A 142,599-nucleotide genomic window follows, 5' to 3' on the forward strand; every position below is an offset into this window, starting at 1 on the left:
TTCTTTTAATTGTGCACTTTTTTTTTTTTTTAACTTTTTCATTTATTTGACAGAGAAAGAGAGCACAAGTAGGCAGAGCAGCAGGCATGTGGGGGGGAGAGAGAGGGAGGCTCCTACTGAGCAGGGAGCTCCATGTGAAGCTTAGTCCCACGCAGGACCTTGAGGTCATGACCTGAGCCGAAGGCACGCGCTTAACCGACTGAGCCACTCAGGCACCCCTAATTGTGTGTTTTAGTAAACTTTTCCTTTTTAAATTTATATGCACAATGGAAAATACACATCTACAGTTTAGGTGTTAGAAACCTTTTTTAAATCTAATAGTTCAGTTTTACTAATGAGAAATTGGTTCTTAACGTTTTCAGTTACTTGGAACAAACCTGGTATTTCTGAGACTTTAACCCATGGTTGTTAGAAGTGTGTTTGATTTCTGAAAGTATAGGGTATTCCTATTTATCTTTTTGTTAATGATTTCTAAATTGCATTGTGAACAGGGAACCTGATTGATAGTCATCCTACACCTGAAAATTTGTTGAGGCTAACTGTACCTCTCCTATAGTCCGCCTCATAAATGTGCCACCTGTTTGTAAAAAAAGCTATGTATTTCCCCTAATCGATGTGGGTGTTCTGTGTACAACTATTAGATTGAATTTATTATGTTCACATCTGTATCCTTACAAACTACTTGATCTGTTCTTATCCAGGTGATTTTTTGTCTACTTGATGGAGTTGTTAATTAAAATGGTGTTTTAAAAAAACTTCTCTAAGTTGAGGGCGCTAGGGTGTCTGGGTGGCTCAGTCGATTGAACGATTAAGCTTCTGCCTTGGGCTCAGGTTATGATCCCAGGGTCCTGGGATGGAGCCCAGCATCAGACTTCCTTCTCAGTGGGGAGCCTGCTTCTCCCACTCCCTCCCCCACTGCCTGCCCTCCTTGTGCTCTCTCTTTCAAATAAATAAAATCTTTTTAAAAAAGAAATTTCTCTAAGTTTAGAATTAGTATCATCTTCCCGGCAAATTGAACTTTTTACCAGTATGAAGGGACCCTCTTTATCTCTACTGTGTTTTTTCCTAAGGACAGTTTTGTCTAAAGTTAATGTGGTTTCACTAGCTTTCTTTTGGTGAATATTTGCCTGGCATATAAAAGCCTATAGCTGCATTTTACCTTTTTATCTAGTCTGGTGATCTTGGTGACTAGAGAGTTTTGTCTGCTTTTATTTGTGTTTACTGATGTATTTGGATTTCTGGCTACCATCTTATGGACTGATTCAGGATTTTTTCCCCTCTTCCTCTTATTTTACCTGCCCCCTCGCCAACTGTTTGGAAGGTTTGTCCTGTGTGTCACTTTTTTCCAAGTGGTTATCATAAGCATGTATGTTACCATTTTTGAGTTAAAGTCTGAAGTTACTATCATTACCCTCCTCCTGAGTTACAAAAAGGCCTTAAAATATTTAACTCCAGACATGTGCCCCAGTATGATCGGTTACTGCCCAGTATTGTAATTGTCTTTTCCACCAAAAATTAGACATTCTTTTTATTTTTTATACAGCTAATGTTTATTTAGGTTTAATCAAATTTTACCATATCTTTGCTTACTATTTCTGTTTACATTCCAGTCCTCCTTTCTGGAGTAATTTTCCTTCTGCTTAAAATGGATTCTTTGGAATTTCCATTGGACAAGATTTGTTGTTGGTAAATCTTTTGTGTGTGAAAATGTATTTTGCCTTATGCTTGAAAGATAGAGTTCTAGGTTGACAGTGTTTTCTCTCAGCATATTTGAAGGTGGTGTTCCCCTGTCTTCTATGGGCTCGCTGAGTTAACTCCTAGGAAGTTAGCAATCTGATGTTGTTCCTTTAACATGGCCTGACTTCTCTCTCTGACTGTTTTTAAGACCTTCTGGGTAGCATTCCTACCTTGCAGTGTCACTCAGTCCGTCCATGTGTGGATGATATTGACATTGCTTGAACTGTATTGGGTATTTTGGGTCTGAGGATGGGAATTTCATTGGTTCTAGAATAGTGCAGTTAGTGGAACTTTCTATGACCATGGAAATGTTCTACACCGTGCAGTCCTGTATGGCAGTTGTTTGCCACGTGTGGCTAACGAGAATTTGAAATGTGGTTAGTGTGACTTAGGAACTGTGTTTTAAATTTTAACTTAAATAGCCACATGTGACTAATGGCTGCCGTGGTGGGGAGTGCAGTTGTAGAGAATTCCGGGAAATGATTATCTCACGAACATGCCTCTTCCCCATTCTCTCTTTCTGGAACTTGAATTAGCATGACAGGGTCCAGCAGACCTCTAACTTCTTACTTTCAGCCCGCCATGTTCTTTCTCTTTGTGCTGCGTTCTGTATAATTTCTTTGGCTCTTACCTTCGGTTCACTACTCTTTCTTTGGGCCTCATCTGCTCTTTTATCCATTACTTTTATTTTAATTATATTCTGTTTTCAGAAATTTTATTTGGTTCTCTTTCAGATCTGCTTGGTCATTCTTTATAGTCTCACTCTTGTTCCTTTGTTTAAGCTTCTGTTAAGCACATTAAACATTTATAGTTTGTGTCTGTTCTGGTATCTGAAGTCTAACTCGGGCATCTGTTTCTGCTCACTCTTACTCATGGTGCCTTGTTTTCTTGTGTGTTTTGTATGTTTGTGGGTTTTTGTTTGTTTGTTTGTTTTTCCTGTGAGTTGCTCATTTTCCTTGGAACCTCATCTGAGGGAATGTTGATTCCCAGACTGAAGTTACAGTCTTCCAGAGGGAAGTTGTCTTTGCTTGTGCCGGTCTCCTGGGGATACTACATTCTTGTGGCCACTTTAAGTCCTGGCTCAGTGTTCCTCCAGCCATTCTGCTAGAAGACATACCTCAGATGTCAGGGGAAATTTCCCTTATTTCTCTACTTGGGGTTGATGATAAAACAAGTTTCCTTGCTGCCCACTTTGGAATGACAGATTTTCTCTTTTCCCTTTTTACTGAAGTCCTTTTGGGGTGCCAGTGTCTAGCTTAATACAGGAATCTCTCTCTCCTACCTCCCCTAGTACTGCCTTCATCGTACAGACTCAAACTCAGGGTCTCTGGGTTCTCAAACTCAGGGTCTGGAGGAGACTCCTGGAGTGGAATCCTGTCTCAGCACATATTTTTCTCCCAGGGTTTCTGCTCTCAATTCCTCTGTGACCTCACTAGAGACTTTCCTTTTGTGCTGACTCAGCGATGTGTTTTAAAAGGTGTTTATTTATGTGTGTGCGTGTCTTTTGCTTTTAGTATTTTATTCAGCACTTTAGCGTTTAGTCTGGTGGTGGTTCAGGGTGTTGGCCTGCCATGTGTGCTGGAACAAAATTCAAGTCAGAGCTTTTTTTAAAGATTTATTTGTTTATTTTAGAGAGCACGTGAACATGTGCAAGTGGGCGAAGGGACAGAGGGAGTGGGAATCCTCAAGCAGGCTCCCCACTTAGTGCAGAGCCCATCGTGGGACTCGATCTTAGGACTCTGAGATCACGACCTGAGCCAAAATCAAGAGTCAGACACTTAATGGACTGAGCCATTCAGGTGCCCTCCCAAGTCATAGCATTTTTTTTTTTTTTTAAGATTTTATTTATTTGACAGAGGGAGAGAGCACAAGCAAGGGGAATAGTAGAGGGAGAGGGAGACGGAGACGCAGGCTCTCCGCTGAGCAGGGAGCCCGATGCTGGGCTCAATCCCAGGGCCCTGGGATCATGACCTGAGCCGAAGGCAGACGCTTAACCATCTGAGCCACCCAGGTGCCCTAAGTCATAGCATTCTTTATAACAGACTATAAAGTGAAGAAAGGGAGTATGTGCACACATAGAGTCAGTCTCTTCTTTGGAGGGAAAAAGGTGAAGAAGCAAAGTAGTTACACATTTTAGTGGAAACCAAACCTTAAGTCGGCGATCAAAATAACAGACTGTGGGCATATTTCACTTTCCAATTGGGGTTTCTTTTCTTTCCCACCCCCGTTGTTGACTATTAGAAGCACATGATGGATTTAGCCCTACTTATTCATTTTTAGATATTGTAAATACAGTCCTCGAGGATGTTATTCAGTATGACTCAATTCTTCTAAGCTATTTTTAGTCTCTGAAAATAGAGTCAGAGAGTATCATTACCTGCAGAGGCAGGAGGCAAAATCACCTATTGGTGGTGGTTCTTGACGTCAAAGAGACTTATAAACTTTAGGGGTAAGTTAAGGAGGGTAAAAAATGCACCATTCATCTGGGAGCTGTTACCCATCGTCATTCTAGGCCTCTTTCCTTTGAACTCCAAATGAGCTCAGTGCCAGGCCCTCCTCTGCACTTGGAATGTCACATGAAAGGCCTCCCTAGTCCTAGCCTCAGCACTTAACCAAAGTGGTAGCTTCTGGCATGCAGGCCTGCCCCCTCACCTGGTGGGGGCTCCTGGTGCTGCTTCTCAAGCCCACAGGGCTTTCTAAGGAGCCGGGTCTTGAAATGTTTGTTTTTTTCCTTAATTCACAGAGTAACTTTTTACCCATATTCTATCACATCAATCACTTTGAAGATCCTTCTGTAACACATCTTGGCAGTCTGCAAGACCCGCCTCTGTCTTGTAGGCTCCAAGCTACCCAGTTCAGCAGATACTTGGTAGATTCTCTGTGCCTCTCCTGCTGGACAGAAGGATAAGATCTGGATCCTTGCCTAAGAGAGTTGACAGTCAAAAATTAATGAGCTGCTTGAAACACACCAGTTAAATGTCAGTTTAAATGTATTTTCTAACGCAAATTCACAGAGGAGGGCTTGGAAATGTAGATGTGTGTTAATACGATTTGTCTGTCTCATGGTGGCCGCAGTCAGGAACTTCTTTTTCATCTTTTAGCCTGTTTTGAATTTTCAAGATTTTGAGTGATGAATATTTGTTGTAATGAGGAAGAAGACAAATTCTTTTTTTTTTTCCCCATTTAAAAGCATATTGTCATTAACTGGGCCCTGAACGCAGATTCCCAAACTTACCCACCTTCTGTTAGTTTGCTTTGAATTATACTAAGATGAAAAAAGTGTTTTTAATTAAGGCTTATAAATAATAATAAGTGGCACTTCAATAGAAAAATGCTAATGCATGCAGGATTACAAATGAAAACTTGAAAATCTTATTTTACTTCCCGAAGCACCGCATTTTCTTCTTCCAAAGGAGAGACAGTATGTTTTTTAATTTTTAAAAATACCTAAAAACTTACTGAAAACCAGCACTGAGCTGGAAATTCTTAAAAATTGCTGCTTTATAAATACTTTTGTAATTTTAACCTGCCTGACTGTACCCTTTCCCTCAGGAGCTTGAAGGAGGCAGGCCTCTAACCCTGCATGGGCAGGACTGGGTTTTCATCACTTCCTTACATTCCCCACCTTCATAAGGTTTTGGAATCGAGAGTGGAATTTAATCTTTAGCCTTTTTGTTGAGGTGTCAGACTTTGTCTTGTGATTGCTCTGCCCAGTAAGTAAAGCACATTCAGTCCTCAAACCACCTCCCCAACTTAGAAAACCCAGTAGCTTCTAGATTACTAAGATGTGTAGTTACCTTATAGTGATTGGTCTTCATCATTTAAAGCCAAGATGATACCAGGAATACGGAGATTGTGTTTTAAAATTCTGATATTTATTGCTAGGATTGACTGCTCTATCTATAATATTTTAAAAACCATTCCCCTTTTGATCAGTAAAAGCATCTCATTCTGTTTCTGTAGTTTGTATTATAGAAGTAACAGGTAGATCTGTAAAATGCAAGTAGTATTTTTCCTCCAACTCCCCTCTTCTCTGATTCATTAGCAATCTCGGCTGTAAAGAAAGATTATGGCAGTGGTAATAAGCTTCCTTCTAAGAGAAAAATTGGACTCTTACTGAGGTGCATGGTATTTTATGAGCTATGATCATGTTTCCGAGGCTATAGGCCCTGTTGGTAGAGCCGTGGTACCCCAGCTGCACCGCAGCCCCCCACCTAGAAAGCTTGTTAAATCACAAATTGCTGGGCTCCACGGCCAGAGTTTCGGATTCAGGAGGTGGGGCCCAGAATGTGCATTTCTCCCAGTTCCCCAGTGATGCTGGTTTGGGACCACACTGCTGGTTTGGGACCACACTTTGAGAACCCCTCTGTGGAAGATGGAAAAGAATCAGAACCTGGTTCTGTTCTTGGTTCATCCCGAAAACCAGTGGGCTCTGAAATTGGTGGCGGGGACACACTGGCATGCCTGTGAGCAGTGAGTATGGTTTCTCATTTCAGGGACTTTTCTAACTGGGTTCAGGTGATGCTGAAAATCAAAAGATTGATATTCTCAAGGAAAGGCTGGTTTCTTGTCAACTCGTGGTTTTCAGTAACTTTTCAGTGTCATCCTATTGCTGGGTCATTTGCATTGTATGCAAATGGTCTCTGATGATTATGGTGGCGAGGTGGCTGTGGCTGGTTATTAACTTTTCCTGTTGCTTTCAGTTAGCTAGAAGACAGGCCATACAATTATGTCTGTCATTAGAGTTCGCAGTAATCAGCCTTTATTTATTTGCTTTATGTAGTATGTTCCTAACATGGTCATATAATGGTAATTTCTAATTCACTGGGGGGATTACTATGTAAAAGAATCCTGTTTTTAAATTATTTTATAATTCAGATAATCTGATATTTGCATAAATCTAGTTTTTTAAAAATCTTATTTGTGTAGTGTCTGCCTATTAATTTTGACGAATTTGAATTGCATCAGATTCAACTTTCCTGTTTCCCATTGAGGAACTATCCAGGTTTCCTCCGAGGCCCCCTTAGAAGCCTTAAAGAAGTAAAATTTTGTTAAAATATTGATTAAGCTGAGAGAAAAGGATGAGTATAACCCCTGAACTAGAAAAGCCTACCTTTGAATAATTGATTGGTCTAGGACCCATGCATGAAGACAAAGGTGTGCTTTGGAAGATAGCATTGTGATTGAGAGCCTGTCTGTGTTCCCATAACTTGCCTGTAGTGTCTCAGAATTAACATGTGTCTAAATAAGAATGGTGCAGACAGATATTTTAAAACCTTTGTTGGCTTTTACGCATTTTGAAGTCTTTTTGTTGGATCCATAAACAGTATATATTGTTAGTTATGGAAGGAGTACATTTAATTCTCACTGTCTGTGGTTGATATTAGCATTTTATTATACATAAATACCAAGGGATATGTACGGGAAATGTTAAGTATGCCACCAAAAATCAAATGCATGGGTTTTTGGGGGTTTTTTTTTCATTCATTACCCTTCACCCAGAACTTACAAATACTGTAAGTGCACAGTGCATGCATATTTTTCTACTCTTGAAGATTTTATAATCTAATGGGTAAAACGCTTCAGTGTCTTTAAACGTTACAGGTGCCCCTGTAGAAGTACATGCCACGTGTGGTTACGGCACAGTATCTGGAGTCGGAATGAGACCTTCCATTTTCCTACATTCACTTTCATTGGAAACTTAAGAGTAAAAATGAATTTATGTCAATAAGGAGACTGCGGTTTGAAAGGTTTGTGTAAAAATAAAGCATTAAGTACTCTGACATACATTAATCACAATGCACAGGATTGTTTTCTGTACTTGAGGACATTAGGGAGCAGTGTTCGATAAATGAGGACACATACTCAGTTCGAGGTCTCTTTTACAGAGTTCTTCATTAGTGACTGCCCTTCCAGGACAGAAAGTACATTTCACAGAAAGCAGATGTCCCCAGTCTCCCTGGTGGTGATCTAAAATTTTATTTGAGACTGATCACGCTAAGCCACTTTTAGGAATCCATGAACAACAGGTGCCATGCAGATAGTACGGCAGGGCTCTTTCTGAAACCATGTGGTCATGGACATACATAGTCTCACAATGGTTGAAACAGATCTCCTTTTGATTTCCAGGTTAGCAATTTAATTAAAACGTTGGGAATGTTTTATATGCCTCGTTTGCAGTACCTCCAGTTTATTCTCGATTAGGGATTCCCAGCTGGTGAGCTTTCAGGGGATCAAACATGGTCATAGACTTTGTGTCGTCTTCACATTTGCAGTACTGTTTTAAAAATATGTGTCAGGGGCGCCTGGGTGGCACAGTGGTTAAGCGTCTGCCTTTGGCTCAGGGCGTGATCCTGGCGTTACGGGATCGAGCCCCACATCAGGCTCCTCCGCTCCCCTGCTTGTGTTCCCTCTCTCGCTGGCTGTCTCTATCTCTGTCGAATAAATAATAAATAAAAAAAATTAAAATATGTGTCAGTTGTGTTATTAATAGAATATGGGTACATTTAAAAATGTTAATGACTTGGTACTTTTTTGGCATTATATACTTCTCAATGAATTGTACTTTTGTATAATTACTGTTTTTTGTGGGGTGATGTATGTATGAATTAATTTTGAGGGGCACCTGGGTGGTGCAGTTGGTTAAGCGTCTGCCTTCAGCTCAGGTCATGATCTCAGCGTTCTGGGATCGAGCCCCATGTCGGGCTCCCCGCTCAGCGGAGAGCCTGCTTCTCCCTCTCCCTCTACCCCTCCCCTCCTCATTCACATGTGCACATTCTCTCTCTCTCTCTCTCAAATAAATAAATAAAAATAGTTTAAAAATTAATTTTGAGATTGTTGGGATCCCTCTACGATTCAAGGTAGTTATTGCATAAAAGCCCGTTTCCCTTATTAACGTTTGCTTTATATTAAGGCTTGTATTTAGGAGAGAGATTTTGTTGGGTTTTCTAGTAGAGATGCAATGAACAAATAGAGTCAGTTTTATGTGATTATGAAGTTTATGTGTTTCAGTGCCGTGGTGGTGGTGTAGCATAGAGATTGGGAGCCTGGGCTCAAATCCCAATCAAATCCAGTGACATTACTTTGGAAAGTTACCTAATGCTTCAGGTTCCTCATCTGTAAAATGCAAGTAATAATAAGAACTCAAGTGTGAATTCCACAGTCCAGGTAGGGAAAAAGTAGAACTTTATTTTCCATTAATAATTTATAGCAAATTATGTCCCCATCCTTCTGGGGAAGTGGAACGACAATCTGTGACGGACCTCCTCCTCTTGCCTAGGCTTAGATATGATTTGAGGATGGGGATCCCTTCATGACGTCATGGCTTGGGGGGACCCCGTCTTGCCCTCCTGCCACCTTTCCGCACAGCGTGGAGGTGTCACTCGCTCTTACTGTCTGCGCCCTCTAGTCAGGTAGTTCTTTCCACACTTCCTTGCTGTGCCTGAGATCTCTGCAAAGCTCAGCTACTTTTTGTCCTAAAGCAATAAATAGCTGTTTGTTTCCCTTCGGTCGATTTGCTGTTTCCCTGGGGCTCTAGCACTGTGCTGTGGGCTCTCCTCAGGGCTCTCCATTGCCTCTAGACTGGGTTCTGTACTTTTCCACCGTCTCTGCCCCAGGCTTTGGGAATGGAGGTGGCAGTGAGAGAAACAGAGGCCTTGTCTTATCTCTCGTGTGCAGTATTTCTCACAAGTGTGTTTTCTGTGTAGACCTAGCGTTCCCTCAATTCTTAGGGCCCTTGGAATCCGCAGCCAGGAGGGCCATTGTGTTCTGCCATGTCCTGTCCCTCTCCCGAGGCAGTGGGCACTGCTGGTTGGGGTTGGGGAGGTGGGAGTAAAGACAAGGAAAACAAAAATCCTAAGGATGAAAAAATGACATTTCAAAAATATTGTCTCTATCAAATTTCCTCAAGAATTAAGTAAAAATTCAAGCAAAGGGCTTACCAAGTGTCTGGCTTATAGCAAAGGAGAGTTGTTATGGTTGAGTGGTGTTATATTACTATAAAAATAAACTAGAAACTAAGATCTGTTAGACCCCAACATCAAGAGTCCACCTTAACTGTATTCAGGGAGCTGAAACAGATTTTTCTAATTTCATGTTACACTTGCGGAGGCGATCAACCTTTCTGTCTGCTTCATATTTATCCAAAACTTTTGGATAAATTTCCCAAACTGGGGTGTCTGACAATTTGAGTTTCTTTTGCCATGGCCTTGGTTTGTTGTTAATTCTGGTAAATTACCTTTCATACATCAAAACAAGATGGAAGCGAGGCTAAACATTAGTCATGGAGGACAGAGGTATGAGTAAGACCGTGGAGTGTGCTGTCCCAGCCCTGTGCGTGTTGAGCAGATCCGTTCACTGAGTTCTCAGGTGGCACATCTCGGGGATCCTCACGGTGGTGGGTCACCATGTCACCCTGTTTCTTCAGTATGTTGTTGAGCACCTACCATACGCCAGAAACTGTTGGAGCGTTAGGAATACAGCATTGAAGGAAAGAAATAAAAATCGCTGTTCTCGTGAACCTTGCCTTGGGGTGGAGGCGATGGCAGGAAACAAGGGTGGTAAGGAGGAGGCTACAGCTGGGAAGAAGAGAAGTTGTCCCTGAGTGCACACGCAGCGTGAGACGGGCCACCAGGGAAGCCTCGCTGGGAAAGTGACCCTCCAGGAAAGACCTGGAGGAAGGTGGGGAGCGTGCCACTTGGATCCCTGATTGCTGAGGCCGAGCTCTGTTCCCCATCCCAGCAGCGTGCCCAGCAGCATGCATGCGGGGAAGAGCAGTGGTGCCCTGGCTGTCTGGGGTCCTATGGGGGATGATAATGAGGCCTGTGACATTCATTCCCAGTGAGATGCAAAACCCCTGGCTTTTATCTTTTTCGTTATTTCCTTCTTTTTTTTTTTTTTTTTTTTTTAAAGGAATCAAGCTTGCCTTTATTGGCCAAAGCTAACTGGGGAGTTAATTCTCTGTTCACTTTTGTATTGGACTCAAGTCTTATTGTATCTCTTCTTGAAACTTAATTGATTGTATTTAATTATAGTCGCACCAGGAAAACTTCATGCAATGTTAAAGCCAATCAGTGAAAGAGCTATAAAAAAGGATTGATAGGTTATCCTTTTTTTAAAAAAAGCATTTATATTTTAAGAGCACACTTCTGGTGATGAGCCCTGAGTACTGTGTGGAATTGCTGAATCAATGTATTGTACACCTGAAACTAATGTAACTGTACCTTAATCACACCAGAGTTGAAATAAATTATCCTTTTATATATGAAGACTGTCCCAGTCAAGTCAGTTGAAAATAGCTTTTAAATGAAATTTCAATCTCGAGCACACTCGATTTTAGATGCTATCTGATAGAACTTCTCAGGTGTCTCTGGGTTATACTGAGAGCAAATGCATAGACCTATCAGGCCACTTGCTTATTTGGAGTAAAGGATAGTTGGTTTGGCTGTCATCATCCTGTCGACTTAATTGGTGTTCACCCAGACAATAACTAAAATATTTCCAGACTGACAGATTTTCAACAGATATAAAAATATTTATAACCAGTTAAAACCAGCGTCTTTCTTCCTCTGACTGGAATCACTGCTTGCTAACGCAGTCAACTTTCTGAAGCTTCAGCAATTTTGAGAACAGTAGTGTAGGAAACTAACGGGAACACTGAGAATTGGGTCAGAATGTTCTCACAAGCTTAGAAGAAATGGCACCGTCCTGGCTTAGGATTTCAAGATTCAATGAATCTTTATTTTCCTGGTTCCATGAGTGATTTTTCTTTTGGTGGGGGGGTATGAAATATATTAGGGAAATTGTATATTATCTGTGCTTTAAAACTTCATGTCTGTGATTTTTAAGATATTGTCTAAGAAGTTTGGCATGATCCAATATTTTTAACTTTTTTATTTATAAAAATTCCAAACATAGGCAAAAGAAGGATAGTACAGTGAACCCCCTGTGTACCCTTCACCAGCCTCGACAGCTACCAACTCCTGATGGTTTTCTTAAACCTTCCTCACCCATTTTCCTCTTCTTTCATTATTTTAAAGCAAATTCCAGTTGTATTATTTCCTGATAAATATTTCAGTATAGAGGCACCGGGGTAGCTCAGTCTGTTAAGCGTCTAGCTCTTGATTTCAGCTCGGGTTATGATCTCAAGATCGTGGGATCAAGCCCTGCATCAGGCTCCATGCTTAGTGTGGGGTCTGCTTGTCCCTCTCCCTCTGCTTCTCCCCCCTGCTCATGTTCTCTCTCTCTCTAAAATAAAATCTTAAAAAAAAATTGCAGTATATACCTCCCCAAATAAGACTTTTAAAAAACCTAACAATTATTCCTATCATACTTAAAAATTGAGAATAAATTCTTAATATCTTGAAATACCCAGTCTGATGGTAGGAGGGCTGTAAACATATTCATAAGTTAATAATTCACTGTATTTATATGGCTTGATATGCATTAAGATAAGGACTGTGTCTTCTAGTTAGCTAGATGCTTAGGTGATGGTTAAAATGATTGGTTGGCATTTGTGTGAATCTGCCAGTGTTAATTTAAAGCAAATTTGGCCATGGGTAGTGTGTCTACAGCTCACATACCACAGGTTTTAGAATATGTGCGTTGCTTTCCTCTGGTTGACTCACTGCCCGTAACAGAATCCTCAGCAGACAAGGCCTTCTAAAGCTTTCCTGGGCGGTTTAGGTGGTGCCAGCAATGGGCCGATGTTTAGGATTAGGGAAAAATGGGATTATATAGTCATTTATTACATTGGATATGACCACCAAGTGATACCTGTAGTTGGTTAAACAGTTGATGAAAGTGAAGAACGAAAATACCATCTTATTTTAACTTAAGAGTACATAAATCCACGTTTATTTATCAATCCCGTGATAGAAAGCCAAGGTCTGATTGGAGTTCTAAGCGATCCATCTTGTATAATCTCAGCATGCATTGCTTATGATTTCCATTTTTATTTTCTTTTAAAGAGCTTAAAGAATTTAAAAACAATTTGAAAGCCTTGTAAGTACAGAATTCTAGATTTTTAAAAAATATGATTTCCCATTTGTCTTAACTGTTGCCTCAGCTATACTTACTTTGACAGTAAACTTTTTACCAACTTCCTTTTTGTCAACGTTCCTCCAAACATTCAACTAATTTTCTTAGAAAAATGACTCCTTTTTCACAGTCTTGGGTGAAAGACAATTATAATTCAGTGTCTCGCTACAGCCGTAAGTACAACTATATAAACAGGGTTCAGGACCGTCGTGGTATGGATATGAGGGAGTAGCGTGCTAAATGCAGGTGACACATGCAACATGTTTTGCACAGAGCGCGGAGTGCATGGGCGAATCTGGGAATGTGATTCTAGGGGGTACAGGCTGCATGACCCTCTCATGGTTGAGATTTGTGGCTGGTTACCTGAGATTGCGTAGCTTGGACTGTGGTTCTCCTGGACCCATGGCCATTGAGGAGAATTGATGGGACATTCTGAATTCAGTGTTTGTTCCTTACTCTCCTACCTTGACCAGCTGCCTTGAGTAAATCCCTGTCTTAGTAGGGCCGTATCATGATTTAAACAATAATCAGAAGTGCATTTGTGACATTTTCAGTGAAAATGGGTTTTAGGCAATTATCTGAAAAACAATGTAGTTTACTAAAGTAATGCAGCACCATTTTTTTTTTCTGTTTTATAAATGAGAATGGTATAGCTTTTTAAATTTAGAGATGTTTCAAGTGGGGGGAACTTGATAGTTACAGTTTCTGCAGTAGTCCTTTCTTCTACCCGAAAAGTAAGGGTGGACTTAATCCTGTGAAAAAAAAATAGATTCTCCTGGTGGTGATGGCACGAATCTTTCTCTGCATTTCAGCTTAGCCTATGTTCTTTGCTTACTAGAATTTGCGACTTAAATAACTAGGTTTACCTTAGAGGGTATAAAAAAGGTCAAGTCACACATAGTCTGTGTCCTTGAGGACCTCATGGTTTTAGTGTTGTTAAAAACAAATAAACAGCTGCACAAGACCACACTCAATACGAAAATGAAAGATACAGACCACCTCACCGAAGCTCAGAACACCCTCTCCCCTGCTTCCTCTGTTTTGTGCCCTCCCTGTTAGCCCCTCCCTCCCTGCCCACCGTGCTGCCTCTGTTTTCCTGGTGCATTCTCTTGATCGCCCTGTATCTCTTTCCTATTAGCCGTGGAGGACAATGACTCTTCCTTGCTCCTTTTCATATTCTTGCGGGCAATGAGTAGCAGATACTCAGTAGATGATTTTTTGAGTGGGAGCCAGGAGCCCCTCGGGGGTGCTGGAAAGGCCAGGCTTTGCATCAAACAGCCCTGGGTGGAGATCCTGGCTTCACCACTTTCTTGCTCTTTGACCACAGGCCGATTAATCACTCTGGGCTAGGGTTCCTCATCTGTAATTGTGCAGGCATGTTAAACTTCTGATGTGCAAAAGGTCTCAAAGAGTGTGAAGAATCATCCTCCCCTTGCCCAAATACAAATTGCGTCACCACTGGGAAACCCTGGCCTAGGCTAGATATGGGGTTACCTTACCTGACTCACAAGAGGGAGGGATGAAAACCTTAACAAACGGTGGGGGGGAGTTGGTCCAGTAAAGAGGGAAGAAGAGGGCATGAATGTCATTGATCCTGATGGTGTCCCACTGAGTGAGAAAGAGTCATGGGGGCCGGGGAGGGGTTGGTATTATGGAATGGGAGCTAGGCCTATGTTTTTAGATTATGGAGGATCTTGAATGCCAGGGAATGAATTTGGACTTGCTCTTAGGTGATGGGGTATCATTGGTTTTTGATGTGTGAGTGATGCCTGTTTTATCAAGGGGGCTTTGCAGCATTGTGCAGGGGTGGCTGTGTGAGAGGGAAGGGCACGGCAGGAAGGTCAGTCCAGGGGCTCCCATATCACGGAAGGTGCAGGTCTGGAAGGTGCAGGGCAGAGACCGGGTTTAGATACCACTTCTTCCACTTACCTGTCATTTGACCTCAGGGCCAGGTTCTCAGTGTGTGTAATTGGTGTGAGCTGCTGTTTCTCCTGCAAAGCTGAGTCAGTTGCTACCATAGGGCTGTTGTGAAAATTAAGTAAGGATGTGTGTGCAGTGCCTCGGTCCTGGGGTTGCTAATCCAGCTGCACCTTTCCTCATCCACTTGGTTTTCTCTCTTGGTCATGTTATTAATTTGCAGGAAGGACCAACTGGAAGGGGAAAAAGAGGAAGCTGGCAGAAATCTGGTCAGAGGTACATTTCATGCCTCGTAGAAGGTGCCTTGTTTGGGACCTGGTCATGGAGATTTCCTGTCTTCTCAGTCTTCAGATGTTATGAGTCCCTTATTTCTAAACTTTTTCTGTCTCTTGGTTGCTGTGTAGTCTAAATTTCTTCGTTTGACCACGTATGATTGATTCGTTCTGTTTTTGGCGTAAGAAACTCGAAGTTAGCTCTTTGCATTGTGCTTTATTTGGCTAATAACTTTGGCAGTCTTATTTTACTACCTTAGGCTTGTGATACAGTAAAAACCAGCTCTACTTTTGTGGTTTTATATTAGCTGTAAAAATCTAGAAGAGAAATTGTCCTAAAGAGGAACCACTGTTAAAAATAAGTCCTGGTTTAGAATACTGCTCTTCATCCAAATGGCAGATTAGAGCAGGCACCCATGTTCCTCATGTAACCCAGTTGTGTGTGTATTGATATTGAAGGAAAAGCAGCATTTTGAGTAGTTTAATTTTAAAGATCTGTATATTTCATTTAAGTATAGTAGTGTTCTTGAAATACTTTAATATAAAGCTTTTTTTTTTTTTCATTTAGGGCAGGGGATACTTTATTCAAACCCGTAAGAGAAATGGACCACTTGGGTCTGTAACCAAGTGTTGTGTTTTAAAGCGTAGGTCGGTAATTGTATATGAGAATATACACTGCTGTGTACAAATTAACTTTAGCGCACAGATCAGAGATTAGTATTCCTCTCCTTCTTCACCCTCCCCTTCAACAGAATCCACACCAGCCACCTCATAATCCTTCTCAAGGGCAGCCATGTCCTCACGGGCCTCAGCAAACTCTCCTGCCTCCATGCCCTCCCCCACGTACAGTGAACAAAGGCACGCGTGGCGTCCATCAGGTCAGACTTGAGGTCCAGGCGAGCCCAGGCCTCAGCAGTGGCCGTGCTCGGCACGCTCACGACTCTTGCTGTACTTTGGCCGGGTCTCCACCACGTACCCCGGTGGGAGGCTGGTCCTTCACGCCGCCTGTGAAGCCAGTGAGCCCCTCATCCACAAATGGGGTGGTGCTCTTGGTCTGGATGACGGCGGTGACAGCGCCGACATCCTTGGGAACCACACTGCCACGGTACAGCAGGCAGCAGGCCGTGGGGAGGGCCCACTTCACCCTCCAGTTGGCTGGCTCAGAGCACGCATTGGTGAGCGCTGCTACAGAAAGCTGTTCGTGGGAGGCTTTGTCTGCAGAGATGACAGGGGCATATGTGGCCAGAGGAAAGTGGATGCGGGGATAGGGCACCAGGCTGGTCTGGAATTTGGGCTCCATCGATTCTGAGGGCAATAGGGACGGAGGGCACAATGTGACCGGATCAAGCTGCTCGGGGTAGCCTAGGTTCAGCGTTCAGTATGGAAGTTCTACGACAAGTCCTCAATAGCCTCGTTGTCCAGCACGAAGGCACAATCAGAGCGCTCCAGGGTGGTGTGGGTCATGAGTATGGAGTTGTAGGGCTCAACTATAGCTGTGGAAACCCAGCGTGGGGGGGGGGGTGCAGGGGCTGGGTAAATGGAGAACTCCAGTGTGGACTTCTCGCCATAATCAACAAAGAGCGTTCCATCAGCAGGGAGGTGAGCCCAGAACCAGTTCCCCCTCCAAAGCCGTGGACAACCAAGAAGCCCTGAAAACCTGTGCCCTGGTTGGCCAGTTTCCAAATTGGGCTCCAGACAAGGTCCCCGATCTCCTTGTCAGTGTCTAGTGCCTTCGGGCCGTTATCAGTAGCAGCGGCCTTGCCTGTGATGAGCGGTGCAGGGTGGGAGAGCTGGCGGTGGCGCCAGTGCAAGCTTCCTCGGTGACCTTGGGTTCCAGGTCTGCTAACACTGCCCCTGGCACGTGCGCGGCAGCACCCATCTCACTGAAGACCGTGTTGAAGGCGTCCTCTCCAACCCCAGTAGTCTTGTCACTTGGCATCTGGCCATCGGGCTGGATGCCGTGTTCCAGGGAACAGAGCTCCCAGCGGCCACTGCCGATCTGGACCGCAGCCTGGCCAGCGTGGATGGAGATGCACTCCGCATGGTGGCTGCTTCGCGGCCACTGAGCAGATGGCGGAGAACAGCAGGGCGGGGTGGTTGGTTCTTATAGGGCGACTCTCAGGCAGTCATGTAAGAGAACCTGCCAATGTAAAATATTTAACTTAAATTCTCTAAATAGGCCCGAAGGGACTCGCAGGTCATCTAGTCTAACCCTATCATTTTTCGTGTTTGAAAACTGAGGCCTAGAAACTCAATATTCAGTGTCTTTTACTTTATACAATAATCATGGTTATGATGGTTATGATGAGGACCTGGCATCATTAAGGAGAGACTTTTTTTAATGAGTTATATTTTCAGTGTACTCTTTTTGAAACCAGGAAGGTATGTAATACTTACCAAAGGAGGACTGTGAAAAATAAATTTTTAAAAAATTTCATCCATTTTGATGATCGAGCGTTCAGGACAGAGGGGGCAAGCGGGAGCTGCTGGGAGGACATTGCTGAGGACAGAGGCCACGTACAAACTCTGCTGGGAGATTAATAATTTCTTCCCCGGGCCCAGGAAGGAGCAGGGGAGCTGATGTGACGTAGCCTGCATCTTCTGCTCTGGTTTTAGTAGGTCTCAATTCCTGTAATCTGCTCTTCAGTGTGTTTTAGCATAGGTTATATATACAATATCCCCTTTTTCCTCCTGAATGCTAGTGGTTTTTTTGGTTTTTTGTTGTTTTGTTTTTTTTGGGTTTTTTTGTTTTTGCATAGAAACGTCAGGGAAGTCATGCTAAAAATAAGGTGTTGATCTTAAAAACTCTTCTTTGTATTATTTGACCTCTGGTGTGTTTACACTTAGCAGGACTAGGCCTTCACCAGGGCCTTTGCACTTGCTGTTCCTTCCTGCCGTACCTAGCCTTACGTCCTCCTCCTTCCTTGTTCCTCACAAGCCAGCTCCCTCAGTCTTTCGTTCTCAAAGTGACCTTCCCCAAACACCATAAAGTAGCTCTCCGCCAGCCCGTTATTCAATCACATCACCCAGCTTCTTTCCTTGTACTTAGCACCAGCTGGAATTGCCCTATGTGCTGAGTGGCTGTCCTTCCCACTGACAGGCTCCGAGGGATGGTGGATGCGAGGTTGTGCTTTTCACCACTGAACCTACCTGGAACCAGGCCTGGCAGTGGTAGCTGCCTGTGACATTTGATGACCACTGAATGCATATCCACCATTTAGCTTCAGTCTGGTTGCCCACTGTCAGCTTCAGTGATTCTCCTGCATCCCAGAATTGCCTCTGATGGCATTGAGCTGGAAAACCTAGGAGATTGGGGGAAAATTCTTCTCCAAAACTATGATAGAGTTTTGGGAAAGTAATTAAGAAATGATTGGGATAAGCATTGACATTTTACAAGATAATGTTTACTTTATAAACTTGAGAGATTTATGATTGCCTGTTAAAAGTATTGGTTTTTGGTTCTTTTAGCTGAAGCAGTAAACCTGGACTAATGAAGTTTTTCATCTCAAGAAAAATGCACCTTCTGTAATTTCATCACTGAAATAGGGCGATTGGATTTATTTGGAAATGCAGAGAATTCATTAGCTTGAATGTCTAAACACCTGTTAGGAGATAGCTACTCTGCTATGTGATAAATGGGTTAATAATTCATCCATCTAACATCTATTTGAGTGACTGCCGTCAGGTGCTGTGCTGAACAAGATAGAGAAGGAACTTACAGTGTAGTAGAGAATGCCGATAAGTTAACAAGCAAAAATAGTGTGGTGTAAATATAGTGATGTGGACGTACCGCGTAGGCCCACCCAGCAGCAGTCTGCAGAAGGGGCACATAACAGATCCCAGAGGTCTTAGGGTGCTTTCCCATAAGTGGAGTCTAAACTGGGACCTGAGAGATGAATGGGACTTATGTAAAGAAAGAGGGAAGGTCTGTACAGATTTGGGGTTCATCAGTATACAGATGGCAGATGAAGTCAGGGTGGGTATAGGGTAAGGAGAGCATGGGGGAGTGGAGCATGAACATTTACGGGTGGCCTGTCTGCAAAGGGAGCCTGAAAGAGGACAGACAGCAGAAAGGGAGGAAGTGGTGGGCACGTGCGCAAAGCCAGAGGGAGGAAAAGGTTTCAGGAAGGAAGGAGTAGACAGCAGAGTCAAGTGCGGCCAGGAGGCCAGCAGGGAGGAGGGTGCAGGGGGGGAGCTGTGGGAACATGGCTGGTGTCCTTGGCCGGAGTCATGCCAGGGGCCCAGCTGGCAAAACTTGCCACCTGAGGCTTGAAGAGTGAGGAGCAGGTGAAGCAGACACTGTGAACACAGACCAATTTTCTTAAAATTGTAATTTCTTAAATTAAGAGAAACTTTGGGCAAAGGAATACTTGGAGATGAGTGAGGATGATGGGAGGAGATGGGACAGGTTGAAAATCCTGGAATGGCTAGAAAGCGGAACTTGGGGAGCCTTGTCCCAGTGGGCCTGGGGGTCAGATGCAGGTGATCGGTCTAGTTCCCCGAGAGTTTCTTCTTTTTCTTTGTTGTTGTTGTTGTTTGTTGTTTTTTTTAAGATTTTATTTTATTGGGGGCCTAGGTGGCTCAGTCGATTAAGCATCTGCCTTCAGCTCAGGTCATGATCCTGGGGTCCTGGGTAGAGTCGAGTCCTGGCTTGGGTGCCCTGCTCAGTGGAGAGTCTGCTTCCCCCTCTCCCTCTGCTGCTCTCTCTCTCTCTCTGTCAGATAAATAAATCTTTAAAAAAAAAAAAAAAAAGATTTTATTTTATTTATTTATTTAAGGGGGGAGGGGCAGAGATAGAGAATCCTAAGCAGGCTCCCCACTGAGCGCAGAGCCAAACACTGGGCTTGATCCCAGGACCCTGAGATCAAGGTTGAGCTGAAATCAAGAGTCAGGACTCTCAACCCACTGAGCCACACAGGCTCCTCTCTCCTCCCTCTCCTAAACCCTTCCTTTCTTTCTTTGTCTTTTGAAGTTGGAGCCCAGGCCCAGTACTTGCTAGTAACTCCCACAAATGCCCTAAATTAAACATTGACAGGGAAGCTTATCACATATGCTTTACAATGTTTGTTGACTGTATTGAAAGTATTTTACTCCGCTTTAAAGCTTCTGTTGACCTCTTTGAGAGCCTGTCTTTGTTCCTCTGACTTTTCAAGCCCAGCACTGCTAGCCACTGGCTGCTGTGAACGTGTCTTAGCACCAGCTGTCAGCTACAGAAGGGCTAATCCATAGAAGGAAGAAAAGTGCAATTAGGGGGCCATTCATTTCCCCCCAATTGTACATCTTTATTAATTTGTATAGTCTTCAAAATTGCAGTAACATAAACATAAAATTTACCATTTTAGCCGTTTTTAAATGTATGATTCAGTGGCCTCGATACATTCATGATGTTGTATAAACATGCATCTTTGTGGGTGCTAGATAATTGTGTATTTTTGAAAACTTTCTTGAGCTGTCTTCTGGAATGCAGTGAAGTTACTTGGAAACCGTTTGATCCTTTCGATGCTTGCTTTAAGTTTTGCAGGATGAGGTGAGAACAGCCTTCCAGGCTGTTTTCTCCCCATCACTGAGCGGATACCTGTCTGAATAATTATCCAAAGTCCTGTATCGCAAGCTTTTTCCACTGTGGCCAGTGGGAACCCTAGCTATTTCCAGCCCTGGGTGAACTTTGGAGACGGTTCTGCCTGCTGCTTCTGTGGTTCTTCTGTGGTTGGGCGGTTTTCTTGCGTGCACATGCTCACGAGTACTCAGCTGGAAACTCCGAGGATGGGCACCTCTGCAGATCTCCAGAATGCAGTCTCTCTGCAGCTGTTTCCGCTCCCTCTTTGCCACCCCCCTCCCCCAGTCCTGTCTTGGAGTCCTCAGTGCGGAGAGATGACAGGCTTTGCCTGGGCTTCCTTCCTTCCCTGCAGCCGGCAGTCCCTGCAGCCCATTTTGGGCTGACCTCTTCTCCCTCTCAGGGAGCACTGTCCTGGGCTGCCCGTTGCCCACGGCCTGAAAACAATTGTTTCACGTGTTCAGTGTCTGAGTTGTGGACGGTGGGAAGGTAGATCAGTGTCTGAGTTGTGGACGGTGGGAAGGTAGATCCAGGACCTGATATTCCAGCTTCTCTGGGGTCACATTTTTCTCTTTCTTGGCTTGTCTATTAATTTTTTGTTGAATAATGGGCATTGTGTCAGCATGTTGCTGAGTGTCTGGATTTTGTGTTCTCCCTTTGAAGGGTGTTAAGGTGTGTTTGGTAGGCACTTAAGTTACTTATAAATCAGTCCAGTTTTTTCAAGACTTATTCTAAGTCTTTGGGGCACCTGGGTGGCTCAGTCGGTTAAGTGTCCATCTCTTGGTTTGGGCCCAGGTCATGATCTCGTGGGTCGTGGGATCCAGCTGCGGTGGACTCCACGCTCGGTGGGGAGTCTGGGGACTCTCTCCCTCTGCCTCTCCCCCCACTTACTCTCTGTCTCTCTAAAATAAATAAATAAATATTAAAAAATAAATGTGCACACACATTCAGGTTTCCATCTGGTATCATTCTCCTTCGGTGAAAGAGCTGCCCTTAACATTTCTTGCAGTGTCAATTTGTGGTGATAAGTTCTCTCAGCTTTTGTTTGTCTGAAAATGCCTCTATTTCACCAGTAATTTCTAGGGGATGTTTTTGCTGTATATAGAATTCTGGGTTGATAGTCTTTGTTATTTTTCAGCTCTTGAAAGATGGACGTTGACTTGTGTTGTTTCTGGTGGGAAGTCTAGGGTCGCTCTCGGTTCTTTGTAGGTCATGTATCTCTTTTTTCTTGTGGTTGCTTTTAGGATTTTTCTCTTTATTGCTGATGTTCTATGATTTGATTATAATGTCTGTGTGGTTTTGTGTGTGTCGGGGAGGATTTACTCAGGTTCTTGAATATGCGGGTTACTGTTTTCATCAAATTGGAAAGTTTTTGCCATTACTTCTTCAGAAATTTCCATATTTGCCTCCCTGCCCCCTTGGGGCACATGTGTGTTAGACTGCGTGGGGCTGTTTCACAGGCCACGAAGGCTCTGCCCATGTTCCAGAGCTGCTTTTCTTTCTGTTGCTGTTTCTTCAAGTTCACTGAACTTTTCTCCTAGAATGTCTAATTATCCATTGAGCCCATCCAGTAAATTTTTTAATTTCAAAAATTGCATTTACACCTCTGGTCATTCCATTTGGATCTTTTTTATAACATCCATTTTTCTCATTATAATCATATGTTCCTTTAAGTCCTTTAACATATCTATAATAGCTGTTCTAAAGTGTCTGCCAATTTTATTATGTCTGTCATTTCCTGGTGTATTTCTAGTGACTGATGTTTTTGTCCTGGGTCACATTTTTCTCTTTCTTAGCTTGTCTATTAATTTTTTTGTTGAATAATGGGCATTGTGTCAGCATGTTGCTGAGTGTCTGGATTTTGTGTTCTCCCTTTGAAGGGTGTTAAGGTGTGTTTGGTAGGCACTTAAGTTACTTATAAATCAGTCCAGTTTTTTCAAGACTTATTCTAAGTTCTGTTGGGGGGGGAGGGTCCAGAGTAATCTTATGCTAAGGTGCCTTTATTTTTTTTATATTTATTTTATTTTACTTTAAGATTTTATTTATTTATTTGACAGAGAGAGAGAGACAGCGAGAGAGGGAACACAAGAAGGGGGAAGTGGGAGAGGAAGAAGCAGGCTCCCAGGCAGGAACCCGATGCAGGGCTCCATCCCAGGGTCCTGGGATCACGACCTGAGCCGAAGGCAGACGGTTAACGACTGAGCCACACAGGTGCCCCCCTAAGGTGCCTTTAGCCCTACCCTAGCCCTGCTGGGGTCTCTACCTTGAATGCTTTGGATGCGTTCAGTGAAGCTTCTCCACTCTGGCTCGGAAAAACATCCAGCTCTGCCTGACCTCTGAGCTTTTCTCAGCCCACAGCTCCCCTGGAGTTGTTTGTTTGGTCTTAAGAGTATTACCCTGTTGTGTGCAGCTTCTGGAGCTTTTTCTCTGGGTAGCTGCTTGGAGAGTGTGTCCTCAGCTGCTGAGCCTCCTGGAGTTCTGATTTCAGTGTCTCTTCACCTTAGCAGGACCTGTGCTTCCTGCTTTGGGGTTTTATGCTTGGATTCTTCTCTTAGTGTTTGGGTCAGAAGGTGTCTCCAGGCAGAAAGCTGGAGGCTTCCTGGGGTTCACCTCATCTGCTTCCCTTCTCTCTGACTTCACTGTCCTCTGCTGCCCTGTTGCTCAATATCTGGAAACTGTTGTTTCATGTGTTTTGTGGAGTTTTCTAGCTGTATATGGTAAGAGGGAAAGTCTGGTACCAGTTACTCCGCTGTGGCCTTCTCCTGTGATTTGATTAATTTTGTTATTTTAACTACTGCAATTTGATGTGTGACTTATTCATTTAACATACTAGTCTTTATCTTTTGTATTTTTTTTTGGTCTGTACTATAGCCTCTTTCATTCCACTTTTAATAGTTTAATCCTTCTAAGGCCCTCAGTGGATTCAGGTTATACCAAGAAAATGATACTGAAGTTCTAGGGCACACGATTATTTTCGCACCTTGCATACATAGGTTCAGTGTCTCACAGTTTATCCGCGAGGTCTCCAGGTAACAGCGAAGACTGCATGTTAGTGTAAATCCCCTTTCCTGTGCACAAGCGAGCCCTCTGAGAGTCTTTGTATTGTTTAAGAAATACTGGTTTTAGGGGAAATTTCAGTTCACGTGAGGACCTTAAGGCACTGAATATAATACAGTATTTTGACAGATTCCTTTGTGTTGACTGTTCTTCTTAACTTTTATGAGATAATGTTTTTTCCCCCCAAGTGGGATTGTTGGAGTACTTAGCACAAAGTACTAATCAGTATAGTAAAGGGCTAAGTAGAACTTGCCCACCATGATCATTAGCACTGGATGAAAGGGGCTAAGAGCTGAAACAGGAATTTATTTTACAGAACAGTTTAATCTGAACAGTTTTCACTCTCATGGGGAAAATAAATATTTCAAGGTACTTTGTGCCACTTTGGAAACTATGCTGAGTTTGTATTAAAGAGCCAGATGAAATGTTGAAAGATTTTAACATGGTCCTTGCTTTTTGTTTGTGGCTTTAAAGTGCTAAAAATAAGGTGTTGTCATTCTGTATTTCTGAAGTCATAGTATGTTTCAGGTGTCCTTTTTAAAGTGATCACAATATGTTTGGGATGAGTTTATTTGTAATTTCTCCCAGAATATCCCCTTGGGATTTCGGATGAAACTGTGGTGTATTTATAGACTGACATCTTTATGGTGTTATCCCTTTGTTCTCAGGAACATGATGTGATTTATTGATATGACTTTCTTCACTAAGGTTCTTCATGCCTGTGGTTCTCTCTTGTGCTTTCTAGTTTGGTTTTTGTGGCTATTGGGAATATCCTCCCAATTGTATTTTTTATCAAGTTATTATTTACAGAGGAACTATCGACTTTTGCCAGTTTATCTTAGAATTGGTTTTCTTATTAAATTTTCATTATTATTTTTGCAAATGATTGGGGTTGAGAGACTCCCTGCAGACCATTCTCAGCATTGCTGTAATAGCTCTACCTGCACACATATGAGAATGGTCTGCATATACATGGGGGTGGGGGTGGGGGTGTGTGTGAAGGGGTAATTGACCCTGCTGGGAGGTGGGGCTGGTCCTCACAAGATCTGGTGAAGTAACAGATTACAGAAACACCTTTTGTGGGAATAAGTAACCCAGTACTCAGCTCTTTGTCTTGAACCCCAAGGTTAATTCAGACCGCTTGGTGGGCTGGAAAGAGGACATGGTTATGCAACAACTTTCAGCCCAATAGAGAATGTATACGTAATGTTCAAAAAACCCAAAGGTCATGATAACTGACATTTACTGGGCCCTCTGTGCCAGTCACTATTCTAAGCACTTTGCATTTATGACTTCATTTATCATTTGTGTCACGAGGCACATGCTGTTATCCTTATCTTATTTGGGAGGAATTTGAGACAGACTTTAAGGGATTTGGCCAAGCTGTTGAAATGGTAGAGTAGGGAGTTGACCCTGCGTGGTCTGGCTCCAAAGTCCGCACATCATCGCCATGTTGCCAGTGATTACATTAACTCTCCCTTTCATGGGGGGAATGAAAACCATTGTCAACACACAGACCCTGTTACTGGGAGTGAGTTTTCAGCCAGTCGTCTTTGGGATTTGGGGTACCGGTGTTTTGTTTTTTTTTTTTTACACTTTTCTCTCCGTTTTTTGCTACAAGGCACGTCTCCTTCAACAATCAGGGAAAACAAAACTGTTTTAATTTAGGGTGGTGGTAAAGTTACGTTCCTAGCCACAGCTAAGTAGGTTTTCATGTGCTTTGCCCTGGAGGTTGCATAGTGGGTTAGTAACCTTGATAGAGAACAAGGTAGATGTGCCGATATGAACAGTCCGAAAATTCAGTAAAACGTGGAGTGGAGAGGAACATAGGTACTGTGGTTCTAATCGGTACTCAGGTGTGCAAACACGTGTGCCAAATGCATGACATTTTTGAAGGCTACTTTCAAATCTGTTAGCACTTTGTGCCCTTTGCAGGAGGAGGAGAACACTTTTGAACTTTTCCTTTTTTAAACTTCATTGCATTGCTTTTGCTATTGTTGCAAATGTCTTATGTGTATATTTTTGTGCAGCGAAAGTAACAGCACTCAGAATGAGAGCTCCAGGAAGATGTAGCCTTTCGTCCTGATTCTGTCCGCCTCCCAGTCCTCTTGTAAGTTCCACTTTGGAGCCTTTTGTGCTTTGTTACAACCAAGGAAGTGTTCCCTAGTGGGCGGTGGTATTGTCAGCAGGATTCTGAGCTTCCTAGATGGCGGTACAAAACGGTGCTTTCAATTTTTAATTTTGCTGAACAGACAATAGGTTTATGTTAATTAAAAAAACAAACCACTAAGATGGTGCGAAGGGGATGAGGCTGGAAATTCCTCTCCTATCTGTCCCCTCCCCCAGCCAGCTGGCTTCTCTCCTTGGGGACTGGGTTACCAGTTTCTTTTCTGTCTTTACAGAGGATATTCCGTGCACATACAAGCACAGGCATTTCCCTCTTTTTCACACAAATGGTATTCCTTGCTTTATTTTCTTATTTAACACATTTCACTGGAGATAATTGCACCTCTGAAAAATAAGCAGACCCTAGTTCTTTTCTGCGGGAGCGTGGTGCTCCCTTCAGCTGTGCGGAGATACTCGCTGTTGTAAACAGCACTGCAGTGAATACCCTTTTATGCACGCCACTTTGCAATCGTGTATTTCTAGAGGATAAATTCCTAGAAGTGGAATTTCTGAGCAAGAGTATGTGTGTTTGTAGTCTCGATAGACATTACCAGAAGTGCCTCTTACTTCCATCCGCACTACAGGAATAACCCTTTTCCCTGAACCTACGCCTTCATCAATATGATGTTGTTATGAGTTTCGTTTTTGTTTCTCTGCCATGCTGAGAGGTGAAAACTAATATTTGTTTAGTTTTATAAGTGAGTTTTTACGTTTTTTAGAGCCATCCTTTTTTTTTTTTTTTTACTGATTTGTAGGTACCGTCTGTAGAGTAGGGGAACTAACCTTTGTGATATGAATTGCAAATATTTTTCCCCGTTTGTCATTTATTTTTTATCTTATATTGGCTTTTGCCAGGTAAGGCAGGTATGTTTTATTTGGGCAAAGAGAAATTTCTCTGTCCCTCCCTTTAAGGACTAAAGATTATGTTTCACATTTGAAGTCCTCCTCTACTGCAAGATTATTTTTCAAATTCTCCTAAGGTTTCCTTTGGTACTTCTTATAGTTTCTAAAAAGTCTTTTCTATTATGGAGAATGGGAAACATATTCAAAAACAGAATAGTATAATGAAGCCTAAGCACCCATTACCCAGCTTTTTTTTATATATAAAGATTTTATTTATTTATTTGACAGAGAGAGAGGCAGCCAGCGAGAGAGGGAACACAAGCAGGGGGAGTGGGAGAGGAAGAAGCAGGCTCCCAGCGGAGGAGCCTGATGTGGGGCTTGATCCCAGGACTCTGGGTTCACGCCCTGAGCCGAAGGCAGACACTTAACAACTGAGCCACCTAGGCACCCCCCATTACCCAGCTTTAATAGCTGTTGACTCATCTTGTTTGGTCCAGACCCCATCCACTTCCCCTGCTCTTGCATAATTTCTAAAGAAACGCCAGATCTTTTATCACTTCATCCGTGACTATTTTAGTGTATATTTCTAAAGATGGGTGGTCCTTTAAAAGTATAACCACAGGGGCACTTGGGTGGCACAGTCAGTTAGGTGTCGGACTCAGTTTCAAGGAGGGTTGTGATCTGGGGGTTGTTAGATCAAGCCCTGTGTCTGGCTCCTTGCTCAGCATGGAGTCCTCTCAAGTTTCTTTCTCCCTCTCCCTCTGCCCCTCCCCTCTGCACAGCACCCCATGCTCTCTCCCCCCAATAAATCTTCTAAAAAATGATTTATTAAAAAATAAAAGTAAAGGGGCGCCTGGGTGGCACAGCGGTTAAGCGTCTGCCTTCGGCTCAGGGCGTGATCCCGGTTATGGGATCGAGCCACACATCAGGCTCCTCCGCTGGGAGCCNTCCGCTGGGAGCCTGCTTTCTTCCTCTCCCACTCCCCCTGCTTGTGTTCCCTCTCTCGCTGGCTGTCTCTATCTCTGTCGAATAAAAAAATAAAATCTTAAAAAAATAATAAAAAATAATAAATAATAAATAAAAATAAAATAAAAATGTAATCACAATACCGTTTTGACACCTAAAAATTAAATACTTTTAAATATCACATAGCTCGTAAGTATTCAGATATTTCATTGTCATATCATAACCTTTTTTTGCATTTTGTTGGACTCAGAATCTAAATAAATTCTATGTATATTGTGATCGGGATCAATCTCCTAAATCTCTTAATTTATGGGTTCCCCTATTCCACCCCCTCTCCCTACAGTCTTGTGTTTGTCTTCGAGAATTGTTAGAGAAAATGGATTCTGTAACTTCCTACATCTGGATTTTCTTTTTGCATTCTCATTGCGTAGTTTAATATATTCCTATATATTTCCTATAAATTGGTATGAGGATCTAGAGTGGCAATAAGATGGAAATTCTTTTTTAAGTATATTTCATAACTGGCATTGTATTCCATCAGAAGGCAAATAATTTCCAGCTGTCGTTTGGAGGCACTATGCTTAGATGCATTAAATTATTAGGGATTGAAAGTGATGTTCTAGTTCTATTATTCCTTTTTCATTTATTTCATTTATTAGCTGTCCTCAGGGTTCATCCACATTTATGCGTGTTGGCAGAATTTCCTGCTTTTTAAGAGCTGAATAATACTCCATCATATATGTATGTATCATCACATTTTCCTTACCCATTCATCTGTCAAAGGACACTTAGGTGTTTCCATACTTGGCTATTGCGAAAAACATTACAGTGAATATGGGAGTGCTGATATCTCTTTGAGATCCAGATTTCAATTCTTTTGGATAAATATCCAGAAGTAGAATTATTGGATCATATGGTTGTTGTAGCTTTAATATTGTAAGACATCTGCCCCCCCCAAAAGAAATCTCCGTATTGATTTCCATAGTGGCTGCACTGTTTTGCATTAGCTGGAATGTTTTCTTAGAAACTTCTTACCTGTTACTTGATTAATTAGTGCTACAGTTTGTAAAGGAGGGGCAGGATAAATGTCTGGGGTTTTTTTCACCTGTATTTACCAGTTGTCAAAATGCATTGGTTCCCTATATCCTATAATGGTAACCAATTATTTTTTATCATTCTGAACTCACAGATTTAAATATATTTGATGTTTCAGTCTACTGCAATCCTTGTCCTTATTGTTGGTTATATTGTCCCTTATTTGGACAGCAAGCTCCTAGGCAAGTTGGAGCCTGTGTCCTTTTGATACGGTCATAGCAGGTTTTGCTAGTGTCTTTTGATATCTAATAGGAAAAGACGTTCCAGGCCCATCTTTGTATATTGTGTGTGGGTTTTGTGCTTGTGTTTTTTTTTTCTTTGAAACCTGAAATCGGCAATTTCTTTATGTATCTGATTCCTTTTAATGAAAAACGCTATCTAAGATTGTAATCTGGGCACTCACTCGGTGATTCCTCCCTTCCTTGCTTTCATGTAAATATTTGGTCCCTCTTGGAATTTACGTTGGTATAAGGCATGAGGTAGGGATCCCAGAGATCTAGTCGTTGTTGTGAAACAGCACATGTCATCATAGTGCTTTGGTGTACTACTGCAGACTACTGTTACACATGTCTTTGGGACTGGTTGTGGACTTTCTACTTTTTCTAGTCTCTGGTTTTTTGGTGAAAAAAAATTTTTTTTTCCTATTCTTGTGTATTCATATGGCCAAACAAATTTTAGGATCAGTTCTGTTTCAGGGGAAAAGTTCATATTTTTATTAAAATCAGTGAACAAAGAGTTGCTATCTTGCTGATCCTCGGGCTTCCCATCTAAAAACATCGGAAGGTTCTTTGCATGAATTAAGTTTTTGTTGTGTAAGAAAGTATCCCCAAACTCAGTAACTTAAAACAACAGAGACAGAATTTTTTTTTTTTAAGTTCTGCGGGTAGGCTGTGGGTGGTTCCTGTGATTTGGAAAGCCCAGCTGAGGCTGAATAAGCTTTGAGTGGCCTCCCCACAATGCTGGGCTGTCACCTGGTGCTGCTCGGCTGGCTGGGGTGGGATGTCCTCATCTGCAGAGGCCAACCCAGGCTGGTTCAATGGTTACAGAGGCGAGCCTGGTAACAAGACAGGGCAAGGCTCCATGTGCAAGTGCTTTTCATGCCTTTGCTTCTGTCACATTTGCTGTTATTGTGTTGGCCAAGGCAAGCACATGAAAACAAGACCAGAGTCCAGAGGTGGAAAAAGAGCCTTCACTTCCTAATGCATTGGAGGAGTGTCAGAGTCACATTGCAAAGGTGGTGTTCATATAGAGGAGGATTTATTGTGGTCACTTTTGCAAATAATCTGCCATACTCCCCAGTTTTTCCAATTTTCTGTGTCTTTCAGGAACATTGTTAAGCTTTTTCCAGATTGCTTTCTGTTTTCTACTGTAAATGGAGTCTCCCTCCTCCCATTTATTATAGAATTCTTGGGCGAGTGGTACATGTGCACAGTTAAAATGGAAATGATGTGAAAAGAAATCCACTGAGAAATGCATGCCTTTCCTCTCCCATCTCTATAGGTAACCAGTTTTAAAATAATTTGTTTCTCTACTGCTTTTTGGTGGAAATACTGGCAAATATAAATAACCTTCTACCTAGGAAAAGCAGTAGTAGTCTGTATGCCCTGTTCCGCAGCTTGCTCTCTTCTCTTCATGGTGTTCTCACTCCATGCCAGCACATGGAGACTGTTCTCATTCTTTCGTCGCTGCCTAATACTCCCTTGTGGTGACAGACCGTGGTTCACTTAACCAGCTCCCTGTGACTGGACAGGCCGTGGTTCACTTAACCAGCTCCCTGTGACTAGACAGACCCTGGTTCACTTACCCAGTTCCCCGTGATTAGACATTAGGGTCATGTACAGCACCGTCTGCCATAAATGTCTTGGTACACAGAGGTGTGTCTAGAGAGTGGAGTCCCAAAATGAGATTTCTAAGTCAAAGGGTCAGTTTATCTTTACAACTGTGTTGAGATAGCATTTCTCCCTCCCCAGATTGGCAGAAAATCCAAAAGTTGGGTGATTTATTCTGTCTGTGAAGCTACAGAGAACCATTACTCTCATATATATATATATATATATATANCCAGTCCCTAATGGAAATCTGGCAACATCTTCCAAATTAATTTGTCTTTATGTGTGAAATTGAGCTTTTTTTTCCATATGTTTAAGTACCATTTATATTTTTCTATGAACTGTTTGTTCCTCTGCCCATTTTTCTGCGTTGCTGATCTTTTTCTTTAGTTCTAGAAGCTCTCTATATTAGAAAGAGTAAACCTTTGTGATATGAATTACAAAGATTTTTTCCTTTATAAGTTGTGTGATATATGTTAATGATTTTTTATAATAACTCTGCTCACAGCCATGTTACAGGAATTAGCAAATTGTGGCCCATGAGCACGATCTGGCCTGCCATGTGTTTTTTGTAAATAAAGTTTTATTGGAATGCAGCCACACATTTGCATAACATGTCTGGTAGCTTTTGCACTAGGGCAGCAGAGACAGACTGTATGGCTTGCAAAACTTAAAATGTTTAGTATCGTGCCCTTTACAGAAAAAGGAAAACCGACCCCATCAAAGTGTTTATTAGTACAATGCAGCCGTTTTGATACGGCCTTAAAAATTAAAAAAAAAATCCAGTTAACTTTTCATGTGTATGTGCAATTATGAAGCCATGGCAGAACAGGCGGTCGCGTGTGGGCATCAGAAGTGTCTATTTGGGGTAATTGCTTGGTCATTGTGATGTATGATATGGCCAGTTTGCTGCCACCTAATCAAATAACTATTAAAACACCTTTGTCCAGTTGTTCTTCTCTACTAAGAAGTACATAAGGAAGCTTTGATCTGGGTGAGTGTGGATAGAAAGTCTCTTAAAATCATCCCAGTCTCTAGCAGTTTGGTTTGGTTCCGAGGATTTCCTTGGTCTCAGTGCTTTCCAGAACTATTCTCCATGCATGGACTACAGGGAGGGGGAAGTAATGTGGAAGTGGACGGTACAATGTGATTTATTTATGATGGCTGTTCAGAACTTTCCTGTTCCTCTTGTGATTGTATAATTGCCCTTTTTTACACTCAGATTTAAGATTATTCTAAGTATGTCTTGGAAATTTATATTCCTATACTCAGTGAATTTCTGTTTACATTTGTATTTGTCTTAGAAATTTCCCAAATTGCTCATCTAACTGATTACTGGTTCAAAAATTCCTCTAAGTGCATCATATTTCAGGAAAATAGATATAAGCCCATTTTAGGAAAAAACATTTAAAGAACATATCAATTTCACTGGTAGTTTATTCCCGAAATTTTTGCATAAGAAAAGTTTTCAGCCATTCTTTATGGCTGCTATAGTTCTTTGTAGAAATTTCTTCCTTTGGGAGAAGACCTTTTACTAGAGCAGCTATTAAAACTTTAACAGAACTTAACCATCCTGACTATATTCTTGAATAGATATTAAACACATTGCTTGTGAACATTTAAGGAAACATTTTTTTTTAAGATTTATTTGAGAAGGGGAGCGTATGTGTGCGTGCATGCACAAGTAGAGGGGAGGGTCAGAGGGGGAGAACCTGCAAGCAGACTCCCTACTGAGCACGAAGCTTGATGTGGGGCTCGATTCCATGACCCTGAGATCATAACCTAAGCCAAACTCAAGAGTCTGATGCTCAACCGACTGAGCCACCCAGGTGCCCCAGGCTGTTTCCTTTGTAGGGGTGCAAGAATTCCTTTTCATTCAGGGGTCCTTCTAGCTGGACTAAGAATCAAATTGACATGAGAGATTAACAAGAGAAAATCAAATTGAATAGCATATGTCCAGGGGAATCCACACAGACATGGAAATTCCGGTGACAGGCAAAATGAGATGTATGTGCCCTTCTGAACTAAGGAGAAGGGGTCAGGGGTCTGGGACTTCCAGGAAAGGAATGCACTTCCCAGGGCGGGAGAAGACGTGCAGATGTTGAGTGATGAGATGGTTGCCCTGTTGTACAGATGAGTCACTCAGATAAAATTTATCTCAGCAGATAAATTTTCCCTTATTCCTGGAAAGACCCCCAACGTGGATTCTTCTGTGTAGGCAGTTTCTCTTGAGCCCTCAGGGTCTCGATTGCCTTCAGCTCAGAATAATGCACATGCCACAGTGGCCCATTTTGGGCTGGCCTACCCTCAGCCCCTACAGTTCCTCCTCTGAAACTTCCCTGCAGTTTCACACATTAAAAGTTGAGTTGGGGTGGAGGGCGCTTGGGTGGCTCAGTCGGTTAAGCATCTGACTCTTGATCTCAGCTCAGGTCTTGATCTCAGGGTCATGAGTTCAAGCCCCATGTTGGGTTCCATGCTGGACGTGGAACCTACCTGAAAAAAAATTGTCGAGCTGGTAGGTTGTTTCATCTCACTGAACCAGTCTCTTAGTCCTGACAGTAGGTCCGTTGAGACAAACTCATTTCAGGAGGTGGTGCAGGAGTATTCTCAAAGTTAGGCCTGTGGTGGGCCTGCTGCTGGGAACTCGGTGAGCAAAGTCCCAGGCTGGTATTTCCAGGGTAGCTTTATTGGCTCCATAAAGTCAACGTTAGTTCCCTATAGCTGTCTGGTCATATCCGAGTCTATGCAACGTCTCTCTCAAATATGGCATTCCAGTCAAAATTTTGGTAATACAACCAGTGTTTCCAGTGGTGTCCTGTCATAAGGAGAACAGATTCTTATTGAACTTATGCAAATAAATAGGTTGCCATGAACATATAAGAATACTCACTAAGTTTCTGAATTCTGGAGGGTTCAGATCGGGGGAACAGATAAATGTTTCAATTTGTTCAAAAAGGTGTATTTTATCAAATTATAATAAGTCAGTTTAAGAGAAGAAATTTTCTTAAATCTTAAGAAAAAATGAAACATTTTTAAAAAGTCAGCAGTGTTCCAAACAAAAGTCATAAAAAGTGCCATTATCTTCCTCAACTTACTCAGTTCCACATTATTAATTCTTCTTCTTAAATCCAGTTTTTCTACTAATTCCAGAAATTTTTACCTGTTCAGTTTTATGATCTGAAGGTTACCAGATACCGGTACTCAGTTTTTTTCCATGAATCTCATTGAAGATGCAGCACTTTTGCAGGAAACTTTTGTAAAGGCATCTGAGTAAAAGTATAACGTCTGTAAATGATAAAAAACTTAAAAATGGCCATGGTTGAAGATTCGATTAGAGTTCATTACACTGCAATTGACAGGGAAATTTGGTTATTTTTGTGACATATGCTTTAGGGTAATAACATAGCAGGGCTTTATATTTCTAGGAGTTTCATATAATTTTTAGAACACTTAATTTTAGTAACATATCTACTAAGTATAATGCAGGAGCATTCAATATCACTCATTTGACAAGGCTTCCCATGTAATTTAACATGCCAAATAAGCCTAATTACTTTAATTTCTCAAAAAAAAAATCTTTGAAACATTCTGTGGACTCTTTGGAACACCTCAGCTTGTGTGGTGAAAAGACTTTATTTTAGAAATTTATTTTGGGAAGTATGTTGGAAATATCAAAAGGTTTGGACATTTGATTAACTAGAATCACAAATCATTATGAAACTATTTAATTATCCATTTAACCACAATGACAGTACGAGATTTCAAAGGCAAATATAGGTTACACAGTTGTGAGCAAAATTTAGCTCTTTTAAGTTAAGACTCACTTTCCTTAAGTAATCAGAGCTGATAAACATAGGAAATTATTTTGGCAAACAAGAATTATTTCTTATGCAGGTAACTTGTAAAGAAAAACTTTTGTTTATAATTTCTTATTGAAAGCAGACCAATAGTTCAAGAGAACTTTGTACTTTTAACAAAGAAAAAGTTGCACCAGCGTACTTTTGATATTGAAACTCAGTTACTTATTTAAATTTATCCTCATCTCAGCCAGTACTGACCACACATAAAGTTTTTTTCTTTATTCTTTTTTTATTATGATACGTTTGTCACCATACAGTACATCATTAGTTTTCGATGTAGCGTTCCATGATTCATTGTTTGCATATAACTAACCCAGTGCTCATCACAATACATGCCTTCCTTAATACACATCACCGGGCTCGCCCACCCCCCACCCCCTCCCCTCTGAAGCCCTCATTTTGTTTCCTGGAGTCCATAGTCTCTCATGGTTCGTCTCCCCCTCTGTTTACCCCCCCTTCGTTTTTCCCCTTCCTTCTCCTACGGATCTCCCTGAGATTCCTTATGTTCCACAAATAAGTGAAACCGTATGATAATTGTCTTTCTCTGCTTGACTTATTTCACTTAGCATAATCTCCTCCAGTCCCATCCATGTTGATGCAAATGTTGGGTAATCATTCTTTCTGGTGGCTGAGTAATATCCAATGTATATATGGACCATATCTTCTTAATCCATTCATCTGTTGAAGGGCATCTCGGCTCCTTCCACAGTTTAGCTCTTGTGGACACTGCTGCTATGAACATTGGGGTGCATATGGCCCTTCTTTTCACTACGTCTGTATCTTTGGGGTAAATACCCAGTTGTGACCACACATAAAGTTTCTTTCTGAAGATTGTTTCTCCATAAAGCTTCTGCAAGTTTCTTTTTTACATTCAGATTTTGTCCTAAATTTTCCCTCTTTAAATAACCAGTCCCACTTCAGGACAAAATTATTTTCTTTTTCCCCAACAAATATGTATTTTCATTCTTCATACTTTTTCTTATCAAAAGTACATCCCATTTTCCTCACATACCGAGTTGTTTCCCTTGTTGTTTCCAGTGATCTAGATTATATTTGTTAGAATTCTTAATGCTTAGAAACCTTAATTTCTAGTGGAAACCAAGTAGTAAGCAATTGTGAACTGTCATGTCAGAATTTTTTAGTTTGGCAGATTTATATTTTTTATATGAATGTGGTTTTTTTCCATAGTACAGTCTTTCATCTTTCAGTAAAGCATAAAGTATGATTATTAATGGACCCAAATTTATCCTTAGTTTCTGCATGGTAAGAAATAGTAGATAAGCCATGTTTCTTACGTAATGTTGCCTTATTTTATCTTATTGGAAATGATCTAGATAATCAATGAACTTAACCTGACTCATCATTTAACTTAATAAGACTTTAAAATTTTAGGTTACCAAAGATTTTGGAAGCTATTTAAAAGTTTACCTACAAGCCTTTTTGTTTATATCTATTTAATTTACTTGTTTTTGAACAGTTATGCTTAGACTACCCATAAAACTTGATGAAGCATCAGACAAAGTCAGCCATTATTCTAAGGTTTTTTTTTTTTTTTTTTCCTCTGGAAGATTTTGCAACAGAGACCGTGAACTTATTTGACTTTCAGTAAACACAAGCAGAATAAACGTTTTGTATTTAATGCTGGTAACTCTAAACACATGTCTGCCTTAATTAAACCAGCAACCTTAAGTTAGTTTTAATACCAAATATTGTCCCAGATCAGTTGAACCAGAAAAACATTTGGATTAGTTTCTATCTTTCTGAGCTTTAGGATGGCCAGTCCTTACAAGTGCTTGCCTTCAAATCAACTAAGGCTCTTTTACAAATTGATTTTAGCAATACTATCCAGAGGTAGAGAAAATATCTCACATTTACAATAAACATGGTCACACAAAAAAATCCACAGACAGGATACAAAATCTTAATTTTGTTTCTAATATTTGTGGAGAGGACATTACAGGCCCAATATTTAAATATTTCTTTTTTTTTCCCTTCGGCCTTAGGACATTGTGTTTATATTTCAAAGACATAAGATTTATGATTTCAAGGGACAGAGAAAGAATGTAAAATTTTTTTTCTAGACTTTTCAGGATAATTGCTATTAATTGCTGTTTAAAATTTATTTATTTTTTTTAGGTATAGAACAATTGTGTTCCAATATCTTGATCTTTCATAATATGTACAAACATTTTGATAGGAATAGGTGAGGCTTGGAGGTTGGTAAAGACTGGTGGGCTTTAACTCGTTTCTGGAGTTGGCAGTTCTGGTTTGGGAGAGGTTTGTAGAAGAAAGACAGTTGTTCCTAATTCCCCAAAGACCTGGATCACAGCCTGAATATCAAGGGATTGGCCCATATTTTTAACTAAATTTCCTTTTTTATATCAGGGAGAATTTAAACTAAAATGGGAACCAAGAGATTTATGACTTTGTAAGGTATGTATAAAGCATTTTAACAAAAGGCTTTTTTTGGGGTCCTAAATTTACCCTTGGCTTCAAGTACTCCCTGAACATTGGCCTTTTGCAGATCATTTGTATAAGGGCCTAGGAGAAATTCTGGTCATCTGTTTTCTCAGTGAAGACAAAGTTGTGAATCTAGTCAAGTAATCTATCTAATTACTCTCTAAATTGGGTAGAGTCTTTTGAAAATAGAGGTAAAAGGATTTTATAAAAGATCTCAGCTGTCCAGGGCATGCGAGTTCTTTCACAGTGGGGTGGTCTAGGATACAGCTGCAAAGGACATTGTACGGGAATGCCCAAAGCAGGCAGAACCTTACCCCAGAGCCCAGGGGCAGTAGGAGCTAGGCCAATCTTACTGGCAGCCTCGGGTGCTTTGTTAGATTTATTTTCAGGCTTTCAACTTTTATGTGAGCATCCTGGATACTTAGAGCCTAGACATTAGGGCGGAATGACCTCTGTAAATTTTGTAGGAAAGGGGAAGTTAAAACAGGCAATTGAGCCTGGATTTTAAGAAGGGGAATTTACTTTGGGTGTGAACATTTATTTTTAAGTCTTGAGGCTAATTTCTGTTCTTTTATCTTGTCAGGGGAGTCCCTGAGGCTAGCCATTACACTAATAAAGCAATTGAGAGCCCCCCCCCCCTTTTTTTTTAAATATAGCCAATTTAAAGGGTCCATTGTCTGGTGAGTAGGATCTGTTGACAGCAACTCAAATTAATAAGCCTTTTAGTGGCTTAACCAAAGATGCAAGAGGCTTCCAGAGAAGAGCATAGATGATGCAGACCCCATGATCCAAAAGTTTACTCCCAAAATGAGTGTGAGAAAGCAAAGGCACGGGCAGTATCCCACAAGAATGTGAGATGGCTCCAGTTACAGGCCTGCTAATCGATAACACCAGGCAGGTGCTTCTGGAATGGGACCCTCGAGCACTAATCAAGCAGTGAAGGTTGAGATGACAGAAGTTCCTATGGGCTGGAACCTCTCGAGACAGACACCCCTGAGAGCTGGCACAGCTGGACAGAGAGAGGGGCTCGGATCCCCAGTCTATTGGACTGGCCACCAAGGCGCACCCTCTGGATGGTGGAGACCAAAGAGAACATTCCCATTGATCCTAAAGCCAAGCTCTTGGAGCATGGAACAAGGTGAAAGGAAAACTCTGACGGCTTTATGTAAGCCCGGGGTCTGCTGGAGCCACACTGATACCTGGGAGGGATATGCTGTGGGGTTGGGGACTATGTGTTGTCTTAGAGTATACCTCATTGCATTGAGGTTGGCAGGTGACCTAGTGTCCGTCTACCCTGTTCTGGGACCAACTTCTATCTTGGGAGTCTTCTTGAGGCCGGTGCTCTAGCAGCTTTTGAGTGCTTGACCCCTGCCCACCAATTTTGTGGTGTTGGCCTCCAAGATGCCCCTTAGCAACAGATGACAAACAATGTAAGAGACACAGAGGAGAACAAAGACCATCTCTGGGAAGAAATGGATCAGATACCAAATGTAACCGGAGTCGCTAAGCCCAAGGAACTAGTTCCACAAACCTTTTCTCCTGCTGATCTAAATTTAGAAAGTAAGAAAAGGACTCTCACCATCTTGCTCGTTCGACCCTGCAGGTAGAGATTGCAGGAGGCTGACATGGTAAGAAATCTCACCTTCTGTGGCTGCCGGTCAGATGTCCCAGGATCTCCCTGCTGCAGTATGTCCGGGCCGAGTGGTGGCCAGTGAGTCAAAGTAGCCTGCCAACTACGCCAGCTGTCCAGGAGCAAGAATTCTTGTCCCTTTCTATGGACATTCCTGTCCTTCTGTCTGGACTAAGAATCACATTAACATGAGACAGATTAACAGGAGAAAATGAACTTTAATAGTATACGTACAGGGAAGCCACACAGACAGGGAAATTCCGAAGACAGGCAAAATGAGGTATATATGTAGCTGGGGTACAGGGGTGCAAGAGCCCCTGGCTCAGGGGCTCCCAGACAGACTGGGTTTGGCCATTCACCACTGACAAAATCCACAGGCAGAGAAAGGAGGCGTGGTAAAAACAAGAAAGGAACTAATTTCATTGAGACCACCAGCTGGGAAAACAGCCCTGTAGCATCTCAAAGGCTGTCTCCAAAGTGCTGAAAGTACTTCCAGGTTTATATAAGGAAAATGTGGGCAAAGGTGGATGGGTGTGTGCAGGTGGGCCATGAGGCCCCACATGCTGGGGTCAGGCATGTGGGGTCTTGCTGGCTCAGGGCAGACCTTGTTGCTTAAGGGGTAGTTTTGGTTCTCATCATAGATGCTTTGCCCACAGGGTCTTTTTTTTTTTTTTTTTTTTTTTTTGCCCGAGTTAAGAGATAAGCTGGACAGAAGAACTTAATCAGAAAGTTTGAGGTCAAAATGCAGGTGGTTGAAGTCCTCCTTCAAATAGGTCGTTCTGAACTAAGGACACGGGGCAGGGGTCCGGGGCTTCAGAGAAAAGGAATGCACTTCCCAGGGCAGTGAGGAGAGCAGATACCTTGTACTTAGACGGTTGCCCTGCCATACGGATGGGTCACTCAGATCAAATTTATCTCCAAGAATAACCCTTATTCTGGGAAGGACCCCCGTTGTGGATTCTTCTCTGTAGTTAAGGGAAGGGCAGATGTTTCTCTTGAGCTGCACGGTCTCCATTACCATCAGCTGAGAATAATCTTCATACCAGCGTGGTCCATCTTGGGGGGGGTGACCTGCCCTCGGCCCCTACGCCTTCTTTGGAAATTTTAAGAGCAACATACCCAAAATGTGATAATTGATCATGTCCTCTGGGAAAGAGTTTCTTACTGTGTGTGGCCTTCTGGGACCTCAACCCCACCATACATGAACAGTTTTGGAGTGACACCAGGGAAGCTGTGGAAAGCGTGCGCGCCAGGCTTTCTGCGGACTCTGGGCAGGAAAGGATAATAGCTGGATGGAGTTGGATGATGGCTTCAGAGTTCAGAAAACTTAGTAGGTTGGAGCAGTGGCTAAATCTAACAAGATGAAATTTTACAGGGATGATTTAAGATTCTCTTTTTGTGCAAAGTAACAACAAGCACAGGCCAGGACTGAACTGAACTCACAGATTGCTATAAACCAGAAAGTAGTTAAGTCTTAATCATTTAGCATAAGGACAGATACATCTGCGTATATTAAGGGTGTAATGATGCTCGCAGGGTCTGTTAAAGGAAGTTCTTTTTCTTCTGATGATCTTGATGGTTATGTAAAAATGAGATATAGGAAGGCATTAACTACATGATTTCACAAAGAGTCAAATGAGCATGCTTAAGTAAAACACGCTTGCCATTTGAAGGGTGCTTGGGTGACTCAGTCGGTTAGGCGGCTGCCTTTGGCTCAGGTCATGATCCCAGGGTCCTGGAATTGAACCCCTCCCCCCTTTGCACCTGGCTCCCTGCTCAGTGGGGAGTCTGCTTCTCTCTCTCCTTCTGACCCTCCCCCCTGCTCATGCTTATGTGGGCACGCGTGCTCTCTCAAATGAATAAATAAATTTAAAAAAACAAAAAAAACAAAAAAAAAACAAGCTTGGCATTTGAAAAGGTGAACTAGTTATATAGAAATAACACATATATGCGAAACTTCAGTTCTCAAGGGTCACATTAATAAAGGATCTGTCCATCCCTGTCCATGGCTAAAGTTCAGAAGGAAATTTTTTAATTTTAGTGTTTGAGTGTCTCTGTTTTTAAATTGAGAGAGCTACATTGCTGAAGATTTACTGTTTTTTTTCCCCCAAGATTTAATTGTGATTTATGTAAAACCAGAGAAACAGATGCTTAGGGATGGGGACTTGTCCTCTGCATTCTGACCCCCACAGGAACTTTTCTGCTGCCAGTTTTTTTGTCATTTTGAACTGCTTAATTCTCTTGTTCATTTTAGGTTCCAGTGTTTTGTTTTTTGTTTTGTTTTGCAGAATAGGAAACACAGTAGAGTACTAGCTCTATCCAGTGTTTCGCTTTATTTAGAATGTCCTCTTAACAAATTCTTTGGTTCGGGATTGTTGGTTTGTATCAGCTTGGGCTCTCTTGGCTGTAGGACCCAATTTGAACTCACATTAGCTTAGGCACAAAAGGAGATCCGTTGGCTCTGTGTCTGAGAGCAGGAGAGTAGCCTCAGGCTTCTCCCTCAAGTGATCTCCTCAGGACGTTCTTTCTCTGTACTTGAGCTGCTTAGCCCCTGGCAGCATTTTCAGAGGAAAAGACCCATGCTCCCCAGCATCTGTATCAGTTTCTAGGAAAGAGTTCTGATTATCCCTGTTTGGGTTATGTGCTTCCAATGGCTTGGAGTCACACAGGAAGTTTCCAGAAGTAAAGAATGTGGAGCAGACAACGTAACAGATGTTTACAACGTCGTCAGTTAGACTGAATGCTTTGATACCCCTTTTCTCCTCTCTCAAAAGGAAATACATGTTAAGGATGATGGATTATGCACATACTAGGTCTGTTCCAGTGCCTGGGACATCGAGAGCTTTGGGTGTGCTAATGTTTATTTTACTGTAGCTAGATGATGGAACTTATGTTTAAGATTGCTGTCTACTCTCCCTTCACCTTCATCTGTAATACTTTTTGGTATTGCCATTGAAGAGATCGTTGTTGATAGTGTGTGTTCAACATATAATACCATGTCCCCTGCTGCCCAGGAACTAAGTAGAGATTTAGCTCCTGAAAATACTTGAGTCATTTCTTCAAGTGTAGCCAACACTGGGGAAAGCAGTATCAAAAAATGGACCTTTTCTCAAAGGCGGTATGAAGCATAGGGGGACTGATGGGCAGTTGGGGTGGAGGCCAGCATCTCTGAATGCTGTCAGCAGTGGAGCGAGGGAGAAGTCCGAGCCAGATACAAGGATGGGACCAGAAAAGCAGGTAAAAGGGGATAGCGCCCCGAGGGTTTCCATTCTAGAGGCTTCCAGGCTACCTAAGCTTGGTAAGAGTGGTTGCTCAAATTTGTTTTCTGTTGACATGTTGTGCTCCTTTGGGGATGTGTTTTTTAATGCTTTTTGTTCTGTAAAATTTCTCTCAATTTTTAAGAAGCATCGCTTTTTTTTTTAAGGCTTAAATCAATGTTTACATAAACCTACAGTGTTTATACACATTTTTCCATGGCTGAAGTTCAATTATATTTAAATGTGGAAGGGGGGGGCGCCTGGGTGGCACAGCGGTTAATCGTCTGCCTTCGGCTCAGGGCGTGATCCCAGCGTTATGGGATCGAGCCCCACATCAGGCTCTTCCGCTATGAGCCTGCTTCTTCCTCTCCCACTCCCCCTGCTTGTGTTCCCTCTCTCGCTGGCTGTCTCTATCTCTGTCGAAAAAATAAAAATAAAATATTTTTTAAAAAATTAAAAAATAAATATATGTGGAAGGGAGTTTCCAATTTTAGTTTTTGACTTGTTCCATGAAGTTGTACGTTTGGTACACAGACGCTTTGGTATTCTGTAGCGGGGATTAGCTAGATTTAGCTGCATTATAAAAAAGAAATTGTTAAGGAACAATAACCAGATAGCGGTTGCTCATCTGGCTCTTGTGTGCACACCAGGCCCTTCCCAGGAAGCCCGCAGTCCTGGGGACCGTGCGTGGCCCAGGGACCCTCCTCACCCTCCCCACGCATTTATCTGTATCTGCCCTCGATGCACGAGGAATTGAGATTGGGGTGACGTGGTCTTTAAAAAATACCCCACAACGTGACCAGCAGAATTCTATCAGCGTTTGCAGCAGTGTGTGCGCAAGCCATCAGCAGTCTCGCTGTCCTGGGTGCTGACCCCAGGAAAACTGTCCCTGTCACGCTCACAGAGTTGTCCGCGCCTGCGGCTTGCTCCCTTCACCCCCTTCCCAGCCCTTCAGGATGGAAGGCCAGGAAGACCAGGAGCTGATGCCGTTCTCTGACTGACAGACTGGGCCGTTTGTTTCTTTCTAGCATTTTCTTATGAAAAAACCTCCAACATGTAGAAAACTCAATCATTTTCCATTGAACTCCGTCAACCTACTATGTAGATTCTGTAAACGACGTTTTGCTCTACCTGCTTTGTTGCATATTCACCCCTCAGTCCATCTTCTTGTTTTTTACGTGTATCAAAATAAATTAGTATTTGGAGGGTTTTTTGTTTTTTTTTTTAAACCTTTTACCAGTAGCTGTGAATCCTTAATCCTTGTTCTGAGGATTTCGGGCATCATTAAGCAAGTGTGGGGAGAGCACACAGGCAAGCAGGAGGGCTAGCGTGGTTCTGACCATATGGTGGGTGTTAGTAAATATTTGTTAAACGAGTGCGGTCCCATTAGTCCTATTTGACTTGCTCTGCGCATATCCTTGAACTTGCCACTTAGGACAGTTACTTATCAAATAAATCGTCGGTTTCCTAGGTACATTGTATCTGCAATGTATAAGATAGACCTTCTCTTATGAGATAGTCTGTGAAAGACAATTATTTAGAATTTGAGATGGATTAAATATGTTAAGTACTATAAATATGTATATAAAAGATCTATTTTTTTACAACAGTATCATCTTAGGATATGCGCATGGTGGTATTCCCAGGAATCCCTGTTTCTAGGTTGACGTACGCTTCAAGGAGCCTCTTGAGGACAAGGCTGAAGGAGCAGCCCCAACTCACATCAACCAGAACAGCTTCCCTTTAGTCTGTTTTCCATGGAATTAAGATTTTATTGTATGGAAAGTTTGAAAGTCACAGCTGTTAGGTTAGCTGACCAGTATACACAAGAGATGGTAGTGTTCTAGTAGAAGAATGTAAGTCCGTCTTGCTACCCGGACCTTAAATTCTGAGTTTAGTTGGCTAGGGGTACTGCATTATTAAAATTCATCCCAGTGGCTCTAGGATAGCATTTTCACTGCCAGGGAATAATCTAAACATGTATATATCTTACACGAGTGTACACGCGTCTATATGTTTCTTAAGGCCCTGAGAGTGAGTGTGCCCAGAATGAACGATCTCTCTGTTTTTGCTTCTTACCTCTTTAAAGGAAGGGTGTTGGGGCGCTTAGGTGGCACAGTTGGTTGGGCGTCTGACTCTTGGTTTGGGCTCAGGTCGTGATCTTAGGGTCTTGAGTTCCGGCCCTGTGTCGGGCTCTGCACTCGATATGGACCTACTTGAGATTCTCTCTCCTTCTGCCCCGCCCCCCCCAAATAAATAAATCTTTTTAAAAAAGAAACAAAGGGCCTGCTTCCCCCCCACCACACCATGAAACGGGTGTGTTTTGAGAATGTTTTGGGAGCTGATGTCTGAATGCGGTTTGGGCAGCTACCAGAAACCTTCCTTGTTTCCAGAACAGAGCAGGGGCCCTCACCATTGGTGTCCTCTTTCCTCACAATAGGGCCGATGAATCACTTTGGTAATATGTCTTCCTTTATTTCAAAACAACCACAGCCATGGTCATGAGTGTTTGTTCGTACCACCATGTTTACAAAGTGTGTGATAAAGATTGTTCGGGGTTTTTTTTTTTGGTAACTTCCTCTGTTTGTCTCTATTCCCAATAGGCTCGGGTTATGTATGATTTTGCTGCCGAACCTGGAAATAATGAACTGACGGTTAATGAAGGAGAGATCATCACAATTACAAACCCGGTAAGAGGTTTTAAAATCTGGTAGTCTCTTAAGGACTTATTTTTAAGATTTTATTTTAATATGTTGATCATTCAAACCCGCACAAATTTTTACCCAGTTGTTTATGAGGTATTGGTGGTGAAGTAAGACTCTATTTTATAAACATTGAATAAAAGTTAAGTCCCCTGAAGGTAGTTGGATGGGGTTCCATCAGACAGAAATGGAGAGATGTCCAGACAGATCCCATCCAGATCACAGGTGTAGAGATTAGAAAGTATTCAGTGTTTCTTGGAAGTCACAGCTAGGGCTGATTGACAGCCTGTGAGCCAGGTGTTTGGCTGAGTACTACACATGTATTCTGGACATGTTTTCTCCATGAACTCTATGAGCTAGGGACTTTTCATCTGTTTTACAAATGAGGATAATGAGACGTAGAGGATAAACAACTTGCCCAAGATCATTCTGTTTGTAAGTGGCAGAGCAAGGATTCAAAACCACATCTGTTCGGCCTCTGAGCCTCTGCTTTTTCTCTCTACTGGGAGTACAGCATGTAAACAAGGTCCCAGGGCACATATATGTCAGTAGCAGACAAAGAAAACTGGCTCTTCGAGCCAAATCAGACAGGACCTGTGGGCCAAGGTGTAGACTTTGGACTTCATTTGTAAGTAGTGGATTCACTGAAGGGTTTTCTTGTTGATGTTTTTGTTGGCAGGTGATGTGATGAGACTTGCATTTCCAGGAAATTAATCTAGCACAGGTGTATCGAATGAACTGGTGTGGCTAGAGCCTGGGGATGCGACTTAGGTCGTAGCAATAGGAATTGAAAAAAGCCGAACACAGGAGGCCTTGCAGAGTCAGACCCAGAGGAGTTGGTGCCAGATTAAATACTGTTGGAGAGAGAAGAGGCAAGGATCCCCGGGATTTTTGGCCTTTGACCTGAGAGAATGGTGGATTTATTAAAGTATGTGAGTCAGGAGGAAAGCTTCTTTGGAAAGATTAAATGAGTTTATTGTTAGATATGTTGAGCTTGAAGAACAGTAAATAATTAACCCTTCCCTGTAGGTAATGCATCAGTTTAAAAATGGAAATGCTGAGCTGGAGGTGGGAGCTGGGGATAGGCCGGCTCTCGGGACACCTCTGAGGATAGCATGTGAAGAAGGTGTCCAGGACAGCCGGAGACATGTTGGGAAGGGAAGGAGGAGATGCCGACATTCCTCCAGGTGGGAGGGACAGGGGGCTGGGGTAGTGCAGAGACTGGGGAAGGAGAACGGGGAATGACCAAGAGAGGATGGTGGCTTCTTAATATTGAAAGTATTTTCAAAACCTGTTTTATATGTTTTAGATCCAAAAAAGAATCACTGGGTAGGAAAAATATATATAGTTTTAGATAATATGCTAGGTGTATATAAGTAAATAGGTTTTATTTTTAATCGTAGGATAGATTAAAGATTCTTTATCCATCTGATTTTTTTAAATGAAATAGTGTTCATATTTGGTAAAATAGTACTATCTTTTAAGTTGCTGTCATGTTCAAAAATGGACAAAGTTATGGCTTCAAGTGATTTTTATTTTTATTATTTATTTAAAAATATATTTTATTTATTCATTTGAGAGAGAGAGAGAACATGGGCAAGGGAAGGGGCAGTGGGAGAAGGAGCAGCACACTCCTCACTGAGCTGGGAGCCCAACACAGGGCTCGATCCCAGGACCCTGAGATCATGACCTGAGCCGAAGGCAGACACCCAACCGTCTGAGCCACCCAGGCACCCCTTAAAGTGATTTTTAAAAAAGAATGTGTTATCAGGGCACCTGGGTGGCTCAGTCAGTTTAGCATCCCACCCTTAGTTTAGGCTCAGGTCATGATCTCAGGGTCATGGGATCAAGCCCCGAGTTGGGCTCTGAGCTGAGTTTGCTTAAGATTCTCTCTTCCTCTCCCTGTGCATGCTTCTCTCTTCCTCCTGCATACATGCTCACGCTCTCCCTAAATAAATAAATAATAAATAAAGTCTTCCAAAAAAAAAAAAAAAGAATGTGTTATCTGGATTCAGATAGGTATTAACTAATTGAGACATGATTTATGAACTTAAGACAACTCTTATTTTTAAGGTGAAAAAGTAGGACTTTGTTGAGATAATCGATTGAAGAGTGGGAATTCTAGTATAGAGTATTTTATAATTTAGTTTAACATTGTTTATCTGGAAGAATGAAGGAACCATGGATCAGTTAGCTTTTCCTAGATAACAGGCAATCCCAAAGTTTAGTGGCTTAAACAAACCACCATTTGTTGTCTTGCTCAGGAACCGCCAGGTTGGCTGGATGGTTCTACTGACCTGGGCTCCCTCACGCGTCTGCAGTCACCTGGTGGGCAGCTGGGGGCCGAGTGCTTTAACACATGTTCACTCAGGTGTCTGGCGATTCCCCTGCTGAGGGTTGGCTGGCTTGGGGTGGAGCGTCCAGGAGATTGGGCCTTTTCTCTGTCATCTAGCAACCCAAGTTATTCACACAGCTCTTTTGGAAAAAGTGTGCAAAGCCTCTTGCGGTCAGACTCTGAGCTCACTGCATATTATTTTCACCTCACTTCATTGTGTTGGCTACAGAGGTCACAAAGGACAGCATAGATTCCAGAAGTGGGGGTGTCATTCTACTTCTTGACAGGGCTGCAAACCATTTTTGTCATCTGCCCCCAACCAGTGAATAGAAAAGAATTATACATAGATGGCACTCTGGTCTATAGAATGGGCAACTTTTCAGTCTTGTGATCACGTTTGATTTTTCTTGTTTTTAGGTTATGTCATTTTCTGGAGTAAAGAGAAGTGTTAAGAATTTATAACTTTGAGGACACCTGCATGGTTTAGTAGTGGGTTAAGCATCCAACTCTTGGTTTTGGCTCAGGTCATGATCTCAGTGTTGTGAGATCAGGCCCTGTGTCAGGCTCCGTGCTCAGCGGGGAGTGTGCTTGGGACTCTCTCTCTCTCTCTCTCTGCCCCTCCCCCCACTCACACTCGCTCGCACTCTCTCCCTCCCTCTCTCAAATGAATCTTTTAAGAAAAGAATTTATAACTTTGAACAGTGGTAGCTCTGTGTGAATAAAGAGCTTAACATCAATTATTTTTTCATGTATAACAAAGCAAAATCCCTGCAGGAAATTCCAATTATAATGTCTTTTTTTCTTTTCTCTTTTTGTTATAAACTATTAGGATGTTGGTGGAGGATGGCTGGAAGGAAGAAACAGCAAAGGAGAACGCGGGCTTGTTCCCACAGACTATGTTGAAGTAAGAACTTATTGTCCTATAGTAATTAAACTCGGTCTTTGTCAAACATCTTTTTATGAATTATGGAAAGTAGGAACTTTATTTTTAATAAAAGTTTCCATTGTAAAAGTAATACCTGCTGATTAGATAGAATGTAAAAAATATATTGAAGTAGAACTAAGAAAAAATGTTACGGATAGACCCAAGCTCGGAAGAGTGACTCTAGATATTTGGGTTAAGTTCCTTCTAGGGAGAGCAACTTTTAATTATTCTGAATAAATGTCCCTATTTTTTCTTTGTTTATATTGTGTAATCGCTGCTGCCTGTCATGCTGTTTATATTACAGAGTTCATTCACAAAGTTTAAAAAGATTTCTTTTTAAGTAGCTCTCTTTGCTCTCTGCTGGTTTGGGACCTATCTCTCAGCTTCTTCTCCCATTCCCATAGAACATAGACAGAGAGGGTCTTGGGTGAGCTCCTGGGAGCTATTGCCTGGTTTAAGCTCTGTTCCCATAGATGCCAAGAATAGTGTTCCAGCGCCTGGAAAGAGCACCCCCCTCCCAGGGACACGCCCGCTCAGCTGACAACCCCCCCCCAGCCAACTTCCTGGTGCCCCCTGCTGGTTTTCTGCAGGTCACTCAAACTTGAGTCCTGGGTACTTGGTCAGCTTGCCTCTCCCCCCTCAGGTGACCAGCTGAAACCAAGGTTGCCTGGTGCCTATGAGTAAAACGAGAGTGAGGTCACGAACAAAGAGCCTCTGGTCCCCCTCATGCAGAGAGGAATGATGCCCAGGGACCCGGGGGGTGGGGGTGGGGTGGGGAGGGTGTTGTTTACCTGGGTGCTGTCTACCTGTTGTTCCTGATGGAAAGTTGGGGTGGGGAGTTTTGAACCCTCTGGAGAATCTGTTGGATCTGTGGCCCTTCTTCACAGAAATCTGTGCATGTGCATGCACCCCAAGCTCACCCGTGCAGCTGCAGTGGGCTCACAGGCCCCTGGATTCAGCCCACTTGTCCTATGTTTGTGTCATGTTTTACCTCTGTGCACTGTGCAGACAGGATCCTAAACATGGACAAGAAGGAGAAAAATCTGAAGATTTAAGTTGGTGCTGGCATGAATTGCATTTTCTAGAACTCTGCATAGTTAATCTAGATGTTCAAGGGCTTACTTGCCTTTTAGGAATATAAACCCCTTTTCCACAAAAGATGACAGTTTTTGCTTGTGTTTAGAGACTCTAACTCTGAAATACCCCTAATCTGTGAAAATAACTGGTTTTTTCTAATATTCAGATTTTGCCCAACGACGGAAAAGACCCATTTTCTTGTGGAAATTCAGTGGCTGACCAAGCCTTCCTCGATTCTCTCTCAGCAAGTACAGCTCAAGCCAATTCGTCAGCTGCCAACAGTAACAACCAGGTGAGTCTTCCATCATCTGGCTGGACTGAGAGAGCAGCGCATCTGTGACAGCTGGTGATGTGTACTAGCGGTTGCTGTTCCCTGAAAGCATAAACAAAGTAGCTGTTAGATGTCTGTGTGGCGTTTCTGTTGGGCATTAACAAAGAACTTGCCTGTCAGACTGGCTAAAGACTGTTTTTAAAGTTGGTTATGAGAGAGAATGCAGGGGCACCTGAGTAGCTCAGTCGTTAAGTGTCTGCCTTCGGCTCAGGGCATGACCCCAGGGTCCTGGAATCAAGCCTTGCATCGGACTCCCTGCTCTGCTGGGAGCCTGCTTCTCCTTCTCCCACTCCCCCTGCTTGTGTTCCCTCTCTCGCTGGCTGTCTCTCTTTCTGTCAAATAAATAAATAAAATCTTAAAAAAAAAAAAAGAGAGAATGCAGGGTGTTCATTGAGAGTTGCTTCTAGAAGTTCGGCATGATACAAACACAGACCCTAAAAGGTGCTGATATTCTCCCAAGCAGGGAAGGAAAGGCAGGGTCCCACGCAGAGGGGATGAGTGTCAGAGCTCCGGCTGAAACAGGAGACAGTTTCTCTGACCTTGGCACGTTTCTTACGCTCTCACCTTGCAGATGCAGCGCGGGTGAAAGTGGCCGCAAATCCAGTGCTCAGCACTTGGCACTGCTGTCGTATTGCCTCTAGGAAGCTTACAGCTGTAGGATGATTTCAGAAACATACACTGAAATTCGACATTAATTTTAATGAACGCTTACCAGTTTAGGTGACTCTGCCTAGTTCAGTGATGTTAAGTGATTACCTTGGGTGAGCGGCAACAAGAAAAGTCAGAGGATGGAGATCAAAATGTTACCGCTTCCTACATCTTTAGAAACAAATGGCTTTAGGGGTTGTTATTTCTTGATATTCTTTAAGTACATAGAAGGTTTTAAATTATGTGAAGCCTCATAGTCCCGTCACTTAGTAATTATTTACTCACAGAATGTTTATATCGTAACCTTCCAGGAGAATTTATCCAAGTGCTTTTACCATATGTTCACTGCAGATTTTATACATTTTTACGTATTTATTAAAGATTTTATTTATTTGAGAGAGCGAGCACAGCAGGGGGAGGGGCAGAGGAGAGGGACAAGCAGACTCCCCACTGAGCAGGGAGCCTGATGTGGGACTCGATCCCAGGATCCCGAGGTCATGATGAACTGACCGAGCCACCCGAGCGCCCTGATTTTATACGTTTTTAAATAGCTTTTTGTGGACATCCGGAATTACATATTAGTCCAGCCCAAATATTTAAAATTCAGAGGCAAGGTGGTTACCATAGTTGAGCATTTTCCTGTTTTGTTATTCTGGAATACCTGAGAGCATCGGTCAGTTAAAGATTACTCAGGATAAAGCAGGAAGAAGCAGTAGTCAGGCCTCACTTAACTTTCACCAGGGATTCTCCGCACGAGCGCTGCTGACGTTGGGGCCTGAGCTTTGTGCGGTTTAGCAGCACCCCTGGCCTCTGCTCCCTGCGAGCCACTAACATCTAGTTGCCCTCAGGTGTAACCACCAAAATTATCTGCCACCGGTGCCAGATGTCCCCTGGGGGCAAAGCCAACCTAGCTGCGTCCACCGAGTTAAACAAAAACATCCATGAAATGGGTTTACGCCAAGCAAGAGACATTTTCATAAAAGGGAACGATGCTGAGATGATTTAGAATAAGGAAAGGAAACAAAAAATGGAAAAATATTCATCCCATTTTAATTCAGGGACCTACTCCAGCCACTGTCTCAGGACGGACTGAAGCATTCTGACCATAGATTCACCATCAGGCTCAAGTCTTGTTCTGTTACGAAGTAGCTTCCTCGGTATTTAAATGGAGCAACAGGAATGAGTACCATAAGTCAAAGTGTTTTTTCTTCCAGGTTATTTAGAAGAAAATAAAACCAATTTTTTGAAGGTGGAGTTTACTAATCCATTCTAACATTAAATCTAACCAGATCCTTTGAAAGCAAAGAAAAAGTGAAATGAAACTAGAAGTAACAAAATATAGAAAGCATGACCATAATTAATCAACTGAGCATTTGGATTTAATTTAAATCAAGTAAAATAATTTTTTTTTTTTTTTGAGAGAGAGAGAGAGTAGGTGGGGAAGGGCAGAGGGGGAGGGAGAGAGAATCCTGAGCGGGCTCCACACCCATCGTGGAGCCCAGTGCAAGACTCTGTCCCACAGCCCTGAGATCATGACCTGAGCCAAAATCAAGAGTTGGATGCTTGACTGACTGAGCCACCCAGGCGCCCCCTTCTCAAAAGTAAAAACAGTTTTAATAGCCATCTATGCTTTCAGTTACCTGGGATAGGAGAATAATTTAAATAGGCAAAATGTTGATAGGTTTATAAATACCATGAAAAATGTCATGAGTAAGAAACCAGGCAGCCATCATTAATTGGTAGCTCTTAAAAATTTTGCTGTCAGGTTTACTCATTCTTTCATTCACTGAGTGTCAATAAGAAATACTGTTTTTGTTCCGGGGATATGCCTCCTGGGATTTTCTCATTACTCTGGCAGTGTGTTCTCTCCCAGAGGTCAGTTTTATTTGGAAGGCAAGAATGTCAGAGGAGCCAGCTCTGCCCTCTCCCCGGTCAGGCTACACAGGGCGCACCCCCCTTTCCACTCTGCACACTGCTCACTTCAAATCAGTATGTGTTTGCTCCCCTCAGCGCCAATTATTTTAAATCTGGTTTTCTTCCCATGCAGGCAAGGTGCAAATAGCCAATAAACATAGGAAAATACTCATTTTTAGGCTCTGCTATTAAATGGTCAGAGAATTAAAATGTTTTAATGCCGAAAGTGAGGAAAGACATGTTCAGGTAGGCATTCTGATGCAAAGCTGGGGAAGGGTAAATTGATGAAGCATCTGGAAGGCAGTTCGATAACATGCGTTAATATTTAAAATGCACGCACTCTCTGATCTAGCAGTTTACTTGCAGAGTTCCTCTTGGAACACAGCCACGTGGGCAGGAGCTTTGCCGAGCATGGTGCCAGCACAGGAGGCTGGGACACACGCGTCGGGCAGGAGGGGCCTGGCCAGGCAGACCCCAGGGCAGCCACGCAGGGGGCAGCATGCTTCCTATGGGAACAGAGTCTACATTTAGATGCACAGATGTGGACGTGTGGTTGTTTTCAGAGGCACGTCAGTACAGGTGATGTTCCCTTTCCCGTGCTCACATACACACCGCAGATGCAAATTGTGTGGAATATTTATCGAGGGATCACCCAGAAATGAACTCTCAATGTTTTCTTACTCAAACACAGATTTTAAGTTGCATGAGGACCGCTATTGGCAGTACCTTTAGAAAAGAAGAGTCGTTTTTGGTGGTTTGCATTAGTTTCACTATTAGTTATCTCTGTGGGATTTTACAGCCTCAACAGCGATTCTCATGGGCGGCAGTGCCACCAGCCTCCTTCAAAGACGTGTGGACAGTTGCCTTCATCCTGATTTGCACCCAGTTATCGGTGTTTAAATTACACCACTGCCCTGATTGTGAAAAGCTTCTCACTGTAGACCTTTCTGAACCCCTTCCATGGCTGCCTCTGTGGATTGCACGTTCATTAAAGGTTCTGTGAACCCAGATGCTTCATCCGAAGGTTTCTGAGAACTTTCTTTTTCTGTGTTCGTTAAGTACTGGCAAGATCTACCAGCCTGGGACAAACTGCCTCTCTGTTTTTTGCGCCACATCCCAGTTCCCTGGGAGTCTCTGGTTTCCTGCTTCCCGCTTCCTCATCCCCTGCCGCCCGCTCTGCCCCCTGGGGTGGGACGGGATCGCAGGTGCACCTGATCCTGGCGGTCAGACCCGGTGTGACAGACAGGCTCCACTGTATGAGCTTCTGGAACTGGAGGATTAGACCCCTTGCGGGAAGTGCTGTCAACACATGGAGACATTTCATAAATACTTTTCCTTCTTGTCTCACCTCTCCTCTTCTCCGAAGGATGTTTTCGATGCCTTACCCTGGTTCGTTCCAGCCTCTCTCCCTCTCCTCCAACCACGGAGATGTCTCTCCAATCTTGAATTTTCTCTCCAGTTTGCCCCATTTCTGGCTTCTTGTTGACTGTCTCTATCTGCCTCTCCCTTCTGTCCCTCAGACGCAGCATGAGCAGATCACTCATTTCCCCCCAAAACTGGTTTCTCTTTCTCACTTTCCCGTATCTTTTCTCGGGAATGTTCTTACTGCCCTCCTTTCATTCCTCTGTGAGACCCTCACTGAGACAGTTATCAACGGGCATGGACTGGGAAAGGGCCAGAAAACCCTGGCTTCTCATCACAGGACTCACACTTCTATGTGACTCAGGGTCAGCGCCCTTGCTTCTGTGCCTGTGGTTCCTCATATGGAAACTCCCATAGGATACGGTAGGAACGCGTGAACAGAGAGATGGTTCCAAAGTGGATAGAGCAGTACTTGGTACTCAGCAGGGACTTCTTAATTGTTCATTTTAGTATCCTGGATACCACTGCCTCTAAAATAAGACAATAAGTATGCCAGTATTCTTGAGAAACTCTCGGGGCTCCCCCATTGCCTCCTGAACCAAGAGACCAATTCTATATGTCAAGAGAGCGGTCTGTGGAGCAGGTGGTCACTGTCCTGTCGGTAATCAGGCAGACCTGGGACAACGCACAGTAGGGAAATTGTGTAAGAAAGTCATCTGCACTTGAGGTGTGACTAGATACTTTTCCAACCTCAGTTGTATTTCTCTGATTCCCCAACATGGCCCCATCCTTACTTTATCCTTCCTTGTGTAGTGGGCTCCAGCCAAACTGGCTCTTCTCCAGATATGCCCTGTGCTAGCCCCCTTTCTTTTTGTATCTTTTGCTCTTTCCTCTAAGAATGATAGAATGACTCTTTCTGTCTTTCAAGTCTGCCCAGCCCCCAAGGTTCAGCTGAAATACTGCACCCCTTATGAAGCGTTGTTTGGTCTTTCCTTCTCTCGATTCCCTTAGCGCTATGTGTGACTCTTATCACAAATTATTTGTAAACTTGCAAGCTTGGTGAGAAGCAGAGATTTTGTCATATTTTTTTCTATTCCCATAACCTATAAGAGGCCTTGCCCCATAATAGAGTGTTCTGCACATGTTGGAATGATTTTTTATTGTTCTTCCGTAAATACAAAAGAAGGTATTTTACGGCAGAAAGTGTTATGAGATTTACTGATTTCAACCTGAATTCTGTCAAGGGAGGTTGTACTATTCTCAACATTGACTGTCGGACTAGGAGCCATCATAATGCCTCATTCTACCATCTGCTGGTTTACCCAATCAGAAATAGTTCATTCAAAAAAAGAAAGAAATAGTTCATTCACTTACAGGAATCCACTGGGATTGTTAATTATTTTTTAACCATTTAGATATTAAATGCTCAAAGTTAAGTGGGTATTTAGGGAAATGACATCTTTTTATTCAGAGATTTTCAGTGTAATGATATTTGTTACGAAGGATTTTTAATTGGTTAAGGGATAAAGAAGGCAATAGTAATTTTATGTTGAAACTACATTTTGCTTTCTCATTTCTCAAAAAAAATCCATTTTTAGGCCATTTAAGGCCATTTTGTAATTCATTTAAAACTAAATCAGTAAAAGAATGTCTCACATGGGTATTAAGTTTGCTTATTATTTCATCATCTCAAATAAGATCTGTAATGCCATAGACATCTCACAATTGCTTATTGAGATTTCCTCTTTACAAAACCCTATTGGAAATGTTCTCTCTGTCTCCCCACCCCCATATGAGTCTGTTTTAATGGGTTACAGGCTTTGTAAGGAAGGCTATAGGCATCTGTTTAAAGGATTTGCTGACATTTTTCTCCAGAACTGCATCAGGCTAGCGATACTCACTTTCTGTGCTATTTTGATCACAGATCCTTGCTTTGTATAAGACCACTTTATGCATCTAGGGAACCTTTCCAAAAGTACATGCCGTGACGTTCGTTGTTGAGGGTGGTTTGTCGTTGTTTGTTTTTGTCTAACGGGAAACAAGTGACAAAAGGGAAGGGTTTGTTTTGTTTTTTACCTGAACATTGCTTTGATGAAGGGCCAGCCAGCATTGTTATAACATAGCCTATCATGAGAAGTGTCCGTAAACCCATCTCTCATAGACTTTTATTAGATCCTTCTGGAAGCTACTTGTAGCATCATCCTGTTTGGGACATAAAGCTACCTATTTTAAGACTTTGTGCTAACAAAATAAGTCAACTCTCTGAACTAATACAAATATTTCCCACTTCTTAAGACAAATTAATAAAATAAGATTTCATTTTCTGTATTTAAAAAATAAATACCTGGAGTTGACATCTGTGGGTTCAGAAGGTGAATTAACAAAGGGTTTGTTAAACCAGTTAAACTTTTTAGGTCATTTCACATCAGTACAAACAGCTTTAATTGGTTCTTGTGATCTAGCCTCCTTTTTTTAAAAGAATGTACAAGTTTTATATTCTGAACAGTGCTTTTGTGGTTAGTAGAGGTTCATCTAAATTAAATGAATTATAATTAGATAATGTCCTTTGAGCAAAAGATCTATAAGGAACAAAACAGGCACTTTTACAAATTCTTCTGCATTCTGAGTAGAAATGGCTGGGCTCTCTCCATGAGAGAATTCTCTACCCTCTGTAGGCCCTTTTGAAAAAGAGTTAAATCTTCATCAGAAACTGTTGAAATATTCTTTGGCATCACAGTGTTTGCCTTCTGTCCTTACTTCCTAACGCAGTTGGCACATGGTCATTACATGTCTGATAAAGGAGAAACGTCAGAGAAAGACTTCGGTGCCGCAGTCGTGCAGATGAGTTGTCAAAATAAAAGAAGAAAAAAGACATAAACAGCCTCAGCCTTCACGGAGCAAGCAACTTTCTTCTCATTCCTGTTGCATATCCCTGGACAGAGTCTTGGCCTAGAAGTTTCTAGTTGCAAAATTCCTTCCTTCCATCTTTGCTTCCAAGCAGGAGATCGTTCATGAGGGTGTAGTGGAATGAGAGGCCTTGACAGGAACGCCAACTAACAAACAGAACGTATAGGGCGGGACGAGGCACAGCAAGAACTCCCCTGTGTGGTGACAAGGGGAACCTTCGAATGCTTCCACAGCCTCTCCCCCAAGGTAACCGTGTAAAAGGCAGAGAGCCCGTGATTCAGGACTCCTCTTACCTGGCAGACTGATCAGACCAAGTGGTCTTCATTGACCTGTATTGATTGGAGTGTCTCCTCTAAGGAACCAGGTGGGCAGCTGGAGCCATGACCACTCATCAGTTTCTTTTGAGCCGTTGTATGTCCTTTGTACTCGTGTTTGCTGGTTTGGTAGAAAGCCAGACAGAAAGCAGCCTTAATGAAATACATGTTATCTTTTCCATTAGTTCTCAGACCTCAGTTACCCTCAGCGTCCATCCAGCCTAGTGTAGGAAACAGCGGCACATTAGAGAAACAATGACATTGTTACCCTTCTCTGCATCTTGTCCCAGTAGCTCCCGTGTGGCTACTCTTGTGATGTGTGCGTTGAAAGTTGTCCTTCTCAGACTGCATCTTGGCTGCTTACTAGGAGACCAGTGGATGAGTCAGATCTTACCACTATTACCCAAAGTAGGAGTTGGCTTCTTACCGGTCCAGGTCCTCCGAAGATGTCCTGTAAGAAGCAAAATACAGCAAAATATAACAAAACCAGAACCTATCATTTTTGTGAACTAGTGTTTTTATTTTCTTTAAAAATAATTTTTAGTAAGAACTCTTTATTATTATAGAAGCAGTACGTATACACTGTAGAATATGAGAAAATTCAGGCTAGCCAAAAGAAAAACATCACATCATGCACTACTGTGTACACCTTGACACGTACCTTATTTTCCCTGATGAACATGGTTATCCACATGTATACCCATACGATGAGACACATACAGTATATACTGTTTTAACCTTTTAAAAGTTTATCCTTTTCAGTAAATTTTCATCTTATATAATATCCGACTTGACTTTTCCCAGCGGACCCCAGAATGTCCTTTACAGCTTGTTTAGGAACTAGCGTTCAGTGTAGGGCCGAACGTTATGTCTGGTTATGTCCACTATGTCCCTCACACGTCTCCTTTTTTTCCAGGACAGCCCCTACTGTTTTATTCTTGGCCGGTTTTCCTGTAGAATTCCTGTCTCTTGTATTTGTCAGATGGTTCCTTTGGTATTGTCCAAGTTGTTCCTCTATCCTCTGTACTACTTATAAATTGGAAGTTGTACCTAAAGGCTCGAAGGATTCAAAGTGAACATTCTGGGCCAGAATATACCATAGGGATCTCGTATATTCTTGCTACATCACATCAGAAGACGCAGCTGATCGGCCCACTGTAACTGATCAGAATGATGTCGGGCCAGGTTGATGGCAGTCTTCTGCTTTCACTGTCTAGTTACATTTTCTTCTTGTGACCAGAGGGTAATCTGTCTGGTGTTAATTCAGTGCTATTAACCATTCACCTAATGGTTTACCACCAGTTGATAATCCTTGCTTGAATCAATAAAGCGATTTCTTCCATGGTTACTGAGGTGACTTTCTTCTGTAAAATAGCCCTTTTCCTTTATCGTTGAGCTAATTAGCTCCCTTGGAAAACAGTTTCTACTGGAATTCGGTAGATGTCCAGTTCTTTCCCCTCAACTGCCAGTTTTCCAGGTAAGAAGTTGCTTTAATAGTTAGTTGCCTCAAGGTGTGACAGATGAGTTTCCCTGTCCGTTTTTTTGGTATTGCTGTGGACCCATGGGTTTGCACTGATCCAGTGTGTTCCCATTGGCGTGGGTTTTTCATTTTTATGCTTTAAATTATCACCCCCTGGAAGCCAATTCAAAGTGTTTTCTCTGTCTCATCAATATCTGGGAGCTTTCTTGCTCTTAAATATTACTGCTCATTCTGTTACCTGTGTCATTACTGGGTCAGCTTTGATTGATTGGTTTTTCTCTTGTTATGGCTCATATTTTTCTGCTGCTTTTCATGCCTGGTGATTTTTTTTTAATCAGAAGCCAGACTTGGTGATTTTTACCTTGTTACGTGCTGGGTACTTTCGTATTCCTCTAAATATTTTGGGGTCTTGTTCTGGCATGGGGTAGGTTACTTAGAAACAGTGTAATCCTTTCACATTATTTTTAAGCTTTTTCAAATGGGACCAAAGCAACATTTAGTCTAGGGGTATTTTTGCTTCTCTGCTGAGGCAAAACCCTTTTTTAATAGTGTACCTGATGCCCTGTGACTCAGGAGGTTTTCTATTCTGGCTGGTGATAACCATGCAGTGTGAGAGATGGATACTTAATTCTTTCATGTGGTTCAGTCACTAGTACAAGCCCAAGACCTGGGGTCCCACTCTGCAGGTCTGCAGAGGGCCCTCTCCTCTTTGGCACTCTGCCCTGGGCTCCCGCTTCTGTCTCTGCAGTTCACAGGGACCACTGGTCTTTGTGTGGTTTCCTTATCCCTGATCCGTGGCCTGAAAAGTCTCTCTAGTTGGGATCAGGTCCTTTATTGCCTGGGGTCCAAATTGGGAAATGGTTTTGTGTATTTTGTCTGTTCTTTTTTTAATAGTTTTAAGTGGAAAACTGGATCATCTTGATACCCTACTTTGTGTATTAAGTGATTTCTAGAGTCAAGTTTCTCACATCTAGAAAATGGAAATAATACCACCAGCTTACTTAACAAGAGAGTTGTACCTGAAAAGTGCATCCTCATGACACCATGTGAATATTCTAGTAATGATTTCTCTACTGGAGAGTTGCGGAGCTGGGACTCAAAGCCTGGGAACGGGCTCCACAGCTGTCCTCCTGACAACAGTGCCGGTTTGGCCATTGATTAGCTTCATGGGAGTGTATCCGTTACCTGTTGTCACAGGGACGCTGCATACCGAGCCAGTGAGAGCCTCGGAGCACACACCAGAGACCTTTGCTCCTACGTGCATGGCCTGGCTGCTCCTGCCCTCACCTGGGCTTGCTGGCTTTCACTGTGACCCCGTGCCTCGTCGTGTCAGCCAGGTGGCTTTGCTCATCTCATGTGCCTGGTGGCTTTGAGAACACGGGTTCAACATCTTAACAATTTGAAAAGCTTGGCTTTGTGTTTCCTGTGGAGTTTCTTTCATTGGCTGTGTGACTTGCATGATGTTTGTTCCATTCCTTCCGTGCTGCTTATGATTATTTTTGGCACTTCAGTAACACCGCCATGTGCCCCCAGCAGTCTCCAGAATACGCATTGACAGTAGCCCACTCCTACACAGCCGGGGCTCTGCTTTTGCACATAATGTTTGTGAATGAGGAGCATGCTAGAATTTTCTGGTGAGCTTATTAGCCCTGCACGAAATTGCTGTTTCTGGTTAAAAGCTTTGGTACGCTCTCTCTTCCTCCACTTACTGAGCACCCTTTTTGTTTGAAGGTGGATGTTTTGGCTCAGATTGGCTGTATTGAAAGTCTCAGCCAGTCACCACCTTCTTCATCTTCTCCTTCTCCTTCTCCTACCATAAATAAGGTAAAATTCAAACTTGAATGCAAGAGGAACTAAACATTTAAAACCCCTTGAAGTAGCCCTTTTCCCCAAGGAGTTGATTGTTTCAGGTGAAGGATCTTACCAAGGCCTTCTTGGGGCGTGGAGACCTAGGGGTGGAGTAAGTAGTAATTGGAAGGGCAGCTGGGATTTGCACCTCCGGGAGCTTGTCACCGAGACTTAATTGATGATCTGTTCCATGGGCAGCCAGAGCTAATGAGGGGTTCTTAATCACGTGGTTGCCAGAGTCAAGAGCTGTTTGGTACCATAAAGGGAAGGCAAGGAAGAGGATGAAGACCTTCAGAAGGAGAGAGGAAGGAAAGCCAGAAAAAAGGAGAAAAGAGGCCACTCTGGGTTTGAAGCCTTGGCTCAGGAGCAGAATGGGTTGTTTGGCCAAATGCCTGCGGTTGGGGTGGGGGAGCACAAGGGTTACTGGGATTGAGGGCAAAGGAGTCAGAGGCCACAGGGTCATTAAACCAGGTCATCGTAGCAGGTTGTTACAGGAGTGGTTGGGCTGGCATCTAGCACCCAGAAAATGTTTGTGCCAAATGCCCCAAGAAGGGATATTGGGGGTTGAAAACAGAGAAGTCAGAGGCCAATGCATGGCAAGGTGGGTTCAGAGAGAGAACGAGACAGATTGTGTAAGCTGGCTACTAGTTGTTGGTAGTAGAAGAGAGGCCCTGGAAGTCAGTAAAGGCCATCTGAGAGTGTGAGAGAGAGGTCAGTGATCAAAGCTGGAGAGATGTCCAGTGGGCCAGACTTTGAAAGATTTATTAAGAAGTCACCTTGAAACAAGATAGCATGTCCCAGGAAAAACAACAAAGAAGCAGATAATTACTAGATGTGCCTACAAGGATTTCATACCCTAGATAGGAGCTGAGATCGTATAGGTGATGAAATAATGTAGGAATTACTACAAGCAATGTATGAACAAAGTAGTTTTATTTCTTTTTACCCAAATTAAATTTTTAATAAATTTCTTATAAATTTCATTGATTTATTTTTAAATTTAAGTATAATTTGCATGAAGTGTTATTTTAGTTTCAGATACAATGATTCAGCAATTCTGTGCATTTCTTAGTGTTCATCTTGATAAGTATACTCTTAATCCCCTTCACATAGCTCACCCACCTCCCCTCTGGTAACCACCAGTTTGTTCTTTGTATTTAAGAGTCTTTTTCTCTGTCTCTTTTTCCCTTTGTTAATTTTCTTTTCCCTTAAATTCTGTATATGCGTGAAATCGTATGGTATTTGTCTTTCTCTGACTTAATTCACTTAGTATTATGCTAAGGTCCATCCATGTTGTTCAGATGGCAAAAACATTCATTTTTATGGCTGAGTAATATTCGCGCGTGTGTGTGTGTGTGTGTGTGTGTGTGTGTGTGTGTGTGGTCTTTATCCATTCATCTGTGGGGAACACGTGAGCTCTTGTAAATAATGCCGCAGTAAACATAGGGGTGCATGTATCTTTTCAAATTAGTGTTTTCGTTTAAACACAGTAGTTTTCAAAGGAACTGTCTTTTTTTTTTGTTTTTTAAAGGATACTTGCTCTGAATAGTTCACATGATTATCCCAGATGTCGATGAAAATCTTTCTTTGCTAACATTTATGGTCTTACTGTCACGGCAATGCTGAGCTTCACTCTTCCTGTTCTACGTTATAACCCTCTGTTCCTTTTCAGTTTCCTTCATGTAACTCCCACCAGCCTTTCTGAATCTGATGCAGGCTGCTTGCTTTCGAATTCTAGCCTGAGGTTTCCCAGCTGGAAAGAGGCAGAGCCAGAATTTCAGCCTGGCAGCCTGACCAGAAGCCGTGCCCCTGACCGTGCCGCCCCCAGCCTGTCATTTTCACGGTGTGGCCCACGCAGTCAGGACTTGATGGAAATACGAGACAAATGAATGTCTGTACTTCCTGTCCTCTTACTGTCCAAAATTTCTGTACTTTTTGAAGTTCTTATTCTGAAAATAAAACCTCATAGTTTAGAGTTTGGAGGGCACAGAGTATATATTGTTGAGTATAACTCCCCTCCTTAAAACCAGGGAGGAAAGGGATTCCCCTAAATGAGGCGTGCGTGTCAGGCCCTTCTCACGACCGCCTTCTTGTATAGTATGTTCTAGAGCACCTTGTGAGTATCGCCAGGTAAGCTGCATATTCGAGAAAGTCACAGGATGAAGTGTCCTTCTGCTGTTAATATTTGACTTAGAGCAAAATCCCTAGTAACTTCACCCTTTTTCTTGAAGGTATAAGAGATGTTTGAATGGAATCATACCTGCACTCCATTTTCTATGGTTCTGGTGTGTCTGTCAATGAAGAATTAAAAAAAAAAAAAAAAGGCCAACCACGATAGTATTCTAGAACATTAAGTATATTAGACAGTTTGGGTAACTTTCTTGCAAATACCCCTCTCTTTCTTTTGTTCTAACACCAGTTCTTTTTTTGTTTTTGGGGGTTTTTTTGGGGGTGTGTGTGTGTGTGAGAAAGAAGACTCAAGTAAAAGGGAAATTGTGCTATTCCATGTTCTTAGATAAAGAGATTCAATATTGAAAGTGTTTGTTTTTTTAAAGGCCCTATATGTTTTCCCTGAATTTATCTGTAAGTTTAAGGTAATACAGGTGAAAATCAACACATTTTTCAAAATTTGACATTCTAATGCAAAAGTTTAGATTGTTTTACTTTTTTTATTTTATTTTTTTATCTTTTTAAAGATTTTATTTATTTATTTGTTTGACAGAGAGAGAGCACAAGCAGGGGGGAGCGGCAGGGAGAGGGAGAAGCAGGCTCCTGCCGAGCAGAGAGCCGGACATGGGGCTCAGTCCCAGGACCCTGGCATCATGACCTGAGCCGAGGGCAGTCGTTTGACCAACTGAGCTACCCAGGCCCCCCTTGATTGTTTTACTTTTAAAATATTAAGCTGATGCTAAAGTTCATGTGTAAAAATAAACCGATAAAATATTTATGCTAAAGTACTAATGCTCTTCTATCTAGTGGGCTCACAAGTCACTTGGTACTTGTACAGATGGATTCCTAGGAGACAAGAAAGTCCAGAAATAGGCCTAAGTCCAGCATACGAGTAAGGTGAAATTTCAGTTCAGTGGGGGAAAGATGAATTTTTCAGTAAATGGTGTTAGGCCAACAGACTGACTACAAGAAAAAATTAAGTCAGATTCCCACATTATTTCCTCCACCAAAGTAAATTCCAGGGAAATCAAAGATTTAAAGTTTTAAAATCAAGGAAATAAAACCCAGAAAACTGTGGTTGTCTCAAGTGGACGGTGCAGGGTGAGAAGTGGGCTGCAGGTTTTCTCACTGTTAACAGTCCTTGAAATCAGGTGTCATGTATTGCCTTTTCCAAAATTTTATTTATGTTACTAATAATTGAGCTATAAAATTACTTAAAGGAATAATGGGAAAAAATATTTGAAAATTAATTTGGAGTATGGCAGCCCCTTTTATGCGTGGCAGAACCCTTTGGCAAGGCAGTGGGAGCGTAGGAATGGAACTGTCGAATGGAACTGTACAGTCTCTTTGGAAAGCAGCTTGACAAAATCTATCAGCTGCAAAAGCCCATTCTCATTAGCGCACCAGTTTCTCTTCTGGGGATTTCACGTAGTTGTATTGGACACTTGGGGAAGGATGTACAAGGAGTGCACTGCAGCATTATTTACGGTAGCAAAACATGGACCGCATGCTACGTGAGCATCAGCACATGCTGGTGGAGCTATGGGAGTTAAATGCGGTTGAAGGACACAGAGCCACGGGGACAACCACGTCACCTGTACGTGCTGATGGACCACAGAGAACGTGTCAGGCCACAAAGTAAAAAAAAACCACCACCAACAACAACAAAAAATGAACACAAGTGCAGAGCACAAATGTTTAAAGACAAAAAAGACCTCTGTGCGCGGGATGTTTGATGAAGTATATAGAAGTACTTGTCTGGAGAGAATGAGTGGCAGGCATATTTTTTTAAAGGGCATATTCTTTTTTTTTTTAGCACCCCTACTATATTCTGTTGTTATGTGATTCCTCCTGAATTGAGTAATGCTTTCGAGAAGTCACAAATATTCTTTCTCCTTTCTTTACCCCTAACAACAGGTCAGCAGTGGCAGTGACCCCTGGTCAGCCTGGAGTGCTTCCAAATCTGGAAACTGGGACAGCACGGATGGCTGGGGGGCCAAGCCAGAGGGGGCCGCAGCCCAAAGAAACACCTCCAATAACTGGGACACTGCCTTTGGTCACCCCCAGGCCTACCAAGGACCAGGTGAGGAGGAGGGCTCTGCTGGTGATCGGGCCCACCCAGAAAGTGACTGGGGAGGGCATCCAGGTTAAAAATAGAATTTAATCAAAGGAGCGCTCTCAGGTGCTCTTGTCACTAATAGCAAACCTAGATTTCTGGACCCAAATGTGGGTAGTCGTTAATTATAATCTCTAGTCCCAGCGCCATGATCTGTCGTGGATTCTCGAATGCTTGCCGGGGCCAGGTTCATAAGGCAGGAGAGCAGAGGCCCTGTGGCCGCAGGAGATGGAAGGGGCAGCCCTCCTGTCGCCGGCAGATTGACGCCATTGCAGGAGACCCAGCTCATAGTCCTGGTCCTCCACGGTGCCAGAGACTGGCCATCTCCGTTTTACTGTCCTCTTCCCACTCTAAAATCTTAGCAGCTGACACATATTTGTTTTAAAACCTTAGGCCTCCAAAAATGTGTGTACAGATCGAGTATGATTTATCACTTGCTTGTTTATGACCTCTGACTTAACGGTTTTTTTCTTTTCCTTAACTGCCTGTTTTAATGGGAATACAGAGGCAAAAGAGGAATTTGTAGACGGGGAAACAATTTGGGAATTAAGAAAAAGTGTATTTATGTCTGTTCTGAAATTAAATAGAAAGAGATCCGCCCCTCATTTTTTTATGACCCATGTATGAGCACATCACACGGAGAATCGAATGTGCTAGTGTCGGGACTTGTGCACAGAGGGCATGAAGGGCTCAGGTTCCCGCTCATAGGCCAGGAGCCACAGGCCAGTGGAAGGGCTGTGACCTGACAGCTGACCCCTAGTTCTGTACCAGCTTGGCCCACATCCTTCTAGTACATTCTGTTCTTTTTTGTTTTCATTTTGGCATTTGTCTCTTGGCTTCTCTTGGTGGCCCCCCTAAGGCAGACATCCCAGGGCATTTTTCTGTCTAATAGTAAAAGGACACGTGAGGCCATCAGAGTGGGAGACAGAGGCCTAGACAGCAGGAGGAGGAAGGAGGGGGGAAAGCTGGCAGCAGCGGATGTACAGATGGAGACCTTTGTTCGAATAGGAGGCTTTGGGTACTGTTAACACCCCCTTGTCTGATTTCTTCTCTTTCCCTTCCTCCTCCCCTCACCTGTATTATCATTGGTGTTAAAGAATTCCTGGGAGGCCTGGGTGGCCCAGTCAGTTAAGCATCTGCTCAGGTCATGATCCCAGGGTCCTGGGATTGAGTTCTGCATCCATCGGGCTTCTTGCTCAGCAGGGAGCCTGCTTCTCCCTCCGCCTGCCACTCCCCCTGCTTGTGCGTGCACACGCTCGCTCGCTCACTCTCTCTAAAAAAAATAAATAAATAAAATCTTAAAAAAAAAAAAGAATTCCTTTTCAAAGATCTATTATCTGCCCTTCATCCTTCCTCGCCAATATACGTGACTGAAAGGGTATTTGATCTGCTTGTTGGCGAGTTTATAAAGCGGGAGTTTGTGCGCCGGCCTTAGCTTGTGTCTCAAGGAGCTCTCCTAGTCTGCACTTACCTGAAGTTACTTACACTGATAGTCTCCTTATTTCCGCCTTGTCTGTTGCACTAAGAGGCAGACCCCGGGTTGGAGCCCTGGCACTGACTGGAGAGCCCGCACTGCACATCTGCGTTATGATCCTGTGCTACACGTCTCTCCTTTTGTTTTGATTGGCTAATGCAGTCACTAGTCACTATCAGAAAATGAGGTCGTTTCATTTTTATTTTGTTTTTCTCCACTGGTGATCTTCTGTGCCCACCCCTAGCCACCGGTGATGACGACGAGTGGGACGAAGACTGGGACGACCCCAAGTCGGCCGCTCCCTACTTCAAGGATTCGGAGTCGGCCGAAGCCGGGGGTGCTCAGCGGGGCAACAGCCGAGCCGCTGCCTCGTCCATGAAGCTGCCGCTCAACAAGTAGGTGGTAAGGGCGTCGGGGAGCGTGAGCTCCACGCAGACACACGGGAGGTCCAAGGAGGCTTTCCTCTTTTCAGTATCTGTGAAGTTTGGGGTGTCATTTGATCATCTCTGTTTGGATCTTAGCTTTAGAAGCTTATTGAAAGAATTTTTTTTTTTCATTTTTAAAGTGAAATATTTGTTCTGTTTAATAATCTGCCAAACATTGTTTATACCTCTGTCAACTCCGCGGCACATTGAGGTCTCATTGCTGATGTCACAGGAAAGCTAAAAAATAATAATAATAATAATAGTAACTCTCTTTTAAATGTTTTCCTGTTTGTTGATCACTTACTGTGGGCCAGGCGTTGTGCAGAGTGGGTCCCACGCGCTGGCATGTGACCCTCATACCCGTTTGTGGTACACAGACTCTGTTTCACTGTGGGAAGAACTGAAGCCCGGAGACGTTACATGAGTGTCCAGGCTTGCGCAGGTGGAAGTGATCTAGTCAGGATCCTAGTCAACCCCTCAGTCTCTCAACTCCTATGCCTAGTATGTTGTAAGGCTTTGTTTTCACTTAGATTTCTCTGAGATTTAAAACCAGAAGAGTTGGCAACAGTCCTTGTAGGTACAGTGCCCGACAGGGAAGCCTGTGGGAGGGGGTGAGTGTGGACAGATCACCCTGGGATTCCTCGGGGGACAGTCCTGTGTGAGTCTGCAGTTCACACAGTGGAGCTCGAAGGAGACACAATTTATGATTTCCCTAGGAACCCTCAAATACTCCTCTCACAGCAGTGTGCTTAGTAGAGTTTTTCTAAAATTACTACCACTGTTTCTCTGTGTTCCAAGTCCATGATTCAAAGCAGGGAGGAATGTTAAGTCTGTGTCTGGAAACAGTGGTGAACAGAATGTTTGCTGTGTGCCTGGATGACAAGGTCTAGGTCTGGATCTCCGCACGGAGGTCTGAGTCACACCGGTTCCCCTCAGTATGTTTACGCGGCATCAGGTGATTAGATGCTCTGGCTTTTAGCGACATGTTCTTCCTACTTCTCTGTCCACTTCCGTTATGTATTTTCATGCTCAATCGCATGCATAATAAATTCATATTGACTCTGTCCTGTTTCTTACAGTGGAAGGTGAAGTTCTCAGTGTAGTCTGCAGTGATGTAAACTAGCATGTTCTTTAAACCTAGATACTAGCGCATCAAAACCCATCTTACCATGAAGTATCTCTCAGCCCCATTTTGACAGTGAGAAGCACAGACTGCAGCCAGTGTGTGGCCGAGCGTTCCTGGCTGGTTAGGGAGGCTCTGCCTCTTGCCCAGGCACCTGACCCTGCTTTCCCTCACCTCTCCATGCCCTACGCTCACCTGCTCTCCTCTGCTGTATGATCTTGGGGAAGTGGGGTGACCCCTTTGAGCCTCAGTTTCTGCATCTCTGAAGTGAAGGGACTGGCTTTAATTTAAAATTCTCTCTACTCGAAAGTTTCAGTTCAGGCTGAAACCAAATCAGAGGAGCCCTAATTTGACCCGGAACCTCTGAGGCATCCCTCTGTCTATCTCTGGAGCTGAGAGCTGTTTAAAATCCTATGGTTCTTTTTTATTATTATTATTTAACTAGACGGATATATAAATGACTCACTTATAACAGTCGTAAAAATTTTTTGAAGTATTAACATTTTTCAGCAGTTAATCCATTTTCTATGACAGCTGTATTCCAGTCATGGAACATAAACCTTATGCTAGAGGAGATTAGAAATTTAAGTGTACTCGAGCATTATAAGAATCCGTCTTGATAATACTGAAAGAATTAATAAATTGCACTGCTGTTCAGTAAGTATTAAATGAGTCGGCCCTAGAGGTTTGCTGTGAACCGTAAGAATACCAAAGGAGGTGTGAAATGGGACCTGTGCATTAAGGAGATTACAGTCTAGTCAAGGAATTGTCACTCTGTGTAATCCCCACATTTTTCCATCAATATTTTCTAGCAAAAGTATAGGTTCTTTAATAAAACTGTTCCAGATTAGTCCATTAAGCATTTAGTGTTTTCCCGTAACTCCTCTAGGTCCTGGAAATACAAATACTTTCTCTAAGGTACTTCTAGTCTCCTGTAATATGTAAGTGGATTATGGTGATTAAGCATGATAAATTATGTAGCAGGAGTAGGCTCAGAATGTTGAAGAGGCCCAGAGAGAACTGTACCTGAGGCTGTGGGGAATACTTTCAAAGAGATGATGGCATAATTAGAGATAACTTTAATTTATGAATATATATACTAGGCTCTTTATATAACTCTTTCATTTAATTCCCTCATTTCTTTAATTCCCTTATCATCTTAAAAGGCAGGTCATACTGGTCCCATTCGTCACACAAGGAGACTGGAGCTCTAAAGGTCACATAGCTAGTAATTGTTAGAGTTGGAATTCAAACCCAAGACCATCCAGCTCCTAGACCCCTCTCTGTTCTCTCTTGTATGAGCTGTGTTTAAAGAATGTCTAGGGAAAGAGGATTGAGGTAAGTCATGTGAGGATGAAGGAAAAGACAGGCCCCTGAGACCATCACTTTGGCCTTTAATTTGGTATATGAATGAAATGGTAGAGTAGCTGGTTTTTTGTAGGAATAATATTTCCTTTTCTATTGTAGGTATTTTGCTTTCTGAGGGTTTTTTTTTTTCCTGGTTATTAAAAGAAATTCTAAAACCCAGATTAATCTTGTCCTCTTTAGAAGTAATGCTCTGGATGGCTGTATGTTTATTCCAGCTTTTCTTCAATTTTAGAATGTTTGGGGTCTCTTTACTAAGGAGAAGACTGATTTTCTTTTGTGTCTCATAAGCCAGTTCTGAAGACGATTCTAAAAGAAAATGGCACAAGTGCTTGTGAACAGACAGCTTCTTTGGGATAATTGTGGCCTCCTGGAGGGAGTATGTTGAAAGGCAGCTTTAATTTGGATATAGGAATGCTGGCGTGTGGCCACCGGTCCATGCATTCAACTCAAATGGCTCTGCTTCTCCCCCCATGCCCTGGGGGACAATTTTCTAGGCTGCCCTTCACTCTTCGTGGGGTGATAGAGTGTTTCCAATCCAGTTAAGCAAATGGAGTACCCATAAATATCACACCTTCTGGAGTCAAACTGTTCTCTTACCAGATAAAGCTTAATTAAATGACTAATTGGCCATTGAACAATCTGATTACATTAGGTTTCATTTACCAGTTTCCTAGTCCTGGTACATCTGAAAGGCAGAACAAGGTTGAAACTGTTGTATTAGGTAAATGTGGACGAGAGTTGCAGAATTCTATAAGGAAAGACAGAAGACTCACGGGCGTTCATCTTCATGACTAGATTTCCTGGATTTGCAAAACCTGGAATGGAACAGTATTTGTTGGCCAAGCAACTAGCAAAACCCAAAGAGAAAATTTCTATCATTGTAAGTTTGTTCATATTTGTTTGTTTGCTTTGTTTCTAATTAAGTTCTTTCGGTTATTAGTTTTCTGCAGGGTATTTTTAACACATTTAATGTTCCAAATAACTGACGATATGTATTAGTATTGTAAGAGTACTAAAGGTAATTAGCATAAAGTAATGCCTGTCGTTATATTTAGATATTTTTTAATTTTTACCTCTAAAACTATTAGTAATTGAACCAACCACATTTTTAGTATATATTCTTTTTATAATTTTCCTTCTCTAAAGTGTGTTGAAGTATCTTTTACATGCTGTCTTCCTGCTAACTCTGTATATTTAGCTAATAAACCCAATTCAAATATTTAGGTTTCTACCCTGGCAAAGTACATGCATATTATCCAAGTAAGAGGCCCTTTCCGCTCCGCTGCTGACAGTCTTTCCTCCACTAAACCAGCTGTCGCGTCACCGTAAGGAGCGAGCAAATAAAAGCTAGGCGTTAGTGACACCATTAAGAATCTCTCTTAGAATAACTTGGTTATTACATAACATAACATATAACATGACACAGGCTCTCTGGTTTCACCCGAATGTTGATTGCTGATAGATTTTCTGCCTAACCATTATCTAGTGTTATATTTCCAGATGCATTCTGGAGAAAAGAACTCTGGCTATCTTTTGACCCTATAGACTTAACCCTCTAACTGTAGGATGGGCACAGGGTTGGGGGAGAATCTTGAGTGTAATCACCATAGGCCCAAATAAGGATGAGGAAACATCTGGTCTTATTCCATAATCTCTAGGTCCTGGGAAACTTGATAAAATGCAAAAATGATACTGGATTTTTTAAATTATTATTACTTGTTCCTACATCTTTGAAAAGCTTGAAATCCTAGAAACTCCAGAAAAAAGGACTGTGACCAAGAGCCCCTTTCCTCCTTTTTCCCCTCAAAGCAAATTTGGGGTAATTATCTTCTGAGGGGTTAAAGATTATCTTAATTTTTGAATTTTTTTCTTCAGACTTTTTAGTAAATACTGAACATGTATTGTTGTTCTTTTCACTAAGTTTAAAACCGTGCAGGACTAAAAGCCCTCCAAGTGGACTTTATCACAAGCCCCAGTAGTGTTTTAGCTAAAGCACCCGGCGTCAGAGTTGTCCCGTAAGTGTTACGTAGACCCGGGCCCACGCACCGTGTAAGCAAGCCCACCTGCGCAGGCTCCTCGCACAGAAAGGAAAGCTGAGGGATAATGCCTTCGAATCTTCAGAAAACCAAGAGAAAGCAGATGTGTGGTTCTTTGCTCTTAAGGCGCAGTAATCCTGCCCACTAATAAAATGTGAGCCCCTGGATCTTGGGCCCTGGTTGATCAGACTGGCCTCTCTTGGTCCCAGTCACTGAGGGAAGTTCCCCAGAGGCTCCTGCTCTCTAGCTTTCAGGGTTTTCTGCATCTGGGCTCCCTCTTGAGGAGTCAGAGTAGCTTACCATAAAGATCTTCTCTTTAGTCCCTTAGTAAAATTGTTTGGGCCCTGGTCCCCTCCCTGACCTCATAACCTCCGAGTTTTCTTACCCCTTCCCACTTTTTCTTCCTTCTACCTTTAAAAAGAATTAGGACTGAGTATACAGAAAGTGAAAATAAGCATTGAGAAAGTTTGAGGGCGGGGCTCCTGGGTGGCACAGTCATTAAGCGTCTGCCTTCGGCTCATGATCTGGGATCGAGCCCCGCATCAGGCTCCTCCGCTGGGAGCCTGCTTCTTCCTCTCCCACTCCCCCTGCTTGTGTTCCCTCTTTCGCTGGCTCTCTCTCTCTCTGTCAAATAAATAAGTAAAATCTTTAAAAAAAAAAAAAAAGAAAGAAAGAAAGAAAGTTTGAGGGAAGTTTGACATTATCAAGACATCAGGTGTGTGATTTTATATTGCACAAAAATATCAGCCTGTGATAGATTGGAAATTTTTTACAACTAGCCCTTCATCACATATAACTAAGACAACTGGACTAGAGAGAGGGAAGTTGTGCTCCATCCTGCACTCCCGGGGAGGAGAGGGAGACAGACATCTTTTCTCCGTGGCCCGAGATGCCCACCCACATGGGGAGCAGAAGGGTTGGTCCTAGCAAGTGTGTCTTTAAATATAACCTTATCAAAAACAGAGAGCATTTATAGAACTTCTCAGAGAAGAGCAAGAGTGACCCTCCAAAGGACCTGTAGTCCTAAAAAGAATCATTTGATGATTTATATCAAATGTATTGACTGTTTTTCCGTGTAACAAAATTAACTCTCCCTGAAACGTGTGTAGGTTGGAGATTATGGCCCAATGTGGGTTTATCCTACCTCTACGTTTGACTGTTTGGTAGCAGATCCCAGGAAAGGCTCCAAAATGTACGGTCTAAAGAGCTACATTGAATATCAGTTAACACCTACTGTAAGTATCTAAGTTATCAAAAACAGAATCGTGCTTGCATTCCTAGCTAAAATTTGCTTTTTTCTTCATTTTCCATAGTTGGCATTGATAACGTTTTCTTCTCTTTCCCTTATATTGTAGAACACTAATCGATCTGTAAACCACAGGTATAAGCACTTTGACTGGTTATATGAACGTCTCCTGGTTAAGTTTGGGTCAGCCATTCCAATCCCTTCTCTTCCAGATAAGCAAGTCACAGGTGAGTGTGCATGAGACTCAGGACAAGTAACGAGACAGCGGTTAGAGCATCTGTCTTAATGTAAATCAGTAATGACATTTTCCATATTCTGGAAGAACAAGATGTATGAGTTTGGAAACAGTGGCTAAATACTGTACATTTGTATGTACTGTACATGTATTTGTAAGTTACCTAAACACCTAATCAGAAAGTTTCATAAAATTTTCTATCAGAGTTCTTGTGTATGTATCTTAAGTTCTAGCAAAGTCATTGTGTCCTTGCTACACCATTTCCTGTAAAAGAAATATGTGAATTCTTTAAATGTGAAAAATGACACCTGAGAAAATAGAAATGATCCAGATAGCCTGAAATGGAAATAAAAATGTATGATCCAAATGATATCATGCCAGTCCAGCCGTGGTGGTTTCATTAGAAATGTGGAAGCATCAGATATAGAAGCCAAAGCCTCTAAGGATTAACATAAGAAGTTGCCAAGTTTTCCACTCAATTTTTTTGGTGACTATTAATATTTAAATGTTTTTGTTTATCATTGATTATGACCCTGTCCTGTTTCTTATTTATTTAAAGCGTCTGATTTCCCTTGCTCCCCCTGCCTCAAATGATCCTCTGGTAGACAATTCACGGTGCTACCAAAGCCCCTCGTAACTATGCAGAGTATTGGTCTGTCTGCTTTGAGAACTGTCGCTGTTTTTTTTTTTTTTTTAAGTCTCCAGCCTAGTATAGCACCTGGAATATCAATACTCAGAACTCAGTGTGTTTGTCTTGGAGTAAAAGTGTGTGAAGAAGTTGAGCTTTACTGAAGATTAGAGTTTTAGTGTGTGGCTAGAAAATTCACAGCTAAATGAAACTAGTAAGTGTAGAAAAGAAAGGATCAAAGATGAACGTAAGGCCTAAAATGTTAGCGCTAGAGAGGCCTCGAAGGAAGAGAGACCTCGAAGGGCTGACCTGAGCCCAGTGGGAGAACACGTGGAGTCCGTGAAGGAAGGCTTCTTTCCTGGGGGTCACGGAATATGAAGAGGGCTCGGTCCTCACTCAGCAGGTGGGTAGTTAGAGAGGGACGGGGAGTCCAGCAGCCAGATGTTGGAGCCAGCTCTAGATGCTTTCAGTGGCTTGGAGATGGGTGTCCCGGCCTGCCGGGTGTCCCCTGCGCACTGCTCGCGCACACCCTCGTGTCAGAGCCGATCAGCAGGCTGAGCTCCACGCTGCTGGAACAGGACGTGGAGTCTGATTCCAGAGCTTGCTCTGTGAACTTACGCAGTGTTCCTCAACTAGTCCTGAACTAGAACGAGTTACCTTAGGCTAAGGTCACGCTCCTTAAAGCTTGACTTTGTGCTTTACTTCGCTGTATGTTTAGGTTTCTCTGAAATTTTTTGAGGAGATGAAAAGTTGTTTTTAAAGAAGTTGTTTTGATTGTGACTTTTTTTTTTTTTTGGGAAAACTTCAAAAATTTCAAACTGTGCATAGCTGAGTGGAGCGTGGGGCTGCGTTGCCCAGTGGCTAACACAGCCTGGCCGTCACCTGGGGTGACATGTCCCTCGTGGAGCCAGGGCAGCTGAGTGGAGGCTGCGGCAGGGCGGCCGGGTTGGCATAGACCGCTCGCTGCTTCCCCCCACCCCGAGGGGTCACCATGCCCCTGGTTCAGATACCGTCCCTCCTTACTGTTTGAAATCACAGCTTTCCTTTTACAAATTTAAATTGATTTCCATGAAAGCTTCAGTTCTGCCTTTCTCCTTGTTTTCAGATTTCCATCTGTTTCCTGAATTTTATATTCTCCTCCATCAGCTTGATTAGCACAACACGTGCTTCATGGTGTCTAAAACAGACTGATGAGCTACTTGAGGGGTCTAGGGATTTCTCCTCTTTTAGGCTTTAATACATTGTCTATTCTGGATCAAGATAACTCGGTGCTGTTTTAAAGCATCGTAGAGTCACAGTTCTCCCCCCCCGCCATACAAAGGTTTGATTTTTAAGTGCAGGCCCAAAGCCAGGGGGGCGTCATAGAAAAGCGAGAAAGCAACAGCCGCTCAGTCTGAAGAAAGTTGAGCTTTGATTCACTGACTGGGATATGTGCCGAGGAAACCGAAAAGCACAGAAGCCACTTTATTTCTCCCTTTTCTCGTTTGCCTCCTGCCTGTGGTCCCCACAAGATCATTATTATATAAACTGGCCTCTCACTTACATCCTGGAGAAAAGAGAAAGGAATGCCAAGGAGATGATGTCATGATATTTCTGTGGACTTGATAATCAATCCATGAGAAGCTTACAGCTAACATTTTTTATTTATTGATAGATTTTGTTCTTTGTGAAATAATATTGAATGAATCTGGTTTTATTCCTGGGTACAAACTGGTATACTCACATACTTGGTGAAAACCTAAGGTTTGTTGAAAATGGGGAATCGGAAGTCCCTCTCCCCTGACCTTCTTTCTAGTTCTCTGGAACCTGGTAGGAAAATCCTAATGATCACAAAATAACAATCTAAGCCAGAGTTTGGAAATAAGCCAGCAATGTCAGAAAATTTTCAGGAGGAATAAGAATCATTCATTCATTAGTTAAGTAATTTTAGTCAGTGAGTAGGTTATAAACTCTTCACTTTCTCCTGATGGAGAATTCAGTATAACCCGGGTTCATGCTGACTTGGTCTTTTCTGCCTAGGAGGTGGGTCATCTTCTTTCCAAGGGGTAAGACTTTATTTCTTCATAGTTTAAGCTTCTGTAGCACTTAATCTCTACTCATAGGAAGTGCAAAAATTGAAGTGTTTTAATACACAGGAAGTGTCTAGACCCTGCGTGCTGTCCAAGTGACACCTTTTAGGTGATAAGTTTTTGCTGTGTGGATCTGTAGGGCTCTTCTCTTTAAAAGAAATTTGTGCTTATTTGTACTGGTAATTTCTAAAGGAAAGGCCAGGCTGCAGTTCTTTAAATTTACTTGTAAACTTCTGTACGTAAATTCACTCCTTTTGGTGTGGGTAGTTTTAAGAGTTTTGACAACTACCGGTCCAGTCTTATAACGACCGCTGTATTCAAGGTACAGGAAGTTCCATAACTTCCCCACATCCCCTGGGGCTGCTCCTTTCTAGTCAGCCCCTGACAGCACTGATGGGTTCTTTGTCTCTACAATTTGCCTTTTCCAGAATATCATTTTAAATGGAAAGCATATAGACCTACCTCAAGAAGCAAGAAAAATCCCAAACAACCTAACCTTACACCTAAAGGGAAAGAAAGGAAAGAAAAAGAAAAAAAAAACAAGTCCAAAACCAGTAGAAAAAAGGAAATAATACAGAGCAGAAATAATTGAAATAGAAACTAAAAAAAACCAGTAGAACAGATCGATTAAACCAGAAGCTGGTTCTAAAAAAAAAAAAAATGGAAGCATCCAGCGTGGAGTCTTCTGGTCGTGGCTGCTTTCTGCTGGCCTCGTGCGTTCGAGATTCTCCATCTTGTGTGGATCAGTAGTTGCCGTAGTTTGGGCATCCGTTCACTCGTTGGAAGACAGTTGGGTTTCCGGTTAGAGGCGTTTATAAATAAAGCTGCTAGAAGCATTCACGTACAAGTTTTTGTATGAACGTAAGTTACCATTTCTCTTGGGTGAATACCTAAGGGTGGAATGACAGGGTCATTTGGCAGCTGTATGTTCCATGTTTAAGGAATTGTCGGGCTGTTTTCCAGAGTGGCCATACCATTTTGGAATCCCCACCAGCAGTGGATGAGAATGTCGGGGGCTCCACATCCTTACCTGCACTTTCTGATAGTGTCAGCCTTTCTCTGTTCTAACAAATCTATTAGGTATGTCGTGGTACCTCAACATGGTTTTCATTTCCATTTCCCTTGTAACTAGTGGTATTGAGCGTCTTTTCATGTGCTCATTTCCCTTCCATAGATTTTCTTTGGTGACGTGTCTGTTTAGATCTTTTGCCCATTTCTCATTAGGTTGTTTTCTCATTATTGAATTCTGAGAAATCTTTATATCCTGGAAACAAGTCTTCTGTCAAATAATGTGATTTGTAAATAATTTGTCCCATGCATGGCTTGTCTTACTCTCAGCAGTGTCTTTTGCATAACAAAAGCTTTTAATTTTAATGAAGTTCAAAGTACCAATTGTTTCTTTTATGGATTTGCTTCAGATATCATGATGAAAACCTCTTGGCCTGACCAAAGTTCCTACTAATATTTTCTCCAGAAAGTTTGGTAGTTTTAGGTACGTTCTGAGTTAGTGTTTGTGTGAGGGGTGAGGTAGGATAAGGCAGAGCTTTATGTTACGCATCTGGGTATCCAGTAGTTCTAGCACTGTCTGTTGAATTTCCTTTGCATTTTGTCAAAAATCAATTGAACATATTTATGTGGTTTTATTTCTGGACTGTATTCTGTTCTATTGATTTATGCGTCCATCCTTACTGCCAATACCACACTGCCTTGATTAGTAAATCTTTAAATCAGGTAGTATAAATCCTCCAACTTGGTTCTTTTCAGAATAGTTTTGGACTATTTTTCATTTGCCTTTCCATATAAATTTGAGTCAGTTTGTAGATAACTGTAATCATGCTGGGACTTTGATTGATATACATACAGTTTATAATTGTTACATCTGCCTGATGTGGCTCTTTTATAATTATGAAATGTGTCCTTTTGTCTCTAGTAAAATTTCCTGTGCTGAAATCTATTTTGTCTGATATTAATATAGTCACTGCAGTTCTCTTATGGTTACTGTGTGCAAGGCATATCTTTTCCCATCTTTTACTTTCAGGCTGTCTTTGAATCTGTATCTCTTGTCGACAACATTATTGGGCCTGCTGTTTGATATTTCAAGTCTGGAAACCTCTACATTTTGATTAGAGTTTTTGGACAGCTCATATTTAATAATTATTAACCCAGTTAGATTTACATTTGCCATTTTGATAATTTCTAGGTGTCTTGTTTGTTCCTCTCTTCCTCCTTTACTGCCTTTCTTTTGTGTTAAATATTTTCTAATGTGCTGTTTTAATTCCTCTCCTTTTTCCCTAATTTTTAAAAATTATTTTCTTAGTGGTTGCTTCAGTGGATGCAGTATGCATCTTTCTGTACTGTCACAATGCACTTCATATTAATAATTCTAGCAAAATTCATAGAAACTTTTCTCCAGTATAGCTGTTTCCCCTCTCTTTTTATGCTCCTATCATCATATATTTTGTATCTATATCTGTTATAAATCGAACAATATGGTATGATAATTATTGCTTTCTACAGTCTTATGTCTTTTAAGGAAGTTAAGAAATTAGAAAAAGTACATCTTTTATGTTAATCCACATTATTTTTGGTGCTCTTTATTTCTTTCTGTGAATTTGGGTAATTTCCTTTTAGCCTGAAGGACTTCCTCTAGTATTTCTTTAATATAAGTCTGCTATCAGTTAATTCTCTCATCTTTGTTTATCTGGGAATATCTTTGTTTTGCCTTTATTTCTGAAGGATAGGTGTACTGGTTTTAGAATTCGTGGTTGACAGTTTTCTTTTCAGCGTGATGAATTTGTCCTTCCATTGCTTCTGACCTCCATTGTGTCAGATGACAGATCTGTTCTGTTGACTGCACACACACATGCACACACACACCCCACCATACATCATGAGGCATTTTTCACTTGCTGCTGTCAAGATTTTGTTTCTGTCTTTCAGCGGTTTGATTTTGCTGTATCTTGGTGTGGTTAATCTTCATATTTATCCTAGTCAGGTTTGTTGAACGACTTGGGAATACAGGTTAAAGTTTTCCATCAAATTTGGGAAACTTTCCCCTTCTTCTTACTTCTTCAAATATTTTTTCTTCTTCTTTCTCTCTTCTCCTTTGGGGAGTCCCATTACCAGTGTCTTGGTGTGCTTTATGTTTTTTAAGGCCCTGTTCAATTGTGCTTCCATTTTTTTCTCTCTGTTCTTCAGATTAGAAAGCTTCTGTTGATCTTCGGATTCACTGAGTCTTTCTTCTGCCATCTTGAATATGCATTTGAGCCCCTATAATGAATTTTTTATTTCAGTTATTGTGTTTTCAACTCCGAACTTTTCATTTTAATTTTTTATAAGTTCTGTCTTTTTCTTGAGAATCTTTGTTTTGATTCCATGTCATAATTCTCTTTACATTTTTAAACATGACTTTCTTTAGTTTTTTGAATGTATTTCTAGAAGCTGCTTTGTTTGCTAAATTCAACATCCAGAGACATTTAGAGATAGTTTCTGTTGACCACTGTTTTGTCGGTATGGGTCATACCTTGCTGTTTCTTTACACATCTCTTAATTTTTTATTGAAAACTGAACAGTTAGAGAATATATTTTAGAAATTGTCGATTCTAATTTTTCCTCTCTGAAGGTTGTTGTTTCTACCTTGTTTGTTTGGTAAGTAACTTGCTTAGGCTCTGAAATCTCTCTTCCTTGAAGTTCAGTTATTTTTATGTTTTTTTCTTCTAAGTTTGGCTTCCTGGGGTTCAGCCTTGTGTCTGTGTAGCTTAATGATAGGCCTGCCTCAAGCCACTGAGGCTTCTCTCCTCTGCTGATGGATCTTTGGGTAGGAGACTACATTCGAAGCTCAGATAATTTTCAGATTGGCTACCTGGCTTTTACTTTTCTGTGGGCCTTTTTGTGTCTTCTTTACAAGTGTGTGCAGCCTCAGAGTTGGCCGGGCATGTGTGGCTGGCTTGGATCCCATCTGGCCTCCACTGTTTCTGCACACAGCCTCAGCCTGGAGTATACTTGACCCAACCATGCAGCATTGGCTAGTGGAGCCATTGGGCCTTTGTGTTCACCAGCCTCTGGATTGTCCCTGCCACCACCACCAAGCACGGGCATGTCCCCCACTCCAGGTCAGGCCAGCCTCTTGCCTCTCCAGGGGACCTACAGCAGCCAGTCTTCACAGCCTGGTCTCTACCGGCAGAACTTCCATGTCAACTGAGGAGAGGGTGGGGAGGCCCAGGAGCAGTAGGGGGCGATGGGAAATGGGAGCCCCACGCCAGACAGAACGCCACAGATTTCCACTCTTCTTGCGTAAGGTTCAGCAGTTTTGCAAGTATAAACACTTCTCAGATGGCTGTTTGCCTTTGGTTCATTTCCAACACACTTACTTTGGGTGGGTTCTCTCTAGCTTTAAAATTGTTTTGGAGGGATGGGTATAGCTGATTTCCTCACTCGACTGTAGCTAGAACTTTGATCTCCAGAAACCTTTTAACTCATAGTGGTTTTATTCGGTAGGCTTATAAAAATGTTCAGTGTTTACTTGATGATTTGTATGTCAGGCTTGTTAAGCTATGTTTTAGAGTGGTCATAAGTTCTGAGATAGTAGCTTTCACTACCGCATTCATGGAAAAATGGCTTTTTCTATTTTTGGCTGAAGTAATTTAAAAAACCAAACGGAATAAATAGCTACAGTCCTGAGTTACTTCTCATAAATACTAAATTTAAGTTTGTGTATCTGAGATTATATTGCATTGGGGAACATGTTTATAAATATAGAAATTTTATGCACTTCGTGAGAATTACTTCTTAAATTCCATTTTCTCGCCCCCTTTCCTGCCTGTAGGGCTTCATATGGTCACACAGAACTGGCATAGTCTCAGTTTGTCAGACAAAGTTTTTCATACCGAGATAAGATTTACTTTTGAGGGGCGCCTGGGTAGCGTCTGCCTTCAGCTCAGGGTGTGATCCCAGCATTCTGGGATCAAGTCCCACATCGAGCTCCTCCGCTATGAGCCTGCTTCTTCCTCTCCCACTCCCCCTGCTTGTGTTTCCTCTCTCGTTGGCTGTCTCTCTGTCACATAAATAAATAAAAATCTTTAAAAAAAAAAAAAAAGATTTACTTTTGAATTTGTTGAGTACTTAGGGATCCTTAAAGAAAACCTCACTTTGTGGCTTGATTTTTCTTGTCACAATTAAAAAGCTTGTTAATTTGTTAAATCCGAATCATTCTTATAAACTAAAGTGCCTGTTGTATCTTTCCTGTGGCTCTCTGAGCAATTGCTGTGTTACAGCTTGTTTTTAGGTTAGTGAAAAATTACCATGGTCTTTACCTCTTACTAAATAACTTCTGGCAAATACCCCGTAGATACAAACGGCTTTTCCACTGTGGTGACAGTAACTTGCTTTACACGGCGCTGTATGTCACTCTTGCTGTGCACCTTGCAGGTCGCTTCGAAGAAGAATTTATCAAAATGCGCATGGAGAGACTCCAGGCATGGATGACCAGGATGTGTCGTCACCCCGTAATCTCAGAAAGTGAGCTTTTCCAGCAGTTTCTAAATTTCCGAGATGAAAAGGTAGGACCTTTTATTGTGATAGTCTTTAGGTCATATTGAGAATTGTCACGTTCACATCAATTTTATGTCTGAAAGTTAAAATTGTGTCGGTTAGCTATTTCTCATTTCCTCCAAAGACAATGAGGGGACAGAAACCTAGGCCCTCACCGTAGGAAATTAGTCACGCTATGTGGAAGAATGCTTCCCAGGATGGTTTTCCATAAACTAGGAATGGATTGGCCCAGAGTGGGCAGGAGGTGAAGGATAGGATAGGGTGAGGAATTTTTTCCCTAGATGCTTTTAAAAATGAGATAGGCCCCAAACTATGCAGGATATTATCCAAATGAAGTGAGGGAAATAGCATGAATGATTTCTTAAGATCACAGTTTGACCTTGCAGTGTGATAACGTCATGAAAAGAAAAGTAGATTCTAAAGTGGACCAGCCTTCTCAAAACCGAGTCATTTTTCCAGAACTATAGTTGCACGTCCAGAGTAAATAATGCTGGTCTCTCTGTCCCTGTGGGTAGTCATTCAGCCAATGGCCACGTATTCTTTGTTGAGAATCGAGAAAGCATTGGCTGTTTGACATCTCATTATTGTCTGCTTTGGAAATAGTTTTCCCTCTCTCTCAATAAGCTTTTACTCTATAGTGTGTCTTCTTATTCTGTAAAGATGTTTTCTCCATATTTCTCTCATAGCAAATATTACATATCATAGAAAACAATGCAAAGAAAAAAGCATAAGTTAGCTCAGATGCCAACAGCAGATACAAAATACATGACAATCCTAGAAAAAAGGTCATGAGATTATTTTCATGTTTAATCAAATGCTAGAATATTATATACTTTGTGGGAACTTTCAGACAGAGATTTACTTGCTAAACTGCTTTATAGTACTTTTTCCTTGTTAATGTGAACACATTTCTAGTAAGTGTAAATAATCGGGCTCTTTGTTTACAGACATAGGCATACACTTAACATAGTCTAAATATTTGGGCCTTATTTTCCGTTGCTGCTTATTTCTAGAATTGGCAGGCTCACTTGAGTAGGTTGCATGTAACCAGGCCAGGAGCTAGGAAACAGGGATGTGCTTCATCGTTTTTTGTGTGGATCATAGCTCCAGCCTTGCAAGGCACCCTGGAAAAATGATTTCTCTGGTGAGATGTAATGTTCAGTCAGCAGTATGCCCTGTGACCATATAGTGGTGAAGCTCCATTCTCTGAGTGAGTTCTGTCAATCCATTTTGTTACCGTGTAGACACAGAAGCTATGTGGCATCCCCTCCCAAGTGTGTTGCCTTTAACAAAAGTCCTAATTTTCCAAAGATTTGATTTAGAAAGCACTTCTAAAGGTTGTGTTTTATACAGAATATTATTATTAAAAATAATACTACATCTTAGACACTGGGGTTTTGGGTGGATTTGATATAATAGGAAAAAGAAAGAACTTGGAGTCAGGGATCTGCCTCTAGCTCCTTCTGTGATCTTGGCCACGTCACTGAATCTCTGGGTCACGGTTTCCTCACCTGCTAAATGACTGTGTAAAACTAGATAATCACTAAAAGCTGTGATTCTTTGGCCAGAAGTAGCTTGTGTAAATGGTGGACTTAGTAATTTTTCTGTTACTAGAAATAAGGGGTTAGTAAGATAGCTGGATGTAAGACATTACATATTTACATACCAGCAATAAATGAAAACAAAATGAAAGTCTAAAAAAAACTATCACAGTAGTGTCAAAGATACATCTAGGAACAAGTACAAGAAAATGTACAGAAAAGACTCTACATAAAAAACTATGAAACATTTTCGAGAGAAATAAAACCTAAGTGTTCCAATACTGTTTCATGGATTGAGGAATAGAAAAGATGCTATACATGTGGAAAATCAGAGCACTAAGAATAGCCAAGGTACTCTTGAAAAAGAATGAAGTGGAAGGAGGGCTATATTGGATATTAAGACTCATTGCAGAGCTAAAATAATTTTAAAAGCATGGTATTGGCATAAGGATAGACAGACCAGTGGAACAGACTAGAATGGATACTTACTTGATCTATGGCAAAGATGGTGTCAAGTACAGTGGGGATAGGACAGTCTTTTCCAGTGAATGGTGCCAGGTCAACTGGATGGTATCATTGAGGAAAAATGAAATTTGGTCACCACCTCATGACAACCTGCTGTTGATTTATTAGGGTTGACACTGGAATTGGGGTTATGTTGTTAAAACATGGCCTTATCTATTAAAGGTACTTATAGGTGAAATGATACTATGTCTGGGACTTCCAGGAAGATCAACAAGAAGAAAATAAAGGGTAGAATTGAAGAGAATAGAAAAACCAAGACTGGCAAAATGTTGATACGTGTTGCAGCTGGGTCTGGGCGGGGGGTTTGACTTTTCTCTGTACTTTTATACGTGTTTGAACATTTCTGTTGTATATAGTTTTATTGAAAGAACTCAGTTCCAGGTGGTTTGCAAGTCTAATGTGAAAGGCAACAATAAAGCTTCAAGAAGGTAACATAGGGGAATATCTTTCATACCCCCTAAGGTAGGGAAGGATTTCTAAAATATAACAGAAAAATGACTAGTCACACAGGAAGAGGCTGATAAATTAGACTGCATTGAAATTAAGAACTGCTCTGTATCAAAAGAAGCCTTTAAAGGTGAAAAACAAGCCAAAGATCTGAACATCTATAACCAGCAAAGAACTGCATTTTGGGATAAATGAAAACCCGTACAAATCCATAAGAAAGATAACCTAGTAGAAAAAGAGATTTGGTAAGGTACCTTTCACAAAACAAAGTATCTCAGTCATCAACAAATGTGTAGGGAAGTACTTAACCGCGTTAGCTTTAATTTGCATTTGCTTGATGACTATAGTGAATACCATTGCTGCCCGCCCCAATGGCTAACATCAGAAAGCCTGACCCAGCCAAGCTCGTGGCAGGCTGACGAGCTTTCACACGCTGCTGGTGGGCGTGGAAATGGGTAAGACCAGTTTGGAAAACCATCTGGCATTACCTACTACAGTTGAACGTTTTCCAGCTGCGTGTATACCTGACAGGTGCGTGCATACCTGACAGATGAGTGCACGCGTGCACCAGGACACGTGTCCGTAGCAGCTGTACTTGTCACCTGGCAGGGCGAGTGGGGGGGTCCCAGTAATAGATGAATAATCAACTGGGGAGTATGCACACAATGGAACACTGTGCCACAGTGGAACCCGTGGACGGCGGCTCCGACAACACTGTGGCTGTAGCTGCTAAGCACGGCCAGAGCCCAGGAAGCCAGACACAAAAGAATACACAGAGAGTGGTTTTGTTCAGAAAAACTAGCAGACCCAGATGAGGGACGGGTGCTTAGATGGTGAGACTTGAAAGGAATGGGAGGAACTGGGCAGCATTAGAGAGGATATTGGTCACCTCAGTGAGGGAGGGAAGGGGCGGTGATTGGGAAGGGACACGAGGGGGCTTCTAGAACGTTATCTTTTTTCTCTTGGCTTTGGCATAGTTTACACACAAACTCACTTTGTGAGAATTGGTTGCTGCGTGCGATTGTTTGGGGCACTTTCTATATCTGTATATGTAGATCTATATATTTATAGGTATATCTTGCAAAAATATGTTTTTTAAAAAAAAAAACAGCTCATAATATTGGTTCCTATATTGTGTTTTAGAAAAGCTTTAATCTTTTTAAGAAAACATTTAACCTAAAACTTTGAGGCACTTGGTCAGGATTGCTAGGGGTGCTTGTGCTCACCGTGTTTCATTGCTGCGCACGGGGAAAGGGAAGTGATGGAACCACCTCACTCCGAAGGGACTTGGGCTCACAGGGACCACTCTGCACATCGGCACTGCTTGTGCACCACGATGACGTTTGGGACGTACCGACATCCCACGGTGCAGAGGGCCATGGTGTGAGCACTGCTGCCGAGATTTAGAGCTAGTCAGTCTGTGAGCCGACTGCATTAGGGAGTTTTGGAAGACTAGTTTGACTCCGCTTTCCGCTGTGACATTATAATGTTCTTATTTGCAGGAATGGAAAACTGGGAAGAGGAAGGCTGAGAGAGATGAGCTGGTGGGAGTTATGATATTTTCCACCATGGAACCAGAGGCACCTGACTTGGACTTACTAGAAATGTGAGAGCTATTGTCACACTTGCCTTCTTCTCAGCCCATGTCCCGCTGCTGTGCATACAGGCCTTGGCTGGTGCGACTGACCGCAGCTGGAGTGCAGGGGGCCGGGCGAGACCGTGTGAACATGGAGAGGGTGGGCCGCGGGCCAGTGACCGGGAAAACCCCACTTGCACAGAAAGCAGGGTCTCTCTAGCCATAGGATCAGATTAAAGTCGGCTTCCTTTTTATCTTGAAGTGAGTGGTTTCCTAGCTGACACAGTGGTTTCTGGTCATTTCTAATAAAGCAGATAAAACAAAGTAGGCCAGAGCCGGTGCATGCCCGCGTGGTTGTCAGCAAAGCAGAAGTCTCAACCTTGCCTTAAGGAAGCAAGTCTCCAACCTGCTTTTTTGTGCTATTTTTCAATTTGTTATTTTTAATTACGTAATTTTTTTTAAATGTAGGCTTGGTTGAAAATCGAGCAGTTCCTTTTCTATGTAAAGACTAACAAGAAATATTGGGGGTTTTTTTAAGAAGTTTTTTAAATAAAATTATCTCTTATGTGTTAACCAAATATATAGATAAAAAAAAGAAAAACACACACACACAGAATCTTGCAACTACCCAGAGAGAAAAATCAATATTAATATGTTGGCCTAGGTCTGTAGTCTTCTCAAATGTCCTCTGCACATGTGTAAAATTGTTTAAACACAAAAGTCTTCACACTGTGTATTCTGTCTTATGATCTGTTTTTATTTTTGCTTTTTTCATTTAACATGATACTGGGATGAGTTTTTCAGGTTAGTACTTTTTACATCCTCGAAGAACTGAGACGTTCAGTATCACTTACGTGGTTGTGTATCCAGGTTACCTTCTCCGATTCGCTAAAGTACTTGCTGGAATGCATGGGGACCCACTCAGTACGTCCACTGATAGAATTCCACTCAACCAGATATTCAGGAAATCATGATTTTGTATACTTCAGAATAATTTTAGTTAAAATTCATAGGGAATTGAGGGGGGAAGGGAAGCAATTAAAATTTAAATAGCAGATTTTTAAGTAATTCTTTAAAAATCTGTTTTTTTTTAAGATTTTATTTATTTGAGAGAGAGTGTGAACATGAGCAGGAAGGAGGGGTAGAGAGAGTGAGGGAGAAGCCGACTCCCCGCTGAGCAGGGAGCGGGACGAGGGGCTTAGGCCCAGGACCCCAGGATCATGACCTGAGCCGAAGGCAGCCGCTTAACCGTCTGAGCCACCCAGGCGCCCCTTCTTTAAAAATCTGAATGAAGCCTGGTTAAAGAGCAGTTGTTACAGCGCAAGAAAACAAGCACTCGTGATTATGTTTGGCAGGAGTCTCCCTGACTGTGTTCATTTTTCTCCCCCTACACATCCCACTGTTTGACCATTTGGTAGCCAAGTCAAGGACATGCCTTCTTGTGTTTTTGCCCCATAGAGAACAGAAGTGCGACGCTGTTGGTAAATTCACCAAAGCCATGGACGACGGCGTGAAGGAGCTGCTGACGGTGGGGCAGGAGCACTGGAAACGGTGCACAGGACGTAAGTGCCTGTCCAGCCCCGGGCCCTGGTGGGGGGTGGCGCAGGCTTGGTGTCGTGACCTTGACCACACCGAGGCGCCGTCCACACGAACAGAAATGCCTGTAGTGAACTGAAGTAATGATACAGCCCGTTGGGGAGCCTCGCTTGTCAGCCCTACTCAGCAGAAAACGGACTCCGACAAAGCCAGTTCCAGAGCGCGTATAAACACCGTGTTCCCTTAAGTGTTTCTAGTTATTTGGGGTTTCTAATCTATGGACAAGTAATTTTTTTCTGCGTGTTTAGAGGGTACTTGTTATTTTTAATCTCATGATTGTACTTTTTAGTCTTTATCCATTTGGTAAGATGTTGTATATGGAATCTTCCTCAACTTATGATGGGGTTGCATCCCGACAAGCCCATCCTAAGTGGAAAATAGCCAAAGTCGAAAATGCAGTCAATACACCTACCCTCCCAAACATCACAGCTTGGCCTGGCCCCCCTTCACCGTGTTTGGGACACTTACATTAGCCTGCACTTGGGCAAAGTCACCTCACACAAAGCCTATTTTATAGTAAAGTGTTGAACATCTCCTACCGTACCAAAAGTGAAGAACAGAATGGCTGTCTGGGTGCAGGGTGGTCATCAGTGTGCCGGTCGCTGACCCCTGTGGTCGCCAGCTGGCGGGGCTGCTGCCGCCCAGCATCACAGAGAGGGTCCTCCCGCAGGTCACCAGCCCGGGACAAGAACCAAATTCAAAATTCCAAGTACAGTTTGTAGTGACTGCGTATTGTACTGGCACCATCATAACGTCGATAAATTGTTAAGTCAGGGACCATCTGTATTTGCTACAGCCCCGATTTTTTTTTAAAGATTTTATTTATTTATTTGACAGAACATGAGCGGGGTGGGGGTGTAGAGGGAGAGGGAGAAGCAGACTCCCCACTGAGTAGGGAGTCCGATGCAAGGCTCGATCCCAGGACCCTGAGATCATGACCTGAGCCGAAGGCAGACACTTACCCGACTGAGCCACCCAGGCACCCACTATGGCCTTAATTTTTAGAAAAGACCAGGATAATTGGCTGTGGAAAGCATAATCTGGGTCAGACTAGGAGCAGTGTGAGCCCAGGTGGCCAGCCGTGGCCTTCTGCCTGCTCCTTCCATGTCCTCGAGGACTTCTTATCCCCACCCTCACCCCCCCACACCCCCCTTCCCTTGTGTCTAGACCATCATTTTGCTGAACCATGTTGTCCTGTATTCCCTGGCACCCTCGTGTCACATAGCCCAGGCTAGAAACAATCACTGTCAGCCGTGAGGGTCACGCTGGCCAGCTACCCTCCCCCCCTGAGGCTCCGCTGGCTTTGGAGGCCAGCTCACCACTGCGTAGCGTTCACACAGTCTTCGAGGGCCATAGACACTCAGGAGTTTCCTCCCCTGTCCACCCATCCCGTCCTCATCTCCAGCGCAGCCATCTGAGTCCCAGAGAGGAAACTGAGCTCTAGTTATGGAGAAAGTGGTGCTGCCAGTCCGACTAACCTAAGGCCCGTGGGCTAGCCGTAAGGCTGGTATCGAAGAATTTTCTAGTCTTCAGCTCATACACCCTACAAGAATACTGGTTGTATTCAGTTTTGTTTTGTTTTTCTCTTAATGAAAATGGCTTCTACTTTGTGTAATAAAGATAATACGTACCCACTTTTAAACCGTGATACTCAGCATAGGAAGGAATTTATCTGTTTTGTAAAGATTTTTTAACAAGTGATATTTTTCTTCTAAAGAAGGGGAAAAAAATCAAATTTGAAGTCAAAAAATAATTTTAATGAACAAGAAACTCAATGTCGAGTGACTTGTGGATGAATTAAGATAGCATAGCACAGTTAATGACAATATTAAGATCCATTAAATCCAGACCTGAAATCTGAGCCTTATCAGGAGTTGGCAGACCGTGGCCTGGAGGCCAGATCTGGCCTGCTGCCTGTCGTGTCAAGTGGAGCACAGCCATGTCCGTTTCTGTACGTATTACCTGTGGCTACTCTCCTGACAGTGGCAGAGTCAAGTACTTTAAACAGAAACCCGTGGCCCCTGCCAAAGCCTGAAATAGTTACTGTCTGGCCCTTTGTTGGGGGGGGGGGGGGGGGGGCGGGCAGGAAGGCCCTGCTTCCCACTGAATGACCCTCTACCATTAACGTAATACTCGGGATCAACAAAACTGCTGTGGCAGCGGGCCAGCTGTTGGTGCTCGAGGGGCAGACGGCGGGGAGTGAGAGCATTCGCTCCTTTCTCGTGGCACAGAAACATGACACCGCGTCCTAAATATAGCACTGATTAGGCCCGAAACGGTCATGTATACAAATGCAGCGTTAGACAACAAAACCCACCGCCAGCCTTTGGTCACAGGGAGGCAACTCATGAACAGAAAGGGGAGTGACACTTCTCTCGAATAGTGATTTCGTTGTAAAATAATTAATTTTAGCTGTAAGCGCTTATGAGGCCATAATAAAAGTAAACCCTTGAAATCTATATGTTCTTGGAAAGCTATTCTCTATTTCTTAGAAATATTTTGAGCACAAATCTTAAAATCACAATTTTAAGGATCTCATAAACATCCGGGCTTATGATTTCTTTCCATCCCTGGGGCTCCTGGGTGGCTCAGATGAGTGTCTGACTCCGGGTCTCAGCTCAGGTCTTGATCTCAGGGTCCTGGGTTTGAGCCTTGCATTGAGCTCCATGTTAGGCATGGAGCCTACTTTAAAAAAAAAAAAAAGAAGAAGAAGAAATTAAATCCCTTATGTCTGACATCTAGTCAACTTCATGTCCCATGTAACCCATCAGGCCAAATTTATGAAATAGAGGCTATTGGCATAAGGCTGCTCCCTTTTTGGGAGGAGGGGGAGTTTGAAGCACTTGGTTTAGGATTTGATGTAAGCATATTTTCTTTCCCCTTTTCTCTCAAAATAGAGTTTCTTAAAATTCCTAATCTGTAAAGTAAGAAATCTAGCACATACTCAGTGTGGTGAAGCACATGGCAAGTGTCTTTAACCTCACATATGTAGTCATAAAAAGGCAAACAGTTTGTTAAAATTAAGCTAATAGAGTTTGAATTCATGTTTCCCGATTATTGCAACTTATAAACCATATTTCAGATTTGTCTGAACTAGATTTTTTAAAAGAAACATTTAAATTTTTCTTCTTAATACTGCACTGTCTTCAAATGCAAAACAAGGCTTTCTTTTGAAAAGCAATAGAGGTGTTTAAGGGGACCATTTATAGATGCAAAGAAAAGAGCCTAAAATACAGACTCTCTTTCCTAGAAAGTTCTCCAGAGTGACCCTAGAATCCTAGAATTTTAGCACTAGAAGGACCGTCAGAGATCATTTCATTAATCATATTACACAGATGAGAACGCTCAAATCCCTCCTCCCTGGTCCTGTGAGTCCTTCTGCCATATTTTTCTCCACACCTTGTTGCCTTCAGTCTTGTTTTGTTTTGCAAATAATCATTCATGCATACAGTGAGGAAAGGAATCACAAATGCCACATCCACCATCTGTTAGCCATGCAACCCTGGGCAAGGCAGTTTGTTTACCTGAGCCTTATTTTCCTGACCCGCGGAACAGAGCTGGTGCGTCTGCACCCGGTAGAGGGGTTGCTGTGGTGATCAGATAGGATGGGGTACGCGCAAGTACTCTGTCAACTAGAAACCCTCTTCCAGACGAGCTCCCGGTCACTTTGGCTTCATTCAGTGAGTGAGGATGTGGCCCGGGGGTGGGAGTTCAGGACGAGAGCATTGGCCACGAACTGAACAATCAGTTTATAACAAATTTTATTGAAAAAAGAATCATTAATTTTAAAAAAGCCAATGATTTTATTAAAGACTATAGACTCCTTTGAGTTGCTTCAGATTTCTTTTAGGATAAAAGTAATCACTTTCAGGAAATAATCAAATCCCATTTCTGTTTGCTCAGAGGACTAGTTCACAATGTATTCCTTTTTCTCTTTTCAGCGTTGCCCAAGGAATATCAGAAGATAGGAAAGGCCTTGCAGAGTTTAGCAACAGTGTTTAGTTCTAGCGGTTATCAAGGTACGTCTGTATTTATTTACTTCGGGCCCTTAGTGTCTCGTGCAGACCAGCCACCCCTCAGGCTCTTGGAAGCAAACATGAACTCTGCAGCTAAGGACTCTTGTCACTGACACTGAAATCGGCTTGGCTGCTCCCATCAGCACTTCTGCACCCTCCCCTTACTACTTCTGAGAAAGGGGGAGGGTCGTTATGCTCTGTGTTTTCTTGCTAGCTTCTTGCCTTTCTTTGCGCTCAGATACAGCTCTGTGTTTCCCTAGGACAGGCAGCTATGATAAGTCACCCTCTGCCCTTGCTTTCATCTCTCTGCCAGCCTCAGAAGTCAGGTCTTCCTGTTACAAAGGCCGGAATTCGTCAAGGCCGTTTGGAGGGAACATTTTGACTAAGTAACAAATTCACGTTGCCTTAGGTCTCTCCGTGACCTAGAATTATTTTCAGCGTATCCCATACTGTGTATCTTACCTGTGGTATCTCGAATTCATTGTACTCTTACATTGACAACACTTGGGAGAATAAGCTAGCTGTTTTCCTTTGTATTTTGGTTTACTTTTGTGTGGTTTGCTCTATGGGGCAGGTAGCAAGTTAAAGTGTCTGTCAGGTGAATGGCACTTACTAAATTTGAGTGTGTCCAGTCACTTACAGAAATGGTAGAACTGGTACTTTGGCCATGGTGTTTATTCGGATACTCAGGGAAGATAGGTGTGTGGATGTCAGTGTCTGAGTATTTTCAGGAACAAGAAGTGAGTCTCTAACCAGAATGGAAGAGTTGGGGCTCCCATGTATGTCCTGGCCGAATCGTGTCTTAAAATCCCAACTTTTGGATTGGTGGGAGCTCTGAGGATTAGTTCATCTTGCGCCCTCGTGTTCCAGATGAGGAACGTAGTCTGGGAATGGTCACCCTCCTGGCCAGGGTGCCACGGGGGTTGATGGAGGAGCCAAGGGTAGGGCTGCACCTGTTGCTTGGGTGCCGGCAGGGCTCCAGGAGCACTCTCATCTTCATGCTTCTGTAGTATCTTGATGGGAGGAGAGCTTGTGTTCTGAAGACACTAGACCCCGATCGTGTCCGTGTCAGAGCTCACCTGAATCTGCGCCTTCCTTTAGCCCCCCACCCCCACCCGGAACTCTCTGTCCTCCAGCCCCACTCCCACTTCCTGCCATCACCCCTTAGTATACAACACCCCTGTGGGAGAACTGGCTCTGCATTTGGGGCTCCCCCAGGTTCCGATCCCTCACACCAGCCCCCCCCCCCCCACCTGGTAAAAGCAGAGCAGAGCCTCCTGGCCCAGCAGTCCCTCTGCCTGTGGAAGGCTCCCGTTTCCACCTACCGGGCCCCCAGACTCCGCAGCGTGGCTAGGGTGCAAGCCTCAGCCCTCTCTGAATTGAGTTCATTTGGATTTCTTCATTCTCATGGTGCTTCCGTGACTACGGAGAAGTATGATGTTTTAGTGTATTTGGTATTACTATGTTGAGAGCAGGGGTCCTGCAGTTGTCCCCATCCTAACTAGAAATGGAGCCGCTCCATGATGAGATTTGTAAGCCTAACCATGATTGTTCCAGTAGCACGGACCCAGACCTGAGGACTTCCATTCCTTGAAGTCAGATAGAAAACTTAGAAATCATTCAGAGCTAGATCACAGAATTTGTAAACAGCGATTCACTTGTTCTCCTGGTCGATGCCAGGAGAGACAAATCACTCACGCTTCACTAAATGTCATATTAATAGAGGGTGCAGGTAATTGAACCAGAAGTCTTAAAAAGGGGGGAGGAGAAGACAGTTGGTAATCTGGGGAATGGGTCCTAAAGATGTTCTTTGGTAGCTTGGTACTGTACATAAATCTTTCTGTATATTTCTCATTCTGTAAATTTCAGTAGAATCTGTGTACCTTCAAAACGATCAGCTTCTCTCTGGAGTTTTCTATCTGTATAATTGCAGCCCAGAGCAGCCTGGCAGAAAGGCAGGATAGAGAGGCCTGCGGGGGTGGGGGCACAGGGGGAGGCCCCGGCAGGATGGGGACGTCCTGGAAGGGAGGTAGAGTAAGAGATGACCGTGAGGATACCGAGCCGTCTCCACAGCGCCCGCCCACGTGATCCCCTCCAAACCACGCCTCACAGAAGCACTGTTCACTTTCTTAATGTTTTTCCTGCTGAAAACCATCAGTCGGTGTGTTATCAGATATTCCTACTGCAGATGGCACTTTGTCAAGTATTAAAAGTGCTCAGTGTAATATGCTTTGTGGGGAATATCCTTCAGCTTCCTAGAGTTCTTGTTTCAAAGAACTTCTCAAGTCCCCACGGACTAGCTTTTCACGTTTCAAGGCAAGTGACGTTCAGCAGAGTCGAGGACTGTGTCTTATCACGTCTTCCTTTGCTCAGATGTGCGGGTGATGTGGGGGCAGTGCTGCACTCTTTGATCTTCCAGTAATTCGGAGGATTACAATTCCTAAGAATATCTCGGATTATGTTAAATATAACCTTCTGTGCTCCCTCTGTGAGTACAGAAACTAATACTGGAACAACACGGAGACTATTCGCATGGCCTTTGCATAAATCCATGAGGCGCTTCCCGTTCTTATGGATTATCATGGAAAAATAATTGATAAAAATATTTAGGTGGTTAACTGTAGCGGAGAAGAGGAACAGCTATAGAAGCTAGACCTCTGGTTTCATCTGGTTTTATAGATTTTACTTTGAAGCCATGGGAATGTTTTACATTTATATTTATTATTCTACATTTATTATTAGAAATAAATTTAGGGGCGCCTGGGTAGTGCAGACGTTAAGCGTCTGCCTTCGGCTCAGGGCGTGATCCCGGCGTTCCGGGATCGAGTCCCACATCGGGCTCCTCTGCTGGAAGCCTGCTTCTTCCTCTCCCACTCCCCTGCTGTGTTCCCTCTCTCGCTGGCTGTCTCTCTGTCACATAAATAAATAAAATCTTTAAAAAAAAAAAAAGAAAAAAGAAATTTAAGTTCATTTATGTAAAGAATGTAAAAAAAAAAAAAAATCCCTAAAAAGCAAAAGCAATATAAATCATTTGATATCAGGATGAAGGCATAACCACGTGGAAAGGAATCATTTCACATTACCATAAAACATTGTATTTTGATTATATATCTCTAGTAGCAGATGCCTTAAAGTCAAAAAACTTAAAAAATCTTTTTTTTCATTAATCATATCGTTAGCAATAAAATGTTGGTATTGTTATTAAAACTTCTAAAGCTATTTTACATATTGTAGGGTAAAGCAAATATATAATTGTATTACCATTTTTAGGAACTAAGTTTTAAATGAAAGAGCTAAACATAAAAATCAAAAGTTTTAAAATACATTATGAAAAATCCTGGTCCTAAATTTGAATTGGAAATATCCATATGAGCTCATTATGGTTTTCATCTTTTTAAAAAAATACAATTTGCCTTGCTCTGTTCATTGAAAAGGTCTAGAAATAGCCAATCCAGTAGCGAGAAGCACCTCTAGCGCCCCCCACGGGGGATTTCTCAACACTGTGTTCCACCCACGTGAACCAGAGCTCCTAGCAGAGTGCAGATGCTGGTCTGAAAAGCCTTCCAATGGCCAGTAAAGAGAAAATTAGAGCATTAGTAAAAATAGCACTTTCTCTGCAATGAAGCTTATCAAGTATATTTAAATCCAGGATTGCAATGATACATTTTTAAAAAGTTAATCTGTTACCTCTGGGGGATGGTTAGAAGATCAACTCATTATTCTGAAAATGGCAAAGAGAAAGAAGCATTTAATGTACTTTTTCTCTTCCAGTATCTCAAAATAACCAGATAGTCGATAAAAGAGAGTTTCTCTTTATACAAGTGCCTCAGGTCAAGGAGTGATAGGAGTAGAATAGCAACACTTTGCAAACCTTTCCTAAAATGAAAGATCTAGATGGTACAGGGAACAGAGGACTGTGTTATCACCACAGACATAGTCAGCGAAACCCAGGCTGTGGGTACCAAGGCAAGTACCTGGTTTCTTCAACGCCCCAAAAAGAAATTTGCAAGAAAAGAGGGAGGGAGGAGAAAGAACCTATAGATTGAAGAAACACTTCAGCTCTCTGCCATGTGGGTTTTCTCTGCGTTCTGAAAGCAGCCAGCTTGATTCCAGACACCAGGGAGCTGCCCACTGACCAGATAATTCTCTCAGAAGCAATTCCCTTTTCTCCAGTGTGATGTTGGTATTGTCCTTGCTTTTTAGAGTGCTTATCTTTGACATAGAATTTATGGCTGCATTGTTACGTGGCCAGCGAAAGGGGGGAGGTAGGGGTGGATGGTACAGGTGCAGAAAGACTGGCCATGAGCTGTTCGTTGGGAAGCCAGGTGATGGGTAGATGGGGACTGATTACACTATCCTCTAGTTTTGAAAAGTGTAGTGTTTTCTATAATGAAATTTTTAAGTAAAATAAACGAAGAGAAAATACTTATGAGTACTGATGTAGCTGTAATGATTTCCAGGCGAAACAGATCTCAATGCTGCAATAACAGAAGCAGGAAAGACTTACGAAGAAATTGCCGGTCTTGTGGCAGAACAGGTATCCACATAGCCACGCGGTCCTGGTGTGGATTGTATGCTGTCGGACCCACATGTTTATTTAACCTATTTTAAAACAAACTTTGCAAATAGATCTCCTCCTCTTTTCTATCCCTGTGTATCTTTGTTCATTGTACGTGGTAATAGTGTTTCTTTGGTTAAGCTAAAGTGATGGCTACATTTATCATGGAGAATCTAAATGAATACCTTCCAGTGTCAATGGCTGGGCTCCATCCTCTGCCATCAGGGGGTTGGAATGTTAGAGCAAGAGCACTGTTCACGCCACCATTTGGACTCTTAGCCTGTCTGAGGCTTGCTTTACTCGGCTGGTAGATGGTGGTCATGGGGCCAGCCGTGGTAGGCTCTCAGCGTTCAGCAGCCACACAGAGAAGACACCCTTGCGGGCCCTGGCAAGGGGCAGGTCTTCATTACACCCAGGTGGCTTTTCCTGGGGCCTTCAGTGGTCCGATTCCAGTTCTTTCTACAGATAACAGATGATAAGTTCCCTTAAAGGGAATAGACATCAGTGTTGTTTCAAACCCCTAAATTAAAAGTTTTTCAGACAGATGACCTCTTGAAAGGCATGTTTGTGCACACACACGTGCCCACGCCTTCATGTTGGTCACTGACTACCGCTGCTTGCAGAAAAAGATTAATTTTTAGAACTCTGTATAACATAGCTATTAAAAATTGTAATTCAGAAAAATTGAAAAATTTTAAGTTGCCACTTAAGATGACTACCAGATTTTTAATAATTTATAGTCTCTGCTAAAATTTAGACATTAAATGATTACATCTTTTTTGCTTGTATATAAAGAGTATTAACTAGTTTTTTGCTGCTACAGTATCATATTTTGAGCCACCTCAAAATGACTAACTTTACCAACCAGCCTAAAAATGATCTGATGTTTTATGATTTTCTCTCCAGTCTACAATTGAGAATGTAATGGTCTTGGGAGTTGTTTTCTTGCAGGAAGACTAGGCTGAATGCATAACCCTTGATACAGTAACTCATACCTGGGGCTTGGCTCGTACAGGCCTCCAGTACGACCCTTTCCTTGTCCTCGACGGTCTGGGTTTCTCTGCCAGTAATAACCAACCTGTGTCTTGTTGTAGCCAAAGAAAGATCTCCACTTCCTCATGGAATGTAATCATGAATATAAAGGTTTCCTTGGCTGCTTCCCTGATATTATCGGCGCCCACAAGGTAACTTGATCACAGAAGTACACGAATGATGACACGGGTGGGCCAGGGCCGTGATGCACGGCCACCGTGCGGGCCCTGTCGTTCAGCACGGCGCTGAGTCAGGGCGAGCTTTCTGAAACCTGCTGGGGCTGCTTGGACTGTTTAAATAGTGAGGTCCCGTAACACGTTTAGATGATGGGTAGTTTCTAGTTTCTTTGATTCTCTAAAAAGCTTATTTTGAGGGAACAAAAAATGTGAGAAAAATATTCCTTTATGCCTATACTTAGGTCAGGTATCAGACAAAATAATCATGCTGTTTGAAATTCTGGACAAGATTAGGAGTACTGCTCGCCCTTACTAGTGAGACCCTGTAAGCTGCTTGGGCAAGTCCTCCAAGACCCTTCCCTGTCGAGATGAAGTAAGACATTCTGTCCGCCTGGGCCTGACGAACGGTTTCCTGATGAAAATTTAAATGATGAACATCAATCTTATATTTTCATACTAATAAGGAAACTATATAATTCCCTCCAGGTATTTTTAAACCAAATTTTGAAATGTTTTGGGGTGTCCTCACATTTTGATTCTTGTTAGTTTTTCTCTTTTCAGACTCTACGAATTATTTCAGAATAGGGGCATTTTATCAACTGTCATACTCTGGGATACTGTGATGTGCTTGGCTTTGTTAGGGAAATCTCCAGAGGGCTGGTCTGCAACCCTGACAATCCTGGAATGTGGCCGTTTTAGCATTCAGCTTAATAGTCCAAGTGTCTGGAAGGGGTAGAGTCAGGAAGGGAAGCCTTGTGCAACTTCAGATAATTTAATATAAAACTCAGAACATTCTCTTTAGCAAACCACCCATCGATGGACACTTAGGTGTTTCCACATCGTGGCTGTCGTGGGTAATGCTGTGGGGGTTCTTCAGTTATGTACCCAGAAGTGCAGCTGCTGGGAGAGTAGATCTTAAAATTCTCATCACAAAGGAAAAAAATAAAAATAAAACGAACTTGTAACTGTGTGAGGTGATGGTGTTAACAGTTACTGTGGTCATCCTGCAGTGCGGACGGACATCAGTGATTATGTTGTACACCTTGAACTCATACAGTGCTTTATTGACACACAACTGGGGGGAACAACGTAAATATAACAAAAATAAAAATCCCAGTTACAAAAGCCAACTCAGAGTTAGTTTGCCGTAGGGATTTATGCCAGCACTTAGTTTTGGGCATGGAGCCTGATTTGTGCACGAGTGTAAAGTTTTTCTTTCCAGACGGCTCTGATGAGCACTGTGACGATCCTGGTGGGGGAAACTTTCAGCAGCTTTACCACTACTTCGATCCGAGTATCGATTTGAAATTGATGCAGTGCTCCTCCCGGACACCAGAGTAAAGCTGACCGTCAGCACGCCCCCACTCCCGCGGCCGGCATGCCCCCGAACAGAGACCGAGGGCCCGGGTGCAGGCACGACGCTTCCCCTCATCGACTTTCCAAACCTCCGAGGCCTGGGTCCGCCGCCTGAGCTACCCGTCCAGCGCCGGCTCAGACACTCAGAAACCAAGTGCTGTTTGCTTTTCATCCTGTCGTAGCATGAAACCGTCCGTTTCAGCTCAGTTCTGTGTCTCAGGAATAGCAACCCTTTTGCTTCCAAGGGACTTGCAGGAAGTTCTATTTAGGCGCTTTTCTACGTTCTTATTTTGTGGGGCCATTTTTTTTGTTCAGTAGCTGGTCAGTTACAGAATACGTTGGCATTGTTCTCTGTGAAATGAGTGACTAATCCTTCAAGTGTTGTTTTGTTCACACTGTTGCATTCGTATTTCACAGGGAGCAATAGAGAAAGTGAAAGAAAGTGACAAACTGGTCGCAACTAGCAAAATCACCCCCCAGGACAAGCAGAACATGGTGAAGCGAGTTGGCACCATGTCTTACGCGTTACAAGGTAAGACTGAGCGAGGTTCGTGCGTCGCTGGCGGACATGGTGTCTCTCCCCAGCGGAGTTGCTGTTTTCCTGGCTGGAGAGGAATCCGATTGTGAACCCCAGCTAAGCAAATAAGAGCTGATTTAAAGTATCGTCGCAAGCCTGTTGTTGGCAGGATCCCAGTGTTCATGAGAGTGAACCCATTTCCCTGATGGAACTATGACCAACAGCCGGATGAAACTGTGCAACTTTATTATTTCTCAGAGACAGTGGAGATCCTTTTATAACCCTTAATATTAGCTCCGATCATGACACTTTGTTAGATTTCAAAGTGCAGCTTTCAGCAGTTTGTAACCTCTGTCCCCCAGGACCATAGAATGTAAAGGAACCTTGGACATGGCTTTTTTGGCAAAATTTGAGTGTTAGTCAAATGTAAATATTAAGGAATTTTTATATATTTGAGTGCTTTCCAGCACACAGTGAACTGATTTTTCCTGTTTTGGTAGACAGAACAGGCATGGGCAAAGTAGAAAGGGGAAGGATGTCCTAGTTTGAACAAAACCACACAAAATAATAGGACAGGATTTTCTCATTGGCCTTCAGGAGTTAGATCGACTTACAGGCTGTTGGGAATGAGTGTTGGTGATGATGGAGTGCCTTGAGAACCAGGCAGAAGAGCCTGGACTTGCTGTGGGCATTAAGAAGCCAGTAAAAGGTTTGATGGTGGGGGGCAGGGGGGCACACTGCTCAGAGAGAGGGTGGGAGAGGTTGGGGGACAGACGTCAGAAAGCCTACACAGAAGACTGCTGCCTCTGTGGTCTGAGGGTTCCATTCCCGAAGAAGACGTGGTGCTCAGGGAAGAGAAGGAAGCATGTTTGCAGACTTTTTCAAGGAACAGCCATCAGGACCAGGGAATGAGTGGGACAAAGGGAAGAATGTCTGAAAGGTTTCCAGATCTAAGGCAACTAGGGGCAGAGATGGGAAAACCTGAGTGAAGCTCTGGCTTCTGAAGGGTTTGAAATGGGGGATTTGGCTTTGAACTTGTGTTTGAAGTTATCCAAACAGATAAAGGAGAAGCTTTGTACAACTTCAGACAACATAAAGCTCAGAACAGTACCCTTTTTGTAGGGAATGTATGCCAGCAGCTGGCTTTCTAGGTGCACAGAATGAGGGAAGAGGCAGGTGGAGGTGTGATGAGGCCTCTCCAGAATTGGTGATGGGGGTGGGAGGGAGGTGGTACCGAGAGACCAATGCAGTGAGGGAGTCAGCTGTGAACAGATACATTCAACAGAGTTGAGGAACAGGTGTCCAGATCCTCTCACCTGGTAAGAGGTTGGGTTCTGGGAGCCCTGATGCTCAGAGCAGCAAAGCTCCATACAGAAGAGGGTCCCCCTGCATCTCACCCATCCGTACAGCCTTTCAAGGGCACCCCAAGAAACCCAAACCAAGAGAGAACGGGGTAGGACCCCTCAGGTGCCTCGCTTGGTCCTCCATCACAGCTGATGTCTGCAGAGAGTGACCACCACGTCGGCCTCCCGCTCCATCCGTTGTGGGAGAACAAAGTCCACACGCGGGTGATTGTCAGTTTTGGGTTCGCAGTGTCTAATCTGCAAGTAACAGAGTTCATCCCCTACCGGCAAGTATTGTTTGCCCTCAACTGTTCAGATTCTTCTTCTGGCCTCTTTATAAAGTGATTTGTTAGGAACTGACCCTGCCCCGAAGCCAACCAGATGAGACCAAGCAGAGCAGCCTGGCGCTGTCTGTGGAAGTTTGGGGGGACTGACTGATATGTTGGTTTTGGTTGTAGCTGAGATGAATCACTTCCATAGCAACCGGATCTATGACTACAACAGCGTCATCCGCCTGTACCTGGAGCAACAAGTGCAGTTCTACGAAACAGTAAGTCGGCTCCCAGGGCCCTTTGCACGTGCGCACACACACACACTCGCACACTCACAGGATTCGTGGTCACATAACCTTGACCATATAAAGTTCATCTGCTTGTATATTTAATCCCAAGGAATAAACCGAAGGAGGTTAAGTACTGAGCAGGAGGTTTTTTAATCCCTTTTAATTATATCTGCCTTTTCCTTCTTGAATCACACTGGGTTAAAAAAGGTTTTTCTTAAGGAAGAAGGGGTACTGGACGCTGGTTGGGAGACCCCTAGAAGTTCTTTCTGGGAGGGTCCCTACCCCCACAGCCTCTCTGTGCCCGGGGACCGTGAAGGACAGGAGGCCCCTGGCTCCGCAGGCTCTCAGCCGGGGGTGGAGCCTGGCACCGCGGGCAGGCTTCGTGAATGAGCTTTCATTGTGCGCCAGAGGAACTTCAGAAAGGAAACGAGACAGGGAGAAACCTCAAGTATTTTCATTTAGGAAACAGCCACGAATATGTAAACGTTTGTACTCTGCATAGTAATTTGCTTGTTTACTGGAGCGAACAGAAAACAAAGATCTAGCGAGTAAGTGGGAACTCGACACCTGACGCAGGTCCTGTAACTGTATCATTGACCGTGTGCTGGCCGCCATGGTTCTGACTCAGTGTTCCGCTGATGCCATGGTATTCTCGCGTGTGCTCAGGGGGACGGTAGGCCGGCCCCAAACTCACATCTGTGCACGTGTCCTCTTCCGGCGAGACAGTGCAGAAAATGTCGGTCTCCAACAGCAAATTCACCTTGAAAGGGAGCTGTGATCCGTGTGCTTGTTGCGTAGTGTGAAGTGTGTGTTGGAAGCATCTGGTTTTGGAGCTGAGTTTCCAGAAAGAATTCCCTTACTGTGTGTGGTTCCTGGGCTTTCTTCGTATTAACTGGTGCTGGTGAATGGTTGCCTTTCATGTATTAGAATTGAGGTTGCGTTTATTCTGCGTGAGAAGAGCATTGAAGGGCAGCTCTTGACACTCCAGTCATGTTGATTTGATAGATCATCTTAAGCCCAAGTGAGGTTTAATTATCTGTAACCTTATGACTCAAAATAGAAAACCATGCATTTAATCACTGTCCTTGTTAGATGTAACAGTTTTATGAGAAAAGTAAGCCTTAAATACTAAAATTCACACTCTGGTTCATGGCGCAAACATGTATTGATAACCTACTGTATACTAAGCACTTACTCCAGATGCTTGGGCTCCGAGAGTGGTTGTGACATCTGTGTCCTCAGGGGAGGCCTAGGCACAGAGCCCCAGCTGCGTCACTGCACTGGCTTTATCACGGGGGCACCGACGGTCTACACACTGTTGACACGTAGCGGGTGGGATCCGGGAGGCGTGCTCGGCAGCGGGGGTTCGGGAGCCCATGGGTGTCCGAGAAGACGGAAATCTAGGCCAGCACGACTCCCGCCTCGCCTGACTCACTGCAGGAAAAAGTGCCTGGTCTGGAAATGCTGCCCTGAGAGACGGGCTGTGCCAAAAAGAAGGGGGGCTTCTCGCAAGCTGGGGGCACCCCCTCTGGCAGCACCATCTGGGGTTTGGGGAGGTCTCCCCACCCTCCTCCAACTGGTTGGTGCTGGAAGAGACTAGAAGCTTAGCCCAGTCAGAGTCTTTGACGTGACTGCAATGTCTAACTCGTCTAAGAGGTGGAAGTGGTCAGGCCCCATCAGGGCCTAGTGGGACTGGCATCTCAGGGTTGTCTTGTTTCCTCCCCAGATTGCAGAAAAGCTGAGGCAGGCCCTCGGCCGCTTCCCGGTTATGTAGAACACGACAGAACACGAAGAGAACTCCGAAGTGCTTCTTTCTGACTTTGGGCAATGCAATTTTATTTTTTCCCCCTTTGTCAAAAACAAAAAGTAAAGAAAGAACGAAAACCAAAAAGAAACACAGTTGCAAAAAAAATGGCGTCTATTTTATTAACCAACCTACGTGCATCAGTCTCCTTTGGTTCGTTTCCGGATCCATTATCTAAAAACGATGGAAATGGTCTCTGTTTTTGGAAAGTACTTAAAGTTATCAGAATTTTGAATGGAAAATTAGGGGTTTCTCCCACTGATATTTTACATAAAATTGTAATTTTTACGTCGTCCATGATCTTCAGGAGCTTACCCAATGTCAGACAATTACTAATTGCTTTCTTAAAAAGATGAAATATGCCAGAATAAAAAATATATATGTTTGTATATTTTTATAACTCCTTTCAGTCCTGTGGGATTCCTATCTATTTAGGAAACTCTACATGCCTTTCACTGACATATTTATGACTCTAGTGCTTCTGTTTTCAGGAGGGAGGAAGCAAAGAGGGGGTCCTGGGGCTGCTGGCACCCTCACAGGCGGCTCGGGCGGGGGGTTTCACGTGTCCCATCGGAGCACGCAGCTTGGCAAAAACTGAGGATCCCATTCAGTGCCCCCACTTCCCTCAGGAACATTGCTGAGCTCCCCTTGCACGGGGAGGGCTTCCTTCCCAAGCCTGGTTAAGGCATGACTTGCCAGAAGGAATCCGGTGATAAAGTTGGGGGTGTTTCTTCAGTGCTCCGACTGCTCCCAGGAATGGAGTGGCTCTGCTGAGTCCTGTGCTCAGGACGGAGAGTTCCGGGGGACACACGTGCTCCCCCCACAGCATTCACCCCAAATCAGAGTCTTCAGCTGTTCAGGCAGAGGTAATGAGAAATGTTTGTGAAGCCGTGATTTGCTGCTTGGTTGGGATGGTAGGTGAGCGGGCTGGGGCTGTTCTCTGAAAAGGTGAAAAACACAGCTTAGGAGACCTCTCCATCCCCATCAGATGGAAGAGTTCAGGGACTGATAAGGGGACAACCTGAATAATGCACCGTCATCCCTGGAGAGGCACAGAGTGATGCTCTTCCCAACCGCATCCGAAACTTCTGACGGGATTTTTCTGACCACCAGGACTCCAGTTAACGGCATAAAGCAAAACCTAATCTTTGCAGACTGCCAGCTTTAATTCCAGACACTCACAGACACACACCATCTTCCTCCGGCAGGCGAGCGTGTCCGCCCTCCACAGTTGCCTTACGACATTATCCCCACTGCTTTCATTTTCCTGACCTAGCAATGATAGTGTAGAAAATGGAAAGTTTGGGCCAGCACAAATAAAATGAAACCAAAAAATAAGTAGATGAGGAAATCAAATGAACACGAATATGAGAATTTCTTGTTCTTTAATATCACGGGTTTTGTTAATGTTTTATAAGTAATTTTCCCTACTTGATTTTTCTTCTATAAAATCTCATAGAACAATGTTTATGATACAGCCATTTAATATATGTACAAATTGTAAAGAATATGTATAAATGTTTTACACAAATGTAAGAGCATGTAGAAGCCGACATATAAATAAATTGTTAAAAAACCTGTACAGTAAATTCTGAAAGCACTTTTTCAAAACAGTTTTGGTGTTTGTGTGGTTATTTTCTTTCTTTTCTTTTCTTTTTTGGATAATTGCTTCTTGCTTCCAGCTCCTGAAAATAGTCCAGATAATGAATTTTCCCCCCAAACCTAATTCTCCTGATATGAATTAATAATTTAATTCCTTAAGTCAGAGTCACTGATCCTGGAAGCATGTCATCATCACCAGAGAGCTGTAAGAAACAGATACTGATGCCAATACCAAGTGTATTAGGGATCCGTAGAGAAACAACCGACAGGGCTGTGTGTGTGTGTGTGTGTGTGTGTGTGTGTGTGTGTGTGTGTGTGTGTTCCTTAGGTGGTGTTTGCTCTTCTCCATATCCTGTAACTTAATTCTATGGTGTAAAAATCTCATGTTACAAGATAAGAGAATAAGAGGGGAAAGAAATCAGATATTTGCTTTACACACATGCACACAGGTATTCAAACAAAATAAGGAGAAAACATGACAGTTAAAATCCTTTTACGGGGCACTCAGCAGTGGCCATGATGGGGTCAGCCTCGGTGAGCGAAGCGTACGTTGCTGAGCCCGTGCGTAACCTCCATCTCTGCCGCCGTGGCACTTTGTTCATGAGCCCCCTGGGATGTGACAGGGACGGCTGGGGCAAGAGGCTGACCGGTGTCCGCAGAGTGGGTCATCCTATCCACTTGACTATTAAAATCCTCTTCTGCTGAGGTCACTTTCGGTGGGCATTTTTAGGACACAGCAATCTTTACTTTTTGAGGACAGGTCTGTCCACGTTCGTTTTCCCCAAATGTCTTTCTCCGCAGTTGTCCAGTCCCGTTCCTTGCGGGTATCTGAGCATCCAGCCAGCCAAACCATGGCCGCAGCCCAAGAGTGGATAGATTATCGCCCATGAGGCCATTTCTCCTGAGCAATGTGAGCAGCCGGGCACACTGCTCGACGTTCTGCCCCTGGAGAAGATGTCCCTTCACCGTGTCCTTCAGGGATGTCCCAAGGAGGAGCTGTGGTGCTGCAGCTGTCTGCTTTCGGGTAGTGTCCACATCCCATGAAGAACCATCTGTAAACCAGGCCTGAGTCTTCTCTTCTTCTGTCAGCTGATCTTCGAGAACTCCCCAAGCAGCCATAGGTCAGGCTGGGAGAGAGAAGACGGTGTAGCAGGAGTGGGGACCGCGGGCATTTGGGCCACTTGTCCCTAGGGGGCCTGCTCAGGCCTGATCACACACGTACCGCTTCTGTTTGTGACGGAGTGCTGCCCTGCGTGCCTGACTTCATGGCCCGATGGGTCAGAGAGGAGCCAGGTCACAATGGGCAGCTCAGGTCTCAAGGTGAACTTGCGGGGCCGTGGGTAAGTGTTTAGTCTCTGCTGAGGCCCAGTAGCAAGCCAGGAGCCTCCGAAGGGGAGTCGTTATCTGGGGGGGTGGTGGGGAAGGATAGCAAGGCTTTGCTCTAAAATCCTCAGGGCTTGCTTTATATTACTCACTTGCAGGGCCCTGCCGAAGCTTCCAGACGGCATCCCTGTCTGCTCTGACCTTCCAGGTGCCAGTGGCTGTGCTGGATCCTACGGCCCCAGCCTGAGAGCAGAGCAGCCTGCACGGCAGCCTGGACCTGCTGGGAGCCTTCTCTTGTTCTGGGCCCCACACCAAGTATCTGCACACCCTGTGGCTTCATTTATTTGATGGTACCTCCCATGTATTCTGATGTAATTGGTCTGAGGAAGGGGCCAGGAAAATGAAAAAGGAACCTAAGGAAAAAAAATGGCAGGAGGTACTCAGAAAAATGGTAGCTGACTGCGAGCCAGGAAAAGTAACGGGAATTTGAAAGTGAAAAATTACCCATTGTGTGTCGATACTTGGAATTCCATCTCCTTCAAGTGGCAAAATTTTAATGACCTAGTGTATATTTCGTTCTCTTTGGGTTCAAACACATCATGTGGTTTTTGTAGGACATGTTGATTTTTTATTTGTACCAACCTTTATCACAGAAAAGCTATAATTATAGAATAATTTATAATATTTACAAATCTTGACCTGTAAAAATCAGTATTTGGAGAGGAGAGGAGAGGTAAAGTCACGGTGTAAGTATGAGGTCAGTCTCCTTGTCAAGCAAGTGGCACAGGTTGCCTACCACCGGAAATGGCCGTCCCAGGGTGCCAGCCCCCTGTAGGACTCACCCCCTGGGTCACCAAGGAAGACACGACTTGAACACTGGATGAAACACTTCACTCACAGAGATGAGGCAGAGAAAGATTAGCTTCAGTAATGAGTGTCGGTCTCCAGTGGGTCTCACATTATGACAGATGTAGAGAGGTGGTCCATACCCACCTCTCCTGCAGCAGGCGAAGGTCCCCAGCCCTCCCTGCTGGGAACAGATGGAGCAGGGGACTGACCAGGTGCTGTATGACACACACTTACACAGAACAAATACGCATCAAGCCCGGAGCGAGGTAAGATATCCCCAAATGAAGAAACATGGCCCTACATGTATCTTAATTTTTTCAACCTGTTTGATTTAAAATCCTATTCTCTAAGAAAGAATTTGAGTTTCTTTGGCAAGGGGGCACTTTTCCACAGGGCTCTTGCACTCTGCCTGGGTTGGCCCGCTGTGCCAAGAAGGGAGAGCCTGGACTGCTTTAGACCCGGGCCATTTCTCAGGGCTGTTGCCAGCAAGATTCCTTGATGGATGACCCAACGTCTTCTTTCTGGAAGAAAAGCAGCCTTGCTGTGAAAGCTCCAGGCTCCTCTCCTGTAAGACAACCCAGTCACTGCATGTGCAGGCATCCCTCGGGGTCTTCCACCCCCCACCGCCCCCCAGCGGCTTTGCAAGTCAGGGAGAAGACAAAGCTAATACTGCTTGCGGCCCCACGGGTAACGAAGGCTGTTGTCTGCCTCACCTAAGCCTCCTGCCAGCATCCGTGACACAGTAATATTTATTTGCTCATAAGTAGAGCAAAATCAAATCCCAGACCCAGCTGTTACTTTTGTAAGGAAACATTTTTAAAACAAAAGGATAAAAAAATGAATAAAGCCACCAAAAATATATACGTTAGCATAGACTGTGAAAGGATGAGGAAGGATCTTTCACACTCCACCAGCAAACAACATAAAAGAACAGGAGAACAAATTGAAGTTTTAGCAAAGCAGAAAGGAGGCTTTTCCCCCAGCTTTATTGAGCTATAACTGACATGTAATGTTGTATGAATTTAAGCGTATAGTGCGGTGGTTTGATACATAACTGTATTTGCAGATGACCGCAGTAAGGCTCGTGAACATATCCATCACCTCACGCAGCTGTAATTTTGTGTGTGTGGAGAGAAGTTTTAAGATCTGTGTTAGCAACCTTCAAATACGTAGTACGGCGTCGTCAACGGTAGTCACCGTGCTGTACGAGGAGAATATCTGAACGCGTTGGCAGTTCAAAGGACAGCAGTAAGCCAGTTTGTCTGAAGGCCATTAAACCTCTGGGGAGAACACTGTTTGGCTTTTCGGTCGACAGTAAGTTCAAAAGTCTGGAGGTGGAAGTACATGGCCACATCTTAGGCCAAAACAAAACGTTCAGTGAAGCAGTCGGTCTGTAGGATTTGCAGAGCTCTGTGGGCAGGGGGAGAGAGAGGCGGGTAACGTGTGTAACCTGGGCTTGGGCAGGACCAGCCGCTGTAAGAGGTGACGTAGTGTTCCGTTGAGGGTTGAGGACTTCCCACCCGGCCCGGCTCACGGCTGGGAGCTGCCCTGCAGAGGGAGCACCTGGAGCAGAGTCGGGGAAGCCTGGGAAGTAGGGTTGGTGGTGAGTCATTCATTCTGGAGAAAAGCCACTGACTTCCTGAAAGTCACGTTGGTTTACCAGCAAGCCAGAGTCATGCGCTTCTCCTCTGGGTATAAAGTGACGTCACAGCATCTGGCGGTGAGCATGGACGCAGAGGCCTCTCACTGTCAGGGCAGCCCCATCCATCGGCTGTCCTGCAGTGGTTCTCAGCCCGAGGTAACGGTGCCTCCGGGACACATTGGCCAAGGCTGGTCCGGTCATCTGGTGGGGAGAAGTCCGAGATGCTTTGAACATCCCCCAGTGTAGACAACGGTCCTCACGATAAGAAGTTATCCACGCAGAATGTCCATAGTACCCAAACTGAAAAATGCTACTTTAAAGCAAAGGGTGCCTGGGTGGCTGAGCCGGTTAAACGTCCGACTCTTGGTTTCAGCTTGGGTCATGATTTCATGGGCTGTGGAATCGAGTCCCACATTGGGCTCTGTGCTCAGCGGGGAATCTGCTTGAAGACTCTCTCCCTTGCCCCTGCCCCCCACTCGCATGCTCTCACTCTCCTTTCTCTCTCTCAAATAATCTTTAAAAAAAACATAAAGTGAACAATTGCTCTTTGCCTGGGGACCAATAGATGGTTTCATGTACATACAGAAACTGCCCAATAAATGCATGTGGATGAGGATAAGGGCTTTCCTCGGTAAAATCTGAAAGCCCAGGATAGTTGGGGAATAGAGGCAACAGGAGACTCGCTAAGGCTGAAGCCGCAGCATTGGACTGGGGAGCAGACAAGCCAACCGAGTTTCCCTCTTGGTTCTTTGGGGTATGAGTGATCTTTATCGTAAAATTACATTTTTCTGAGCTTTGTTAAGCAATGAACCTGTATTATCATTCAAAAAAAATGTTTAAGCGCTCAGAACAATTTAGTTTCCCACATCAGTACCAAGCCTGTTCCCTGGCTGCTCATTAGTACCACCAGTGCGCGGGACCCTGACTCCCTCCACACCGCACAGACCTCAGCGCCTGCTGCTGGGCTCGGCCCTGGCTCAGGGGAGCCCGCCAAAGTGTGAAGACCATCCTTCCCCTGGAGACGCCCTTGGTAGTGTAAAGAGACCTGAATTGTGAGTTGGAGCCCGGGGCTCTGGTCCCAAGTCTGATGCCGGCATCTGCCACCTTGAACAAGTCTTGCACGCTCTCTGCCCTCTGTCTCCTCCTCCACGGAGTGCCAAGACGAGAGCGGACTTGTCCCAAAGCCCTTCCCGGCACTGGGAATCTCCGTGAGTCACTTACAGAAGAGCAGGGTGGGGGCTTGAGGCCGGTGGCCTCCTGGCTCAGCTGTGGGCAGCACCTCTCTGGTTCAGCCACGCCTGGGACTTGGACAGCCACCCCAAGTGACCCCTCTGGGACACAGTCCCACTGGGCTTCAGGGTTATTTTTTTAATTGATTTTGTTCTCTGATTGGCACCTGTATATTTCTGGCAGTCAGATATTAATAGTGATGTTCTGTTTCATTTCTTAGCCATCAGAATACAAATAACTTTCCAGTGAAGATGGGCAAGAAAGAGTGGTTAATACTAGAAAAGTGAGGGATGCAGGGGTACCTAGAATCCCACGTAGGTATCAGCTCTGTCCTGCTTACCCCATTACCGCTTCCCTCCCGTGCAGATAAGGAAACCGCCTAAGGCTAAATTCAATTCATTACTTCATTTAATACCTGTTGGCTTTTAGGATTACGGATTCGCCTGGACCTCAGGGAGATGCCACGTCTCAGGCACAGAGGGCCACGGTCCACTGCAGGGACGGCAAGCAGGCTGGATACTGTCAAGAGCAAGATGGAGTCACTCATGTCAGGCGGGGTCCTGTGTCAAGCAGTGGCGCAGGCAGCAAAGGACTGCAGCTCCCAGATATCACGGGGACCAGTGCCAGCTGACGGCGCCCCAGAGCCGGTAACAGGCAGAAGCTGAGGAGGTCTGCGGCCCGAGACTGAGTCGATCCCTTTAAACAGGGAGGTTGCAGCTGTCAGACTCTTCAGACACTGACCACTCTAAAAAGGCAGCAGCCCCAGAAGCCTCTGCCCGATGCATCTCGAACAGAACTGAGATCCTTCGTGGCTTGAACATAATACACAGTAAGTGCCGAGAGCTGACCCGGACCGGACAGGGGCCTCATCTCAACGACGCACCCGCAGACCGACTGCGAGTCTGGTTCGTTAACTTCCTGCCCTCTGTGTTACCTTTTTTCTCTTTTTTAAAGATTTTATTTATTTATTTGAGAGAGAGAGAGAGCGCGCAAGCAAAGGGAGCCGCAGAGGGAGAAGCAGACTCCCCGCTGAGCGGGAAGCCCCATTTGGGGCTCGATCCTGGGACTCCGGGATCATGACCTGAGCTGAAGGCAGCTGCTTCACCGACCGAGCCACCTGGCGCCCCGCCCCGGTGCTATCTCGTCTGATGTGTGACCGACATTGTCATCGCTTTGGGCACCGCGTAAGAAGCCACATTGCTCACATGGTGACATGTCGTTGCGTTGGGAATCCTGAGCCTGCCGGACGGCTGTCCCCTTGCCGTGTGGCCGAATGAAGGCCCGGCTCGTGGGTGCACCTACCGAGCGAGCTGCTGACACACAGGACTGACAGGCGTGCGGCCGGAGCGATGACAGGGCCTTGCTTCTGAGGAGCGGGCGCCGGGACGGGACGGGCTTTGCGTTGCCAGCAGCTCGCTCTGCCCGCCGAGAGGACGGTGGCGTTTGTGGGCCCCGCCTGGTGCTCCCGGCAATGCCTTTGCGCTCTGGCCGACGACCCTCGGACCGTTTCTAGTCCTGCGCGACTTCCGGAACCGTCTGGGTCCCGAGTTCGGGTGAGTTCGGACGGCTGGGTCACGAATCTCCCGGCTTCCTCACAGGAGTGCCGGTGACCACACGGCCAGCCTCGTCCTTCCAGGGGACGCGCCTCCGGAGCACGCGCGCTGGCAGCCCCCGCCCCACCCCGTCTCTGGAGAATCTTCTCGCTCTGCCCTTCCCATCCTGGCCGCCTGGGCCCCTGAACACGGATCTCAGGCTCCTCAACTCAGCCAGACCACAAAACTCAGTTCGGTCTCCCCCTCCCCGTTCTGGGCCTGGCATCTGCTTGCAGCCAGTACTTTGGGGCCAACGTGGGGCTCACCCCGCTTGCTTCTCCTCTCAGGGATCGAAGTCCTGCACTGCCTGGGGTCGAATGTCTGAAGCCACTTTTCATAGATTCTATCCGTTCTCTTCATTTAAGGAGGGGTTACTGGCCTCTAGTCCTCCGTCGTTGCTAAACGTGGAAAACGTACTGTTTGTTTTTAAAACCTAAGGCCAGGGTAGCTTTCCCGCTCACAGAGAGTGCTCGGCACGCACAACCATCCCAATCTGTACTGTGAAGCGGGTTCCAGAAGTCCCTGTGGAAACACAAGCAGAAGCTTGAACAAAAACCAAATGGCTGCATGGATGCTTCGGCAGGGCTCGGTTTTCCGCTTAGTGAGCTTTCTTCCCTTGCTCTCTTCTGCAGACCTCCCCTCCTTCCTTCTTAGCCTTTCGTTTCAGGAACCCAAGACGTCCCCTCCTCCCCGCAAGCATGTGAGCCTGGCAGCAAGCACACAATTCCTGTCGAAATTTCCCTATAAAGCCCCCAGCCCGGCAAGGCAACCAAGCCAGTGTTCCTCTTTCTCCCAAACTCTGTCTTCGCCTTCTAGTTGGTCTGCGAAGCCCGGAGGCGGATTTTGGGCAACACCTGCAGGAGGCAGTACGTGGTTTGCTGCGTCGTGGCTCTTGCCTTCCTCTGGGCGCACGGGTGCGCCCTGCTTCCCGAGGTGTCACTGTGTTCCTTGCTCTGGCCAAAGAGCGATGTGTGCACTTGCACGGGGACACACGGGATTGTGGGTGTGCATCTCTCTGGCTCTTCTCCGCGGCCCACGGTGACAAGGGGAGGAGGCGCTGAAGGGTTCAAGCAGCTTAGAACACGGAGCCAACACACAGAGGGGAGGTGGCCCCAGGAGCTGCTGCCCCCCCCCCCGCACAGAATTGTCACCAGCGAGAAACAACCCCTGCCACGCTGAGCCACTGGATTGGAGACGTGTCTCCGGTAGCCCGAGCTATACCGCATCCCCCCAGTCAGTATAGTCGCTCATTACTGACCCAGAGTGTGAATTCACCCTAACCCTAAACAGGCGGCCAACAGGAAAATGTTGGCTTAATGAAGCAGGCGCGTTTGAAAATGGGCCATTTGGAAAACTCTCGACCCACCTCAAAATGAAGAGCAGGAAGAAGCAAAACAACAAAAATTTACAAAGGCAAATAAACCACTTTTGTGAGATTCAGTTCTTTTGTTGACGTGTTTACATCACTCCAGACAGATCCATCCATTGTAATTCAGGAGTGTTTATGCTCCCAGCACCACACATCTGAACAGAGTGAGAAATGAGTTCCCGTAAACCGAAGGCTATACCTATGGATACAGCAGTATTGACCCCCTCCCCCTCCCCAGGGAATTAAGGTTTTTTGGGGGAACCCTCTGTTCTTGATCCTTTTCTTTTGGAAAATATTAACTGCATTGTCTAGTGCCTTGGAAATGTCTTCGTGGTTAAGATTTACTTCCCACCATCTTTAGAGGTACATGTGTGAGCCGCTTTTTCTAACTTGCTTCTAAGATAGGAATTCTCGGCCGTGTGGTCCATGTAATTACCATGTATCGTGGTTTGTAGCGGGGCGCAGGACTGAGGGAGCATCTGGCTCCAGGGGTCCCAGACAAACCAGGTTCGGCCACTCTCCGCAGACAGAACCCAAGGGCAGAGAAACAAGTGGATGATGGAACAGAAAAGGGACTTACCCCAGTGAGGCCAGTGCCAGGAAGACAGACTAGCGTCCCAGAGACGGTCTCCAAAGTGCTCCAAGAACTTCCAGGTTTATATAAGGAGGATTGGGGCAAAGGTGGGTGGGCGCTTGCAGGTGGACCATGAAGGTCCTGTCCATCGTTGTCATGGACTCAGTCACGGCCAGGGTCTTGCTGGCTCGGGGCAGGCCTTGTTGCTTGAGGGGTAGTTTCGGTTCCCATTACGGGAGGCTTCGCCCACAGGGTCTTCCGTGTGAGCCGAGAGCCAGCTGGGAAGTCTGAGGTCAAGAGGAGGCAGCCAAAATCCTCTTTCGGTACCACAGACGATTGCAGGGATGTTATTCGTGTGCATGTTTTCCATTATTTTCAGAGGGAGAGCCACCGCTGATTTCTGACATTTCTGGGGAAAGGGGTTTATACCTTTCATTATCTTTTGAAAGGTACGGGTGACTCGGGTAAGGATTCAGAGCTGCTGCTTTAAAGACAGAGTCAATTTCCTCATCGAACCAGACTTGCTCACATTTCATCCACCACATCCTGGTCTCTTCCCTCTTTCCCTTTCCTTGTAACACAGGGACTGAAGGAATGTCGTGAAGAGGGAGGGATGGGTAATCTCACAAGTGGACGGGAGGTAGTTCCCACTGGGCCCTCAGAGCTTCCAGATGGTTCCCCCGGTCAGCTGTCTAAGCGAGACCCCGTATTTCAGTCCGTGGGGTCACTATGGAAAGCACCAGGGGCTCCTGCCGCCCAGAACCTCTGTGGTAAGTGGGACCCGATGGCAGAGCGAAGATCTGCTCTCCCCCTTTGGCCAGTGGAGGGGAGAAAGGGAAAGGAGCTGAGGCTCGAGGAGAAAGGAGATAGCCTTCTGCTACAGAGGTGTGTTTCCTTCAGAGCCCGCAGCCGTGTGTGGCCCCCAGCAGAGTGTGAGATTTTTGTAGGAAGGGTTTTGGAAAGAAGAGGGAAACTGTGGCAGAGAGGAGAGAAAGAGAGGGCAGTGAAGAGAGTGAAAAGACCCTGGCTATCTAGTCCATGTTATTGTTTAAATAAATACGTGCAGGCCCCAGTGTGTGCCGGGTGGAGGCAGGAAGCAGGTGGAGCGTGGAAACCCCTCTCTGACTGCAGACATTGCTGCTTGCGAGGCTTCGGGGGAGCCGGATGGGGAGTCACCGCCGATTTCCAGCATAAATATGATTAGAAGCACAAACTCTGGGGCATTTTTATAGTTCAAAAACCATGTCTTGGCGTGCCTGGGTGGCACACTCAGTTGAGTGTTTGACTCTTGGTTTCAGCCAGGTTGTGATCTCAGGGTGGTGGGATCGAGTCCCACGTCAGGCTCCGTGCTCAGCAGGGAGTCTGCCTGAGGATTCTCTCCCTCTCCCTCTGCTCCTCCCACTCATGTGCTCTCTCTCTCTCTTTAAACTAACTAAATAAATCTTAAAAAAAAAAAAAAAACCATGTCTTTATTGAGAAGCAAACAGAATACCTCTTTTAACACGGAATCCTTTAGGAAACTAGAAATAAGAACCTAAGACGGACAGGTGCCAAGTGACCTGGGGTCACAGCTCCCTCTTACTTTCTGTCTTGCTCACGAAGCTGTGACAGATCCTTCCTTAGTTCTCATTTTTGTTGCATCTTACTTGGATTTGTGTTCGGTTTTGTGGTTAAAACAGTCACATAAGGTTGATCTGAGAAAGGCTGTCTTGTTTATTCAGTTGTGGTCAGCTTTGATTTCCATGCTCCCTGTAGAGACAGGTCTGTACAATGACAAGGTGGCCTCCTGCTTCTAGAGCTATGGGGAAAATACCCATGCCCGGTGCCATACTCAGTAAACGAGGACAAACACTCTGGCCTGCTGAATTCATCAGCTGCACAGTGGAAAAACAAGTTTTCTCAAAGAGAGAAAATACGAAATCAGAGGCAGTGTAGCCAACGGGAAAAAACACAGGATGAGGAGTCTGGAGAGCTGGTGTCTAATAGCAAGTCCTATCAGGGCCTCAGTGTCTTGTAGCAAATCAGAAATCATTCCTGTCCTTTCCACTTCATGACTGCCTTGGGAGGAAAGAAATGACATATGGAAAAAATTAAAATAACATAACTGTTTCTAAGGCAGCACTGAGCCTTATGCCAAAATAACAAGACTGATGATCTGATGCTGACTGTTCTAGACACTGGAGACACTGCTGGTCAGCCAATCCCAAACCCATTCATGCCCATTCCCTTTTCTCTCTTGTCCATCTCAACCAAAGAGAGGAAAAGTCCCAATTGTAGCTAATGCCAACCGTGTGACAGAGTTCTGGCCAATGAGACTTACGTGGAAATGTGTTGGAGGTTTCTGGAAAAAGACTTTTGCCTTTTTCTTATAAAGGAGACGGAGCTGACTTGGATTCCTCTCTTCTTTCTACCTTGAATATAGGTGTGATGGCTGGAGCTGAAGCAGCCATTTTGTGATCCTGAAGACAACAGGCCAACATGCTAATGATGCAGTAGGTTGGGTCTGAGGACCCCAAAGGGGCCCAGCAGTACCAGCGAAGAGGGTCCTTGGCTTTGTGCAGGGTAGAAATCAAATGCGAGCAGAGAAAGTAAAAGCAGAGTTTATTGAATAGCATAAGTGACAGGTAGAAAATAGATGGAATGTCTGGGAGACTTGGAAAGAATAAGAAAATGAGTCTCTTTGTCATTTGGGGCTAGAGGCTTATATTGGAAAAGGGGTCTAGGATACATGTTCTTTCAGAAATCCAGGATAGGGTCTGACCAAAGGTGAGTGACTGGGTAATAGGTGTTATTTTATAAATCACGGAAGGTAGCGGGTGTTGATGCCAGTGTGGGCCAAGGTTTGTTCGAAGCTAATGTTCTAGAACATGTTTGGGATCTAGCTCTTCTTAGATGTGATCAGGTGTTGGGAGCCTAGGACAAAAACTCAGAGAATGATTAACTCTCTTGCTTCCCATTGGAGTGGGAACATAGTTTCTTTGGTTTTCAGTCAGAAATATAGGGGGCGCCTGGGTGGCTCAGTCGGTTAAGCGTCTGCCTTCGGCTCAGGTCATGATCTAGGGGTCCTGGGATCAAGCCCCGAGTCCAGACTCCCTGCTCAGCAGAGAGCCTCCTTCTCCCTCTCCTTCTGCCACTGCCCCGCTTGTGTGCACTCTCTCTCTCAAATAAATAAATAAATAAATAAATAAATAAATAAATAAATAAATAAAATCTTTAAAGTACATATCTAGAACATGCGTAAATAGGGCCTCAAGGGAAAACAGCAGAGATGGAGCCTTCCTAACACGGGGTCCCGTCAGCTTCCCTACCTCAGTAACAATTACGGTACAGAAAGAAAGAGCTGAGAGCTGCCCTGCCTGCAGATAACCTACTGTGAGAATCCTGGTTCATCTAAGACTTCTAGATTTGCGTTTTCTGTTGCTTCCAGCCAAAGCCTTTTAAAGTACCCCTGATACACTGACTACAATATGTTATTACTGGAAGATATAACTAATTTTAATCAAAAGGGAATGACCAGGTAATGGTCCAAAATTTCACTGTACTTTTCATGACTAACTGTATGACAAAGCAAAATTTAAGAGCAAATGTTGTAAGAATTTCTATTTTGGGGCGCCTGGGTGGCTCAGTCGGTTAAGTGTCTAACTCTTGGTTTCGGCTCAGGTCACGATCTTGGGGTTCTGGGCTTGAGCCCTGTGTCAGGCTCCCCACTCAGCAGGGAGTCTGCTTGTCTCCCTCTCTCCCTCTGCCCATCCCCCTGCTCACACCCTCTCTCTCGCTCAAATAAACAAATCTAAAAAAAAAATTTCTATTTCAATAATTTTTAAGCATACAGAAAAAGAGCATAGTTGTAGATGCATATTTTATTTATATAATTTATATTTTTAAAATTTTTATTTTGTTTTTAGTTCATTACAAATGGATACTTTGAAAGTTTTTAAACATGCAGAAAAGTACACACATCAAGAAACTGTTTCCTTTCTCACACACCCACAGGAGGGGTCATCACCCAGCCTCCCACTTGCATTCCTCCAGAAATGGGGAGCTTACTTCTACACAAGGCAGTCTTTTTTCTTCTTTTTGACCCCTAATTCCTAGAAAACTCTTTTGAACCTTGAACTAAAACTTACCCCCATAACTTTTCCCCCTGCTGTCTGAAGTGACGATGTATAGGCCTTGTTATAAAACCCCTGGTGGCATTTTCTCTATCTATGGATCTTGGAAGTCGCTCAGAAAGGAGGTATTTCAGAGGAGGGTCAAGGATAGAACGGAAACAGGCCTGCCCATCGGCTGAGGTGGGAGCACATTCCAGAGGCCTGAGCCTCCCCCTGAGCGGGAATGTGCCCCTCCCCGCCCCCGTCCCCAGCTATTTGCCTGGCTCTGGTGCCAGGCATAGGAGGGGTGCAGGAGAAAGACCTTGGCTGTCAGAACCACTTGAGCTGACAATGACTGAACAGCCAGAACCCAGTCCCGATCATTGTCCTGCCGCCGGTAGGTGCTCCCTGAGTGTGGAACTGAACCGACAGGCAGACACTAGCTGTTGTGGCATCTGAAAGGCCCCACACCCCGACCTGGGACGGGTGTGCTTTGGCTGGTTTTTCCAGCTGCAATGCTGGATTCAGGCCCGGCCAGCAGCTGGCACGCCTGCGTGCTGCACTTGGTCTTGGCCACAGAAGTCAAGAAAGCCCCCCGGGGCCCCAGAGCCCACGGGTGCCCACACAAGCCGTCTCTGTTTCAACCCATCTAAGCAGCAGGTGTTGTTGACCTTCAGCAGGAGATGGGGAGGGAAGGAAGACGCCCAGGACCTGGGGGCAGAGAGGGCCGGCGTCGCACAGACACGTGGGGGAGCGTCTGAATCACAAGGGCATCTGGGTTTGCGGAGCTCACCGCCGGCTGCCGGGCACACTCTGCTGGGGGCGGGTGAACTGTGTCCGGGCCGGCTCTGGGGCAGTCCTGTGGGAGGCCAGTCTGCTTGAGGAGCCCTGTGAGAAAAAGCAAAGCAAGCCTGTACCCAGGTCCCCTGACCTCAGGTCATAGGTGCCACCCCGTGCAGGCAGGTGTGTGTAGATAGATAGATCCAGTGGCGTATACTCCTCTCTCTCAAAAATAATAACGAACCTCCAACCACCCTCCTGTGAAGTCTGCCTGACACCCACCCCCCGTGTAAAGGCCAGCAGGGCCAGGCCAGCTTTCCCAGGGACTTGAGTTCCCGGCGGGCCAGGGGTGGGGGTGGCAGCCACAACGCACAGCGGTTTCTGCCCAGAGTGACGGCAGACAGCTAGACAGGATCCCACTTGATTCCCTCGCAGCTGGTGAACGTCAGCTCAGTCTTCTGGGCTGCCCGGGCCGTGGGCTGCCTGCGACAGTCAATACAGAGCCCCCCTCCTGCTGCTCCGATCAGCACGACCCCTCAGTATTTCCCATGTTATCAGGACCTTGTGCATCAGTATTTCGATTCTGGACTCTGGGAATGAAAGACAAGGCACGTACCCTCTGAGCTGCCAGCTGCCCTGAGTCTGCTTCAGAGGCTCGATTTCCCAGCCAGCTCCAAGCAGGTGTTCCTACGTCCTTCATTTCTTCACTCAACAAGGACTCCTTGAACGTCAGGCGCCGGGGGTCCGATACTAACCATACAGATGCAGCTCTAGCTTTGCGGACCAGCGGGATGGGGGGACACGCGGGGTGATGGCTAGCACGTCCCTAGTGCCCACTGCGGCCCCGCACCATCCCATACATTTTCCTTCCCTGCATTTTCCTTCTCATGAATCCATACAAAAGATGAGGCATCTGAGGCACCAGGAAGGTAAGTAAATTGCTCAAGGTTGCCCAGTGGGGAAAGGGTAGATCCAGGCTTCAGACCCAGGCCATCGGGCTGCATCGTTCCTGCCTTAGACTCCTACGTGATTTTGTCTGTGAAGGCAAGCCAGTGAAGCCCAGTGCATGAAGCATTCAGAGAGTGAACTGCCAGCAAGGGAAAGGGCAGGGAGATGTGGCGGGGAAATCGTGGGGTCAGAGCACTCTGAAGGGTCACGTGTCAGCTGAAGAAAGCAAGCTGGCCAAGGAAGGAACTTTCTGAGCATCACTAAAGATAAAATCGCAGTGGGCGGGAATGATGAAAGCAGAAAGACAACTAATTGGTTACCATTGCAGGATGTGAATGGACCAGTTCGCAGTCATTATTTGAACGCTAGTAAATAGAGGAAAAGAATCCTATTCTGCCTGTTTTGTTTGTGTGCCCATTGGGTAACATAAAGTCGATGGGAGTTTTCCGTGTCTAGAATTCCGGCTACCGATGAAGAAGGAATGAGAGAGTAGAACATAACTGTTGGCAAGGGTTACAGCGTGGAGGGTAGGGGTGGTTATGTCACATGGAGGAGCAGCGGGACGTGTGCTTCCTGACGGGAAGCGCACACCACACACACGGGTCACAATCTGCTCGAGCTTCTATATCGTCCGCGCCCCCCGCCCCCCCGCTATGGGCAAAGCAGCCAGAGGATGGCACCACAGGGACCACGCTCAGCAGAGTCCCGTCATCCCCTTGATTACGCTCCCCGCAAGTCAGAGCCTCACCAGAGGAGTGTGTCCGGCGTGCTCAGCAGGCTTTCGGAAGTGGGGAAACTGGAAGTCAGCCCAGGAAAGCCATGAGTGTGATGAGAGTGATGGAGACCAGGAGACACGAGGAGCGGTCCAGGAGCCTGGAGTGTTCCATCGGGAAAGCTAAGGGGGTTCAGAGTCACTGCCCCCAAGGTTCCTGTGTGCTTTTAATCCTCTAAGTCGACAGCGAGATCCTCAGGCATAGAGAGGGTGAAGCAAGAAGAAGCGGGATGTAAAGAAGAACCGCTATATCCCCAGCCAGCTTCTGCAGCTGTGCCATCAGGGCTGGACCCGTAGCAGGCTTTGCCATCTGCTCCTTGAGACGCGTCCTTCCCTTGGACTCCAGGACGCTGTCACTGCCAGGTGCCCTCCCACCTCACGGCGTCCCCCCACTTGACGCCACAAGCCAGCCCCCAGTGCCTGGCGAACTCATCCAGGCCCCAGGCTATAATGCCATCAGGATGCCCATGGCCTCGTGTTTACATCTCCGCGCAGCCTCGCCTGTGGACTACAGGCTTGCGTGACCGACTGCCCCCGTGCCACCTCATATATGGGATGTCACAGGCATCCCAAACTCACGTGACCAGCCATCGGCTCCTCCATCTGCTGTCTCCGCCTGATGGCAGTGCCAGCCTTCCTGTTGCTCTGGCCAAAGCGTGCGGATGTCCAAAGTCCTGTCTTTTCCCCGGATTCTTATCTGCTCTAACACCAAAACCGATGGCTCATCCTTCAAAAGCCTATGCAGAATAGGACCATTTCTCTCCACCCCCCTCCCATCCTCCCTGTGCACCCCCAGCAATGACCTCCCTCTCTGCTCTCTGCTCTCCCTCCCTCTGCCCTGCACTTGGGTTTCAACTCAGCAGTTGGGATGGTCTGATGAAAACAGTGTCTGAGCATGTCACTGCTGTGCTCCCGTCTCTCAGAGCAAAAGTCCATGTCACCGTGGCCCACTTCCCCTCCACCCCACCCTGTCCAGGCACTCCCTCCCCAGGGATTTGCACTGACTGTTCCTGGCACCAGAAATGCCCTTTCCTGAGATACCCTTGGGCTCATTCCCTCGATTGCTTCAGTTCCTAACTCTGACATCACTTCTCAATAAGACCCCCCGTGACCCCCGTTTAAAATTGTCCCCCCCCAGCAGTCTCCTGTCCTCCACAGCACTATGTCACCTAGGATGTTATGCATTTTGTCTGTTTGATGTCCCCTCTGTGACAGGGACTTTTCTCTGTTTTGTGTGCTGCTATTTCTCCAGTGTCCAGAACAATCCTTGGCACACAGTAGGTGCTCAGAAAATATTTGTTCACTAAATTCATCAGCCAGGGTAAGAATCACTGCAATGGACGACCGCAGAAGCTGAATTCTCTGCCCTCGCAGATCGAGATGGTTCTAAGCAGATTCATTTATTCACTGGCCTGGCTCCTTGGCTCCCACTAGGAATCAGGTACCGTTCTTGGACTGGGGAGATGCCAGGCACAGATCAGACGGAACAAAACATCGCTGCTCAGCGAGCTTGTAACGGTGGGAGGAGGGTGACAGGATAAGTAAGTAAATAAGCGATTTCTTATGTTAGAGAGGGATGCGCGCTAAGGAAGAGATTTGAGCTGGGAAGGAGGTATGAGGTAGTGTGTTCGTCTGCTTGGCCCCCCGAACAAAGTTCCACAGACGGCGGGCTTAAACAACCGAAGTTTATTTCTCACAGTTCCTGAGGCTGGAGGTCAGAGATCACAGTGTTGGCGAGCCCGGGGCCCCGAAGGCCTCTTTTCCTGGGTCTGTAGACGGCCATCTTCCCCTGTGGCTTCACACGGTCTTCCGTCTGTGCAGGCCTGTGTCCTGACCCCCTCTTCTTACAGGCACACAGTCAGGTTGGATTAGGGCCCACCCACGTGGCTTCATTGTAGCTGAATCACCATGTGGTTTCATTTTAGCTGTCTCCAAACACAGTCACGTGCTGAATGTGAGTTTGCAGTGACACAGCTCAGCCCATAACAGGGGGTTGGGTGGGTAGAGGAAATTTAGGTGGAGAGGCTCAGGAAGGCCTCACTAAGAAGACAATTGTTTAACAGATCTGAAAGAGTGAGAGAACCAGCCACAGGGACGTGTAGGGGTGCAGCATTCCAAGGGCAAAGGCCCAAGGAGGGGCTCCTGGGACATTTGAGGAAGAGCAGAGAGAGGTAGGTTATGTGTGTTGGCTGAACAGAACAGAAGCTGATGGCCCGGGAGGGCAGGGGCCTGCATCACAGTGGACGTGGGCTTCTGGGAGTGTGGGTGTTCATGGGGAACAGAGGGGAGGGTGACTAGTTCCAGGCTCACAATCTTGGGCAAGGAGGGGCAGGGGTAAGGTGGTAGAGGGAGGCAGTCACTCTCCCAGCGCTGGAACGCTGCTCCTGGTCGAAGGGAGCCACCTGGCCCAAGGCTGTAGCCACCTTGGAAGCAGAGACGGGTCGATGCATTCAGGACACTCCAGGGGCCACCCCACTCTTGTCAGTGAGGCCTGCACGGCAGCTCAACTTCATTCTCCCTTCCCTTGGCGTGGGGCCTGAGAACCCTCCCAGTACGCCTCTGCTGGCGAATCCCCAGCTCAGAGTCTGTCACAGAGAACCAAACCCGAGTTGACAGGGAGGCTAACAGTGGTCAGACCCTGGGTATATTCTTAAGGCATTGCTGACAGGATTGAGACATTCTCCTCCTTTGGCAAAGAACCCAAGAGAGGATCAGCTGAGGTTGTCCCTAGCTTTAGGATCCCATTATCTCCTCAAGCCCAGGGGACTTGGAACTTGCCTTCTAGAGACAACTATGGCACAGCGAATGTTCTGGGCCTTTCCAGCTTTCCTCGGTCCCCATTCCCACCCCCTTTTTTGCTTATTGGGGGTTCAGCCGGAGCCAGGCCTTTGGAAGGATGATGCCTCTTATCCTCCTTCTCGACCTTGCCCTCCCACCGTCCTATCTCTCCCTCCGAAGAGCCCGTCCTTCCACCCACGCTGGGGACCTGGCCTTCCTCATCTCCAGAGGGGATGCACCCTTTCCACACAGGGTCTAATTCCCCCCTCCTGTCTTTGATGCCCACCCTCCAACATGTGCAGGCCGGGCCCATCTTAGAAAGCCTCTGCGGTCCCCGCTGGCTGCATCAGATCTGTGTTTCTTGCAGACAGGCTCCTAGAGCAAGCCCACTATCCTTACTGCCTGCGTTTCCTCCTTCATTCTTTGCAAGCGGACTTTTTGCCCAACCCTCTAATAAAACTAACCACTCAAAGGTCACCAAACCAAGGTTTCTTCTGAGTCCTCATTCTTGAATTTTTTTTTTAAATTTTTTTAAGTAGGTTCCATACCCAGCGGGGCTTGAACAAAGGACCCTGAGATCAAAAGTCGGATACTCAACCGAATAAGCCACCCAGGCGCCCCTGAATTCCTATTCATACAGACCCTTCTGAGGTTTACAACCACTGGCCACTCCCTGCTTCCCTGGGCTTCTCTAATCTCTCAGGCTGCTGCTTTTGGGTCTTTTCCCCCTGCCCCTCCCAGGCTCAGATGCCTGTCTCCACGCCCCTGCGGAGACAGCCCCCTCACCGCCTCCGCTGTTCACGTCCGGCCTTTTCTACTGGGTGACCCCGCTCATCTAAGCTCAGCTCAACCCCAACCACACCCACCAGCCCGCTCCCTGGTTCGCCTGTCTCTGTCGATGGTGCTGCTCTGTCCCATTCTCTAAACACGGGGCTCCTTTCTGACTCCTCGCTGTCCTTTTTGCCTCTCATGCAATCAGGCACCAGACACAACCGTTCATTTCTTTCAAAGCTCTCCCCTCTTTCTCGCTCTGCTTTGAGGGCTTGCTGGCCTCCAGACTCCCCAGGTCCTGCCTCCCCCAGCACAGCCAGCATGAATTTCCGGTGGGGGAGGGGTTCTCCACTCAGCCGGCTGAAGGAGGTGGCTTTTCATTCCTTCCTCAGTTCCTCCCCTTCCAATCATGGGCCCTCCGGGAGGACCACATCTCAGGAGCAGAATATGCCCAGACTCTCCCCCCTCAGATGGGTCCCCTTGCCTCCCCAGGTTCCACTCGCTGGTTAGGTATCAGAGCTGAGCTTCTTCCTGAATGGCTCAAGCTCTGCTACTTTCTCCATCTGCTAACTGTGCCAGCGCCCAGGGGGACCCTTGGCCCATCAAGGCAGTATGCACGGGTAAGGCCGGTGCTCCTTCCGCGACCCACGTTGACGGTTCACTCCAAACCAGAGGGCAGCCCCCTGAAAACCCAGCAGGCTCCTGGCTCATTCAGCCACTTGTCAGAGGTAAGGGGGCAGCCTCTACAGTTCACCGAGTCTGAGATGCACACCATACCACTGCTGAAATCTGGGCATAGCCAACAATTTAGTTACGTAGGTGAGCAGGCACCATCGTTTCTCAGTAGTACCTAAAATCATGGTTTGTCTTCCAGTTGATTGTCTTAGATTCTATAAACTGTGAAGCTCCAGTGCTGGTCTTCACCGTAGGAAAATTTCTACAATATGTACAGCATGTCACTGTGCATAATTTGTCCCTTCAAATTATGTGATGCTAGAGAAAGCACAAAAGAGGGGGAGAGTTAAAATTTACAAAGACTAGTGAGATCTTATCTCTAATTTGTGAAACAGAGCTAAGAGAAAAGAAATATAAAAACACGTCTCAAGCCACACATGAGCAAATGAGAGCTGAAATGTACATCTGTGAATCTGAGTACGTATAAATGCTATTTCCTGGGACTGCATCATTCCAGGAGGGCTTCCTGGAAGAAGTGAGCTTCAAGTTTAAAAGGAATGGAAAAGTGGGCCAGAGGCTACTTTGTATCCTTTCATGGATACACTGTTTTCATGAGGGTAATATCTCCATTTCACAGAGGAAGAAACTGTGTGGACAGCTTCTGAGCATCATACCTGGGATATCCACCACTTCAAAACTGAATTTGTGAGCAACAGGACAGGCTGAGGGATGATTTGAATCTCTGCCAGTAGTTTACATTTACTTTATTCCCCAATTCATCCCCTGGGAGGTTGTCCACAGACCATTGAATATGGTCATTCCGTCGTTCCTGAATGTCTGCAAGGGCAGCAGAGTGTCCTGCTTGGCCCTGGGGGCTCTGCTCCTTCTGGAACATGCTCTGGAGACAAAGAGCTTGACCCACCGTCTTCTCAAGGTGAGCAGGTTGGGGTGAGAGGAGCCCAGTTGGTCTGGGAGCCTGATGGAGGTGTCTGGGACTGTCCATACACCCCATGACAGGAGAAGGAAAGGAAACCTCCAAACCCACGCAAGGAGCCCTTCAGGATAAGCCCTCCCACTTCTCCCCTCCCCTGCAGATGAGTCCAGTGCCAAGAGGGGCCCCGCCTCCCTTGACAGCTGCGAGGGCATCCGGGTAGGGACCGCAGACTACGGTGGATGATGCACGGGTATGTGCTGAGGTCCTCGGGCCACAGGTACAAACTGGCTGATTGCTGTGTCTGCCCTGAAGTCACGGACTAGACCCAGAGTGGGAGGAGGGGCTGCAAGATGGAGGGGAGAAGGCAGCTGCAGGGAGAGAGGAGACCCCTCGCTCTGCCCCCACCAGCACCTCACAGCTGCCCCGCTTGTTAGTTGCCGACCTTTCAGCCCTGACCTCTGACTCCGCCCCCATCCGGTGAGCCGGTGGGACAGGTACAGCCGCCATCTGACCGGGGAGGAAAGCTGGGTCAGGGAAGTCAAGGTCACAGAAGGGGCACGCCTAGAAGTCATAGTCTCAGTTTTGTCTGAGACAACACGCCTCTGATCCGCTCAAATTCTCCCTGGTGTGGAAGTGGACCACAATATCCTCACGTATGGAAAGCTAGTAAAAGGCAACATTTCTTGAACGCTTCCCACTCGCCGGGCACTCACTAAGCCCCTTCTGGGAGTTAACTGGATCCTCAGCGCCACCTTAACTCCGCCTCTCCCGCAGGGCAACTGAGGCACAGAGCTTTGAAGGGCCGGGCCCAGGGTCGTCACCGCCTGGGCTGGGACTGGGGAGCGCAGGCCGCCGACTCCCGCCTCGCCGCGGACCGGGCCCGGGCTGCCCATATAAGGCCGCGGCGCCCTGCAGCGTTTCAGGCTCAACGGGGCACCCCGCGGCCGCGTCCTCCCGCGCGTCCAGGAATGTGTGGAATCTTCCTCCTGGATGCCCCGCCGCAGGGAGGACTTCCCCTCCGGCCAGGGGCCCGGGATTAACCCCCCTCCCCCAGCAANCCTTGCGGGAGCGCGGGGAGCGGAGCCGGGCTGCGCGCCCTCGGGCCGGACGCGCCCCGGCGCCCATGGCGCTGAGCAAGGCGCTGCGGCTGCTCGGGCGGCTGGACGCCTCGGGGGAGTGGAGCGTCCTGCTGGAGGCGCGCGGCCGCGGGGACTGCCTGCTCTTCGAGGCCGGCACGGTGGCCACGCTCGGTGAGTGCGACCGCGCCGCGGACCCGGGGTTGGGGCCGCGCGCCCCTGGTCTGCCGTCCAGGGGAGCGGCGCCCCAGACTTCGAGAAATGGGCGCCTCCCTTCCCCGAGGTGACCAGCCCCGGGCGGCGCCGAGACAGCCGGGGCGTCGGGGTCACGCGCGGGGTGTGGGCCGCCGGTTTGAATGAGGTGACCCCGGGGACGCCGGAGTGCCCCTCAGGCTGGGCCCAGGGCGTGGCGGCCCGCAGCACCTCCTGGGGAACTGCCGTCGCCTCGCCTGCCGGTGTGGCCTTTTCTGCCCCGCGCTCCGCCGCGACGCCTTACAGATTCACCACGATCCCAGGGGATGGATTTAGGTGCCGCCCCGACCCTGTGCCCGGCGCTCGTTTTCTTTTGCACCTGTTGATGAAACCAGTGATTGCCCGTTGGTTTGTGTTGGCTAGCTTCTGTTTCGGAGGGGATGGGGGACACAAGCACGGGCACATAGACCCCGGAGAAACCTCTGATGGCACCTTTATTTACCTCCCATAGATAGTTGGCCGAGAAGCATCGGTTATGCAAAGTGCAGGACTTGTAAGCAAATGTACTACCTGGTGACTGTACCTTTCTGCTGGATGTATTTGAAGTTAGATGCCAAGCCAGTGTATTTCACGTCTGTGCTTCAGGAAGTGTTGAGACTGGCCTTGTGCCAAGGACTTTAGCGATGATCTCATTTAACTTTAACAATTCCGCAAAAGAGCTACTATTATCCCCATATTATAGATGAGTAAACTGGGGCCTGAAGAGGCTATGAAACTTGCTTGCCCCAAGGTGACACACCTCTACCTGAATCCTGTGCCGTTGTTTTTAAAGATTTATTTGAGAGGGGGAGAGGGGCAGAGGGAGAGAGAGGGAATCTCAAGCCAACTCCCTGCTGAGGGTGAGCCCCAGGTGGGGCTCCATCTCACACCCTGAGGTCATGACCTGAGCTGAAATCAAGAGCCAGGTGCTTCACCGAATGAGTATATGGCTGTTATTCTAACGTCATACGATGCATGGCTTCCTGGTATTCCCAGCCAACACCCTGCACCTTGTTTTGTGGCTAACTACATGGGGAAGGCCAAAGTGAGCAAAACCAGGTAGGACTGTTAGAACTTTAAATTTGGACACTGGAGAGTAGGCTTCCAGCTGGTGTCCTGCTATACCCTCTTACCTTGTTCGTCCTAAACAAAGCACAGAGGAAGGTCAGTGTCTAGGTTCTGAATGACCAGTGCACTCACTCCCACAACACTTTATAAATGTCTCTAGTCTCCCCCCACAACATTTGTATGCATGGATTCTTCAGTTAGGATATACCTCTTGGAAAAATCATCTCCCCTATTTCAGTTTCCCTCATCATTTCATTAGCATATAGTTACCTGACTTGTTTTTAGTGGCTTCGTTACCGAAACAGTGTCTCCAGTACCGTCAGTACCATAGTGTGCGTCCAGTCTTGATTACATTATTATCGGATTATTCCAGTTTGTGCTCTGTCCCGAAAAATCCAAGTTTGGTCATTTGCTAAGGTCTTGAAAGAAAACCAGAGAAATTTCCATTCCATTTTAGATGCCTACTTCATACCACATTTATCAGAGCCAAGAGATTCATTTCATGGTACAAAAATACTCCTTCATCAAAGAGATTAAAACATCCGTCACTTGGATGACAGCAACGTTAAGCAAGGTCCATGCACATTGAAGAGTTCCTTTGAAGCCACTTGGAGAAAAAGACTTTATTTTTTCAGAAGTGAAGACTTTAAAATGATTAATGAAAAGAATATAATGCATATTTTCCATTTGGAAATTAAGTTTGGGCTGTGATGCATGTATATTACTTTGGTGATTACGGTGGGCTGGATTCTAGTACAGAGGGCGTAATGGGAGGAACTGGCTTGTCTTCAGCTCATGTGCAGCCCACATTTGTCATTTAACCTAGCATTCATTTTTCAGTAGAACTTAGGCTGAAAACTTAATTTTTAAAGTCTGTTTTTCTTAAGTGAAACTATTTTTGAAAAGCAGCTGTAGCGCTTGGTGGTATTGCTGGTCCCGAGGAGGATCCTAAAAGCCTTCTGTTACTAGAAAGTTGTTGTTTCAGGCTTTTCAAGTATCCTAAACACTCCACCATTTGATAGAATGGTTCTGAATTTGAAATTCCCATCTGTGTTTCAAAGGGCTAGCGTCTTTGCTTTCCTTTCCTTGACAAGGAAAAGCATACTTTCGGTTTTTTTCCCAAGAAGGTTCCAATGCCTGCTTTTGCGTGGGACCGTGCATCTGTGGAAGCCCACGTGGCTGGAGGTGGAATCCTGACCTTGCACCCTTTGTATGAAGTTCAAGCTTGAGGGCAGCTTCCTCTCGCTTGAGCTATGGTTTCCTGGGATGGGTCTCCCTGGGGAGGAACGAGAGGCCAGGGAGACTTAAGTGGAAGGTTTATTACCGTGTGGGTGGTGGCTTCTCCCCAGCCCGCGAGTGTTCCTCCCAGTGAGTGTTCCTCTGCTCCCTCCCGCTCTGAAGCAGATGCATGCTGCTGCTTTCTCGGGGAGCAGCGGGAGAGCTGGTGCGCCCCTCAGCCGGCTGCAAGCGCAGCTCTTCAAGGCACATTTACCCCGTAAGGATCCACACTTGAAAAGGCCTCTCACCACCAGTAGGGGCTCAGCAATTGCTTCGCATTAGCAGGCAGTGCTCAGAGACAGTCAGGGGCTTGAGCTGGGCTGAGAGTTTAGGAAAAGCTGATGATCCCTTGTGGGTCTGTGGCTGGGCGCAGTCCTTCTGTTCCTTCTGCGGTGACTCTGGGGCCGGTCTCCACGCCAGGCCATCGAGCCTGCTAGCAGGAAGGCTGCCGAGGGAATACTTCTAAATTCCAGCGTCTAAAAGAATTAGGTTGAGAGTCTATCTTCAAAGTGGATCAGTGGGAACAGGGATTCGGAAGCAGAACAGCCAAACATGTTGCCACCAATTACACCAATTACACAAGTTTTATTGTGTTTTCTTGGTGACCTGATTCAAAAGTAGGAGGCCTCTCAAGGACAGGTGGAAAGCCATAGCATGGAACAGTTCCCTGTGGTCCGCACTCCAGAGTTAGCGTGCAGGTGTTCTCTTATTTGCACATCTCCACGAAAAGTACGTGCTGTTTCCTTTTGTGTCTTCTAGACTTAGGGTGGACCAGGTGAAGGGAACTGTGCCTTTTGTTCATGGATTTCATTTTCAGAATGAGCACGGATACTCCAAAGTTCAGCCTTCTCCAAACAGCCTCTAGGAGGGGCGGCCTGCGAGCGTCCGTCCGTGTGTTTGCACGGGTGTTTGTGAGTGAGTGCAACCCTGCCTCTTTCCCCCAAGTACGCTTGCTGCTGAACAGGGAGCCGGGGCCGTGGGGGTGGGAGGGAGGCCTGGGAGACTTAATTAACGTAATTAGTGAGTGTCCCTAAATTACGCTGAGCTTCTGGGGGAAAGTTTCTGGGTAAACACCGGACCTGGGTTTTCCCAGCTGCTGTGTTTATGTAGAGACCGCAATATCCTGCTTTGTTTGAATTGCTGGAATGGCCAGGGAGCCAAGCGAGGCTTCTGCCGAACTGTTGCCTTGCTCACTTTCCCTGGCTTTGCGGCCCGGAATCAGTTGGTCAGTGACTTGAAGTTTGACCTGCTGAAGGGCACTGAGAGAATCCGTGAGTGGCCAGGTTATCAGCTGTCCTGGGTGAAGACTGCAGGACACGTAGGGCCAGGTGTGGGCTCCGGGCCGCGGACTTGGGACACCTGGGCAGCCCCCACGTGTTGGCCTCCACGGCACGTGGCGGGGTCCTTCTTCCTACTTGTCGGTAGGCTCGGCATGATATTTACGAAAATGCCAACTGGGTTAGTGTGGACTTCTACCTGCCGTGTGTGCACCTCACCAGTAGGAATGTGATGTTATCTTGCCAGGCTCCTTTTTGGGGCCATATGGCTCAAAAACCTTTCCTGTAACCTTTAAGTGTGAACATTTTCAAATGTACGAAAGTAGAAGGAAAAACAAATCCTCTGTTCCATTGATATCTGTCAGTATATCTCAATTCTGTGTCACCTGTCCCTGTATCTTTTTTTAAAAAGATTTTTAAAATTTTATTTGAGAGAGCAAGTGAGAGAGAATGTGAGTGGAGGGGGGAGGGGCAGAGGGAGGGGGAGAAGCAGGCTCCCCACTGAGCAGGGAACCCCACCGGTGCTTGATCCCAGGACTCTGGGATCATGATCTGAGCCAAAGGCAGATGCCTAACTGACTGAGCCACCCAGGCACCCCGTCCCTGTATTTTGTACGAGAAGTGAATCTCCTAAAATGTAGTTGGTTCAATGCCAAGCAAGATTTTAATTAACTTGGCTTGGCTTTTTTTTTTTTTTCCTGATTTGCATTTGTGTTTATGTGTGTAAGTTTAAAGATTACTTGACGGGTTGAGATGTGACCAACAACAGAGATGGTGGCGTGAATTGATTCAGAAGACTCTGGCCAAGATACATATATATATATTTAAAGATTTATTTATTTATTTTTGAGAGGTGGGGGGAGGGGCAGAGGGAAAGAGGGAAAGAAGCAGACTCCTCGCAGAGCATGGAGTCTGATCCCACAGTCCTGAGGTCCTGAGATCATGACCTGAGCCAAACCAGGAATCCGCCGCTTAACCAACTGCACACGCAGGCGCCCCCTCTGGCCAAGATACATTTTTAAAAACAAAGTGAGCTCATGGGAAGAGTAAACCTCTGGCTGGAAGAGCCGGATGTCCCTGCCTTGGGCTGGCAGTGATGGGCTCACAAGGAGCAGTCTGAGACCTTTGGTGGCACTGCCCTAGACTGTGGCGAGAGGGGGCCTTGCCTTGTGCCTCTTATTGTGCCTCTCTGGACCTCACTCCAGGTACACAGGACCCTGGAATCTTCTACCCGGGTGGTGCCCAGACTGCTGCTCTCCTGCTCATGTCTCTTCGCAGGGTCTGTGACAGATGGCAGTGCACATGTCCCCTCCAGGCCCCGGTAAGGGGGTGTGGCAGGGCTGTGCAGTATGGGACTGAACGTAGGACACACTGGCTGGGGTGTCGTCAGGTGTGTGCATGAGGCCCCTGGCCGAGGGGTTTGAAGCCCAGAGGCGGGAGTAGGGAGGCAGGTGGTGTCAGTGGAAAGAGAAGGGGCCCAAGCTAAGGGCAGTCTCCCCCCTGGCCACATTCTGGACCTGATCTTCCACTTAGCAGCCGGGGTGAACTTCTCAAGCTAAGAGGGTAGAACTTATTTGGTGGAATAGAACTCTGGCAAGTGTTCCGGGCACCCATGTAAGTATGGGTGTCACCTCTGGAGTGTTCCTCGGGTACCCAGGTCCCCCTTTGTGATTTTGGGCGGCTCAGCATGTGTTGCTAGACTGGGTCAGCCTTCCCGTCTGAGATGAGGAATATTTTCTGTTGTTGTTGGTTTTTTACCCCCGCTTGAAGTGTCCTTAAAGCCCTGGGAAACTGCCCTGGACTCAAACTTGGGAATTAGATGGGGGTCCCTATGCATTTCTGGGCAGGGCTGGTGGTGTGGTCACCAGCCGCCTCCATCTGAAAATCAGATCCATTTTGTGGGGGTGTCTGCCCCTGACCAAGCTGAAGGCTTGAAGGCAAAGCCCCCCGAGCTGCACCAGCATCTCCAGGCCGCATCCGCAACGGACGTGCTTCTGACAAGACGAGATGGGCACGTTCAGGGCGGTGTGGCCACTGGCAGGAAGGCGCTTCTGTTTTCCACACACTGCTGGATGTGGAGCAGACACTGATAGACTCATCTGGGCGCTGGTAGGTGAGGGGCTCTCAGTGGGCAGGCCAGGGTCCACCTGCAAGGCCAGTGCAAAACAGCCCAGTTGTGGGCACTTTCTAATTGTGTTCAAGGAATGCCGGAAGGGGGTTCTGGGTGCTGTTGCATACATGTAAGTCATTCTTGAGGACGATTTCATGAAAACCTTAAGAAATACACATGTCCTTGGGGCACCTGGGTGGCTTAGTCGGTGAAGTCCCAGAATCTTGGTTTCAGCTCAGGTCATGATCTCATGGGTCCTGAGATGGAGCCCTCTGGGGCTCTGTGCTCAGCAGGGAGTCTGCTTGAGATTCTCTCCCTCTGCCCTTCCCCCCGTGCTCGCTCAGGTGCGTGTGTGCGCGCACAGACACATGCGCGAGCTCTCTCTCCCAAATAAATCTCAAAAAAGAAGAAATATGCATGTCCTTGATCCAATATTAAATGGATAGGAATTTATTTCAGGATATATTCATATATCATGAGCTCATTTTGCTTTAAAGATGTTCACTGCGAGCTGCTTTGAATTTTTAGCTGACTAAATAAACCTTGGTCCAACTTGATAATAATAGCTAACATTTATGGGGAAAAAATGGCTAACATTTATGGAGCACTTACCATGTGCCAGGCGCTGTTCTAAGTGGTTTATGTGTATTGATTTATTTAATGCTCACACCAAGGCAGGTATTAATTACGATTGCATTTTACACTTGGAGAAAGCGAGGCACAGACGAGCATAAGCACTTCCACGAGGCTCTACTTCTAGGTAGCGGTGGGGTCATGATTTGAACATGGCCCAAAGGCTCTAGAGAACAGTATGTTTAGTGAAATCTCATCTCTAGAAAAAAAGAAAGTTCAGGGGCGCCTGGGTGGCTCAGTTGGTTAAGTGTTTGCCTTCAGCTCAGGTCATGATCTCGGGGGCCCTGGGATCGAATCCTGTGTCAGGCTCCCTGCTCCGTGGACAGTCTGCTTCTCCTTCTCCCTTTGCCGCTCCCCACTGCTCATGCTTGCTCGCTCTCTCTCTCTCACTCAAATAAATAAATAAAATCTTTTAAAAAAAAAAAGGAAAAGAAAGAAACAAAGTTCAATGTGTGTATGAAAAAGATTAGCTGTGTTGTCTCCATGCTTATTTTGGGTTTTAAAACACTTAAGTTGTCGGTGAAGATCAGGGATGCTGGTGAGTGTAAGTGTGTCGAACATCCTCATGGGGACTGGATTTTCATCCAGTGCTTGTGTCAACAGGAGTGTTCAGGCTTGGGGAAGCCGTTTGTCCACTTTCTGAGCAGTGTGTGTGATAGCACGAAGGGGACATCTTCAAGAGAAAGGTGTGGGCTTCGGTCCTGCGTTCCATCAGAGCTGAGGCTTGTGCTGGGTGGTATCCGTGCAAGTGGATGTCCCCAGCATCTAGAACAGAGCCTGATTAGGAAGGACTCAAAGCTCTGAAGAAAGTGCTAAGTTTCTTAGCATAGAGGTAGCATCAAGCCACCAGGCTCCCCAAGGACATGCTTCTGAACGGGAAGTGTGTCGAGCAGGTAACATGTTGGACTGGTGTCTTCCCAAAGACACCCTCCCAGTCATGAGTGGGGAGAGATGCCTGAGTGAGTGAATGCATCTTCCTGTCCTAAGTCTGCTTGTTCTAGAGGATTGGGGGTGGGGGTGGGGGCTCTGCCAGCTGGGTGGACAGAACTGTGTTTTGCACCCAAGGTGAGCACTAGGCATCTCTCATGGGCCTTGGTGCTTAGCAAAGGGACTGTCCAGGAAAGCTGGATGCCTCTGGCCAGGTCCTGGGGGAGTGGCAGTCCACAGTCTTGGCATATGAAGCTGGAGGGTTGCCATTTGCTTGTAAAGCTTCCTGGTGCAGAAAATGACTCCAGCGGGAGGATTCACTTTGAGCATATTAGCTAAGGAGGGCAGGCAGGGCAGCTCCTTCTGGTGACCCAATTCTTGGCAGCAGTTCCAAAGTACGAATACGAAAGTCTGAACTTCATTTTGTGACAGTTTTTTGAGGATCAGGGACTCTCTCAGAGAACCTTCTGTAATATCACGGGAGCTAGTACTTTAATTCTGTTCCTGCTTCTCTGTGCATTTCTGCCCCACCTCCTCCTTTCTCTGAGACCAGACCCGATGGAGCCCACCCTCCCTGACTTCCTGGAGCCCCTGTACAGCCTGACGACAGGCTGCCATGCTGTATGCACCCACTACCCGAGAACAGGCCTCATCTTCTGCCACTTCTGCTCCTTGACAAGGTCTGCGGCAGTGCTCACGGCAAAGCAGGTGATAAGAAATGAAGAGGGACCTTCCTTTGTCCTTTAGAGCAGTGTGAGGTCTCACAAAGCGGAACTTGGGCCAGCAGGGCACTCCTAGTTTTGGAATTGATGTGGGATCTGGGGGGTGGGGTGGGGAGAGGGCAGGGTGGTCACAGTGATGCTCAGACCCAGCATAGAACTGGAATGGTCTGGACACCCATCAAGATCTAGGAAAATGGCCAGATGTAAGCAGGGCATGACGTTCAGTTTATCTCTGCTGGCCAGCCGCCTTTATTATATATATATTTATATCTTGTATTGACTGTTACAGATTGATGGTGGTAATCTCTACTCAGAAAAAGCAAATTACTTCCCTTTCCCTCAGGTCTCACCCTAGAATGTTCCAGTGAGTCCTCCACTAAACCCTTCACCTGTTTCCTCTGCAGCCTAGTGGTGGGAGAGAGAAGAGGTGAATTCTAGCCTTGGCTCCTTATGCTGGTCCTTCTCTGAGGGAATTAAGACCTCTGGCCCTCAGAGTCCGCATCTGAAAACCAACCAATGACAAGCTACATTGCCTTTCCTTCTCTGGAATTCCATGTGTCTTTAAAAAACAAAACAAAACAAAAAAACTAAACGCTAAGCATAAGCAAATAAGCAGCTCCCTTACTTTACACACCTAGTTAAAATAATAAACTATCCAGAAATTTGAATCTTAGGAGAAATGATCTGGAAGGTAAAATCTAAGATGGTTCAGAGTAAGTGTGAGGTAAGAATCTCATGTTATACATTTTTTTTATTAGAGACTTATGAATTAATTAAAAAGCATGAGATTATCTCTCCTTGCTTCTGCCCCTTTCCTGTAACTGGCAGAGAAAATTTTAAAAAGGCAATAGCAATTTAGCTTTAATTAGGGACACAAATTAAGGGATTTATTTAAATATCATAAAATGTGCTAACGTGGTAGCTCCTTTAGTCGGTTCCTTTCAGCGTCCTTAACATTCTGAAAATCCTTCCTTTCGTCATAAACATTACTTTTTAGCAGTCTGCTCTGGAGGGGGAGTTTGTGTGTCTGGGAATGTGCGGTCTCGTTTCAGCTGCGTTAGTGGCTCTGCTGTGTGAACTTAGCTTCACCTCACATCTTATCCATGGCTGATAATCCAGTTTGTTGGAAAAAACTCTTCAGAGGAGACAGTTTTCTGCAGCTCCCGCTTCCCGGTTAAGCAAAACTGAGGTCAGGCGGAGCCACGCTGGATCCTGTGGGCAGAAGGAGGGATAGAACGCGGTCGGATGTGGCAATCCACGTGCTCTGGCCCCACGGAACAGTGACACTCGGGTCAGGGCCTGCTCCAATAATGCGCTTGTTTTTATGTAAATGGTGTAGATAAAGAAAGAGATATTGGAAACCCTGGGCTAGAAATAACTTGTCACCAGCAGGCCTGAGCCAAGCCCTTGTGATAAGGTCCATCATGGTAGTATCTGCTTCTCTTACGCAGACCACCAGTAGTGGTGAGGGGAGGGGCCCTGGACCAGAGGGGAGGGGCCTGTGGCTCCAGAGGGGTGGGGCCTGTGGTTCAGGAGGGGAGGGGCCGCGGACCAGCGGGGAAGAGAGGGTGCTTACTGCGCTCTGTTTCCTCCAGGACCTCTCCTGCTTTCCAAGCGGGTCTGTCTAGAGGGAACACTTTTTTCTAATTCACAGAAAGGCACCCTGTGGGCTCTAGGCTGCCTTGGAGAAAACAGACTGGTAAAGGCCTTTTTCTAACTTGTATGGCAGTGATAAAATTTTAACACAACTCTGGCCCTGGTATTTGCAGCTTACCCTTGCAACATAGGGGCACATTACATAAGAGCACATACATGAACGGAGGAATTGTAATGAAATGCCATTGCTTGCGGCTGAATGGCTCCGGACCTGGGGGTTTCGGGTGTGTGTCTGACTTCAGCACGCCCTGCCTTAGGTTTCTGGTTCAGTTTTGCTGTTAGGAAATCTAGGTTGCTGAGAGCTTATTAGAATCTTGTCTTAAACGAGAAAATAGACCCAGATCCTGTAAGAAAAGTTGTGAGCTTTAGAGCCCGAACTTTGTGACTTTAGTTTGCTCACCAGCTTTCTCCTGGGCCTTGTAGGAGGGGCCTCAGTTTTGTGGCTTCTGTGTGCCCCCCTCCTCCACATCCGCAAGTCTTTTGGGTGCAGAGGATAAACTTGTGCACTTAGAAGCTTCAGGAGATAGATCCTGAAGTATCTGTCAGTGAAATGATGGCGTATCTGGGATTTGTTTGGCAATACTGCGGGAGGCAGATGGATGGGCACGTATGCGCGTGCAGGCGCGCCCACACACGGGAGGGGAGGGAACAGGTGAAATGAGACTGGGGAAATGTTGGTAACTGTTGGAGTTAGGTGGTAGGTATATGGAGGTTCGTGAGACTTAGTGAATTAATAAGCTGGCTGCTTTTCAAGCTCAGCAGATAAAAATTGATGGCTTTCCAATACACTATCATGAGTCAATTAGAAATTAGAGTATCACATAGGAAAACAAAGATTCCACTCCCAGTGACAACAGTTTCCGAAAATACACATAATAAAATATGTAAGGCCTAAAAGAAGAAAGCTATAAAACTTTACTAAAGCACCAAATAATTGGAAAGGTATCCTGTATTCTTTGATAGGAACATCGACATTGTAAAGATATGTTCTTCACCAAGTAATCTATATATGCAAGTATCTTAGTAAAATCCAATTAAATTCCAATAGGAGTTTGATATAAAACATAATGGGCTGATTAAAGTGTATCTGGGACTCCCGCCCACACTTAAATGACAGCCCCATGTGGGTGGGGCAGAGGCTCAGGACAAAAACGTCTGAGTCATCCTGGACCCACTGTTTTCCTCCACCCCACCCAATCCCCCAGCAAGTCCAGACCTCTCTACCTCCACAAGGCTCTGGATATCTGGAGGCCACCAGCTCTGCAGCACCCCCCCCCCAAGTACAGTGCTCATCCAACCATGTCCTCCTTCACTTGGACTGGCAGCCGCCACCTAACTGGTGTCCCACTCCCAGGGCTTTCCCCGCCCCCACACAGGGACCTGCTCAAGCCTGCACCGCCTATGGCCTCTGCCCTGGCTCCGGCCTCTCACTCTCATCTCCTGAGCTCTGTCCATTTGAGCAGCCTGACTGGCTCTTGCTTTAGCAGCTTTTGTACTTGCTGTACCTTCTGCCTGTAGTGTTCTTCCCCCAAGACCTCTGTCTGGTTGTGTCCTCCTCATTCGGGGCTATCTTGATGATTTTGGCGAAACTTTCCCGGCCACTCTTGCTGAACTGGCCCATGGCATCCACACTCGCTGCGCCCCCCATCGTCTCCATTCCATCACCTGCTTTCTCGTCTTCATAGCACTTATTACGAGAAGCACCTTTGTTGTTTGTTTGCCTGTGTGCTGTGTAACCTCGTTCACCACCAGAGTGTGGGCTCTGTGGTAGCAGGGTGTTACAGGTTGCATGGTGTTCCCCAAGAGATCTGTCCAAGTCGTAACCCAAGGTAGCACGATAACTGAATGTGACCTTATATGGAAATCAGGTCTTTGTAGCCCTAATTAAGTTGTAAACTAAGGTGAAGTCATGTGGGGGTAGGGTGGGCCCTTAATCCGGTAGGACTTCGTGTCCTTATAAAAAGAGAAGACATAGAAACAGACACACACAGAGGGAAGGTGGCCATGTGAAGATAGAGAGGCAGAGATCAGAGCGATGGGGCTGCCAGCCAAGGATCCCTGGGGACCCCAGAAGCTGGAAGAGCCAAGGAAGTTTCCTCTTCTAGAGCCTTCAGAGGGAGCAACGGCCCTGCCAACACCTGAGTCTGGACTTCGGACCTCCAGAACCCTGCGAGCATAAATTGTGGTTATTTTAAGCGCCCCAGTTTGTGGTTCTTAGTTACGGCAGCCCCAGGAAACTACGACAAGGGGCATTTTCTTTCTTGCTTAGTACTGTCTTCTCAGCCCTGCCTAGTGTGAGGAGAAGCTCCAGAACACTGCGGAATGATGAAGGAATGGCAAAGTAGCCAAGAAGATTTTGAAAAAGATCAGTGAGGATGCACTTCATCTACCAGATCGTACAGCATACTGTGAAGCCATAAGAATGGTACAAGAGCAGGGGGCCTGGGTGGCTCAGTTGGTTAAGCTCAAGTCATGATCTCAGGGTCCTGGGATTGAGCCCTGCATCTGACTCCCTGCTTAGCACTCTCTCCCTCTGCCTACTGCTCCCCTTACTCGTACACTCTCCCTTGCTCTCTGCATCAAATAAATAAATAAAATCTTTTAAAAAAAAGGGAATGGTATAATAGACACAAATCAATAGATTAGAAGAGAGGGCTCAGAACAGACTGATGTAAATGGATTAATTTTGTTTATTGTAATGGTGACGATTTAATCAGCCAGGGAAAAGGTGGATATTCAACAAACAGTGTTGGTACAATTGACAATTCTGTGCCCGGTTGGGGCTCTTCCTTTACTCAGCCAGATATTCAGACTGGGTTCCCCTTGGATTGTCTAGTCTGAAAGGGGGAGAGCAGAAACCTCAGCTTGCCCACAGGTCGGTGCTGACTGTCCCTGTCCAGGAGACCGAGTGGTCTTTGCAGGAGTTCCTGCAGGTGACTGTTTGCACAGCCATCCATCTGCTGACCAGCTTCTCCCCTAGCTTAAAGCTTTGTGCCCTGTTGGAAACAGTATCTTTCTTAAAAAAAAAAAAAAATTATTTGAGAGGGAGGGGGAAAGAGAGAGAGAGAAAGAGCAAGAGCACAAGACCAGGGGGAAGGAAAAGCAGACTCCCCGCTGAGCAGGGAGCCTGAGATCCCAGGACCCTGGGATCATGACCTGAGCCAAAGGCAGACACTTAACCAACTGAGCCACCCAGGCGCCCTGGAGCCAGTATCTCTTATCAAACCCCCAGAAGTATAGATTCCAGGCTTCACCCAAGCCTGGTGTCCTCATCAGCAGGTATAAATCATTTATGGCTCTTCTCTGTCCAGGAGCAACTGGCCAATTAAGGTCATTTTTACCACAAGCAATGTTATCTAGTAACATAGTTGATGGTTTACCTTTATGGGGATCCTAGGTTTTGTTAAGCCCATGGGGATGCTAATTAAGTTAGAGCCCTACATTATATCATATATGAAAGCAAATTACAGAGGCCTTTAAGGTTAACTATAAAGAGCCCCAACTTTTAAAGTATTAGAAGAACATATAGGAGAAACTTTCACAGTTTTATGGTGTGGAAAGCCTTTCTAAACAAAGCATAAAACTCGGAAGTCAAAAAGATAAAGAAACCTGACAGATGTAAGAAATATTTCTTTGTTGAAGTATAACATATAGAGAACAATGATCAAATCCTAAATGTACAGCTCTGAGAGTTTTCACAAAGCGAACACACCCACATGCCTGTGCAGGATCTGGAAACAGAGCTTGGGTGGCACCCTAGGACCCCTGCTCAGCCTCCGCCCTGTGTCAGAATGATAGATTGGACTACATAAATATGTAAAACTCCAGGATATCAAAAGACACCATAAAGGTAGTTTAAAAATGAGCAGGATCCTGGAAAGAAATTGTGTATACCCGTCTGCAACTTATAAAAGGGTCAAAGGCTGACAATCACTGGCTATAAACGAGCGCCTACAGATCACAAAGAAGGACAAACAGTTCACCAGGAAAGATGGCAAAGGACATCTGAGTCATTCTCAAGAGGAAAACTACAAATCGCCTGAGCCACGGAGCCAGCACTGCCCACTCTGCTTTGGGCCATAAGCCATGCTGGTTCTGTTCTCCATTTTTCTTGCCATCTCCCTCCTGTGACTCAGGCGTGGAGGTCCCAGGACAGACACTGCATTCCACCCAGCGTGACCCCTCCCTCCTGGCCCCCTCCCACCTGTCTCTCCCCTTAGGTATTGACCCGTTTCCCAGGAGACGTTTGGTTCTCTCCTGCACTGGCTCCCAGGGCAGCGGCACAGGCCTCCAGATAAGCCCAAATTTGACTTGTCCTCTAGGGGACATACCTGTTCAGGTCCCAGCCAGGCTCAGTGCTGGGAATGTCAGGGCGGGGCTCAGGTGCTTGACACAGGAGCAATAGCTGTGGCTGGACCAGGAGCGGCAGAAAGTAGGAGGGGGCCGCCATTGCCAGAGGTTGGGGCAAGTGGCAGGTAAGGCATCCCATTCAAAAGGCCAGAGTTGGGGAAGACAAAATAGGCACCCAGAAAAGAGTGTGGGACTGGCATCAGAAGTAGCAAAGTGTTCATTCTGTAAAGGTGAACTTCCCAGAGAGACGCTGCTGAAAAAAAGGATTTCACAAGTAAATGACTGAGAGAGTCTGGACCTGCCGCGCCACCCCCCCCCCCCCCCCCCCCCGTCGGAGATGTGCAACTCAGGCCATGTGGTAAATACAACCAGCCCAGGGATCCCAAACAAAGTATGTTTGACCTTCTGTTCACAAAGCACACATCAACATCTTAGGGTATACCAGCGTCTCTTGGGGTGCATTTGAGGAATCGCTGCTGTGAAGTGATTAAGATTCTAAGAGCAAGTTCTGACCCAACCACAGACTTTTCTGTTTGCAAGGCTGGAGCTAATTCCAGGTACAGAAAGCCTTTCGCTGGTTGGTAAGTCAGAGGAGGCAGTTCCCAAATCAATGAAATGTGGTAGTAGGGCCCTTTGAGAAGGTTTCTTCTGCCCTTTTGTAAAAATGGTGTGAATATCTTCCCTTATGTTGTGTGGGGTCTCTGCGAGTAAGAAGCATGTTTAATTAATAGACGCGTACAGAGGAAGAGGCCCAACTAGTCACAGAAGATGCCCCCAAATATTACGTGTGGGGATGCGAATAACAAGGCATAATTCATGTGTCTGCTCAGAGTTCCTTCATCTTTCCTGGGCCTGTGTGCCCTGTGTTTGCCCGAGGTCAGATCCAGCCGGGCTGCAGCCCTGCGTCCTTGCGGCGCATCTAACATAAGTGAGCACACTGGCATTCTAATCACATCTCAAATGCTAGTTTTCCCACTAAACAGCAGCAACAACAATTTTTAAAAAATCAAAGAAGCCTGGGGCGCCTGGGTGGCACAGTGGTTAAGCGTCTGCCTTCGGCTCAGGGCGTGATCCCGGCGTTGTGGGATCGAGCCCCACATCAGGCTCCTCCTCAATGAGCCTGCTTCTTCCTCTCCCACTCCCCCTGCTTGTGTTCCCTCTCTCGCTGGCTGTCTCTATCTCTGTCAAATAAATAAAAATAAAAATCTTTAAAAAAAAATCAAAGAAGCCAGAGAGATGAATTATAGTCTGTTTTCTGGATTAAAATACAGAGTAGGAACTGGCTTTTTGTAGAAAGATGAAATCTTACCTCAGCTTCCTGGAGCTGTGTCCTGACCTCAACAAGTCCCGCACCCACCAGCCTCTCCGAACCCCGCCTTCCTGCAGGCACTCCCCCAACCTGAGTCTTGCTGGGGGTGGGGCAGGCATCCTGCTGCCCACGCCCGCCTCCGGGCCAGGGTTCCTCGCAGAGAAGGACCACTCCTAGTGGATGCACACGCCTCCTTCCTGCGACCTCCCTTCCTCCTGGCCGTGCTCTCCATTCATGGAGGAGCTGGGCTCCGGGCTCCCTGGGTTCTTCCACCACAGCTCCTGTCCCTATCGTAGGTGAGCTCCTGGCCTTCAGCATGACCCACCTGCCCCGCTGGCCTCTCTCTGCCCTCACCGTCTCCCTGCCAAGCCCTGCCTTCCCCTCACTTCACCCCACTAGGCCTCCTCGTTACCCCAGTTCTCACGCCATCCTGCAAGTACATTGGGCACCCTTTCCTACCTGCTCCCTCCCTCACACCCCACCCAGACAGCTCTGCAGCCACCAGGCCCTGAAACCTCCCCGCCACCCCCACCGTCACTGCCCGCACACCCCCTTCCCCTTCCTTACAACTCGCGCCATGCAGTGACCACTCCCGCCCGCATTCTCCCCTCAGTCGGCCCCGGGCAGCTCCCAGCCACGGGTGAGGCCACGCCCCCGCCGCCCCACGAATACGCCCGTGGTGCCTCCGTGGTGCCTCGTGCGGCTGGAGCGAAACCGCACCGCGCGGACTTCTCCTTGCAACGCCACGAAGGGTTTTGGTGCTGGTCCGTAGTCTCCTGCGTTTTCCTACTCAGGTTGCTCTTCTGCTCTCCAGGATGGCTATCTAACACCTCCTCAAGCCTTCAACACCTTGGCCCTCTCAGCTAATGTTTGGCTTCCTATTGCCCAGAGAAAATAAAAGGAATTAAAAGGAGAACTTTAAGGGCCCCACTACCTGACCTGTTTGCCCCGTGCTGGCGCTCTCGCCACCTTCCTCTGTTACAGCGATAACCCCGTGCTCCTGTGCGTCTACCTTCCCGCCCCGTCCCTCGCACCCCCACTTTTGAAGACTGTGCTCCCACTCTTACCCCTTTCCTTCCAAGCTGGATGATTCCCACCATTAAACCGACAGACGGTCGGATCTCATGCTAAGAAACGTCTCCCAGCGCCAGCCCCTCACCTTCTTTCTCCATCCGCGCGCATGACGGGGTTGTGCGCACGTGCTGCCACCGCTCTCGCTCCTCCCGTCCTCCCCCCCGGCACGCGGGACGTGCTTCGGCCAGGCTTTGGTACCTGCCGCTCCTCCGAAGCCCTTCGTCAAGGTCCCCACGACTTCCCCCTTGCCGGATCCCGCACAGGTCTGCCGCTCCAGCAGCACCACCCAGGGATCGCACCTCCTTCCTGAAGCGATGCTCCTTCCCCTGGCGGTGTTCCTGCCTCGCTGCCGTTCTCCCGGCTCAGACAACCCCGGCACAGAAATCCTTGGGAGGGATGGAGTTGACGCAGGCTCCCGCCGCACAGCTCATGTAGCACGAGAAGATATAAGTGGATCGCGCTACATGGCTTCCAAAGGGGTGCGTGTGTGCATGCGTGTGCACACACATATGCGTGCAAATAGGGCTTCTCTGCAAAGGAGGAGGCTCTGAGGAGGGGTGGTAGCAGGGCTGGGAGGGGCCGTTGGGCTGGATGGATGACTGAGGAAGGAAGGAGGGAGAGGGATGTCCTGAGGAGCTGGTTTGGCTGGTCGGTTAGAGAGGCAACTGGGGAAGTAGCTGTTAAGGAGAACTTCCACCGCCAGGCCCGGCCCGTGGACCTAATTTGTTACTCATAGGAAGCGAACCGAAGGGCTTGCAGTGTGAGGAAGTGACTCATCGGGACTCGCTCCAGGAGGAGAGCCTGGGGGCACGCGGGAGAGTCTGGAGGCCCAGGCAGGAGATCTGCGGTCAGGCGGGGAACGCTGCCCCCAGGGAGCTGGTCTGCAGGATCTGCCCCCACGTGTACAGTGAACACACACATATTTGTAGAGAAACAGGTGTTACGCTTCACTCTGGCTCCCCTCCCTGTGCGGCGTCCCGCTGCCCCTGTTCCCCCGCTCTGTCAGAAGCGTGCTCAGCATGGGCAAAACACTCCCACCGAAAGGCTCCGTGGCCAGCCCTGCACTCCAGCCCTCTTGTCGGAGGAGCCGGCCCCCTCCTCCTCCTGCCTGGTCACAGCCACAGCTGACCTCGGTGCAGGGAGGGACGTGGGGAGGGGCCCACCCGGCCCCACAGATGTTTTTCCAGCTGTGGCTGCAGGAGATGATCCATTTCCCTTTTATTTTCTCTGCTCGGTTTGCACAGGCCAGCCCAGCCTTGGTGGGAGGCTGTGCATTTGCTTAGGTAATGTGTTTTTGAGGACCCCCCCCCGCCCCCGCTGGCTCTTCTGTGTGGCCTGGACTTTTTTGGTGAGAGGGAGAAGCAGGGGGGAGTACAGGAAAGTTTTTTTCTTGGGGCTGACGTGTGTCTGCCCAGTTGGCTTTCATCGTGGCTCACAAGCTTCTGTTACAGACTGATGTTTTGATTTGCACTTTGCTTAGCAACCGTCCTGCGCCTCCATGGGCCCACCCCACCCGGAGAAAAACCATTGTCTTTCAGAAGAGCTGCTTTAGCTCCAAACTGATAACTCTGGAAGGAACAGCCCTAAGCCAGTCTGCACTGAGCTCATGAAGGAGACACTGACCTTGATCTGGCTGATGCTGTCCTCTTGAGAGCCTGAAATACAAGACGATGGTTTAAAATCCTGCCCAAGAACGCAGCCACAAATGGTACCTCATTCTGGGGCTGTCTGCATTGTTCAATTGACCTACTTATTTTTGTGACATGTGGGCTGGGCTTCGCTGGAATTTCCTTATGGTGTGTCATTGTGGAATATATTATGAAAGAAAGAAACATGTGTGGTTGGTTTGATTCTTGATCTGGACTGGCTGTGTGCAGACCAGGAACATGGCCTGCATGGCCTGCGTTTTAGGAAGCAGAGCACGTTCTGGCTCCGTGGGTGACTCCT

General features: G+C 45.3%; 2 protein-coding genes, 2 long non-coding RNA genes and 1 pseudogene across 6 annotated transcripts in view; 2 read left to right on the forward strand and 3 right to left on the reverse strand.

The window, feature by feature from the left end:
* Window positions 1-15,677: 15,677 nt before the first annotated feature.
* On the reverse strand, window positions 15,678-38,420 carry LOC100463795 (annotated as a pseudogene).
* A 5,841-nt stretch (window positions 38,421-44,261) lies between these two features.
* SNX9 (sorting nexin 9) lies at window positions 44,262-102,624 on the forward strand. Its single transcript, XM_011219568.3, has 17 exons — window positions 44,262-44,370; window positions 47,547-47,621; window positions 48,886-49,011; window positions 63,610-63,775; window positions 65,527-65,677; window positions 68,994-69,078; window positions 71,344-71,469; window positions 71,590-71,707; window positions 79,840-79,970; window positions 83,978-84,081; window positions 85,510-85,613; window positions 89,589-89,666; window positions 94,124-94,200; window positions 95,316-95,405; window positions 97,203-97,317; window positions 99,104-99,195; window positions 100,934-102,624. Exons 1-17 carry the CDS (start codon window positions 44,293-44,295, stop codon window positions 100,979-100,981), a joined length of 1,764 nt encoding a protein of 587 aa, XP_011217870.1. The 5' UTR covers window positions 44,262-44,292; the 3' UTR covers window positions 100,982-102,624.
* Window positions 102,625-116,030: 13,406 nt separating this feature from the next.
* Window positions 116,031-118,108, reverse strand: LOC117804026. Of its 2 annotated transcripts, none has more exons than XR_004628194.1 (3): window positions 117,760-118,108; window positions 116,437-116,653; window positions 116,031-116,171 (listed from the first exon to the last, which is right to left on the reverse strand). It is a non-coding gene; the product is annotated as an uncharacterized LOC117804026 (long non-coding RNA). The 2 variants fall into 2 exon arrangements; XR_004628195.1 differs by lacking the exon at window positions 116,437-116,653 and adding an exon at window positions 116,680-116,813 and having other exon boundaries at window positions 116,041-116,171.
* Window positions 118,109-124,006: 5,898 nt separating this feature from the next.
* Window positions 124,007-142,599, forward strand: part of SYNJ2 (synaptojanin 2) — a 103,243-nt gene continuing 84,650 nt past the window's right edge. Inside the window, exon 1 of the mRNA XM_034670792.1 lies at window positions 124,007-124,191. Coding sequence (XP_034526683.1) covers window positions 124,065-124,191 — 127 coding nt within the window. The 5' untranslated portion in view covers window positions 124,007-124,064. The remainder of the gene's footprint in view (window positions 124,192-142,599) is intronic.
* On the reverse strand, window positions 133,353-141,337 carry LOC117804027. 2 transcript variants are annotated; one of them, XR_004628197.1, is made up of 3 exons: window positions 140,299-141,337; window positions 138,251-138,519; window positions 133,353-133,475 (listed from the first exon to the last, which is right to left on the reverse strand). It is a non-coding gene; the product is annotated as an uncharacterized LOC117804027 (long non-coding RNA). The 2 variants fall into 2 exon arrangements; XR_004628196.1 differs by having other exon boundaries at window positions 138,251-138,522; window positions 140,146-141,337.

This window comes from Ailuropoda melanoleuca, chromosome 10 (genome assembly GCF_002007445.2).
Source record: "Ailuropoda melanoleuca isolate Jingjing chromosome 10, ASM200744v2, whole genome shotgun sequence".
Lineage (NCBI taxonomy): Eukaryota > Metazoa > Chordata > Mammalia > Carnivora > Ursidae > Ailuropoda > Ailuropoda melanoleuca.

What these genes read in the sequence shown, in the direction of transcription:
- SNX9 (XM_011219568.3), top strand. Translation starts at nt 44,293, where the DNA reads ATGTATGATTTTGCTGCCGAACCTGGAAATAATGAACTGACGGTTAAT. An exon ending in CCAGGCCTACCAAGGACCAG is followed by an intron (nt 63,776 to 65,526) that starts GTGAGGAGGAGG and finishes GCCCACCCCTAG; the next exon opens with CCACCGGTGATGACGACGAG. An exon ending in AAGAGAAAATTTCTATCATT is followed by an intron (nt 69,079 to 71,343) that starts GTAAGTTTGTTC and finishes AAACGTGTGTAG; the next exon opens with GTTGGAGATTATGGCCCAAT.